Raw genomic sequence first — 142,900 nt, 5'->3', positions numbered from 1 at the left:
TGTGTGGAATAAAGTAATTAACTGGTGCCATGCCCCGAAAACAGCTCTGTAGCTTCTGTTCTGCATAGTTACATGTGACAAATTGAAGTGTGTATACCTGTCATTTGTTACCTTTCCCCATCCATTCATTTGCATCTAAATGCCCTAGTCCCGGGCTGCTTATATCCAATGATGCTTAATTGCTGGGCTATGCAAAGCCTCCAGAAGATTACTCTTTCCATTGCACATAACTAATCTCTGTAGACACGTCCCCGAATGAGGAGGTTGACAGTCAGTTTTCAATGTCTAACGTATGACTCAACGGAAAGCCAGTAAAAGCTCCCTATGGAATAGCTTTCAACAAGTCATTCTGATTTCATTTAAAATAAGCCAAAGAAGGCAGAGGATGAGTGAAAGACTCTACTGTGCTTCTCTCCCCATTAGGGTCTTTGGGGGGGAAGATGGAGGGAAGATGTGGGGCTTCCCCAATGTCCAGGAGTGGGACCACCCAGGAGGGCCATACAGAGGTACCCTCTCCATAGTCTCACACACCGAGATTTAGTCCCTCCATGGTGATGGCCTTGAGCTCTTCACATGAAAATAAAGATGCCGCCAGGAGCGGTTTCCCCTACTTCCATATGTCAGGCCCGCTGGAGTTGCAGCAACCTACCTGCCATCTGTGGGTATAGCCCCCGGCAGCTCCTGAGTCCACACAGCCAGTGCAAGGGGTGACCAGGTACAGTCTTGGTCAGTAGGTAGCTGAAACAGAGAGGTGGAGAAAGGGGGGCTGGTGGAGACATGTCCAGGGAGCAAGTCCAGCTCACACAAGGTACCCGCTGGCTCACTGGGAAGGTGCAAGCGGCCCCAGGGCATCCGTGGGCCTCTGATAACAGGTGCCATCGTCGCATGCCCACGGTGAGCAAGCTGCTTTGCCCACACTCTCTCCTGCAACCCCACAGCAGCCCTGCCAGGGAGGGGTTCTCATGTCCACTGCACAGCTGAGGGAACTGAGGCCCGTCTCCCAGGTGCTGTGAAAGGCAGCAGAGGCTGGACTCTGGGACTCTGCTCCTAAGCCCAGGACAGACTCCCGCATCTGCAGACTGGGCCTTCTGAGACAGTCCCCAAGGGCGCAGGGAGGGGATGGGCTGGTGGCCAGGGCTTGTTTGGGGGCACTCACCATAGGGCTCACCACCTTAGGGAGTCCTGCCAGGGCTCGGGAGCACCACCTCAAACCCACCCACCCTCCCAACCCCGTCCCGTCCTGAAAGGCAGAATGAAACTGATTTCATGCTGGGCCCTTAGAAACAACCCACTCTTGCCATTTGACTCCCATGATTTATTGTTTTCTTAAACGTCTTCAATCCAGTCGACCATCTAGTTATTTTGGTCTCTCTGAAGTCAAACAACAGGTTCAGTTGTTTTGTTGGTGCTGTTTCATTTGCCAACTGGCTCTACAGGTCACGAAGGACCCACCCTGATCAATGTTCCTTGCTCCGTAGCCCCACCCCACCACACTGTGACTTCCTGGCGCCCGGGCTGCAGTGTGCTGCAAGACTGCCTGCCGAGCAGGGGGGGTCCTCAGGCTCCGAGCCAGAAGAACTCTAACTTCGCAGTTCTTACTCGAATTGGCTGTGGGCTCTCTGCCTTGATTTGATGGATGAACATGGGGTTTGGCAGACGCAATCTTGGAAGAATCTGGATCGGTTGTGTGTATACAATAAAAGATGCACTGCAGGGTGTTCTTGGCTGTGTGTGACTGACAGCTATGTCTATTAAGATAGGAGCAATCAAAGCCTGGCTGTTTAAGTGACACGCAGATATGCCAAAGAAGAACTGCCTTATCTAAATGTGGGGTGTCGGGATAATTGAAAGGAAAATCCTGGACTCCAAGGAACATTTGGTGAAGGATGAGGACAGAGCACATTTCCCCCCACCCTTTATTCGCTTCCTGATAATTGTTTGGTTGGTATTGGCATGGAAAAGAATACTGGGGTTATTGCATTATGAACGTGTTTATGTGTGTCGGTGGCTATGAGCATAGGTCTAAATGAATCTAGGTATGTATTTCCCCTTTTTATTCCCACAACAACAATTACAGGTGACTAACAAAGCTACACATAATAATATTTAAGATGAAAATCAAACAGATGGGGAAATCAGGGCAAGCAACATAGAAAGTGGTGAATAAAAATAGAGGCAAGAAAGTAGAGGGAAGAGAGCGAGTGGGTGTAAGGACAGAAAAGGAAAAAAGATGGGAGGAGGAAAAGTGAAAAAAAAAGAAGGGGAAGTGGTGAACAAAGCTTCTGTTTCCATGGTGACCAGCAGCTCCAGGTCTGCAAAGATAAAGCTCCAGAAGACTCTAAACCCACTGGTAAGGGAGGCAGTGGGCATCGTTCTAAGTGTCAGTCCAGCCCAGGAGGCAGCACCCTCCCTGCTCTGGAAGCTGAGTTGCCTCCGCTCACGTGCTACATACGCGGGCCCCCAACCCAGGCCACCCCTGATGGACCTGAGGTGACCACCGCACATTCTGTCCCTTGGGGATTTGGAATTCAGCCTAAGGCAATCAGTGTCTGTTGGCAGCTCCTCCTGTATGGATGGAGTGTGCAAGCTGGAAGGGGCTCCGCTGCCCTGTGGACTGAGAAGCAGGGAACACTAGTGTGGTCAAATTGAAGGTCGAAGCAGCTCTTGCCAGGGTCAGCTGGAGACTGCATGTGACCAAGCATGATTGTCTCTTCCGAGTCCCTCAGCAACAGTGGACACTGTGGACTGTGGCTTGCTTCCCAAACAGTCTCCCATCTTGGATTCTGGAATGCCACACCTCCATGGCTTTCTTCCTACACCTCCACCAGGCCTGCTCTGTCTCCTTGTCCTTTACCTAGACCCCAGATGGTGAGGCTCTTCAGCCCCGGGTTGGGCCCTTGTTCTAGATCTTCCCTCCTCTTCTTTCCCTGTGGGTTGAAATACCACGAATGCAGTTACGTGAGCTCCAGGTCTGCATGTCTGCTTAGAGGTTGCATCCACATCCCAAACTGAACTGCAAAGTGAATTTTGATTGGCTTCCTCAAACTTGTTCCCTCCCCTCAGTAAATGACACCATCTTATCCCGGATGGTGATTTAAGCCAGTAACCTGGCACTCAGCCTTATTTGCACACCCCCAGCACAGCATCCATCAGTACTCCTTGTTGGTTCAATTTCCAAGATGAACCCTGAGCCTCTTTTCTCCTCTTAGTCTCTAAAATCTCCCATCCAGGCCACCATTATCTCCAGCCTGAGTTTGCTCAATGGCTTCCTAATGAGTCCCCAATTTCCACACTCACTCCCCACAGTTTGCTCTCCATGCAGCAGCCAACAGGATCGGTTTAAAACAAGAATGGGGTCACGTCGCTCTCCTGCCTTAAACTCTTTCAATGTCTCACATCACACTAAGAATAATGTGCAAACTCTTTTCTCAGACATGTGAGACTGGACCGGCTGTGGTCCTGCCCCTCCCACAGCTTCTCTGGCCCCTTCCCCACCCCTCCCACAACCAGCTTCCTTTAGTTTCTCACGTAGGTGGAGTCTTCCCTGACTCAGGGCCTTTGCACTCACCCCTCCTGTCGGAATGTTCTTTGCCCCACCCTCCATACATCTGCTTCTTCCTCATCCGTCTCACTCTGCACATCATTCTCCCAGGGAGACCCCTTCCCACTTCTCAATCAATAATAAGCCCCACCTACTGTTCTCCATCTGGGCCTGTCTCCTCCCTGGCACCTCACACAACTGGTGATGTTGATCAGCTTTTGCCTTGTGTGATATCAACTTTCCTTGCTGGTCTGTAGCTCCCTGAGGGCAGGGACTGTGTCTGACTTACTGTCACTACATCTCAGAGTGTCTACATCCATGATAGACATTCGATAAGCATTATTTTGAAAGCTAAGCAGAGAGGAGACAACAGGAGACCAAGAGAATTTCTTCCAGAAGTTCCAGCTCCGGCTCTGGTTGCTCTGGAAGCCGGTGTGCACCCCCAGCCCTGGCGTTCCACTGCAGACTTCTGGGGTCTTCCAGCAAAGCCCCCTCCTGGCCTGCAGTAGGTTTCTGCCCCGAAACCAGGTCCTCTCGAGCGCCTGGCCCAGAGCCTCCATCCATGCTCTATGGGAGCTCGTGGGTTCCACAGCACCTGGCATAAGGCTTGCTCTGTTCTCAGGCTTGGAGTTTGACGCTGCGCTTTATGCTTTTGGAGGAAATAAACACTTGTGCCAATCCAAATTCCTGCAGGAGGGGAGATCGTCTCAGCCACCACTCCTTTCCAGCCCTGGCAGCACTCTGTTGGCCACTCTTCAGTTTGAATTGCACTGCAGGGGTAAGGGCAAAAGGTCATTATTTGTGTGCCAAGGGCATCTGGGTGAAGGGGGAGGAGGAGGTGAGACCTGGGGGTGAGGGCGGGGGTCCTGGGGTAGACAGGCCCCTCTGCACCGACAAACTGTGAAGTGGATCAGACCCTGGATTCTTCCTGGCTTCCACATCCATGTCTATAAGGCTGAGACAGCCAAGCCATCAAGCCACCCATACACACACACACACACACACACACACACACCAGCTAGGTGGAACGTGGACTGCTCCTTCCCATGGTCCTGTGGGAGTTTCTGTTCCCTGCAGGTGGCTGTTTTCCTCAGGCTGCCATCAGCGCTCTCTGTTAAACTATATGTGTGTGTATGTGTGTAGGGTGTGTGTGTGTGTGTGTGCGTGTATCTCATTAACTCAGAAGCTCCTCAAGGGCAGGGACCTTGGGTCTCACTCCTCCCTCAGCTCAGAGCCTGACATATAGCAGGCGTCAATGTTTGTTGTTTTGATCCGGCTAAATTCTCTCAGGGGTCCTTTACAGCTCTCTGGCTCAAGCTGCTCTCTGGCTTCTACCTGCACTTTGATGGGCAGAGTGGGCAGAGTGGGGAGAAAAGGAGGAAGGGGGTGGAGAGAAGGGCAGATGGAAAGGTAGAGGCAGGAGGGGGGCAGGAAGGGGGTCGGCAGCAGGGGGAGGCTGAGCCTGGCTTTCCCGAAACTGACTGAGGCTGTGTAGAGGCACACACATTCAGAAAGAGCTCGAGGCAGAGGGAGAAAGTGGGAGACGAAATCAGTGAATATAGTCATCAGATGCCAAAATATTCAGCCTGCTCATGAGTCTCCCTGGAACGCGTCTCGAGAGAAGCCTGTGGAAAAGGTCCTTCATTCCGGTTCTAATTAAGGGACCTCTTTGATGTGCCGAGCCACAGGAAAAAGAGTCACAGTGACTAACATTTTTAATGTCATTAAAATAATTAAATTACATAGCCATTTCTTACACCCAGCTTGGACTTTTTTCAACACTCTCCTTCAAAATGAAACAGTGCAAAGACATCGGGAGTTAGAGAGAGCCCGCAGACAGACCATTTTCACCGCCACTCCTGGCAGAGGGCTGTAATGGGCTTCGCAATCCATTTGAAATTGTCTGGCTATTTTGTACGCATGCTAATAGACATAATGCCTCTGATTTTAATGATCCCTTCCTACCTAGCAACCCAATGTGCTCTCTCTAACATTCTCTTTTTATACATGGAAGAGGGGGAAAGTATTCCTAGCCCCATTTTACAGAAGTCGCAATTTGGTGATAGCACGGCAAGCGCTAATAGTCACTGAATGTTCACCGGACCCCAGGCACTGAGCATTTCACGCATTATCCTTTACGCCCTTCAACAATCTTTGGAGATCTGAGCCAGGATTCAAACCTGGGCATTGTGACTTAGAACAGATAGGCTTAAACACTACGCTATATCATTTGTTCACAAATATTTATTGAGTATCTACTATGTGCCAAGCACTAGGCAGGGTCCTGGGGTACAGTGGTGAAGGAGGAAGACCAGTCCCTGGACTGGAAGGGATGGCACATACAGGAACACAGACCTAACAATCCAAGAACATAACAACTTCATATAAACATATGAGCCAGGAAGAAAAGAAAACAGGCTGACGTAATCATGAGTACATGGCAGGTGGTTGTAGAGCGAGGGGCCTCCTTGAGGAGGTGACATTTAAATGTCAACTTGAATGACAAGTAGGATCCATCTCCTGGAAGATATGGGGCAGATCATTCCACACAGAGGGACGCATATGGGACTAAAAATGTTCACATTATTTATCTCAGTAATTCCACTCCTGAATATCTGTATTAAGACGATAATTCTTAATACAGAAACAGAGATTCACCACAGCTTATTTTCCATAATGAAAAAAAACAGAAATGACCTAAAGTCCAGTAGGAGAAAATTTCAAAGAATCATGACACATGAGCTTGGTGAAATATTACACAGTCAATGAAAAATAATTGTACAGGCTTTGGTTCTGGCTGGCAGCGCACCTGACTCTATCTTTCCAACTGATTACAACGGAAAACCCAGGTAAAATAGATACAATGCCTATCAGAGCACTCTAAAAATAAATACTAACAAGCAGAGTGGAGAGAGAAGTCAAAACTCGAAGAAATACAGATGTGGCAGTGAGTGCCCTAGGTCCCTCTACGTTCTCTAGCTTACGTAGATATCTGGGCAGCCAAAGCCTGGAAGTGTGCAGATGTGGACAGATGAAATTCCAAGAGAAAACCTTTTCTTATTTAAAAGGGTAAAATTTTGTCCGGATATAATGCAGTTTTCCCCATGTTAACTTATTGCTAGTCATCTTAGATCCTCGGGTACCCATCCATTTGTTCAAACAACACTCGTTACGTGTTGGGTTTCCAATGCCCCTCACTTGCCAGCCTGATCAGCTTGTATCTGCAGTAAGTCTCCCCAGTTTGCAAAAACAAATACAGAACTCTACAGTTCATAAACTGTACTTTGCTTCCCTGAGTCTCACAACATTTCTGAGGGCTGAGATTACTCTCCCCCAAAGAAAAGGGGGCTCAGAGAGTTGAGAGCGCTTTCCCAAGTGGGTGGGACTTGGGGGTGTGGAAGCTCTTCTTTATGGAGTAGCCCCAGCTCTAGGGTGCAATGGGAATGGAAGAGCTCCATTTTGCAACCCAAGTGCAATCATGGAGTCAGGCTAGAATTATTAGGTGAAAAGTTGTTGGGGAACGAGATAGCGACACAATGCCAATGTAGCACCCCACAAATGACGAATCACAAAGGAAAAAGGGCCTCAACATGAAGCCATCTTGCTATTGCCCCCTTAATCAAATGATTAGATCACCAACAGTGGTCCAGCTGGATGCGGAGGGCTTTCTAATGCCATGCAAAGACCCCAAGCTCATCTATGAAGTACCGTGTTTCCCCGAAAATAAGACCTAGCCGGACAATCAGCTCTAATGTGTCTTTTGGAGCAAAAATTAATATAAGACCTGGTTTTATTTTACTATAAGACCCGGTTAATATAATATAATATAATATAATATAATATAATATAATATAATACCGGGTCTTATATTAATTTTTGCTCCAAAAGACGCATTAGAGCTGATTGTCTGGCTAGGTCTTATTTTCGGGGAAACACGGTAGCATATCGGCAAAAAAATCTAATGAAGCTTCTAGACCAAACTCCCAGTTCAGAGGAAATACAGGGGATAGAGGAACATATAAAAGCCACAATGACCCTATAAGACAAATCCAAGATGGAGCATCCGACAAGACAATGGCATACAGGCTTCAGAAGGTTAATGTCATGGAAAAGAAAAAGAAAAAGCGAATGAACTGTTCTAGATTAAAAGAATTAGAGACATACATAACCAAATGCAGCCTGTGTACCTGAATTAGACCCTGGTTTCGAAAAAACAGCTATAAAACACATTTTTAGGACAAATAAGGAAATATGAACATAGACTGGATAGCATACAGTTAAAATAATTGTTAATCGGGATTTAGATGTGAAATGTCATAATAGTTGGAACTTATTTTTTCAAATGATACATATATGAGTGTTTACAGTAGATAGATATAGATACAGTCATACAGAGAGATAAATCAAATATGGCAAAATGTTAAATTGAAGCTTGGTGAAGGGAACAAGTTTTCAACTTTTCTGTACATCTGACAAATTTTATTAAAGGTTAGTGGTTCCAGTTTCCATAGCGATTCATTAGTGTAGCCATTCAATACATGACAATAGCAGCTGCTGTATACAGTCCAGCACTGTGCTTGAGCTGGTAACTTCAAGCCTGCCGGGGCAGGGCCACTGACCTTAAGAAACGCACCACCCACAGAGGGGTGGGAGGAAGACATGGCCCCTGGAACCAACTTAACCCCAAATCTGAGGCTTTCCACTGCTTCACACATACAGTTTTGCAGGGGTACTGCTATGCACTGGCTACTGTCCTCAATTCAGTGTAATCTCTAATACGTACGTCAAAACTGCATTACTTAAAAAAAATCAGAAACATCAGGCTTGAATGCTTGCCTAGTTCTTCAGCAAGTTTCCAGAGCTCGTTAAGCAGTGGAGATTATTAGAAAGGATCTCATACACTTATTAATTTTGTTTTCCAGTGACTCAAAGACCATCTTTGCCAGCCTTTGCTAAATCTGCAAAACACGTCAGCATTTTGATTGCTAATTAGTGTACAGAGAGAGAGAGTGTCTTCAACAACAATTTCACATAATAGAGTGGATTTAATTGAAATGCATAAATTTCAAAAACACTCTAATTTGCAAATATCCTCTTGGAAATCTTACTCCTATGCCAAAATATTTGTAAGTTGTGCACAAGCAACGATGGCAACTCCCTAGTTCTTGCGTGTCTTTCAAGGTAGAACGTCTGCGCTTCCCCACCCACCACACTTTCCACCCCGTGTTTTCATATTCTGTTTACTTGTCAGCAACCCCTTTACATTGGAAGTCATTCACTCATTCACTCACTCATCAGCTATGTACGACAATCTGTAAGTGACAAGGCTCTGATCTAGAAACTAGAGATACCATGGTCAACAAAAGCCGTGGAGCTTAGAGATACAACCATAACAAACTGCAATACACAGTCAAAATCAGGCTCCGGGATCTATACAAAAATGCCCTATTTGCATTGATTCCCAATGAAATCCCAGTAATTTATGTCTGCACATAATGCTTTAAAAGCATAACAGGATTTCAGGGCTAGAAGGGCCCCAGAGGTCACATACCCCAGGCCCACCCCCTTTTCGGGAAGCTACCGAGGACCTGTCCTTGCCATGATGGGTCACAAGAGGGCCAGAGGGCAAGGCCAGCGGTGCCTATGCCAGTTCCTAACGTTTCATTGGGCAAAGCAAGTCACCTGCCAACCCCCAAACCAAGGGGCAGTGAGGAACTGGGGACATACACCTGATCGGTCTCCCGATGACCAGTCTTGCGGTGGGGGTGCCATTCCCTCTGCCGTCTAGTCTTCTTCCTCTGCTCACTCCTACTATTCCTCAGACTTAAGCCAGATCCCGCCTTCTCTGAGGCGCTCTCACTGGTCCGATGCCCCTTCCTGGGGCCCCCGGAGCCCTCGGCTTACTTCTGCTGTGGCACCAACCAGGGCTTATTGAAATCGTCTGTTCACATATTCGTCTCTCTGCCCGTCACATATTCGTGCCCCAGCCCGTCAGCTTCTCAGACACCTCACTGCGGCCACCCAAAGCCGGCCCAGTTTGCATTCTGTGCCGTCACCTGTCCTGGCACTGCCTGCCCCACACCATCGCTTGTGACAAACCTTTCTCAGATCTGACAAGGGCTTCAAGATATCTTCTGGCTTCAAGCCTGCTGGCTTCTCGAGGAGTCACTGGCCCAGCCTCCTGTCCAGCAGAGGGATCAGCTCCAGGCCTGTAGGAATGTCCCCTGTACCACTCAGGACCACAGGTGGCTTCCCAGGCTCCCACCGGGGCAGCCCCACATCCTAGCCACTATTGTTGTATAATGTAAAACAACCCCAGACTTAGTGGCATGAAACAATGACTTTTGTATCCTCACAGATTCTGTGGGCCAGGAAGCTAAGAAGTCAGTCTCAGCAGCTCCTCTCTTATTTTCTAATGATGGGAAGATTCAAAGGCTGCGTTACCTTGGGCAAGGCGCTTTACCTCTCTGTGCCTCCGTTTCCTCATCTATAAAGTGAGGATGACATCAGTACTTAAAGCGTCATGGGGAAGAGTACATGGATTAATGATGTGTACAGGGTTCACAATTGTGCCTGCATGTGGTAAGCGCCATATAAGCTTCTACTCTTCTGACAGTTTGTTAGAATTAGTTCATTCAACTCTCACCACAATCCTTTGAGGCAGGTACTGTTATCCTGCTTGTATTATGGATGAGGCCCCTGAGGCACAGGGACATTTTGCTGGTCTAGTGTCTTTGGAAGGTGGGGCTCAGGATGCTGCCAGAGAAGGTGCCTCAACGATGACGACAAAAGAGGACAGACAGTCCTTCCTGCAGAGGGAGCAACCTTTGCAAAGGCCCAAGGTGAGCCAGAGCATGGGGTACATAAGGAACTGCCAGTGGAGTGTGGATGGAGCGTGGAAATCAAGAGGGAGTGGTGGGAAGACTGGAGAGACAGTTGGCAGAGCTTGGTAAGACCCCTGTGCCCACCCACAGATGAGCATTTATTTACTGGGTTCCTATCATGGGCTAGGCCGTATACCGTGTCTAAGAATATAAGAATGAGTAATTCTGTCCCTTCCCTGAGAGGCTCTATCAGTTTGGATGCATTTGGCTGCATTCAGAAAACCTGAACAGCAATGACTTAAGGAAGTAAAAGGATTTTCCTCACATAACAGTAAATCCAGAGCCAGGCAGTACAGGGCTGTAGTAGCAGCTTGGAAGCCACTGGGGGCTCCATCCTCTCCCTGTCTTTCTGCTATGCCTCGTTAGCCCATTAGTCCACAAGGCTTTGGTCCTCATGGTTGCAATACGGCTACTGCACCTCCAGACATCACACTCATGTTCCAAGGTTCCCGGTTGGCCCTGTGGGTGGCTTTACAGGTGGCATCCCCAGAATTCCTGCCAAAAGGGAAACTGTTGAACAGCAGCTCCATCTGAGCAGAGATCAGGTAAACTGAGGACCTAGCAGACGACAGGTCTAAGAGGAGGCTGCATTACCCCTGGCGCGGCTGCTTTGCCTACCTGTGGAGCCTGTGTTGCAGTGGGTGCTCCGGCCAAAGCCCTCATTGTTCCTCCTCCTGCTCCCCACCTCTCCTCCTGCTCAGAAGTGTTCTTCTGTCTTCCACAAGCCCTGCCTTCAACGGGCAGCCTCCGGGTGACCTGCCACCCAAGTGCTCCTGCTTTGGTGATAGCCCAGATAGGCAAGCAGCCCTCCCGGGGTAAATGTGCACCACACACACACACACACACACAGCCTGCCTCCCACCAGCTCTCCTTCACATCCAAAGACCCTATCTGTAATCGCCAGGAAGGAACGAATCATCGGGGACACACATCCCTGGCCACCGGGCCCTGCTCCCTGGGGCCGGGGCCTCCTTGGTTTGCCTGGAGCCCCTGCAAAGCTGACTTGACAAATACCTTGCACCCCACATGTCCACTGCGCGGGCACACCCCTGTCCGCCGTCCGTGGCTGTCTTCTGGAAAGCCCAGCTCCTCTGAGGGGCCTGGTTCCGCTCAGCCCCTCTCTCCAGCACAGCTGCCACCCTGCCCCTTGTCACCCAGATAAATAAAACACACCTGCCCAAAAGGCCAGCTGGCAACTGAACACCTTGATGGCTTTATTAACTTTCCTGGGGAAATCCCAGGCCCAAGAACGTACAGAGAACCCATAAGGCAACCCCAGACTCTTCCCCTGAGACTTTCGCTCACTCTCCACTCACCCAGGCCTGCTTTCCAGTTGGTGATCTGAGGCCTTCATTTTGCTCTCTGCAGCACCATCTGAACTTGAGGCAGACGGGCTGTCAGCAGAATAAAAACAGACTGAGGCCTGCTGCCTCCAGCAGCCCTGTGGCTCCAACATAGTTTATCTTGGGCCTGAAACATTGCAAAGGAACGTAGTCCTTCCTTTGCCAGAGACCGGCCTGGAGGAGCGCCGGCCTGCATGTGCTTCCTGCTGGTACCCACTAGGACTCCTGGAGCCCACTCAGGCCACAGACACTCCTTCAGCGTGGCCCTGGCCTTCCACTGCCAGCAGAACCTCGATGTGCACACAAGCAAAAAAGAACAAGCCCGAAACAGGTCGAGGAGCCACTCAGACCTCCAGTTGGGAAGCTGGGATTTGAAAATTCAAAACATGCCTGAGAGCCACCATGTGCTTTCAATTTCTCTGTTACGGTAAAAGAAGAAAGAAAAAAAAAAAACGATATCGAAAGCGTGGATCAAGGAGTCACTCAGAGAATGCTCCCCAAACAATTCAAAGTGGCATTTCCTGAGATTAATTTTAATTGGACAGTTTAACATTCGATTATCACAATCCCTTCACAGTATAGCAGACGAGTGGCCCGGGAAGTCTCCAGAACTTGTAATATATGATGAGCTCATCAATCTCCCATCTGCACAGGGGCAGATCTGAGTGCAGGTCGCGTCCTTACCCACTCTGGGTTTGCCATGCTGTTCCCATTTGTGGCCCAGGCTTCTGAGTGCCCAGCTATATCCATGGGGACAATGTGACCACAGATAACCCCTTGGATGTGACCTTGGAACCAAGCATGAGGCCCCTCTGTGACCTGGGCAGGAAATGGACGGCAAGGACCTCCCCAGGATGGAGAAGCAGGACGGTCTCCAACAGCTGCACCACATGTCAGCCAGAGACAGCGGCGGTCCCGCCGTGGCCACCTGGTGCCCAGCATTGACCCAGAACCAATCGCCTTGGGATTAAATAAGTCCCAGGTGTTCTGATCCTGGGAGGGGAAGGGATGACTCAAGATGGATGAGCTATTACAGGGACCAAGAAGAAAACCAAAAATGATGTCATCATATCTGTACTTCAAAAATCAAAGAAAGAAGCACACCCAAGTCTGGGCAGCAGCTGTTTGGGTGACTGGCCTGACGGCCATTTCTGCTTTCTCCTGCCTGGCCATGGGGTCTGTTCTCACCCGCCTTCCTCTGCACTCAGGCCTGGGATGTCAGTAAGGATGCGGTGGGCTGCAAACACAGAACCCCCCAACTCAGACTGGCTTACATCATAATGATTCAAAGTCTCACTAACTGGAAGCCCAGTCCTACCTGTGTTGGCCCTTCCCCTCCCCTGACCCCTACCCCAGGCAGGCCATGGAAGGGCCTTGCAGCCTTAACAAGAGCAACATGTACAGGACGAAGGGGCCATCTTCTTCTCTGGAACCTCCTTCTTGAGAAAGAGCAAACCTTTCTTCCCAGAACCACCCCTCACCCCGCTCCCTCATCTCTTGTTGGCCAGATTGGGTCATGCCTGCTCCCAAATCAGTGCCAGGAGGGATCATTGGATCACATGACCAGACCTGATTAGTGGGAATTAGGGCTGGTCCTGGGGTCAGGGCAAGTCCCCTCTTCTTTACTCACGTTGGGGAAACACCTGCGCAGATGTACGGTTCTGTTAGGAAAGGAGGAGGACGCACGCTGGCATACAACCTACAACAATCACTGTACCAAGGAAGATGTGAGAGGGGAGCCCTGTGCCAGTTTCCTGTGGCTGCTTAACAAAGGGCCACAAACTGGTGGCTAAAAACAACAGCAATGTATTCTCTCATGGCTCTGGAGCCCAGAAGTCCCAAATCAGTGTGTCAGCAAGGCCGCGCTCCTCTGGAAGCTCTCAGGGAAGATCCTTCCTGCTGCTTCCAGCTTCTGGGGTGGTGGGCTGTCCTTGCTTGTGGCCACATGGCTCCAGTCTCATCCTGTGTCTTCACCTGCACGTCTCCCGTGTGTCCACACCTCTGGGTCCAAGTTTCCCTCCTGTTACAAGGACACCAGTCAGACTCGATTCAGGGCCATCCTACTCTTGTTTGATTTCATCTTGACTTGATTACAACTGCAAAGACCTTATTTCCAAATAAAGTTCCATTCACAGGTTCCAGGTGGACATGAATTTGGGGCGGGGGGTCACTATTCGATCTACTACAAACCTCAAGTGAAAGAATAGACTCTATGAACCACATGCCGATAGCAGGCCTGGTTTCTAGGCAGGGCCATGTGGGGAAAACTACAAAGTGGGCACAGATCCTTCTTCTCCTGCCAGAGGCCCCTCCTAGAAACAAATAGGTGGGTGCCCTCCTCCATGGCCGCCCCAACCGCGTGGAAGGAGAGGGTTGCAGGGCCATTTCTCCCCTCCCCCTGATTCTGCAAGCTGTGTTTCTGGTTTTGCTCTGAATTGCCTGTCACTTAACCTCAACTCTGTGCAAAATGGTGGCGACCATGTACCCTGTCGGCAATGCGTCAGATGGGCTTTGTTTCAAGTTCCCCGCAGCGCCAGTGCTCAGTCTTCACACTCTGTCAGGCTGCAGCGAGGTGAGCTCCTCACCACCTAACATTAGAAGAAGCAGCTGAAACCATCTCGAGACAAAACTATAAGGCAGGCACAATCCAGCCAGGGAGTTCTCCGTCCTTCTGTTCCGCACACGTTCTCCCATCTCTGCCGCCACGCCAGCATTTATTAGTAAGTTACTTCCCTTCAGGTTTTCTGTCTCCTTCTCTGTAAGGGGGAGGGGTGTGTCCAGGAGACAAAGAGGAGAATGGCCTGCTACAGCGCCTAGTGCAGAAAGCATGCTCAGTCCTGTTAACTGCAAGCTAGTAATGCTGTGTGGCGACGGGACACAGAAGTAGTCAGAGCTCACAGCAAGGTTGGCAACGCCTGGCTTCAAGTGTGACCCGTCGCAGGAAGAGATGCATTTTAAATGAAGAAAGCCTTGAAATGGTGCCATTTGCAGTTGCTGGGGGACAGTGTGGGGGATGCTCAAGCAGAGGCAGCAGCCCTCTGTAGTAGCTGGGAACGGGGAACTGAGGGACCAGCTCCACACCAAGCCATCCTCGGAGGGGAGTGCCAGGCTGGGCCTGCCTGGGTCAGCTCAGCATTCAGAGTACAGGGCATGGCGGCATCTGTAGCCTGAAGCCCTGTTTCTGATGGTATGAAGCTGCTAATACAGACTCTGGCCTCACCAGGAAGGCCCAAAAACTGGGGAGCGAGCCCACGGAGGTGCTCAACAGCTCCAGCAGGGAGCTAAAAGGTCCCTTTTCCCCACCCCAGGGCCTACCTGCTCCTCCCACTGTGGCTGGTAAATTTGGTGTCAGACACTTATATGCTGGTAGGGGTTGGGGAAACACCTGAGCAGATGCCTGGAACCACCCAAGGCAGCTGGGGAAAAAAAGAGCCAAGGTGAGGGATGGAGTCAGGGAAGGACTCAGAGCAAAGATCCCGCCAGAGGAACAAGTATCACCACCATTACCACCATCATCTATGATCACTGAATTTCTATCAGACATTAGGCACTGTGCTTTATAGCCATTATTTAATTTAATCCTCAAAACTACCCTGTGAGGTCAGTATTATCATCCCCATTTTACAGACGAGGAAACTAAGGCTCAGAGATGGTAAATCAACTTCCCAAAGCCACCAGGCAGCGGGTGATCCAGGACTCAAAGCCAGATTTGCCTTCCTCCAGAGGATATGATCTAAACCATTATCCCTTACTGCCTCCTAGGGTCCATCAGTAATTACAGGAGCAGATGGGTCAGGAGCTGAGTGGTTACTCAGAGGATTCCAGAAGTCTCTGTGACTCCTCTTGGCCACCTTTCTGCAGTATAGTTAGGTCAGACTACTACAAGGGTTCTGTCTTTGGGCAACAGCCACACACAAGAGATATTACCTACAGTTTACATAGTTCGCAGGTGAAATGAAGGCACTTTGAGCCCCACCTCAACACCAAGACGCATCCACACAAAATGGAAATGTACCTCCAGTAAGCCCTGAAAAGGAAGGAAGGTCTTGAACCAGTGTCTTACCTGAAGGGGGCTTGTATCAGAGGACACTCAGGAGTTCTTTAAAACATTCTCTATTCTCTCCTGATCTCTCACAGCAGCATTTGTTCTCCACTCTCTCCCCACACTCCCACCCCCGTTCTCAGATCCGTGGCCTTCTGCCCATTCTTCCTCTGTGGGTAGTAACCAACTCCCTTCCCGTGGCTTCTTTTGTTCTGCTTCTGGACCCTTCACCTCATTCACTCGGGAGAAAACCAGACATTCAGGTGCTGCAAACAAAGGTGGAGTGAAGAAGATTGTAAATATCACATCTTTCGCTATCTCCATCTCAATTGGTTGAGGAAACTGAGGCTCAGAGAGGCCAACGACAGCTACAAGAAGGCCAAGTGGGGACCTTTGCCAAATTCTGAGCACCCAGCTGTCCCCCCTCCCTGGACCTCAGCCTCCCTAACAAAACAAGGGCGAGTCCAGGCAACCCCGACATTCCTCTCCTGAGAACTCAGGCCTGTGAGCCGCAGGTGCCAACATGTGGAGAAAGCCTGGACGTGGGTTCTGGACCTGACTCTACCACTTACCAGCTGTGGCATCTCAGGCTTCCCCTCCAAGTCTCAGACTTCCCTTCTGCCTTGGGGTGTTGGGACAGATGGCTTGGACTGGAGGCTGGGGTGCCTTCCTGCTCTAACACCAACAAAACTTTCTGATGTTCTACAACTCTGAGGTCCCTCCACCCCCAAACTTCTATGAGCTAATGTGCTTCTCCAGCTTTCTGCTAGAAGGAAAAAAACCGAAACATTAAAATCCTGGTGTTGTGGAGACGAAAGGAATTTGAGCTCCAAATACCCTTCCTTAAGAAAGAACTCCTTTCCCACAGTCTCCTGTCAGTTCCTTGAAGCTAAAATTCACAGTGGGTTTTCTCTTTGGAGCATCCTGACAGCTTGAGAAGGGAAACAAGCTTTTTCAAAGAAAAAGCCTCCAGCAACATTTTTTTATTTTTCAAGGCTCTGTTTTCAACATGCAGGTCTTAATCTTTGCAAACCTGAAGCCCAGACTTCAGAGAAGACAAGGGAAGCTCTAACCCTAAGAACAACGAGCCAAGTGCAAACATTCCCTGCATCCTGCAGTGATTGCTTGTGGACCCGCTAAAAACCCCCGCCATCTGTTTCTGCAGCTTGTGGGGGGGAGAAGATTTGCCTTCCTTTTACACAGAATTAAGATCTCATTGTTCCTAGCTCGAAGAGGCATAGACACACACATACCACCCGGAAAACGAATCTCCAGAAAAATCTCCAGTTCTTACAAGGGGTCTATAATTCTCTCTCACACAGTGGTCACTGTCTCTCACACTTTTGTGTGCACACGAGTCACTTGAAGACTTTTTTCAATGTCTATTCTGGGTCAGGAGGTCCGGGGAGGGGCCTGAGCATCTGCATTTCTAACAAGCTTCCAGGTGACACTGAAGCTGTTGGTCTGCAATCAGTTTTGAGTAGCAAGGGCTCAGACCATAAAATGCATCTCATCACATCACAAAGCAAGTGGTCTGGAGGCAGAGAGACGCCGGGCTGCTTGCAGTTCAATCTGGTCAGCACGCTTGGTCAGTGTCTGCAATTTTCCTGGAAATAGCTTGTCCTCACATGAACGATTCCTAACAGGATGCAGAAGGTGGCTCTTTCCCCGTGTCTGTTCCTTTTACTAGGAAGGGAACAATTTCCCCAGAAGTCACGTAAGAGATGCCCCTTAATGTCTCATTGGCCAGCGCTCTGCCTCGTGGCCATGGGGGCTGCAAGGGATGGGAAAGTGAGCATCTGGTAAAAGGGAATGAGATTACTATGGCAGGCACTTTCAGCAAACGAAAAAAGGGAACAGCTGCTGGCTGACCAGCCAGCAATGTCTGCAACAGCCATCTTTCAAATACTTGAGGCCACCCCTATATTCTCTGTCTATTGAGGACCCGTGGAAAGAGACAAGGGTCATGCCAGGTTTTCAACATGGAACAGATGGTGGCAGTGGGAGGCAACCCTTGTCTGTGATGCAGGTGGGACACAGCCCAGGTGCTTCTCATCTGGGGACTCAGGTGGGTCACAAGCCAGTGCCCCCATAGCCCAGCTAGAGCACGAGCCCTGCCAGCCCCTCCCATCAGACAGCTGGAGCCAGCGCCAATGACACACCCCGAGTCCCCTTCTCCTTTCTTCTGCAGGAGCAAACACATCATGTTTCCTGGTATCCTGGATACCACATCAGGGACACAAAGCTGAGAAGTGTATCTGCTGAGCCAGCTGCTAGCAGTGCCAACAAAACTCGTCCCGCTGCCCCACCGAGCACTAAGTGCTGGGAACCAAGGTATCAGTTTTTCCAGAAGCAATATGCTGCCCCTTGGAAACAAGGGTTACCCTGGTGACGTTTTCTACCTGGGCAGCTCGGGTGAGGTTGGAAATAGAACCCACAGAAAGCAGCCCAGCACAGGGCCCGCGGGCAGAGGACAGGCAGGTTGGCAAAGTCACTCATCTTGGTGTCCTGATGGGTTTGGACCTTCAGGATCACGTGGAGGCTCTCCGTGAGAGACGTGGAAGGGCCCCACTTTGCAGTCAGACCTGGATTCCCAGGAGGTCCGCCTGGTGAAGGAGTTTCCAAGCCTGGGAATCACTTCCCAGTGAGTTTGCTCATCTCTGATGGAAACGCGACGGGTGTTGGTTTTAACAACTGTGCCCAGTGAACAGGCTGGTTCCCTCATTTCCACGTTCTGGGTCGGGGAGAAGCCTCAGCGGCCACCTGATAAACATTTGAGGGTCAGTAGCTTTTCTCTCTCAACTTCCGGCATTTGAAGCCAACACTGAATGTTTGGAGGGGAGGATGGAAGCAGCAGCACGCCCCCCTCTAGGGTCACGGATCAGACTGCGATTCCCACACTGGTCGGGTGGGGACCTCAAAGCCACAGGACGAGCTGCGTACCCCTACCTGGAGCACCTATTGCCTCCATGGTGAGCGTCTTCATTCCCCAGGGCTGCCAAGGACCACAAAGGGGGTTACTTAAAGCAACAGAAATATATTGTCTCCCAGTTCTGGAGGCTGGAAGGCCAGAATCACGGTTGGCAGGGCCGCACTCCCCCTGAAGGTTCTAGGGGAGGATCCTTCTTTGCCTCTTCCGGGTGTCAGTGGTTGCTGCAATCCTTGGCGTTCCCCAGCATGCAGCTGCAGCACCACGGTCTCTGCATCCATCATCACATGGCCTTCTCCCCACATGTGTCTATGTTTCTGGCTTTCTTCTCCTTGTCTTACAAGGACACCAGTCACATTGGATTAAGGGCCCCACCCCACTCAAGGATGACCTCACCGCAATTTACATCCACACAACCCTGTTTCAAATAATCTCACACTCTGGCGGTTAGGATTTCAACATATCTTTCTGGAGGACGCAATTCAACCCATAACAGCAATTTTAAAACATTGCTTTTGTGTTGAACCCAACATGGATAAATGAGGGAATCAAACATAAAATTCACATGAGCTAAAATGAAGACCCTCACACCCGCAGCAGGCTGGACCCCAGATCTCCTTTACCCTCCTCTGTCTTTGGAGGTGCTTGGGGAAAGAGATCAAAAGGCAGAGTCTGGAGCCAGAAGAACTCATTTTTTCATGTATGGCGGGCAGGCCGCTTAGCCCCTCCGAGACTCATCTGAGATGAGAATAAAAGCGGCCACATTACGTAAACCTGGAATCAATTGGCATGATGGCTCACAAGCTCAAATGTGCTTAGACCCTTATGAGGGAGTCAAGAAAGGAATGTGAAAGAATTTGAAACAGGCGGACAAGAGCCCCAGGTGTCCTGCCTAGTGCACCCTCCCGGTGTCTGACTGCCTACGGGCTTGTACCTCTCGCTGGCTTGGAGCTCCTTGACAACTCTGTAAGTTGTAGACAACTGAGAGCGATGCCAGAGATGCAAATCAGTTTTGTCTGGTGGAATGTCACTGCTGGTTGCCCTGTGACCGAGGACCAGTTGGCGCATCTATTTGTAAGTTCCTTTCAGTGTTCCCGGTTGACTCTATGTGTGTTCTTTGAATTTTCCTTTGAACTGGTTGTAACATAGTACTATGGGTTTCCCCATTGAATGATGAGTTACATAACTCATCACGCAAGAGTTAAATGGACATGCGTTCATTTCATATTCTCTGGGAGTCATGATTTCAACTTTTACAAAACTTATCTTTTTTTTTTTTGCATGTGATTTTTTTTTTAAATTTATTGGGGTAACAATTGTTACTAAAATTACATAGATTTCAGGTGTACAATTCTGTATCACATCATCTATAAATTACATTGTGTGTTACAAAATTTATCTTTTTAACAGGCGCAATAGGGCAAAGCATTTGAATGTACAAGTTTCAGGAAAGTTGTGAAATGTATGGTCACAAATCACAGCCCTAATAATAACAACAATAATAATAATAATAATAATAATAATACCAGGATGTGACACATGCAGGGATCCGGTCACTCAAACATAATCTCTGAAGGGATTTGCCAGCTGTTCAGGATTTGATCAGCAAGGGGCAAATTCTCGGGTGGCCAGCAGGCTGCAGGAAGGCCAGAGAGCTGTATTTCAGTTCCACAAAGTGCAGAGCGATGAGGTTAGGTCTAAAAAATAGTAAACAGGATCATAAAAGCATCACCACTGGCTGCATGGTCGGCTTCGTGCGTGCCAACATCCTCGAGCCAGGTTGCTGAGACGTTGCTGACAGCCTGGTGGGTAGAGGTCCAGGGCTGTGGCCATGCAGGGGCTGTCCAGCATGATACATCCACATCCATAGATAAGCACAGCCCGCCTCCAGGCTGCAGGGACTCCACCCTCCTGCTCCTCTTCCCAGATGGAGGAGGCAGAGCCCCTGTTGCCCCAAGAGTAGAAGCATCTGTACAACTGCGATCTCCAGAGCTGAGGCTAAAGCAGGCCCCTGTAAAATTCTAACTGAAGAAGCCCGTGGCCTTGGTCATCTGTTGCCTTTTCCTCCTGGGGTCGTCCCCACAGCTTGGGACAGGATGTGCCAGCCCTGCAAGGTTAATGTCAAGAAGGCCTTCTCCACAAGACTGTGCAAAGAACCCAGGCTTGGGCGTGAGGCTGACCTGGGTTTGAATCCCAACTCCCTTCCCTGCCTGCTGTGTCTCCTTGAAGGAGGTGCTCAGTTCAGTTTCCTCAGACCATAACAGGAGAATAAGAATAGTGTGGCCCTGGTGGGTTGTGGAGATTACCTGGGAACATATGAAATGTGCTGAGACCAGTGCCTGGTACAGAGCAGACTCTACCTAAATATGGGTTCCCCACCTGCTCCTTCTTGTAGAGTGGAAACACAAGGATTATGTCAGTTCTCAAAACACTAGACAAGATTTGGCCATGCTTTAATTCTGGCTCTGACACATACTCATTTCTGTTCTCTGGGTCTTTAAAATAAGGGGACCTGAACCAGGTAAGGGATCTATGCATTCAACGTCACCATTTGTCAGGACCTGGGAAAAAGGAGTTGCTTTCCTCAGAAATGGCTGCAAAGTTTCAGCAAAACACTGTTCCTACTCTCTCTTCCTCTTGACCTTCCCCCACATAGATGCTTTTCAGCTAGACAAGAAGTTCTGGGTGGAGCAGAGCAAATCTGAGGATGGCTCCTCAGAGTCACATGCAGAATTTTCTATAGCCCCCACTGTCCTCTGGAAAACAGCCAGCATCTCTGCAGCATTTCCAACAAACTGCCTCCAAAGAAACAAGCCACAGCCCTTCTTTTCCTCATTCAGATGCTTGGCCGGTCTCAGGAGTCAGAGACCAGATCGTGGGCTCCCCAGAGCAGGTGTGTGGCCTCAGCTGTCCCAGAGCAGCTGGCCAGATGTAGGTCGGCGTGGGCAGCTGGCCTGTTATTCAAGGTGATGGAATTCTGTGGCCTGGAAAGCTCACTGCATCCAGGAAGGAATCAGCCTCCCCATTTCTGCCAAATGATGAAAATATTAAGCGAAAAAGAGTGTTGAGAACTGGGAACTGGGGGGCAAATGTGTCCTTAAATAACTCCCAGTTTGCACCTCCAGTTACTCTTCACCCTGAACTTCTGGTGGCGGCATCAACATCAGAGAAGGCCCCAGAGAACAATTTCTTTCCCTCTCCTATGAAGACCACACTTCTTCTGCAAGACATTTTCCCCCTTGATGACTATTCCAAGAATGCGAGGAGAGTTCGTATTTTCTTATGAAAGTTATGCCTCCAGACTGAACGGTGCTGGTGCATACACACCAACGGCTAAACAGAGTCATCAATATGCTCCAGATGTGAACATCTAAAGCACAAAAGAGATGTTTTTAAAATCACCCCTGCCCCACTAAGAAGGTCCCACTCGAGAGCTGTTTCAAGTGCATTGGAAATGATTCCATTAATTGTAACCCACGTATCTGCCTGCCTCTGAGGAGTTGGATAAGATTGGCACTGACCTTTTTCTAGGGTCTGTAGAAGTCCACAGCTCTGGGAGAGCAGGGCAGTGTGTTAATGCCCTCAAGGTCACCTCCAGTCCATGCCCCCCACCTCCTCCCACACACAACCTCTGTTGCTCATAAAGCCCTCACACCCAGATTCTGCAGTTTCTACACACACACGCACGCACGCATGCACACATACCACTCATATTTTGCACTTATATGTTTATAGATTTTTACAGGGTAATTGGAAGCAAGGAGTGAATACCTGGGCAGAGATTGCTACCTGTTCACCACAATTGGCTCCCTTCCTCTGGGCACATAGACTACATTTCCCAGCTTCCCTTGCCATTGGGTTTGGCCATATGACAAGTTCTAGCCAATGGAAGGGGAGCAGAAGTGAATTGCCACTGTCTATGCATATAACAGAATATTCTTCAGCGATAAGGAACAAACCACTGACCCATGCTACGTTAGCATGAACCTTAGAAACATTATGCTCAGTGAAAGAAGCCAGACACAAGAGACCACATATTGTATGATTTCATTTATATGAAATGTCCAAAATAGGCAAATCTATAGAAACGGAAGGCAGACTAGTGATTACCTATGGGGGAGGAACAGGGATTGATAATAAATGAGCTGGAGGAATCTGTTGGGAAGGTGAAAATGTGCTGCAGTTCCTGAAAATTGTTGAATTGTACTCCTGAAATGGGTAAACTTTATGATACTTGAAATATATCTCAATAAAGCTGTTTTTCCTTAAAAAAAAAAAAAAAGAGGTGAGCATGCCATTGCTAGGACTGATCTGTAAAAACCTCCCACATGCTCTACTCTAGACCTTTTCCCTTCATGCTGACAGACGCAGACAATGAAGAAAATGAGGCAGAAGGCCCCGGGCCCCGGAATAGGACGAGGAGACAGTGCTAGGAGCAAGAAGTGGTCTGCCCTGTGTTACAGCCATGAGCCCGCACAGGTTTAGACAGCCTGTTCCAGGGCAACTGTGCACATTTCTATTTGGATCACACGCTGGCTTTTTGGCCACACCAACACCAGAATTGTATTTCTTGGCCAGAAGTGCTTTCACCTTCCCCACATCTCAGTGGGTCCTCTCTTTCTCTCCACCCTTCCTCCCTCTGCCTCACCCCTATCTCTTGAATTGTCCTCAGAAATTCCAGATTCTTCTCTATTATGAGGAACATAACTGTCAGTAGAGATCAAGCAAAACAAGTTGTTTTCAGGGTAACCACAGGCGAGAGAAAGGAGGTGAAGGACTTGTCCCTGTGAGAGTTGGGGGGAAGAGTGCTGAGCTGTGGTGGGAGGGTAGGAAGGTTATGATGTCAGGCTCTATTAAACTCTGCTGAGAGGTGTCCAGGCAGAGCTGAGGCCACTTAGCCCCATGCACTAACTGGGGAAGGGCTGGGAGCAGGCATCGGTCTACACACACCTGTTTCCATCTCAAGCATCCAAGTCTTTCCGTTTCTCCAGAACCAGGGTGGTGTGAAGGCAGTAGGACACAGAACATTCTTTGAATCATAAAAGGGAAAAGGTATTAAATATTAGCATGGAAGAGACACCAAAACAAAGAAATGCCTTGCAATGTGCATATTATCTACAACGAGCAAATGATTTTTCAAGCACCATTGGAACTCTGGAGGAGAAAAATCCTAGAAAGTTTCTATGGCATAAGCAATGACAATTTTATAAACCCCGTTGTTATTCGCAGAAGGTGTTTACAACGGTTTGGGCATTTTCTTTATTCGACGTGTTGTGCTGCTGCTGGCAGGCTGCAAACCCTGCAGAGCCCGCCCCTGCAAACAGCAGCCTCCCTCTCCTTCCTCCCCAGCGTGGCCTTAGAGCAACCCTTGTCAGACCTCCCTGGATTACCATGGCTTCCGCCTACCTGCTGTTCCTGCCTCCTCTCTTTCCTCCTCCAACCCCCTCTTCACCGCCAGCATGATCTGTTTAACCCACACGTATAACCATGTTGCTCTCCTTACAATCCGTGGCCACCAGGATGAAGCTCATTCCCCTGAGCGGAGCAGAGTCACACTGTTCAGTTACTCAGGTTGTGCACTGCACTGTTTAGGGGTGCTCCTAAAATGGCACACTACACAACACACACCTCTGTGCCCCATGGTCCTACGTGTAACATGGAGAGATCTTCAAGGTATTTAAATCCCCCAATCGCTCCGGCCTCACCTGTCACCATCTTTGACAGGCACCTTTCTGTCTAACCATGTAAAATCCCCAATCATGTGACCATGTGCCTCCAGGTCTTCCCACAGTCTGTTCCTCCTGCCTGGAACTCCTCCCACCTCCCTTCTTCACCCAGGAATTTCCCATTCGCCCTTCGCGCTCAGTTTAGCATCACACCCTCTAGGAGGCTGCGTCTGTCTCCCTCATTCGGTCCTCTATGCTCCTCCCTCCGGCGGTCACCAGAGTGGCCATAATTTCTTTCATGTCCTATCAAAGCAGAGACCCGCCTGCACTGTGACTATGTCATCGCTTTGGGAGGTGAGAGGTGAGGTTTGGGCTGTCCCTGGCGGAGCCAGAAGCACTCACCAATAGTTCCACCTCAGCCAGGAGGAGGGCCAAGAGGGAAATGCTGAGAGAAGCCAGAGGGAAACTGAGGCCAGGAGTAGGGCCCTGGGCAGGCAGAGCAAAAGTCAAGGTCAGTACCAGAAAACTGGAGGAAGTTGGCGGGTTATTGTTGGAAACATTCAGTCCCCGCCCCCGCCCTGCCATACCTCCTCATCTCCACCCCAGCCTTTCCTGGACACAACCACCAACCCCTGCTCACCCAGGGCCAGGAAGACACCTGCTTAGTCAGCCCTGGGAGGGGCCGGGCTGGCAAGGGGTGATACGGGCAGGTCAATGAAAACAGTGCCAGCGGCCAGTGGGAGATGCTGCAGGCCCAGGAGCTGGTACAGCAAGGTCGTTATAATATAAAGCAACACTAACGGGGCGAACAGAACCACAGCACACGTGCAGCTAATCCCCTTGAAGTGAGATGCAGGACCCCATCTCGGCTGGAGACACAATATCCTCTCCTAAGACCGTAGGCCGCTTGGCCCACGGGCAGTGGCAATGAACACCCTGGAGAGAGCGTTCTAGTTTACCTAGGAGAGATAATAAAAACGCATAATTACGGAGATTAAAATGCAGCCGTAGTGATCAACTGAGAGTCACCAGAATCTTTCTGCTGGAATGATGAAAATCCTCCAGATGGGTCTTCCATACAAAGGTCAAGTAATTGCATTCTCTCTAAAGGGAGAACTCTCCTTCTGTGTCCACACAGCAAATATCCACTTGAGAGTTCAAGCCTGCAAAGCTCTGTGGGGGCGAGTCATAACAACCTGGTTGTGGGGGGTGGGGTGCGGAGCTGCGCACAGAGAGCCTGCCGGGACAGTGGTGACAGCCTCTTCTTTAGGAAACCGGGCTCTTTTTATTTTATTTTATTTTTTATTCTATTCTATTCTGCTTTTTAATGAAATGGCTGAGTTCAAAGCTTTTGGATCTATACTAGGTTTCTAAATCTTGAGCTCTTTTTTCTTTAAATGAGAAACACACCCCAATGGAGACATTTTGCTATGTCTATTAAATGCAGACACATCCAGAGAAAACAAATGGAAAGGCAGACATAACACAAGCTTGTGCAGCAGTGTTCACATGCATATACATTAGCTCGTGGTCCCTTAAAGTGAGCCGGTTTCCAACAGTCTTTCATTATGCAGAAAGGGGAGTGTTTTCCACAGGCGTTCTCGGCTAAGGGGAAATGGCTCTGGCAGAGATTTCCTCTTACCCAGTCCTGACTGGGTGCTCCCCTCCTCCCTGCCTGCTTTCCTGTCTGTGTAAACGGACTGGTTCTTCCGTTTGGATATTTTGTTCCTCACCTGTTGGACATGAAGGGGTCCATAAGAAGCCTCCCCAAAATGGTCACTTTGGCGTGTGGATTATTTTGAGCTGAAGGCAATCGAGACACAGCAGTTTCAAGAAAAACTTTTACCTCTCCCTTAACTGCCTAAAAGAATCTAGATAGAGGCCGTGGCTCAGAAAGACAGCCATTCACAGGTGACTTTTATCGGAAAGACCTATCTGTACGGCAGGGCAAACATCTGCTCTTCTCATTGTCCTATAAATTACCCTCCTCCTCCCGTTGGAAGCCCCAGGCCTCTGTCCGATTCCTTAGCTCAGGATGGCACATAAGACTCCATGGACAGGCTGCCTTTGCTTCTCATATTTTATGGGGCTCCTCTCTGTGTGAAATTAAATGTTTTTCTCCTGTTAATCTGCCTTGTGTCATTTTAGTTATTAGACCAGCCAAAAGAACCTAGAAGGAGAGAGGAAAATTTTAAACACCACGTCTCGCCCTCCTCTTTCCCCCACCACCACAACAGAGGGCTTCTGGAAGAGCCAGGACGGTTGTTCCGGGGATCCCCTCACACCCAGCAGAGGTGCAAAGAGGCCTAAATGTCACGCCCATCTCTGTGTGCCCAGAGACTGCACAAGTCTACACGGAAGGGCTACACGGAAGGGTACAAATGAAGGAATAAATGAATGGTGGCCCCATCTCTCCCTCCCCACATGAAAACCCCAAATTCTTTCCATTCAAGCCCTAGCTTGAGAGGGGCACAGGTCCAGACTGGAGAAAGGGAGAGCAGCAGGCAGGATTGCTGCTCTGGGAAAGTCTGACCCACGAACCACACACCTGGCCCCAGATGTGGGTCAGACTGATGTGAAAACTGGGGAGGGGCAGAAGAAGGGGGCCCCAGCAACGTCCCTTCAGAAGGGCTTTGGGTCATCATCTCCTTTACCTACCTCCCGGGGCTCTGCCCTACAAAGCAAGCCCCAGTCCCAAGCACAGAGCCTTCCACCGGCCATTGACACTTTCAGAAAGAGCCAGGTACTCAGAGTCTCTCAGCCTGACTTAGGCCCCTGAGCCTCACTCAGCAGGAAGCAGGGAGACCCCCCACCCCTCGCCCTTCACAGGCTCTGCTCTGCCACCCTCAGCTCCCTCCTTGCCCTGGGGAGGTTGAATGAGGGCAGCTGCCTTACAACAGCATGGAAATTCCTTCTTCTTTGTTTTTTATTTTAATGAAGCAAACCAGATGGAAAAGAGAAAACTCAAAAAGAAATGTTTTAAAAACAATGACTTTTTTGTTGTTAAAAAAAATCATGCTTATTTAAAAAAAAAAAATCAATCAATATAAAAAGGACCAAAAGATCCCTTCCAAGTTACAGGAGTATAAAATAATAAGAACTTGAGGTTATTCTATTTTGATATACCTGTATTTTTGTGTTTGGCTTCCTGCTATGAAAGATGAGGGAAATACCAGCTTTCTTCTCCTCCCCTTCAAATCTGGCTCCTGGCATCATTAATACTGACCAGGTCCATAAACCCTACGTTCTGTTCTAGAACCTAGTTCTGAGAGTCGTGGAGTCTTAATGCCAGAAGAGAATGGATTCTGTGCTCACTACCAATCCTTTCGATAGGGTGCCTTGTTTCTGAGATCTGTAGTTAAGATTCCTCCAGCTTCTGTCAAAAAAGGCTTTTTGGACCTGCCTGCCACAGGCTTAAAGACGTCTATTGACTTTTATACCCCAGGACCACTGGGTCACAGTTCCTTTCCCTCCAACCTCTGCAGCCCTTGGCCACCATCCTCGGGCACTGGATGCTGCAGGGGTATTTTGTCTTGTTTTGTTTCCTTTAGCTTTGTTGTTTATAGGGTTCTGCCTTTGTCCTGGTGGTCAGTAGCTAACTACGATTATGTTTCAACACTGACCACTCTTGTGTATTTTTTTCCCCTGGGGATACAATGTACTTTTTTTGGATAGAAGATTTTAGTCCTTCTTCTGGAACGTTTACCTCTCGTGTTCCCTAGCATGCCTTTTCTGTTCTCTCCTTTGGAAACACCACTTTGCTTTCCATGTGAATCATCTTGCCCACAAGGCTTTTTGCATCTTTGTTTGTGGTTTGTGTTGCATGATTTTGTCAAATTCGTGTTTTCAGGTTTTTGTTGCTTTGAATGTGCTTTCTGTCTCTGTGATGTTGTATTTTTCTCTTCTACTTGTTCCTAAACTCTGTCAGCTTGCCTTTCATCTCTCTTTTGTCTCAGAACCTCTTCCTTAAAACTGACACAGATCTCAGCTGAGCTCAGTTTTTCAGTCCATTGTGTCTAGTTTCTTTGGATCATGGAGAACTCATTTGATCTTTTCCTTTTCTTCTCTGAGCAACGTCTCTTTGGAAGCATGTTATTCATCTTTTACTTAGATTCCTTTCCTCCTTGTTTGTTTTCTGGCTGTATCTATGCAGAGGTTTTATGCTGGTTCCTTTCTGTTTATCACTCAGCTAAAATGGGCTCAGCTACTAGCTGGAAAAAAAATAGTGTGGGTAGGAGCAAACATCATAAAATCATAGTCAACCCAGCTTTTTCTTGGGTCATGACTCCCTCCAGGTCTGTGCCCAAGAAGGAATTGGAAAGATGGTCACAGAAACAAAATGGCAAGCCAGTTGTTACCTCCTCCTCCCGCTCTAGCTCCTGAGCCGTGACCGTGCCCTTCACTGAGTTAGGATACCAGGGGACGCACATGTTTGGGGAGGGAGTTACAAATGGGGGTGGGGAAGGGTTCAGAGTTCTGTTTTGGCCACTGATTTGACATGCTTACTTTTCACTACGAAGAGGTCCCAATAACTGTTGAATTTAAGAATTATTTCTTTGATAATTTCTTCTCTCCATTTTCTTTGCTTTTCTCTTTCTGGTTTTCTTCTGCAGGTAGTATAATTTCTAAGTTGATCTGATTTTCTTATCTTTTCTCTTCTGTTTTCCCTTTTCCTTTTTTTTTCTCTTAATTTCTTCTTACTCTTCTGTGAATTTTGTAAATTCAGGCTATCATATTTTTAATCTCCAAGCATTCTCCTTGCAGCTCTGTACTGGAAGGTGCGGTGTGCCAACAGCCGGCCCCCAACCTACCCTCCGTTCTCCCACTTCCCTCACCTGGCTTACCGTGGACCGCCTCTCATGCTTACATATGTTCACCACACCCCCAACACACACAAATAGCCCCCCTTGGCCACGCTGTAGGCTTGGAGGTGCTCCTCCAACCACATAGCCCACCTGGGGGAGATGGACCAGCACAGGTCCTGGAAGTGCATTGGGGTCATTTGGATGGGACGTCCAAGATTCTAGGAACTGGAGCCTCATCCAGAAGAAAGGGGGCAAAAGCTCTGATGGGCATATCAACTAGACTTTTGGATGCTTTGATCCTCTGGGAATGGACATGGCAAGAGGAAGCCCACAGAGATGTGACACAGAGAGTGGGCTGGCTCGTGGCATCTTAGGAGACTTTTTGTCTGGGACAAAATGAGAAAACTCTTTCCCATCCTAAGTCTGGCTCAAAGAAACAAATTTTCACAAAGATCTTGTAGGTCCCAACCTTATAGTACCTGCTAGACCCCTCTCAATTTGTCCCCACCTGCCATCACTGTAATAACACACATCTTCCAAGGGACAGAAACATCCAGAAGGCTTTTTTAGGGGGCTCGTCTTCCATTTGAACATGCTGTGCTCTACAGCACAGCCACTTAAGTCTTGGTCTCCCAGAGTGTATTCTTCTGTCTTCTGGATGCCTGCTGTCTATATGTCAAAATTCCAAGTTATACTGACATATATTCTAGCTAGGTCTACTCTAGAGTTCTCAGCCTTCAGGATTTCATGAACTAGTACTTTTAATTTCAGGTTAAATCAAGGACTGACAGTGGGTTGTCAGCTTAAACAAAAAACAAAACAGAGTAACACCAACCAAACTGCCATCCGCCTCTCACCACGATTCCATTAAAAACTCCTGTCAAATGGCAAAAAGACACAGCATGCTCTCAGTATAAAAGGTATTCCTTTAAGTTGAATCAGCATAGCTTCATGAAAAACTCATTACATTTCCTTTATTTTTCACATTCGCCTTAGACCAGGAACACTTGATTCTTTCTTCACTTTTTCCACATAGACCAATGTTTGGAAATTACTTCTCTAAGGCAAATAACGTAAAAAAATTAAAGAGCCATTATGTTAACAGAGTCTTTCCCAGATTCCTTGCGCGGTGGTGGGAGCAAAGAGAGAAAAGGGGGAAGGGCTGGTTTCAGCCGTCTGCCTTTGTTCTCAGCGCCTCAGACTGGCCCCTGATGCTGGCAGGTACTTTGCCTTCACCTTTGTTTCCAAGCGCTTCTGACCCAGATAGTCTAGACTGTACGCTCTTCTTGAATGACGAGGTTTTGGGTTTGGATTAGGTTTTCACCTTCTTATCTCCAAGGCCAGGACCAGGCTGCAGCGTCCTTCCACCTTTCCTTAACAGAAATCTTCTTCTTTTCAGGGCCTGCCTCTCCTGGCCCAACCTGGCACCAAGCTCACTGTGCCTTCCTGCCTTCCTGCATGCTTCATCCCCTGCCGGCAAGTCCCTCCCTCCCCGCCTCCCCACCATGGTCCCCTCTCGAGGAAGCCACAGGAACCTTCCACTTAGCCATCCCCACTCACTTCTCAACCACCTCCCGCCATTCTCAAATTCATCCAAGTGTGTCCACTACAGGAAAGCTAACGTCTCCGTCACACACTGTCATAGACGTGGCAGCTTTACTTCCTCTAGAACAGCGTCATTCTTCAGGGGCCAGGGTGGGGCTGACCCCCGCCCCCCAGGACCTGGGCAGAGCTGGGCGGACCCAGCTCTTAGATAACAGCCAGTGACTTGGAGCCTCAGACAAGAGTGTAGTTCAGTCTCGTTGGCACAGTGGGGACTGGACTGAGATGCATCCGTTGTCCCGCCTTGGCAACTCGGTCACTTTAATCCATTTGCGTTTCTGCAAATTCTCTGGTCACGTTCCAAGCACTGCCAATGCCATGTCTCTAAACATGACAGTCCCGGGGCTGGATTAAGGTTTTATGAGTCTCTTTGTAAAACAGAGTAAGAGATTATTCAGTGTGAAATTTCTCTCCTTTTTTAAAGTCCCTCCTTCTGCTCAGCTCCCATCAGTTACACCAATCCTGGCCCCAGCTGGTTTCCACTCTGTGATTCGCAAGTTGAAGTCAATGTTGTTTTTTTCTGAAACAGATGGGACGAGCTGATCTCCCTTCCCATCCAGTGTCACTACAGGATTGGGGTACTGGTCCCATTTTTCTTGGCATTCAGGCATCGAGGAGGCTTTCTAAATGGAGTGTGTTTCCCTCCCCAAAGCAGGCAAGGCGCAAAACATAAGCTGCTCGAATGAGAACGTGACAAGCGGCCAACTATCCTTGCTTGCCCGGAACGTGCCCGGTTTTACACTGAAAATCTCATCTGGGAAACCCTGAGTCCTGGGCAAACTCAGATGGTCGCTTGCCCTAGAACCAAGGTTTGTTGCAGAATCATCAAATGTTAGATCCCAGAGTGCTCTCTGAGCCCTGGATCCGAGGATTTCCAAATGAGCTGCAGAAGCCTTATTTCCAATGAAAACTTACATGAGAAGTCGTGTAAGCAAACAAATACACTGGAGAGCCTCCGTTGGACAGAGGGCAGGACCCTGCAGCCACGGTATCTCTTCTCTGTGCTCCTGGAAGACCTGGTCTCCTCTGACATCATCCAACCCCCACCCAACCTGACTCATCGAAACCACAGCCCTGGGAGAGATTTTGCAGTGACTTTGATTAATCATCACGGATAAGAACCTACAGCCCCAGGAGGGAAATGCCTCCCTAAGACCACAAGGTTGGCAACCGTAGGGCTCGGACTAGAACTCTGGCCAAAGAGACGGGGAGACGTGCAATGCCATCCCACATCCTCTGGCAGCACCCCCTTCACCCTCCCATGCTTTTGCTTTCTAAATTTGAAACAATCCCAAGCGTTCCAAACCCAGTGTCTTTGAGACACACTCATACCACCTGGGCTGGCTATTTAAGGTAGGCCAGCCGCCCACTAGCAGGGATTCTGACTGGAAATGCAGGGCAGGGGTGTGTGGCTTCCCGGCTGTGCTGGGCCATCCATGCACAGCACTCCAAGATTAACACTGACCTTGGTCAAAAGGCCATGGGGATTTACAAGCGTCTGCTCACCCCTGGTATCCAATCCTCACGTTCTTGCTACACAAAGCCTCAGTGTGCTGGTGGGTCTCTTCTACCTGCACATCAGAAGTGGCCAAGCTCCTAACTTGTCTCAAACCTACTAACCTTCAGAAACTTGGATCCTGCTCCCCGGCCAGCCGTCCAGAGCCTCCAAAACGAAACATGGCCTGCCTCTGAGATTTGGGGAGGAAGAGGCAGTCCTGTCCATCTCTAATCCATCATTATGCTGCATTTGGCCACAGAACCCATCAGCAGTGAGGGACCCACGGTGTGAGCGCCCCCCTCCGGCTTCCAGCGACAGCCACTCCAGGGCAAGAGCAGGTTTCCATGGAAACATGCATTCAAGGCTAAACACCTTCTCAGCCCCTCTGAGCTACCTGCCTCCCCGTCTCCACCCAGAGCCCTGCTGTCCCCTCTGGGGCTCAACTAGCCTAATGATGGCTCCCTGTACAAAGTGCTTAGTGGTAAAACTGAGGCAGATTAAAATTTTCAAGAGCTTATTTGAGCATCCACCAATTCAAATCAGGCAGTGCCAAACCAAAGGTGCTTAGGAGCGCTCCAGGGATGGGGGTCGAGAGAGGATTTTATGGGGAAGATGCAGAAGCAACGCCAGGAAATGATGTGGTTGGCTGTAGCTTAAGTGGTTGCCTTATTTGGGAAAGCCTGGTTGGCTGCTTGTGATCTGCTCTTCTTAAGTTTCACTTTCTCTGATTTGAGTGCATTGATTCCAACTTAGGTTTTGGTTGGTTTACGTAGGGCAGTCAGAGCCCCCTAGGCCAACGGCCTCCTTGTTTAATTACTTTAGTGACACGACCCTTTTATTCCCCACTCTAACCTACCAGCTGGGCAGGACCTGTGAGCATATGTCATGGTAAAATCATGGTCGACTCCCCTTGGCACTTTCCTGCTAACAGAGGCTCTCAGAGATTTCATTTTATGATCACAACAACCCTGCGAAACAAGTTTTAGTGTTATGTCGGTGGGAAATTGGGGTTCTGAGCTGCCCAAGGACCTCCTCTTGCTTACGTGCGCCAGCCACCCGTACCCCATTCTCTTTCTAGTCTGAAGGCGACCTCTGACATGGCACAGTCCCCATGTCACCTGTCACCCCAGCAGGGTCTGGGTCCCCGGGGTCCCCACTCGATGAGTGACTCAAGCAGGAAAGGGAGAAATCTGTGCCCACTCCCTTGCCCCACACCCACGGTCAAACAGTGGCTTCTTACCTCTCCAGACTTCCTTTCCAAGAGGGTCCAAGCTCCTGCCGGGGATTCCATTCTGCTGAGACACCGAGTTCACGGGTCATTCTAGTGCTTTCCCACTTGCAGGGGAAACATACCAGAAATGCAGGCTGAGTCAGCAAGAAACAAGCCCTGAGGACCAAGGATGGGGCTCAGGAGGCCCGGGTTCAATCCCCAGCTCTGCCGAGGGGCTGGCTACCTGGGGCAAGTCGCTCCACCGCCAGGCCTGTTTCCTCCTTGTGAAATGAAGGAGCCAGACAGTCATCTCCAGCTCCACGCGCCTCGACAGTTTTGGGGGTTTTTTTTGTAATTAACGTTTCAACTGATTACTTGGGTCAGAGGAAATCAAACAGGATGAAGATGATGAACACAAAAAGGTTTTGTATTGGAATCCACACAATGCACACATCCTAGGATCATTCCATAATGAAACGCCTGTTAAATATTGTCAGACGCAGCAGAGGGGCCAGCCCACGGTGTTGAAGCAGAGAGGGGAGCAGGAGCTGCTCCCACTGGCCTTTGCTGGAAAGAATGGCCTGCCCGCAAAGAAGTGGGCTGGGTAGGGGGCCTTCGGGAACCTCAGGAGCAAACACTGGTCTGGAGGAGTAAGCCAGATGAAGGGATTTGTGCAGAGTCCAGTTTCTTGTGCTGCGACCCAAATGGAGGACACATGCGTGCCCCTGGCATCACTGCTGCCTCTGGCCCATCCATGCCCTAGCCATCTCCAGCCCACACCTGGCTGAGAACACACTGCCTGGGCCCCTGGGAGGGCAGTGAGGAGGCTTTGTGATTCCCAGCAGTTCTCAGCTGCCTTGCATATCTCTGGGGGCTTCTAGAATGATCCAGACACATATATAATTTCAGAGTTTCCTTACTTTACCAGCCTGGGACTGAAACCCAACCTCTAAGCATTTAAAATAAACAAGAGGAAAACTCAATACCCTTTCCTTCCATAGCACATTGGGACGAGAGCTTTGCAGTTTAAAACCTCTTACAAAGAAAATACAGCATTACGTGCCGACGGAAAAGCCATCCTAGATCCAGGAAGCCAAGTGTCACCCACTCTGCCTGCGGGTGGACAAAGCTCAGGCAAAGCAGTTTCTGACTAGCAAGTGGGTCAGCCCAGGTCTGGCTGCCCCCACCCCACCTTAGTATATTGAGGTCACTGAAAGTTTCAAGTGGAAAAACAGTATATTCCAGAGCTTAAGAAAATGTTATCTATCATCTATATACATATGTATCTATTGACCACAGTTTATATAACAGTTATTCTTCTAAGCACTTCTCAAATACTAGCTCATTTGGTCCCATTTTACAGATGAGAAAATCAAGGTATGGAGAGCCAAAATCCCTTTGTTCCCAAACGGTAGAGCCAGGAGTTGAGCCCAGGCTGGTCTAGAAGGCAGGCTCCTAACCTCTGTGCCAGGCTGTCTAGGCAGGACCAAGCCTGGAACTGAGGGTGCTCAGCAGGCTTGGAGCTGGTTAAGTGACCAAACTAGCTGGCCCTAAAAGGGCAGCAGGGTGAGGGAGGGGGCCAGCCCTCTCACAAGACCTCCATCCAGAGCCCCAGCCCCTAAGATACTGGTCAGCCAGGACCAGTGGTAGAATAGGGCAGGGCACTATAGAACAGGAGAGGTCTGGCTGAGAACTCCCAGAGATTTTCTCATTGATGGGGAGCAAATTGAATCCTGGGGTGGGGGTTGCCAGCTAAGAGCTGGGCCTTTGGAGGGAGTCAGAATCAGGCATCCACCCATCTCCCCCCAAAGCGGTCCTCTCTCACTTGGAGTCATCTCCAGTCCATTTCCAGGGCCAGCCTGCCCTCTGCTGGGCCTCTCCGGGACCTGAAAACAGAGCCGGCATCTTCAGATGGGGTTCTCAGAGGCCCCTTTTAGGAAAACTGGGAGTGACAATTCACAAAGTCAATAACAGAATATCGCTTTTCATATGTTTGTCATCCATTCTAACCACTTATTTGGACCCAGAACTTTTTATTTGTATTCTACTTGTCAAGGAAATCACTGCTTGAATTGTATAAAATGTGTGAGTGGCCTGTTTTTGTCACAGCTGGGGACATGGAGGGCGGTGTTCAGGGGCAGGGGTAAAGGCTGAGCTCCAGGCCCTCCCGCCATGTCCTAGCATGTCAGGTCCATTCAAGTCTACGTGGCACATAGGAGCATTGCTCTATTTCAGAAGTCAGATCCCTTTGCCGACCTGCTGGCAGGTCCTTCACCTGGGACCTTGTGATACAAGCCTGGATCGGGGGCCAGAGACCATTTGGAATTTGACACTGACGTGCCTAACATACAACCACCCTGGTCCATGGTCCAGAACTGCAGTGTACATGTGGGGCCTCTAGCCACATGTCGCTGCTTAAGTTTCAATTGATTAAAATAAAATGAAATTTAAAATCCAGCTGCTCAGTAGAAACCTGTGGACAGTGGCTACTGGAAGCACAGAGGACATTTCCATCGCGGCAGGAAATCCTGTTAAACAGCACTGCTCACTACCCGTCAGGGAACAAGAGACAAGGATCCCAGCCTGCTTGGGGTCTCCCGCCCCCACCCAGTCCATCCTCCAACGGCAGGCAAGGGATTCTTCCTAAAGCAGAAATCAGCTGCCGTACACCTTTGCCCTAACTCTCCCACCGACTATACTGGTGACCAGAAAATAATCAATTTCCTCCCATGTCCGACCAGGTCTCACGTTCACCCTATATTCAGCAACATGTACTGAGCACACAACACACGCAGGCACTGATCTGGGAACTTTCGAGAGGAGATACCAGGGAGCAAAGAGGCAGATCTCCTCGCCGCCGTAGAGCTATCTAGCGGGAGGTGGGGAAACCAGAAGCGTAACTTAAGAAGTAAATGATATTCCAGAACACAATACAATATACAGATGATGTATTATAGAATTGGACACTTGAAACCTATATAATTTTACTAAGCAATGTCACTTCGATACATTTAATAAAAATTTTAAAAACTTTTTTAGCAAAATAAAAAAAAATAGATGATCATTGGATAGAAGATGGAAAGTGTGGTGACAAAAAGAAGCAGAGCAGGGGAATGAGGGTAGCCTCACTAGTGGGTGACGCGAGTGTTCCAGTCAGGGGGTCAGCCAGGGGACAGCCCCCGGGTTTGAGGAGTGGCCGGGGGTTGTGAGACTTGGACGCGGGAGCAAGGGGAGATGACAGGACACCAGGCCGGAGAGAATGAGAGCGGCCGTGCAGGGCCTTAGGGCCTCAAGAGGGACTTGGCGTCCATCTGAGCAGTGGGGGGTCTCGTCAGGTGACAGCCCCCAGCTCACGTTTGAAAGACTCCGTCTGGTCACCACTTGTAAAGAGACTGGGATGGGTGCTGAAGACAGAGACTACTGGCGAGAGGGTGGTGGAGGCATCATTTGGGGAGCAGTGTGGAGATGGTGGGAGGCCATCGAGCCTGGACTTAGCGGAAGGACGCAACCACAGGATCCTGGGCCAGTAGGGGTGGAGTGGGAGAGCAGAACTGAGGATGGCTCCCAGCGGGGGGCCTGAGCCATGGCAGGATGGAGGTGCCTGAGTGAGGAAGGTGGTGTGCAGGCAGGTTTTCAGGGGGTGGTGAAGCTGAGCTGTTCACTAGACACCCTCGCAGAGAGGGTCAGGGGACACACAGGGGGCTGGATACACGAGTGCGAACTCGGGAGGGAAGTCTGAACTAGAGGCATAAACTGTACGTTAGAAAGTGGGCCCGGGGCATGTCCTCTCCTCTCTCCTGTCTCACCCTCAGTCTGGCCACTCAGGCCTCTTTCACCTGCAAATGTCCAGGCTCATTTCCTGCCCTGGCCTCCTGTCCGGGCATGCTCTCCCATGTTTCCATAGCACTTAGCAGCCCTTGAAATGACCTCAGTTGCTTCCCTGTTGTCCAGCCTCCCTTGACACAGCGCCAGCTCCTTGAGGACAGAAGCTCGTCTTGCTCTGGGCTGTGTCCCCAGCACTAGAGCAGTCCCAGGCCCCTGTGGACTCTCAGTATCTGAACACTGCCAGCCTCTCGGCTCTGGCCCCCTTCGGCCACCTGCTGCTGTTCTACCAAACCATCCCAGAGGTGACGTGGACCCCACTGCAAGGGGCGGAGACTCAGATGGCCACTGCTGCTCTTGGGGACCCTAATGAACGGGAACATCCTTCCTGAACCCTGTAGGATCAGCCCCAGAGCCTCGGGGTACAAGACACACACACACACACACACACACACATACTCACACACACTCCTTCTTTCTCCCTCTCCCCTTCCTGGCCTGAGGGCTTCTAGGAAGGGAGACTGGGAAAGCCAGGAAATCCAGCTCTACCTGACTCTGTGTACTTTTAAAAACGTACTGCAGTTACATAAGTATGATTATGAATTTGATTTATGCTGAGCAGTGACTCTGCCACTTCGTTTTAAGCAGTGGGACCATTTAAGAAGGACACAATCAGAAGCTGTAAGCTTGGCTCTTACAAGTATCCTGTCCTGATTCCTGAGCCAATCCCACGAATCTCTCCAATTGTCAGGAAAACACTGAAAACTGCTAAGCACAATAGGAACAGTAGAAATGTATAAAAATACACGGGCTGGGGGGTGATAACAATTTCCCCTTTTGTTCTGAATTCCATGGCGCACTGCTGGCCAGGACGAAGGATCCCCTTCGCACGGGTCCACGCTCGGGGAGGGGGAAGAGCGCCCCCTGGAGGAGGCTGGGCCGCGTGTTCCCAGGAGCCCGAGGCCGGTTCTCTACAGAGGGGTAGTCAGGCTGGAGGTCGGAGTGCTGCTTCCACTCCACTGGAATGGATGGCCAAATCGTTTGTATGCTATTTTTAAATTATGAATGAATGTCCTCTAATTCCTAGGCTAGGAGCGGGGTGGGGGAGGGTGGAGGACAGAGGGGAAGGGGTCTTCTGCGCGACCACCCCCTCAGCCCGCCCCACCACCAGAGCCACAGTGGCAGGGACAGGGGACCAGCTGACTCGGCAAGGTGGGCTGGGCTAGCTCCCCACCATCAGTTGCCAGGAGGGAGGTGTCTTGGTTACAGACCTCGCCCCGTTTCCCTGCTGTTCTGCAGTGACTCTGAGCCTTGACCAACAGAGGAATGAACTGTGCGGACACTTACATGAGGATTTTTTTTTCAATAAACATACAGTGGGCCCTTCGTATCCCGTATCCCCGGGTTTGGCATCCACGGATTCAACCAACCACGGATCGAAAACAGTGTTTTCGATCCCTGGTTGGGAGTCTGCAGATGCAGAGAGCCGACTGTACACACCGCTCTACACCATTTTCTATATACAGGGATCGGGCGTCGGGGGATTTGGGGGGCATCCTGGACCCAATCCCTCGTGGGTGCTGAGGGACTGTAGTTAAGTTTTGAGGGAGTCAAAAATGATTCGCGGATTTTCAACAGGGTGAAGGGTCGTTGCCTTTAAGTCCTGTTGTTTAAGGGTCAACTGTATACATTAGGAGCTTTCCACCAAGTTCTTGGCCCTCTGAATACACTTGGGGCTGCGCAGATTTCTCCTCCAGGTGTCTGATGGGAAATTGCAGGCAACAAGCAGGGGGCGCTCTTTCCCCTGTGCTCTCAGGGACCAGGCTTGTCCTGCAGACACTACAGCTGCCCCCAACCTTGGGGTCTGCAGAGACCTCACCCCTCATCAAATGACCCACAGTTCAGGTGAGAAGGATCCAGCAGGGGCACAATGGGAGTCCCTGGCTCCCAACTTTCCTGCTCGCTCTGCAATTCTGGCCCAGCAGGCCAAGTGGGGGGACAGGGAATGAGGGGGGTCCAAAAAGCAGGACTTTCAGTGCTGAAATCAGGAAAATCCTGGGTAAAACAAGACAACTCGGTCACCCTAATGCCAGCCCCGCTTCTTGTCACCCTAACTGTAACTCTCCAGAGATTTTCCTTATCTTGTTCTCTCTTTGCGTGACTGTTTCTGGATCTTGCTATATTCTACTGGGACAGGAATGAGCTTTTGATTCTTGTAAGCCCAGAGTTGCTTATAAATTCCTAATTCTGAGCCAGGAGCGCTCCAATTAGGCTGCTGGCACCAGGCCCGTTCAACTCCTTCACGTGCAAGGATTCTGCAGACAGTGAAGGACAAAGAGGCCCGTACCTTCTTCCTGGGTGTTTGGCAAGCTCTCACTGTGCTTCTTTTGACTGCACCAAACCGTGTCATCTTTCACAGACCTGCTGTCTTTTGTTGGCTGATGCAATTGAAGTTGACATGCTTAGTTCATGAAGTTCCCTCCTCAAGTTCTGCTGTCGCGGCTTCCTCAGCCCACTCCTCCAGGGAGGCCTGCTCCTTGCCATCTGGCTTTGCCTTATCTGGAAGGGAAGTTACTATTGATGAAGGAAACATGTTTGCATAGTCTTCTGAATCTTCTGTGTATTGCCAGGCCAGAGCCCTTGAAGTTAGAAGCCAGAAATGTGCCCCCGTCATACTTTGTTTTACTTGTGACCCGCCCCTACTTAACGAGGTCCTCTCAACTAGCAATGCAATGACAGCATTTTGTGGAGTTAGAAGGAGCCCGTCAGTGCATTTTTTCATAGGTCATCCTGCAGAAGTGACACAAGTGGGTCCTGACCTGTCTCTCCTCTTGGCTAATGGAAAGATTTCTGTGTCTTCTGCTCCCTGAAAGAGACTGGATGCATTGATGCCCTGTTCGTCACCTTTCCTGTACCTGCTCCCTTTGTCACAGGCAAAGGGGACAGGACGAGGTCAGGCAGGATGAGTACCTGCTGCCACATGGAGGTCCCAGACCGCAGTGTGTCTAAACTAAGGCAGGACAGGTACTGTTAGCATCAGAAACCCTAGAAAGTGTGGGGGGGGAACCCCGCAGCCCCCTGCACTCACTGTACTCCCCCACCCCCTCACATCTAGGAAGGGATTGGCCAGAGGACAGGTGTGGCCGAGCCTGTCTGCATAGGGCGAAAAGGCCACAGAAGTGGGGCCTGGGGCCAGTAGGGCCATTTGCAGGGAAGAGGGAAGGGAGCCCTGGGAAGAGAGGATGCTGGGAGGAAGGGAGAAGGCAGGACAAGGAAGGGCGAAAACGGAGCTCTGCAGGTCTCCGGGCAGAAGCTGCAAGCCCAGGCCTTCCCCATCACCTACACCCCCACCTCCGAGACCCCCCTGCAGTGGGGAATGGCTCCCTCGGGGCCCTCCTGGCAGCACAGTCCTAGGGGGCTGCATGAGGCCAAAGCATAGGTCGGCTCAGGACAGGGTGTTTGAGGGGTGGGTTGGTTGGCAAGGGCTGGGGAGGGGAGGCATCCTCGGTGGAAGGACCAAGGTGGGGCGGGGCTGGGGAGGAGGTGTCTGGACCACTACCAGTCCCGAAGGGGCCAAAGGGTCTCAGCTCAGCCCATCAGGAGCAGTGTTCTGGAGGCACCAGATGGAGCAGAGGGAGCACGGGACAGGGAGTCAGGCGGGCTCCCAGCTCTGCGACAGCCTCCCCTTCCTTGCGGCACTGTGGCACCATCATGCCTGGCCTGAGGGCCATCTCCGTTGAGATGGGGGGTGGGATGAACCTGGAGACCAGAACACACACAGGGCTACCTCAGGGGGCTGCCACAACCACCCCTTCCCTCCACTTCCTGCGCCTTCAGAACAACGCTTCTGATTGGCTGAACTGAGACCTTAGTCCTTCCACCCTTGGGCGCTCTCTTACTGGGGTTACTCTTGGTCCTTGGGTGAGCTTGAGAGGTGAGTGAGAAGACAGGGGGTCAAGCGGGCCGTCCAGATGGGTGATGGGCATCCTCCAGGGGAGCCCTCCGAGAGGTAAGTTAAGGCTTCCTGGCTGCAGTGCCTGAGCGAGCCACACGGGGGCAGCGCAAGGCTGCACTTTGATGCCTCCTGCGAGCAGGGTATCCTAGAAGTGGGGAAAAGCGGTTGCCACTCGCGCCCCACCCCTTTCTGCGCTGCTTTTCCACACACCTCCTCTGAGAAATGCCTTAGGAACTTAAGCAGTTTGGGGAAAGTGACAGGTTTTCAAAGGGCAATAAAAAGATAGGCAGATCTGAAAGTGCCCTTGCAATCCTCTAGGCCTCCACCCTGGTCAGTAGCTGGGGAAACTGAAGCTCAGAGAAGTTAAATCACTTTGCCCAGTGATTGTCATCTAGCAACCTAGCTTTCAGTTCAGTTCTCTCCAGGCTCCCACTGCCTTCCTCTTGGGAACGTCACTCCACTGCTGGGTATGGGATAGGGGTCCCCAGAATTTGCTGTCTAGATGGGAGATGGAAACACAGAAAGGACTACAGAGTCAGGTAGAAAGGAATCAATGCCACAGTAGATGGTAAAGGGGCTAAGAAGGGGGAGAGACCTCCTCGTACAGGTCAAGAGGTGGGAGGGAGGGTACAATCTGGGAGCCCATCACAGTGGAGGTGACACTTGAACTTGGCCTTGGGGTGGGATAAGAAGCTGACTTCATTGACCAGTGGGGAGGGTGGGCACTGCTGGTGGAGTAATGGCTTGGGCAAAGACAGGGAGGCAGAAACTTCGGAGCATAGGTGAGGCATTCGTTCTCTTAGGGGAAGCAGGAAATTAGAGGCCAGATCGAGAAGTTTGTCCACATCCTGAGATCCATGCAGGATGCCTAGATTCTGTTTTGAAAATTGGGGCTGGCTGGCTTTGGAATTTTCCTGAATTCCATTACGTTGAAAGTACAGAAAATGGCGGTTCTCCAGATTAGCTCATGTGGAGGTGGGAGTAAACAAATGGTCTCCATGGTGACTGTGGGGCCTAATTTGGGATGTCTAGCTGCCCTTCTGAGATCTGGAGGCCAGCCCGGAGGAGGAAAGTGGCCACTCCCCATTCCTTGACCATGACTCGAACCTGCAGTGGTGGCAGGAGCTGCTGGCCACAGGGGGCCCCTTACTAATTCCAGAACTGGCTATTTAGGGGGCAGCCAGGGCCCCGGGTTCTGAGAAAGCCTCCCACTGTGAGGTGCAAGGGCCCATGGAGCATCCAGTCCCACCTGCTCAATCTCCCAAAATGTCAGAGGCTCCTCCTGAGAGTCAGCTGCACACTCAGCTCAGCTTCCTGCCCACTAGGTGGGTGCAGGCCACAGGGATGCATGCAGTGAGGTGGCAGCGGAGGCCAGGACGCCAGCCTTGCCGGGCTGGGCACTCAGTGGGATACAGACACGGGGGGGCGGGGGGGGAGCCGTCCAGATCCGTTCTGCTGCTTCCACAAGGGAATGGCCTTGACGACGCCACCTGGCCCTGTCCTCAGCCCCGTGCCTGTGTCAGCCTCCCAGCCCAGACTGTCTGGAAGGCACCTCGCCCACCAGGCTCCACCTGAGGCGCTGCCCTCTCCACCCGGCCCCTTGGAGGCTCAGGCTTCAGGAACTAAGAGGTGACAAGAGTAGGGTAAGACAGGCTGTCAACCAGACCTGAGACCAAGGACCAACTCTGCTCCTTAGTAGCGGGGTTTCTGGGCTCCTTATTTGGCCCCTCTGATCCTGTTTCCCCACCTGTATAATGGCAGAACCAGAATATAGAACCTTTTTTCTAAGGTCGTGATGAGAATCCAAGAAGACACACGAAGACGCATGTAGCACAGGGCCTGGCTCTCAACACAAGCTCAATAAATAGCTGGCACCACTGTCACTCCTGTCACCACGTTTTACCATAGATGGCCTCTCATCCAGCCTCCCCAGTTGATCGATGTCCGTCTCCTTGTTCCCTGAACACCCTGGCTGACGCCCAGGGCATGCTCAATGCTCTTGGCAAAATACCGAGTTGATTGTATATTTACAATAAATCAATTATGATTGTTCCCAAGTCTTTCTTATGCCAGTTGTGCTTGACATTATATATATATGCACAGTTTAATTAAATATATAAGCCAGTTCTCAAACTGTTTAGTATCAAGACTCCTTTACACTCTGAAAAAGTACTGAAGATCCTAAAGAGCTTTTGTTTATACCATTTCCATCCACCAACATTTACCGCATCTGACACTGAAGGTGAGAGATTTTAAAGCACATGAATGACAAGCACATGTCCCGTCAACTGCCAGAGTGGGCCGTGGCTGCTGGGGACCGTCACTTTGTACATTCGTGAGGAAATGAGAGCATAAAGGGCAAATGGCATCTTGTTACAATCGTGACAATAGCTGTGGCTGGTGGATCTCCTAAAAGATCTCGAGTATCCCCACCTTTGGAGGACCACGGATGTAAACTAATGAAATACGAGTGCAAACCACGAGCTGCTCTCTGAAAACCAGGTTGAAAATGTCAGCAAGTCCCAGCACAGAAGAGGGAAATAATTTGGGGAGAATAACCAAGGACAAGTAATGGAGGATTGACTGCCCCAGGTAGCTTTACAGGTGGCTTCCATTCTCATGCCCTTTAGAAAATCAAAACCAGAACCAGTGCTGACTCATCAAGATGTGGATTCAGCAACAGAGAGGACCCAGCACACCTACCTGCAGACTCAGGTTCAGAGAAGAGGCTTTGGCCCTTTTATCAAAAGATGGACAAATTAAAAACTGTATTTTGAGTATGATAAAAAGCTTAAGAAATGTATCTGGGGTTAAGTAGGATTTCCCCATTTTTCCAACTTGCCCAATGAAGTCTCCAGTTACAGATACTTGGAGAAGGTGGACCCAGTCCCGCCCGTCCTCTCCCACAAGGACACCAGCCCCAGGCCTAATCCTGGCCTTTGGCCTCTCCCACTGCCTCATGTAGTCAGCACGTCACAAATACTTGGGGAAAGAACCAGCAAAAGAATCAACGAATGAGCAAAGGAACCACTCCCCACCCACCAATGCCTGGCCCAGGGCCTTGTGCAAATCTGAGGATCAGAAAATATTTGCTAAAACATTAAATTTTGAGTCTTCGCACATTTTCTAGCTGGAGTGTGTCCCTGTGGCGCTTTCGAGACCGTGGGGTAAGGCTGAGCCCAGGGGCAGCCAGTCCACTTCTGACGCGCCTGCCTAAGAGCTGACCAAGCAGATATGCAAAAGAGGGGAAGAGAGGAGCAGGGGTACAGCCAGGGCAAGAGGGCTGGGGACAGGGACGGGCTTCAGGAGCAGGACAGTAGGGGCCATCAGGCACGATCGATGAAAGTGACGTTGGAGGTCAGCCTTCCAATGCCATCCCTGGAGTCTGGGGCCACCAAGGTTACAAGCCCCCGAGGTGCTCAGGGACCAGAAAGCATCCTAACCATTTTTGTAGCGTTCACAGCATTCTAAGCGTTCACCCTTAGAAGCGTAACTAACTCGAAAACAGCTGAACTTCAGAAACTGAAAACTGCACCTGGGGCTGATGTGTGTCTCCTGGGGAACTGAGAAAGCAGCTTTAAGAAAACCTCAAACTTGTAAGTACTCAAAATTCACTTCTACTCAGAGCTGTAGAAATAGTCCTTGGGGGAGGGGCAGAGGGCACTTGGGAGAAACTACCAAAGAATGACTTGCGATTTGAATTTGGAAGAAAGGTGGGTCTTTCACCCTGTCTCACTTCACCCTGTGCCACTCACCACAGTGAGAGCCCTGACTGGACAGGAAGATGCACCACCTCAGAACAGACGTGTCTGAAAGCCCAGCCCTCTGGCTAGGCAGCCGCCTGCCCATTCAGACCTGCCTGGGCCCCACGGGTACAGCCACAAGGGGTGGGCTGATGGGCACCCTGACCCCCTGACTGCCCAACCAGCTCACGGGACCACCCTCCTATGGGGGACAGAATAACGGCCTCTGACGCTGTGCACACCCTCACCCCCGGAACCCGCATGTCTGTTACCTTACTTGGCAAAAGGGGCTTTGCAGCTTGATCTTGACATGGGGAGACGATTCTGTGTTACCCCAGAATCTGTGGGCCCAGAGCAATCCCAAGGGTCTTTACAGGAGGCAGGAGGGTGAGAGTCAGAGGTTTGAAGATGCTCCACTTGAAGATGAAGGGAGGGATCACAAGCCAAGGAACGTGGCAGCTTAGCTTCTTCTAGAGGCTGGAAGAGGCGAGGACACTTCTCCCGGAGAGTCCCCAGAAGGAACCAGCCCTGCCCACACTGATTTAGCCCGTGACTGACTTTGGATTCTTGACCTCCAGAACTGTAAGATAATACGCTTGTTTTAAGCCACTCAATTTGGGGTAACTTGTTACTGCAGCCGCAGGATACTCAGGCAGCTCCCCAGGGCCGGCAGCTGCCCCTCTTGCTGCAGCCTGCACCCCATGGGACCTGGTCTCGCTTGGCTGGCTGGCAGGGAACCCTGCCATGTGAGTTCTGGGAAAGTGTTAACTTCCCACGAGTCGCAACAGGCTCTGCCTCACCCACAGGCAAAGTGGCTGCCCACAGGGTGAGATTTCTGGAGCAACAGGAAAAGCCCCGCCCACACATGGTACCTCTGTGCCGGGCAATGAGGTCTGAGAGGCCCCTGCCAGGAACGCGGCCTTTGCTTCAGCTCCCGAAGAGGGGCATCTGGGGAGAAGCCATTCCGAGAGGTTCATATAATGACGTGGATAATTCTCATCAGAATGTCCCGAGAGCTGGCTCCTGGGGCGTGGGGTGGCCACAGAGCAGAGGGGGAAAGACTTGTGCAACTGACCCTCAAGACTCACCCACCTGGCCTGTCCGCGTCTCCCCCCCACCCCTTTCTCCTCACAGGCACAGGACGTTCCCTGCTGAGCACAGCCGTTCCTGGCTCTTTCATCAATAAATAGGGCTCTTTTCGTTTCCAGGTCTGGACTCACATGCGCCCCTGCCCCCAGCACACCACTGCGGAGGCAATGTGCGCGAGATGGGTGGGTGTTCCCAGAACTGGGGGGCCAACCCGTGGTCCACACTGTCCCCAGGATGACCCAGCTTTCCAGAACCCCAAACTTCAGACAACCCCCATGTGCTCCCGTAGGCTTGCGCCCTCCCCAAGTGCTGCCAGGGCACCCTGGTGTAATGACATGCACCCACTGACCCCAGGAATCTCAAACTCAGCCCCCAAGGGCCAGGCAGACCACAGGGACGGAGGGAAGCAGCCACATTGAGAGTAGCCTATGGGGAGTAGCAGGGCCTGTGGTCACCCGACTTCCAATCCAAACGTCTGAAGACAACATCAGTCCTCTCTGTGGTCAGGGCCAGACCTCGTCACCCAGACTCACACCCCCGGCAGGCCCCCCAGGGCGTCCCTGGTAAGGTCTGCACCCTTCTCTGGGATCTTGTCTCTGTCACCGCTCATTGTAGGCTGTAGGTCCCTGTCGTACAGAAGAGGTAACAACGCATGGAGGTAAGACACGGAGCTCCTTCCACGAACAATTCATGCACAGTGGACACTGTGGAGAGAACCCGCCACAAGGGCTTCTGACAGCGAGGAGAGCCTCAGTCGTAGGGGTCCCCATTTAATTCTGGTAAATAGTAATACAAGTACAGTGTCACTGTGGTTCACTTAACATACCTTACAGGACTAAGGGATACAAGATAATACAGTCCCATACACAGCTTTGCAGAACACGAAGGAACTTCAATACCAGGTCGTGAGAAATGCTCCATTTCGCTTTGGTTTGGGGTGACAGACTCCAGGACCACTGCTCGAAATGGCATCTGTGCTGTCCATATGAACAGGCCTTGAACGAGGGAAAGCAAAGGCATAAGCCCTTCCGAGCAAGGTCCCTTGAGAGAAACTGCGTCTGGGTGGCGCTGATTGGCACAGAATGGATGGCCTGCATATATAAAAAGATCTGTATAATAAACCAAATAATATTGGAAATAATACCGTCAGGAATACTTCTGTAAGAAGCAGAATTATGCTACATGTTATTCACATGCGTAGGAGTGCGTACGAAAAGTCCCGTGGTGTAATTATGGTTGGGGTGGAACAGCAAAATCCGTTCTGAAAATGACAAGACAGAGACATTAATCCATGAACGGGCTGTGTCCGGGGGCCTTGTCAGCCACAGAGCTGAAGGGAACCCACTCGGAAAACGCACCCACACATGCACACACACACACCCTGTGCTGCCAATAAATACATACACACACACACACACACACACTGACATGCGGCCCCTAACACACCCTTGTGCTGTGGCCAGACTGCCCTGCTGGCTGCTGCTCTGGGTGCCAGCTACGAGAAAGGAGGGGACTGTCCCTGAAAGTGGGTGTTCTGGACACACAGCTCCTCCAGCAGCAGAAACAGCCAGGCCGGGCCAGCACTGAGCCCTCCGCACGTCTGCAATGGGCTGTGCCTCCCACGGCAGGACGGATGACAACAGTGCTAGGCTGGAAGCTGAGCAAATCCTCCGGCCTGCGAGCGACAGGGGGTACGGCGGCCTTTGCACTTCCTGACTTTGTGTCCAGGAGCTTGACTGAGTTCGCAGCTAGCTCCCCTTCACAACACTCTGGTGCACAGCTGCACTGGGTCCCACCTGGGGCTGTGTACCAATGGGCTCCAGGACTCTCAATCTTTCCCCATCGCCTCCGAGAAACGACAAGACCTTTAGCCCCATCCATCGGTAAAGCAAGCTGCCAGGTGGCCCAGAAAGTTCCATTAAGAATCCAGCATACCACGTTTGGCCCCAGTTTAGCTCATGCATTGTTTCTGAATCAGGACTGGAGTACCTGCAGTCTGGGAACTGGAGTGGGGCCTCCGGCCACACGTGGCGGAGCGTGTGAGTCATACGCTCACTCCAGGGGGAAGGCTGAGCCGTGGGCGGCCAGGACTAAACCTTTAAACACCCTCCAGTCTCGATGGCCTCGTGTGCAGGAAGGCCCGGTGACCTAGATGTCCACGAAGTGTTCCGCTCCTTGAAATTGCTTGGTCTGGTGTTAAGAGCCCAAATCTCCCTTCCAACGATAAGCTGAATTTATATTCCAATTACGAACGGAATAAACTCTTGACAAAACATCTGAAGAGGCAGAAAAAGAGAGCTCCAGCTAGCAAAATGCAGAAAGTGGCTTGTTTTAAAGGCCTTCGTTCTCTATGTTAAACCTAAGTCCCCAGGGACAGAATGGGAGGAGGTCTGAGGGACAACAGGACTCGTATCTGAAGAGACTGAACGACTGCCTTTGAAGTAAAAGGGGAAAGAAACAAATGAAAGAGCCTCCAATTCTCTGCCAAAGGAGTTAGTGATCTAAACAGAGTATTGCAGGACTGAATGTGAAGTGTGCGTTCTGGCAGGCCCCGGGGCGTGCTCCGATGGACCGCAGAGTCCCAGGCCCCAGACTCGATGCTCTCCCCTCAGCACCCAGCCCGCCGGCCACATCCCAGGAGCACCGGCCAGCCTCCGAGCAGAAGGCAATGCGTCCGGAAGTGGGGTTTCCAGTGGCTTCAGGTGGATGAGCGCTGTGACGGGTCTGCTGCTGGGCTAGGTGACATCAAAAGGAAGTTCTGAAAGGTTGATAATAGACATGTGCTTGGGAGGGAAAGGAGACTCAGGTCTCAGGGTTTTCTCCATGCTGTGAGTACGATTCCCCATAAAGAAGAGACTTTAAAATCATGGTAATAATGAGCCCACAGGCCTGGTGATGAGAGTAGGAACTCGGCCTCATGTCTTCTTCCAGGTGAAAGCCTCGTCGGCGAGGACCTGCGCCAGCTTGGCGTTGAAAGGCCCGTAGAAGTCCTGCAGAATCTTCTGTGTGACCGGCCACATGGGCCCCAGGTTCCGGTCCTCGGGACGCCGAGTGTTGGATGCGGGGCTCTTTGTCATCAGGGCCTCTTGTTTCTCACTTAAGGGCCCTGGAATACAAAGCAAAGAACCCTGTGAGACCCAAGGCGCGGCAGGAGGCAAGAGGAACTTTGCAGAAAGCCCAGCCATGCTGCGTGCGTGTTGAGACAGGAGTCCCCTTCCCTCAAGAATGTGTTTGGAGATCAAAATTCTTTGGCTGGGTCCATTTCGGAGTTGCTGAGGGTGGAAGGCAGCCACCCGTGTCTTGCTGTGAAGTGGCAATAGAGAGGGGGCAGGAAAGGAGCTGCCTGTGCCCTGAGACCCGACCGGCTGAACCTCTACCTGCAGCAAGGACATCAGTGTGGAGAGGCTGGGGAACAAGCCAGCAAGTGCAGCTACCTGAGGTGGCCACCTCCATCTCCAGGCGGCTGGACCATCAGCCTCTCACTGCCCTAATTCATCAGATCAATGCCCAGACCTCTTTGCCCCAGGCTCTCGGGATCTGGCCAAAGTCCTGAGCCGCTACACAGAAAACCCATCTCCCCATGTTCTTCGGTTACGTGAGACAGAAGGAACAGAACTGGCCTTCCTGTCCATCTTAGGGACTGAAGACAAGCCCATTAATGCTAGAGTCTCCAGGTGGCCAAATCAAGTAAAACCGGTTCTAGGCCTTAGAAGGAAAAAGTAATCACACTCCATCACATTACCAGCTCTCCAAGAAAAGGAGAAAAAATCAAATGACGAAGGGGTCCCAAGTCCCAGTGGGGGGCAAATAGATTTCTGCTCCCCAGAAGCCCACACCCAGCCACATGGTTCTGATTCCAGGGGTCCCCAACAACACCTGAGATAACGTGACCACCTGTCTACTCCCTCCCCCAAGCCCTGTGACCTTTGCAGGACTGTCCCAGCCACCCACTGACATCCTGTCCATCCCCTAGGCTCAACACACAGACTGTTTCCTTCCACGATCCCTTCAGCAGCTGGGATCCCAAATTACCTGGATGAACCTACTGTAATGACACTAACCTTCCCCCGTGTCCTCCTCTCAGTTACTCGTTATCTGAGCTGCAGATTCTTCCTCTCCCTCCAGTGGACCCTAAGTTCCCACGGGAGAGGCTGTATGTTCTTTCCCAGGGACCCATCACCACCCCGTGCACAAGGTCCCACGTGTAGTTGGCGCTTGACAAACAGGTGCTGAGTGGCCTCCCAGCTCAGCCCGTCCCTGCCCAGCTCACAGAGTCTGCATGCGACTCAGCGAGTCCCTCAAAGGGCCATTGTCCATGGAGCTCCAGCCCTGCTCCATGGGTTTTCAGCGTGACATTCATACCGAGGTTGAGAAACTGGAAGACCCTGTGCATGGTGTACTTGACATTGGATGCGTGGTCTTCCAGGCGAAGAACGAGGAACTGTTTTTTATTAAAAACAGTGAGCCAGTCCAGAAGGTACACAGCATACAGCCCGACTTGTAGCCTGACCTAGGGCCAAAGAAGGAGGAGGCGTTATTTCAGGAGCAATTCCCCCAACACCATACGGCACTTTCCGAAAGTACGAGAGTATTATGGCGCGTCATTATAAACTAACACCAGGTATCCTAGCCAACAACTGTCTTCAGAAGTTGGATTTTAAATGCCATGCATTCTTGCTGCTTGCTACACACGCAGAGGATTTCCACACTTGGGTTGGCATCTAATGCTCATGACAGCCCTGTAGGTAGCCCCACAACACATTTCACAGTGAGGACTGAGAGACAGGGAGAGGTCAAGGTTACAGCCACCAAGCCTGGGCACGTTCTTTGCACAGTATCCTGGCTGTCTCTACTGCCACGCCCAACATACAACAGCCATGAAAAACACCTGCAGATGCCCTGGAGACAAGCCAGATGAGTGAACTGTCAACGCCTGGGGCCACGCGAGTACGAGTACATCCAGCTAAAAGCAGCATTGTACAAAGCCGCTCCCTTCCACCTGTACGTGTCCGGGGTCCTGGTCCTTCTCCTGGGCCTTCCCTCGTGCCAGACTGCAAACTTGTATAGTGAAGAATTAACTTTACCCAAGGACAGGTCTGGCCTTTGTCTTTGGCTCCCAGAGGTGACCTCTACGCACCTGGGACATCCTGTGTGATGAGTGTCTTTGCCAGCCTGGGAGATCTGACCACTGGACAGTCTAACTCACGGGTTATTATGGGAGCTCTGTGCCATGCTGGATCAGCCTGATCTGCAGGAAGGACTGGAGACTAATGGTCAGCCACACGGACACCAGTAAATACTCAAAGGCTTGCATGGGCTGCCCGGATTGGCAGCACTCTATGTACATCGCCAGCCTGCTGGCTAGGAGGCATTCACGCTGCCCATGCCTCACGGGACAACTGGGAGCTGCGAGTCTAGACCCCACCAAGTGCTTCTTCCCTTGGCTGGTTTTAATCTGTATCCTGTCCCTCTTGCAAGTTGTAACCGTGACTGTAACAGCTTTCAGTATGTGCTGGGATTCCTTCCGGTGATTTACTGATCCTGAGGGTGGTTTGGGGGGCCTCCAACTTACAAGTGGTGTCAGAAGTGAGAGCAGTCTTGGAGGCTGTTCCCTCTAACTTTGCAGTTGACCCTAAGCTCTCGGCGAAGCTCCAGGAAAGAACTGGCCCTTCCCCTTCCCCTCTGAGGCCCCCTCCTCCAGTGCTCCCCACTCCACAGGTCCTCGGGGACCCTGCTCCATTTCCTGTCTCCCACTCTGCCTCTCTCTAGTCTTTCCAAATGTTTCTCTTCGGCCACCTCTGCCTAGTTTAATGCCACTCCCTCTGTTGTGGCCCCATGGGCACCTGCCTGGCATCGTCATAGCCTCCTAACTGGTACTCCCATCTCTCATCTCTGAATGCCTGGCCTGTGCTCCAAGCCTCCCCTGGTCTCCATGGAGGAAAGTCCTCCGTGTGGCCTCAGCACCCAGCCATCCCCTCCCGGGCAGAACCTCCCAGCTCCCCAGGTTCCATCTCCCATCTCACATCCTTAGGCAGACACCCTGACATCATATTTCCTTTCTTTCCCAGCTCGACCTTGAGCTCTTCAAGGGCAGGGACCACGGCTCTTCCATCACCTCCTGCACAAAGGCGTGTGCCCGGCGCTTATCTGTTCGCTGGTGGAATTGCTGAAGGCCGTGGCAACTGTCAGATGATGAAACATTTCACGAAATACATGCAGACATGGACCAGTTTCATCTCTCCCTATTCCTTTTCCATTTCACTATATTTCTAATCGTGTGGGAGGACGTGGAGGAAGAAAAACAATTAGAGGGATAAGCTGTCTCCAAATCCATTAGCTGCCTCCAGCCCCCGGGTTGTGTTACCTTATATGCCAGCTCGTAAAAAGACCTCAAGCTGGGCCAAAGCTGAAGAGAAAATGAGTGCATGCCAGCCTCAGAAATAAATATGGCATCGCCTCCAACAGATGAACTGTTATGAGAATGTCTTCTTGTTATGTCATTGGCCTCACAAAGCTTTTCAGTTCTGTGTCTGTCAGAGAGGACCAGCCAGACGAGCTTTATCTCTTCCAGAGAACCTGCCTTTATTACTCAAAAACTTTCCAGAAGGAAAGGAGCTCGGTGTTTGTGGCAGGATGGGGGCGTTTAAGGTCACTGCAGCCCGTCCCTGACCAGGCCACGGGTGACAGAATATTTCTCTGAAAGTGTGTTTGTGCCCATCATAGAGAGAGCCTCCTCTCTCCATGGTGGACAAAGACCTGCTGGCCGAGGCCTCCTGCAGTAGGGTCTTCCTTCACAGTCAGGCTGGTCTGAGATGGCGGGGGGAGTGGGGGGAGCTGCCCGGGACCAGCTGGCAGCACCCGCCAGAGCCTGGACCTGCAGCCAGGCCCCACACTCAGGCAGCATAAGGATTATTTTGAGCTCAAGGCAAATGAGAAAACACAGACACAAGAAAAGCTTCCTATTGCCCCCTACTGGCCTAAGAGCAGGACATAAATTTGTAAGGGGTCTCCCTTCCCCTCTCTATCAGGAAGGATACAAATTAATCCCTGACGACAACTCCAGACCCTTATCAGCCTGGAGGTGGCACCAGAGGATTGGACGTAACAATCCCCGCTGAAACTAGCCCTTACCTACCACTCGTTCCCCCATTTGCCTTCCCACAATTTGCCCCCCAGAAACTCAAAGTCCTTTTCCTTTGTCTTGTCACTTCTCTACAAATGGATTATTCCCGTATTAAGATGATAACCACTGAGTTCTAACCACCCCTCTGAGTTACTCATCTCTGAGTGTTCCCGTGTGTATGTGTGATGCATACGTTAATAAACGTATTTGTTTTTCTCTTGTTAATCTGTCTTTTGTCGGTCTAGTTTACAGGGCCCCAGCCAACAAACCTAAGATGGGTAGAGGAAAAGGATCCCCTACACATGAATGAACTACTACTCTTCAAGTATTGCAATGATGCAGCAACGAGTCTCCAAGAAGCGAAGACAACTGCCCCGAGTCACACAGCTAGCAAATGCCCGAGCTGGGAGCTGAACCCCATCACTGCCTGGCTCCAAAAGACACTGCTACCCAGCACCACCCGCCGTATTCTGTGCTTACCTGTGCCCCTGTTGCATTTTCCCTGCCAAATCACAAAGCTCAGCAGGACAGCCTGAAAGACTACCTGCTGCCTCTGTACATCTTGCCTGAGCTAGCACCCTACCTTCCAGGTGAGCCCGCCTTGATAACAAAGAAGGGGGAGCAAAACCCGTTGACCTTGAACCCCTGGGGGTTCCAAGCCTCCACCTCAAGCAGATGTGTCCGTGACATGGTCAGAAGAGCAAGGCTTGTGAGCCACACGCCAGGGCAGGTCACAGCCTTAGCCTCACCATGGAAGGTCACCTGCTGCACCAAACCTGCTGAAAAAGGCATTTAGAGCAACCCACAGTGGAAAACCACACCTGAGCTAAAACAAGCTGAATTAGTCATTAACAGCTTCTTTTGCATTAAACAAAAAGACACGAAATGTATAGCTATATTCCTGAAGGCAAAAAAAAAAAAAGAACTATTTATCCACGGAGAGCCTGTCAAAGAAGCACTGAAAGTCACTGGAGGGTAATTTTTAAAACCAATGAAACAATCCACCACTGGAGAGAGAGAACGTGGAGACAATTTGAGAGGCGGGTGTCCTAGCGGCTGCCAGTCCTAATTGCAGTGTGTTCAAGAGCCTCTCTAAAAGGTAATCTTCCTAAATGCACCCTCATTCTCACGCAGAGGGGAGAGAGCATTATAACTGGGAGATCAGCAGGGAAGAAAGCGGGGTGCCAGCGGAACGGGGCCATCCGTTTTTACACTTTTACAGCCATTAGCCACTGCTCACAGGCACAGGGGCATTTGCACACCAAAACACTTCTCTGTGTTTATATGCGAAGGTCCCCACCCACAATGCCCCTTGCATAAAGACCATGAAGGGGCCATGCATTCGGTGAGAGGGCCGGGCTCCCGGAAACGCACAGGCATGGCGTTGTTGAGGGTGTTGTTGTAGACGCAGGCGCGCAGCGAGTAGTCCAGCATGCAATTTTCAAACAGCTGCAGAGCTTCGGTCACTTTTTCATGGAAGTCATCTGCAGATTTATTTGAACTTGCGAAGTAGAGATAGTCTGAGTACAACCTGTGAATAAAATAAATAGATATTTTTTTACCACCCGTGAATGGGCAATCTCGCCATTTGGGTGACAATGAAAATCAAGGAGCAATGAATTCCCTTATCTAGTTTTGTTCCTTAAAACTCCACCATTTCTCTTTGTTCCCTTGCAGATGAGCCATTTCCCTACTCCCCCACCTTCATAGGGCCACCCGGTCACTCCCAGGCTCAGACTTGTCTACACTGGCCCAGGACAAACCACCAGTAGAATTTTTCTTTGTTCTTTCTAGCCACCTCAGGCCACGGCTGTTTTCACAGTAACAGTGAGCTCCGAAACAACACCAGATGACCGAAATTGTACGACAGCACAGAGGCCATGAAAATTGTATGCTCCTTCCGGATCCTCCCTCCTCTCTGGGAGGCAACAATAACAAGAGCATCTGTCACTCTCGCAACATTACATTCCACATGAAATTCCTGGCCCTTTCCACAGACATCTGAACATTGCAAAAGATATTATGAAACGTGTCTCTCTGGATTGGTAGGGACCTATTTTATTTTTTTTTTATCACAGTGTAAAAACCTCCCCACACATGCATGCAGACACCCACGGGCCTGTGTGTGTGTGTTCATACACGTGGATGTGTTCGTACAGACCCTGCCACAGGTACGTGACAACGTTTTCATACAGGAACTGTCTCTCCTTGACCACACTTGACTCAGGCTCCTCTGAAGCTTCTTCTCAACGAGGCTTCAACTTCTGGACTTTCGTGTCTGTCTTTGTTTGTGTTGCCCGATTTTAGACAGAAGAACCCACCTTCCATATGCGACTGGGTTGCTCAGCCCTCACCACTCCCCAGGTGGTGTCCGATCAGCCCAGCCAGCCGACAGTGAGAATCCTGTCCGGTGAGTTTAGCCAGAATCCCCCTTACTCCTTGTGTTTCCTCTTAGTCATTTCCCACCCCCTGACACCCCCCAGCCTCTGTCACTGCAAAACCCCATCACAGTAATCCCTGTACCTATTGTGACACTCCTGAAGAAAGTCTGCCTTCGCATTCTTTAACACGTGCAGGAAAAATTGTTCCTTTCTCTCTCTCTCTCTCTCTCTCTCTTTCCTCCCCGCCCTCCCTCCCTTGCAAATCCTCTGCAAATATATTATATTGGACTTTCAACATTACACATAGATTTTCTTTTACCATGGGCTATTTCTTTTGATATATACGATGAACAAAAAGGAAACCAAAACAAGTTGTAACAATGCAATAAGCACAGCTTTCACTTAGAACTGTCCTTCCCCAATTTCCTCAATGGTCCTAACATATAGTCCTACTCCCCACAGGTGACCACTGTTACCAGGTTCTTATACATCCTTCCAGAAATTTTCTGTGCTTACTCAAGCATGTATCTGCATAGTTTATATTTTTTAAAAATAGATGTATCAGATTATATCAGATGGGACCAGATAATATAGCTATTATCATGGCACTTCTCAAATCATTTAATTTTGAACATTCATAAAAGTAGACAAGATAGTACCCTGGAGCCTAATATAACATTACTTTTTCCACTGTCACCCAGTAATTTTTTTCTTTAACAGAACTTTCTAGTTGCGAGTTTCCTCAGCCTTTTTCTCCGTTTCTGCTTATTGAGAGGGTTAAGTCTTGACCCCATTTCAGGTTTTCAAAAATCCCCACTTTGTTTCTGTCTTGTGCCTTTTCGATGCACACCTCCAAGTGACCCCCCCTGCTGTGCCTGGCACCCTTCACAGGACACAACCCCCAGCTGCTGAAGGGAATCGAGGCTGATGTGGGGCTGAAGGGACTGGCCCCCTGGCTCCAGGGGGTCACGATTCTCCCTCCTCTAAGCTCCGTATTTTCTGTTTCCCCAACTTCTCCAATTTGGCTTCTCTTCCTGTTGATGGCAATTCAGCCCATCTTATTGCTATATGTATCCATGTGTCTGGGGACGAGACATCTTCACGGCCAAGTGCACCCAGCACTTCCACCTGTCCCCAGCCCTGGGCCACACACACTCCTGCAGAAACCGCAGTGCCCCTGTTGCATGGGGCAGCTACAAATGCTCCTTCTCCAGCACCCCTCACCTCTAGTGCCAGGCACAGGAGGACACAAAGGTTAACACTGCGAACATCGCTTCTTAGGGACCAGATCTCCTCCGCCTCCGGTACGGGCACAGTACCTTTCACACGGCCCTTCTGAACTCATCCACAGCCACTGTCCACAGAGGACACCTCTGACAGATCCTGAGAGGTCTGCGATCTGCCCACAGATTGCCTAGAATCCAAACACAGGCTGGAACAGGAGTGCTCTGGACATCTGAGCCTGCACAGCCAAGCTCGAGCTGCTCATTAGAGACGCTCAGTGATGCTCAGGAGATTCTCCCTGAGAGCTGTGCTCACTGAGTACAGTACCCAGGATGACGCTACAGGCGCCCATTACTTCTGGTGGCCACGACATCAGCTGTGCCATTGTCCCTCTTCAAAAACAGGACATTGGACATCCCTCAATACAAACATGGCACCTGTCAGTGCAGGGTCAGGCCTGGTTAGTATAACCTAAAAGGCTGATGGATGAGTGCCAAAATTAGATGTGCATGGACCTCAAAGTGCAGCTCGCTCTATGTGCCAACTGGTGCCATGTGGCAGTGGGTCTGATGGGTGCCCTTCCTGGCTCACACGTTTTCTACCCGTCCTATCAATATGGCACAGCCCCAGAAACGATGTCCGTGAAAAGCACCAGATGCCTTTGAAACTGTCATCACAGTCTATTTAATAGGAGGTCCAAGTTCAGAGTTCTTACCAAGGACTCCCCCAACTATCCAAACTCTTTGGTGGAACTGGAATTCTATCACATAAATTACCACCTAAAAACCCCAAAAAATTTCACTTTCCATAGTGACAGTTTATTTGGTGGTAATAACATTTTTTGTACACATTTGGCTCATAAATAAAACAACAGCCCCTAAAGCTGCCTCTGTTTTAAATACAAAGTAACTTCATGACGAATCTGCTGATTCCATACAATTCTTCAGAGATGAAGAAGTGATTTGGGGGAACAAACTGGGACGTGTCCAGTGTTCCAACCAGGGAAGCCCTGTCCTGCCCGGCGGAGACTACTGATTCTCATCTGCTGGGGGTACGGCGACATGAACTCGGGACCCTACCCTTCTGTGAGTCATGTCTACAGCCTCTGAGAGCCAGACCAGAATGAGGGAAAATGTCCCGGCCCCTTAGGGCCCCCCAGGGCTCCCAGATCTGCCGACAAGATGGGCAGTAGGCTTCAGGATTCCCTAGAGCCACGTGCACGCTGGGATGCACGTCTATGAGGACAAGTCGTTCACGCCCCACTTTATCGGCAACATCTGAGCAGGAACTTTAGTCACCGTAACGATGGCCACCCCTCCATTCTGGATACGGTAGATATCCCCAAAAGACATGTCCACACCCTAATCCCATCCTGGGAATGGGACCTTATTTGGAAATAGGGTCTTTGCAGATGTAATTATGTTGCAGGTCTTCAGATGAGATCATCCTGGATTTAGGGTGGTCCTAAATCCAACGACTAGTGTCCTCCACACAGGCACATGGGGAGAAGGCCATTCAGTGTGAAGACAGAGGCAGATATTGGAGAAGGAATGCCGCGGACTGCCAGAAGCCACCGGAAGCCACCCGAAGCCGGAAGAGATGCATGGAACAGATTCTCCCTCACAGCCCCCAGAAGGAACTGGCCTTGCTGACACCTTGATTTGGGACTTCCAGCCTCCAGAACTGTGAAGGAAGACATTTCTGTTGTTTTAAGTCACCCAGCTTATGGTAATCTGTTATGACAGCCCTAGGGAACTCACACGGATTCTAAATCCCAGTTCCCAGGAACACTGCGGGGTCTTGTCAGCACCTCTCTCCTACCCTGAGGCCCTGGAAGAGTCGCCTGAGTGTGTAGGAGGACCAAGCGCCCATGGCCAGCTTTCCCACAGAGAAACAAGTAGGAAGGGAAACGCAAAACGTGGGCTCTTGCTTTTAAGGTGCACTGTTCAAATCCACCCCAAGAATCAGGCTAATGTCTCCTAAGAATATCTGCAGTAAACAAGGCCAGGATTTCCCCACATCTACCCTCTGGGGAAAGAGTCAGGTAAATGACCTTGGCTGAGTGAAAGCCACTTGATGGGTTAAAACTATTCAGAAAATATTGAGGACAGCAATGTATCAAGAATAAGTATCCAAAATAGATCTCCAAGAGCTGGAGCAGTCACACTCGTGTAACAAGTTGAAATGTAAAGAGATAAACGTAAGCGTCCACAATTTAGTCTTTAAAATCAACCAAACAATGATGAAGTAGGGGAAAGAGGCCAACAAGGAAAATATGCAAGGAACTTGGATGACATAAACTCATAATAAATCATCACAGAACTTCAGAGACACTGATGCAAGCTCAGGATGCATTAATAGAGGTAAGGCATTGAGAATGTGGGAGGGTGTTGCTCTGCTCCTCCGTGGTGGACCCCAAAGGACAAAGGACGCTTGCCTGCGGTGCTGGGAGCCAAACACTGAGGGGGAAGGAGCTGTTGCAGCTGAAGAAGCAAGACTCAGCAGGAAGGATGCCAGCTTCAAAGGCTAAAAGGGGGTCCAGAGCTGGGAGACCTGTCCCATACTCCAGGGAATAGAAGGTTCAGGAAGAAAGACTGGTCTGATTCAAGGGAAAATGTCTCCAGATGGGACAGTCCAGCATGAAAGGAGTGGTCTGAGCAGCAGGAGGCCCCGAGGTTGGAGGGGGGAAGGCCCCGAGGCAGAGTGAGAGCCAACGGACCCTAACACCCAGCCAGCCCCAAGTTTTGGGTCTGCTAAGCCCCCTTTGCAGAACTACCTCCTTTTCTTACTCTTAAACCATCCCAAACAGATGGGTGTTACATTTGGCCAGGACGGTTTCCAACAGCAATTCCAAATATAAGTCCAAATACATTCCGGGCCGTCTGTGCTGTGGTTATTTCAGAGGCTGCTGGGCGGCCGGCCGCAGGACACTGGGCCTGTACTCAGGTTGTGCTCTTCAGTTCCTCCCCTGTGCAAGGCAGGGTCCGGGACCCCCGCACTGCTGGAGGGGGAGTGGGATTGGATGTGTGCGTTAGGGGGGCTCCCTACCCTGGTGCCATGTCTCTCCCCACAGGGACAAGGAGTGGCTGTCATCTTGAAGACCCCACCAGGTAAAATCTAGACCGTTACCCCAAGGCCACCGCTGAATTCATTCAATGACCCTGACGGGCGCAGCTCTGAGCCCAGGTGAGCAGAGGTGGGCCTACAGATCACCACAAAGACAGGGGCACCGTGACTCCGTGGGGCCCTCCTCCAGGCCAGGCTCACATGCGTGCTCTATGGGCTCAGTTCTCAGAATCCTCCCTGTGTCCACCCCTGATGTGGCCACTCGTGGTTACTGAGGGCTGTCCCTCTCTGGGCCACGTGAGCATGTTCTCCTACCATGTTTGCAACCACCCCACGAGATACACGCCGACTGTCATTACCCTGGCTTATGAGGACAAGACTGCTATTTAGAGGGATTAAGAACATTCCCAAGGCCACACGGCCCAGGAGGCTATGGGGCTGGGCCCCAAACACACCCCAGTCTGCCTGACCCTAAGGCCCACTGACCCGACAGGACGTGGGCCCTGGCCTCATAGCTTAGGGATGGAGCCAAATCAACAGCTGAACTAATTTGTTTTGGTTTTTGTTTGTTTTGAAGGTTTACGTATATAGTGATTTGGAAGGAAAAGTCAATTCTGTTACAGAACTACTTACTACGTTTCAGGAGACTGAAAAGCAATTACAACGTGTAATAGATCAGCAAACAACTATTCAGAATAAACACAAGAAACTTTACTGCCACGATCAGGAAAAGCAAATGAGTTTATGGAACATCGCACTGGGCACCTAAAAAATGAGAGCAACAGGTAGGTGTTCAGGCATCTATCACAACTTCAGGACTCACTGCCTGATCTCTTATCACTTCGATAAGCTCACGTTCATTGGTAATTGCGGTCACTCATTCGATTTTAACAGTTTTCGTTCTTAAATGATGAAGCGCCTGTTAACCGGCCTTCTGTCTCTGTGGAGACTCTGCAAGTTCTAGCTCAAACGTCACTGCGTTGGTGACACCTCTCCCTGTGCTGGTTTCTCCTCCTTCTGTAATATTTTTGTTCATACCATTTTAAAATTAAGGCATAATGCACATGTCAAAAGATTCACCCTTTGAACGTGAACAGCTCTGCAGTGCTTCCTACCTGCACACAGTGGTGCATCCTCCTACATCAGCTCGCTCCAGCCACTCCCAAAAGTGGCTGTGAGTTTGAACCTGTCAGGTCCCAGAGGGGCCCATGTGGGAAGTCACTAAGATCGCCAAGTGGAAAGGCACAAGACGTACAAGCGGCAGTGTGAGGTTCATGTCAGACTAGTGCAGGCTCTCGGAGGCCGTGAGCTGTGCCATCCCTTCCAGTTACGGCTCCTCACACCGGACGGCTCAGAATCTTGCTCTGAGGAAAGATCGGCGCAGAGGCTGAAGTGTTGGGGTGGATGGGAGCAGCTCCGGGGCTGGCTCGCCCCAGGCCATGCTGTTCCCAACATCCCTGCGCTTCTTCAGCACCGCCAGGAGGCGTCTCAATCACACACGAGAACAGTGACATTTCTTCAACCAGACGCCCCCTTTTGGGTGGGCACACTCGTGTCTTCCCGTTCACCCCCTCTCCCAAAGACATCGCACAGTTCTCTGTCTAAACCTTCGACCCACCTGAGGGTCGTAAGAGCTGTGATTACAAAAAACGAAAGCCAGAGCAACCCCTCATTATTCTGCATTTGCAGGCATCCAGATTCAAATTACTGATCAATAACTTCCCAAGCTCTGATATGGTGCGATCAATAATGATTATATATGTATATTTCCTACAAGGAATAAAGGCCATTTGAAGCTGGAAAGGAGGCCCTTTTGTCCCACCGATTCACAAACCATGACTATCTCATCACAAGGGACAATGAAGCAGGACTGACCAAGCCAGGTCATTTTGGAGGAAATGTCCAGAGTTACCTGAGGCCGTTATCAGTGGGTGACACTGATGTTCATTTTCTGCCAGAAAAGGACACCCAGGTTTGGGCTAAAAATACCCAAACACATGGATACAAAGCGGCCTGTTCACTGGGGCCATTTGGGGGTGGTCTTTTCCTCCTGTTGAGTTTGAGTGAGGTTTGGGGTCCACCTTTCTTCCTTCCAGAGCACCCAACCCCAGGTCCTTGGTAAATGTTTGTGGATGGAAGGTAGAACCTCTGAGAGGCAATACCAAGCATCCCTTTTACCCAGGAGCCGGGTCTGGTTCCCAAAGCACCTTCATACAATCCAGTGATCCTGACAGCAGGTGTCTACCAGGGACAAAAGTCGGGCGCACAAAGGATCGGCCGCTACCCCTGGTTGAGGCGGCACAGCCAGGACGAGATCCCAGGGTGTGGGACCTCACTGCAGCGCGAATGCCCCTGTCCTCCAGGCCTGGCGCGTATGTGACATATGCTGACACCTCCCTCCCCCCCGCACCTCTTGGAAGGAGAGGTCCACGAATTCCACCTGGTGGCCCAGAGTCGACACGAGTGCCCTCCTGATCCCAGCCCGTTGGCACATGTCACCTCGAATGTCTGCAAACTGAAAAAGAACAGGTTCTTCTCCCCAGGTTCCTCACCACACAGAACCGCCCTTTGCAAACAGTCCTGTGGGAATACTCAGAACTGCCAATGACTTTGTAAACACTTCCCAAAAAAATAAACAGTGTTAAACACAGGAATTCTCAGCACGATGGTCCTCCCACCAATAACAAAATGTGGTCCCTCACCAGGTGGTTATGCTCAACAGCCTTCAGAGAACGCCTCAGAGGCCGAGCTGTCCTGGCCGGGCCACAGCCAGCACTCCCCCGGCCGCCAGGTCTGACGCCAACCCTGTGCCTTTGGGTGGCTCACAGTTCAGCCCCATGAAAGGGAGCTCGTGCCACTTTCAGGGCCCACATAAAGGTGTGTCAGTAACACCCAGACAGGCAGCTTCTGAAAAGCAAAATGCCTGAATTCACCAGAAAATTAATAGGCAGCTTAGAGACACTTCCCTACAGTCTTCCTCAAGACTACCTACCGCTTATAATTCTTACTCCTCCAAAGTCTCAAAGAGAAAAGGGGACAGTGAGAGCTGGAGGGAAGACGGGAAATGGATCTGTGGCTGTTGTCATAACCTTTATACTCCAACAGCCTTTCTCCCCACTTCATCTCCTGCCCACAGGGGAGTTCTCCTAACTTTCCTCTGAGAGCATTTATATTAATAATTAATCCATCAGTGGTGGGGAACAGCCTGCTTTTTAAACCTCGTGCAAATCTGTTATAGAGAAAACATCACGTGACACTGGAGTGCCAGCTCTCCTCTTCTGCCCGAGAGCTTCCAGCGACCTAGAGAGCCTGGGCTGCTTGCAGAAGGTTTTCAGCACTGGCTGAGTAGCAAGAGAGATTCTTGAGTCAGAGGTCCACAGTAATTCAAAAGCATCAATCCAGCTCAGTAACTTGTAAGGCCTGCTGGTTATTTCCTTGGGGTCGGCTTCTTGCTCTCGCTCATGGGGAGGTAAGTGAATGAGCTGAGTGCAGGCTTAGGCACCCACAAAGACTGGGGTCCTTACTGCTTACAGACCTTTGCAAAAGTGGGGAGTCATACCCCACTATTCATGGCTCACAGTCCAGTCCCTCCCAGAAACTGCTCCTCTGAAAAGACCAGCCACACCCCAGGTTAAGTTTCCCAGGGCAGACCACTGCCAGTGGCTGGTGGGTGGGAAATGTCTCCCTGGGGACAACTCCGAAGGGTCATCCCCGCTTCAGAGCCTCTGGTAGGGTCAGCCGCATTAGGGCCCAACCCCTCCCTCTATCTATCCTGCCCCACTGCCCCTCACACGGTTGTCCCACGTGCACTCCTTATAATCCTTCTGCACACAAATCGCTGTCTCAGTCTGCTTCCTGGGACCTAACCTATGATAGGGTGGAAAGCTTGGCTCCTCAGTCAGACATGGGATCAAACCCTAGCCTGGCCACTTACTAACCAGGTGACCATGGATAGGTGCCTTAGCCCCACCGAGCTCACGTGCCCCACCCAAGAGCACATCACCCCAGCCCTTTCACCTGCTTGCAAAGCCTAAAGGAGGCAATGGCTGGAAAGGGGACACAGAGCCAGGCTGGAGAAGGTGCTCAGTTAATGCTAGGTGACTTCACCGAGAGCTGTCCCTACCCCCTGGACTAGACAGGCTGCAGGAGGGCAGACAGGAAGGATTTTGCTCTCCAATGCATACATGAAGGGTGCTCAATCAGCGTTCAGTGATGAGTCAATGAGCGCTCAGTTTGTTTGTTATTATTGTTTGCAACTACGGAGACCTAATAATAATAGCTAATAATTATGTAATATTTTCCATTTGTCTTGCACTGATTAAATGTTACATATAGTAAATCATTTAATTCTCACAACCCTAGAGGTAGAACTATTTCCCCCTCATTTCACCAATGAGGAAATGAGGCACAGAGAGGTTGAATAACTTGCCTGAGGTCACACAGCCAGTGAGTGGCAGAGCTGGGGTTTGAATGCAGACCATCTGTTCCCCTAAGACTGTGTCTCTATTGCCACGATGTAGGTTCTCTGGCTGCTCACCACGCCCACACCCTACCACCCACTCTGCAGATGGAGTGAAAGCCAGGAACCCAGGATTCCTGCCCCAAGGTTCAGCGCAGCTTACTTATTCTCTGTGCAAACGACCAACTGCATACCATGTTTCCCCGAAAATAAGACTTAGCCGGTTTTATATTAATTTTTGCTCCAAAAGACGCATTAGAGTTGATTGTCTGGCTAGGTCTTATTTTCGGGGAAACATGGTATCAACGCACGCCTTTCATTAAGGGCTTCACTGCTTCCATTCCTAGTTGACTGTCATAAATTGATTATTTAACCAGCATAGTGGTTGCTAAAAATCAGTTAGTTTATCTAAGCAGATGAAGGAAACAACGCCCCAGGTTCTAAGGCTCAAAATCAAGTTCTCACCCTTTGAGCTGAGTTCTCCTTCCCTTTTGACTCATCATGAAACGTGAAAAGCAAACGCTCCTGTTGAGCCCGTTTCTGTGTACTGCAGTAAGACTACACGCAGAATTAAAACCAAAACACCGAGACGGTAAACTCCTTAACAGATGGTACACGACAACTTTCCACATGTCCCTTGAATGAACTATGTCAGAAGGGTCAGCACCTTCCAGCCATTCTTCCCATTTCGTGGGGGCTGTAATGGCCTCTGAATTCAGCGGCAAATGCTATCAACCATCTCACAAATAAAGAGGCAGAAGGTTAATGTGAGATTCGCTGAAAAGAATAGTCTTTCCCACTTGAGATTCGAATTAAATGAAAAATTCTGCTTGTAATTGGTGGCTTCTTTTTAACTAACTGAGATGATTTAGCCGAGGAATGCATCACTTGAGTTTTAAATTTCTTACATAGAGAAACTTTTAGCAAGAATTCTTGGCTGGCCCAGGCCTTAAGATCTGCCCCCTCCGCTTTCCACCATTCCTCTCTTCTCCTCCAGAAAAATAAATGGACGTACCATTTATGTCTTTCTCTGGAAGCTTAAAAGTGACTGACTTGATTTCGCTTACAATTGCAACATTTGCAAACCCTCTAGCTTTGACCAATTATAGAAATAAAGGCTAAATGTAAATCTAAAACTAGAAATAACCACCCCCCCCAATCTTATCTCCAAGCCAATTTGTAGAAGGAAATGAACAGTTTGGCCCAATCCCACTGGCAGCAAGCAACCAGGGAATCTCCCACTTGCAGAAGTGCGAGGTCACGGGGCCCAATTAGACTATGGAAACTTGGACTCTGAGTGTTTGTTTCTTCAAGAGTGACCTAAACACCCAATATTTATCATCCTTTCTGGCTGGGATGGGAAACGAGCCAGCCACTTCAGATAGGCCATGAGTCACAGGTTTCTAAAGAGAAGAAATTCCTATTGTTGCACATTTTTATAAATGTTTAAAAAGCAATGGGACAGCTGCTGCCATCAATAACCCACACAAAATATGTGTGCAAGAACACGCACCCTGCTGCAGGCACGGAGGCCCAGCCCAGCTGTTCCTCTTCTCAGGCTACAAGGCCCCAGGTTCCTGGAGGACCAGGGATTGAAACGGAGAGAACAGGTATGGCAGGTAACATCCAGGTTCTCCACTTCTTGGTATTCAGGCCCTGGAATCTCCTCCCCTTACGTGTGGCCTGGACCTCGTGACTTGCTTCGAACCAACAGAACATGGCAAAGGTGATGGTCTGTCCTTCTCATGATCAGATTATAACAGATGGCGACTTCTGACTTGGTAGCAAACTCTCTCCTTTGCTGGCTTTGATGAAGCACGTGGCTGTGTTGGCGAAGCTCGTTGGCAAGGTATTGAGGGCAAGAAGGCCCTCCTGCCAACAGCCCTGAGGAACTGCATGCTGCCAATAACCACGTGAGCATGGAAGCAGATCCTTCCCCAGTCCAGCCTTTGGATGAGACCCCACCCTGGTGACACCTGGACAGCAGCCATCAGAGAGGCGTTGAAGTGGACGGAGGGCCCAGTCAAGCTGGGCCAGGTTCTGACCCTCGGAAACTGAGGCAGTAAGTGTGTTGTATTAAGTGCTGCATTCCTGGGTGATTTGTTAACACAGCTTTCCATGACTAACCCAGCAGACACCCCCACAGCTGGGTAGCTCCCTGATGCAGGCTACCACCATGCATCCTGCCCTTCTCCAATAACGTGCCAGCTCCTGGATGCCTTCATCCCTCACCCATGTGTGTACGCTCAGCACCGAGCCCGGTGCCCAGTGGTCAGGGTCAACCAACATTTTAATTGATTAACTACTTCTGTTAAGTCGAGGATCAACAAGACAAGAACCCTTCACTTTTGGTTCCTAGTATAAATAGAATACTTGTTCTTACAAAAAGAAGAAGAAAACGTGATGACTACTTGTGGCCATGAACCTTCTTAAGGAAGGCAGACTTTTAGCTGGGGTCTCAGTGGTGAGTTGGGCACATCCTGCTTCTGTCTGAACCTGGACAACACGACTACCCTCCCTGTGAAAGGTCCACCTTTACAGAACGCGTGTCCTGAGAGGTAGCATTGGAACTACAGGAAGAAAGGGACACACTCAGGGAAGCTGGCTCTGCTCTCCAAAAAAACAACATGCAGTCTTTCCCCTTTGTACTCTCCGTTCTCCCTGCTCAGGACCTTCCTTCTTTGTTGACTTGGCAAACTCTTATTCACCCTTCAAAACCCAGCCAGGCCTCCGCCCCTCCAGGACAGTGTTTCAGGACCGCCCCACCAGCAGCTTCTTCCCTTTTCTGTGCTGCATCTCATCTTCCCTCTGCGCTGTGGTCTGAATCCACAGACCATAATAACCACCACCATGTCTTTCTCCCTCACCAGCCACGAGCTCGTGCTTGCTCAGGGCCTAGATCAGGGCTAGCACACACCGAACCAAGCCCAGACAGAATGGTTCCCACCTCTCTGCACCCAGGGAGCGAAAAAGGCCGCAGTTTTCCCTCTTAACCCTCTAAAGTTGAGCGCAATGTGACTTTCCTCAGAATGAGGCACTAGAGAAATGTGACAGGAAGACGTTTGGGGAGCAGAGAGTATACTCCTCAGAGAATGTTCCAACCTTGTGCACTGCAGCTGGGGGCAGTCGGGGGAGGGAGGCAGAGCAGCTGTGCAAACACCTCAGTGCGCGTTGAGGGGTCATGTAGTCACCAGGCCTCTCCTTTCAAGGCTGCTGGTTATGTAACCATGTCCACTCAAGAGCCCCACTGGTTCGTGTCAACTGCTCTCGATCAAGGGGGACCAGCCCCTCCAGGAGCAGAAGGGCCCAAGTCCTGCCGCCCGAGTGTGGGAACTGGCAGGTAGCACATGGCAGCTGCTCTGACGTCAGGGCCACTACAGAGCCATGGCAGATGGACTCCTGAGGCTGGAGGACACAGAGGCAGAGAGAAAGCATCTGTGGCCTGTACATAGGCCACATGGCGTGGCACCAGAAGGGCTGCGGGGCAGAGATGGAGGGGGACCATCCAGCTCTCCTCGGACCAGATCACACTGAGAGCAGCAGGGGCCATTCTGAGAACTCCACAGAGGGACAAATCCAGCGGGGAGTGCCCAGGGCAGTGCGTTAGGCATATCCTCCTGGGGGCCACAATGGAAAACGAAGGCAGCATTCACACACACACCACACTCACCTGCCTGGACAAGCTTTCTGGAAGAAAAGAGACCAAAGTCTAAAGAACAGTTATCTGGATAGGAGCTTATGAGTGTTTTTTAGGAGCGTTTCCCGGTGTATTTTCTAAAATTTCCACAAGAAACATGTCTAATTGTTATCACTGGCAAGGACGTGGCGCCAGGAATGTGTGCCACGCCAGGAAGGACGCAGGGTGCTATCAGTGTCCCAGGGCTGCTGACACAAGTTACCACACACTGGTAGCTAATACTGAGAAGAATTTATTCTCTCCCAGTTCTGAAAGTTACAAGTCTGAAATCCAGGTGTCGGGGGGGTTGGTTCCTTCGGGGGGGCTCGGAGGGAGAATCTGTTCTAGGCCTCTGTCCCAGTTTCTGAGGGTTTGCTGGCAATCTTTGGCATTCCTTGGCATTTGGCAGCCTCACCCCAACTTCTGCCTCCGTCATCACATGGTATGTCTGTGTCTCTGTGTCCACATTTCCTCTTCTCGTAAGGACACCAGCCACTGGATTAGGAACCACCCTAATTTAATGTGACCTCACCTTGAGTCCCTATTTGTAAAGACCCTATTATGCAAAGACCCTATTTCCAAACAAGGTCACATTCATACATCTGGGGGCGGGGGGCTAGAACTTCAACATATCTGGGGCGGAGGGGCATAATCCAACCCATAATAAGAGGTAATTAGCCCAAAGAAAATAAGACGCAAAGGGCCGTGACCACTGTCTTCAATACCTGGCAGGCTCTCCCATTTCAGAAGGATTAGATGTGGTCTGCGGAGCTCCACTGGGAAGAAAGAGGTCCACAGTGTGATTCCCTCCCAAAGACGGACTCGGTCTCAAGATGGGAAGAATGCCCTCACAGAGCTGTCCTGAGCTGGACTGGCCATCCTGGCTGGGGAACTCCCATCCCAGAGTCCTGGACCAGACTGGGGCCCTCTTCTCTCGGATATGGTGCTATTCATCGGAGAATGTCGGACTAAATCATTTTAAGGTCCTGCCAGCCCAGAGAGTCTGCCATCCACAGGGCAGAATTAGCAGTTATTTAAGCATCACCCAAGGCTGGCCTGGCCAGCCCTACACTGTCTGTTCAATATCATGCTAGCTTTGCCTCATCCATTCCGAGAAACCCCTGCTCTTTACGACAAAGCAGCTCTGTCCATCATTTTTCTTCCTTTTTGGTCTCTCAAGGAAAGCTGGCGCCTGCGCCCTCAGAACCCACAGGATGAAGGCACCCACCAAACTGGGAGTCAAAGAATTCTAGGAGTTAAACCCCAAAGATTCCAGGGGTCTTTTTCATGTCCTGACAGTGCCCAAGGAGCAGCTCCATGTCCCTAAGTTAAACGGGCCAGAGGCTGAAGGCGCACGGACCAGGGTCAGACTGGCCAAGAAAACAATTCACAATTTGTTTAGACACAGTGGAGATAGTCCCAAAAATAACATTTACATAAGAAATAGCAGTAACATTGCAAGTTAAGCTTGTTTATTTAAAAAAAAAAAAAGGCACAATCTTGTTTGTGATGAGAAGGAAGACTGCTCTTTAACACTGCCTTTTCTTCCCCGCCCCCAAGAAAAAACTCTAAACTACTCACCTCTCCACGGGATCCCTGAGCATGACAATCAGTTTTGCGTCTGGCTGAAAGGCATGGATGAAGTCCTGGGTCAGAAAGGGCGGCTCGCCATCCGTGCTGTTGTCGTAAAAGAAGGTCCAGGCATTGTTATCCCACATGGTGGAGGCGCTGGCCTCCCCTGCAAACAGAAGACACTGCAAATAAGCACTGCTGAGTGATGGGCTCTCACAGAGCCGCCTGCAAGGGGCCACGCCTGGCTCTGATGCCCTTCCCTTAAACAGCCCCAAGCGCCCAAAGCTGGTCCACCACGGTGGCAGACAGGCCTCCAGGAACAGGAGGATGAGGCCACCCTCTGCCTCAGTGACACCCCGCCACCCCCACCCCAAGGACCGCAATCTGGAAATCAAGGTGATCCATGTAATCCTGAGTTTCCGTCTTCCCCCCAGCTCCTCTCTCTAGGACGTACAAGAAAAAAAAAAACCCTCTACTAGCACCTAGCTTCAATTTCATGATATTTAACTTTGCTTACGGCACACAGCTCGGTGGCATTTTAAGGGCCCACTGAGAAGATACTTGATGGTTTCCTTCAAAAAGCATCAGAATGAAGGAGTAGTTTGGGGAAGCTGATCCTCCTTAGGAGACTGGATGCCGTGTGCCATCAGTCTTTCCTTGAAATCACACTAGTGAGTTCCAGGGCACAAATGAGAGGAAGGCTTTGCGGGAGGGCTCACAGGACGTGTCTCAGGCTACGTCTTGCGTGCCCACCACCCCATCGCCCACCCTGGCTGCATTCATTCAGTCCTGCCTCGGGGAACAGGAAGTTGATGCCAGCCCATTTTATCATGGTCTTCATGAATGAAGGATGAAACTCTGTTAATCATACATTCTAGAACAGAGGCAAGGCTAAGACACAGACCTTTCCACATTTCTCTCTACAAAAACTAAACCAATTCCCTAATTTTTTTTTTTAGCACAATCTTCAGAGTTTCGAATGAAAGGCAAATCAATCAACCACATATTCAATTTCCCAACATTGTACATGGGACGCTGATACATCTCCAAGTTTATTTAAGGAAAATCTGAGCCAAAAGACGCAGTCTCTTTGATCAGTGATGAGCGCATCACAATACGTAGCACAGAGAATGAGCAGGGCCGGCCCCATCTGTCCTGTTGGAGATGCAGGAGCTACACGGAAGCCATACCGATAATGATTCTGTTCATCTTGCTGTGCTCCTTTGCAGAGCTGGCCTGCAGTCCGTGATGGATCTGGTGTGCGGCCAGGTCAAAGAGGTCCAGATAGTCTTCCACAGGGTAGCGGTCCCGTAGCCCATCTCTTAGGCGGACGATTCCTACGAGAAGGAGGAGTTACTGAGCATAACCCTGCCGCTGCTGGGCCGCTGGCCTCCTGGACAGTGACAGAGAGGGGTGCAAAGGCCTACGAGCCACCGGCAGCAGCCAAGGCTCGGCCTGATAAGCTGCAGGAGAGGCAGCAGGTAGATGGGCGTCTGTGGACTGGCGGCCCTCCTGTAACCCATGTATGCGTCAAAGGGTGGAATACACCGCCATTAGGGTACACAGTGGCAGCTTGAAGGATGCCACAGCGGTTCGAGAACTATAAATGTGTCTACTTGGAGAGCGAGAGAGTTTGGGGCTGGTAACCATGACACCAGGTGAGAGCCTGACGAGGCCCAGCAGCAGTGACATCCAGGACACACACACTGCATCAAACGGAGAAGGGCAGCTTTTCCTGAGGCTCTATATCCTGGCCTATTCAATCAGGCAGCTTATCTGTCCAGTCGAGGTCCCTGGTATTGATGGTCCCTGGATGGACACTTGGGTTGAACTCAATACTTATTCCAATATCAGCCACATGCAACCGAAATTCGCCCCTTGCCTTAAAGTGGGTACATGTCACTTGCCAGCATATTAACTGCACACTGCGCCAAACCACACCTACAAGGTTAATGGGAAGTGGAAAAAGACCGTCCACAGGCAAGTTAGCAAGAGGTTCAAGGTGACACTGGATACCGGATTCAGAGGCACGCCCCCATGCTTCCCTCTTCCTGCCAGGGGGAACCTGGTTTTCTTTAGAGAAATGGTGAACTGTGTAGGGACCACACCCTGTAAGTGAGTACAAATGTGAAACCCTGGGTCCCACAGATGCCACTGTCAAACCCCAAAAGACCCATCTATACTTTTGTCCACTCTGGGAAGAACACCAGAAAGATTAAGTCAAACATTTGTCAAGAAACACATTAAGTGTTGGTCTGAAACTTGGGTTCTACTACGGAAAACTTTTAAAATTCCTTTCTAAGCCACCTGGGTCCTTTACACTGAAAAATGCACTCCGGCCCGCCCAGACTTTGGCATTTGTCATCCTTTAGCTCCAGTGACCAAACGTCTCCTGGCAGAGGAAAAAGGTTAAGGGGAGGAAACAATGTGACCCGAGGGCCGCAGGGTGGCCCAGCTGGGTGGAGCAGAAACCAGCCTGCAGGAGGGATGGGCCGGGTCCATGGTCCACCCTGTGGGATAGGGGTACTGTGAACAAGGTCGCAAAAATTATCTTGTGTGGTTCTCTTTTGGACCCCATGAGGCAGACCGGGTAGGTGGGAGCAAACAACACACAAAGCACCTCAGTCACATACTCCTGGGCCCTTGGCTGAGCCAGCAGGAAGCTGAAACCCGGGCCCATGTGGCAGACTTTCTTTCTACTGTCTCCTCCCAGTGCGGGGGCTCCAGCAGGACAGGCAGAGCTGGGAGTGGACACGCCCAGACAAATGTCCACCTAGCACCTGGCACTGACCACTGGCACGGGGGCCGAGGGTCTTCAGGAAAACATGAGCCACCGATTCTGCACCCTCCCCCTTGCCCTGCACACAGCTGGCACTCAATAAACGCTCCCTGGGTGGTCGGGAGCCGGGTTCCAGCCCGTGGGAGGTTCGCCTGGGACCTGAGACAAGTGAATAAACGGTCTGATCTCTGCCTCTCCGCGGGTCTTCTCATCTCCCCTGTACCCTCCTCACGGAGTTCAACACCACGACGTGGCCCCCAGTAGAATCTCTCCGCTCCCGCCCGACCCCGATGACCCCGACGTGTGCAGAAGGCATGACTGACTGATGGCGACAGCCGCACTGGGTGGCACCCGGGGTCCCCTCCCCTTGCAACCCGGCCCGGCGCGCTCACTCACCAAAGCGCTTCCGGGTCCACCAGTGTGGCTCCTTGATGGCGGAGAACTTCACCTCGGGGTGCAGCCGGAGGCGGTCGTAGAGGTCGGTGGTGCCGCACTTGGGCTGCCCGATGATGTAGAAGTGGGGCAGGCAGCGCAGGCGGAAGTGCTTCCCGGCGGCGTGGGACAGGTGGCCCCAGAAGGCCTTCCGCAGGGCATCGAAGGTGGCGCGGAACCGCTTGGAATAGAGCGCGTAGGAGTTGGTCAGGTAGGGGTCGGTGGTGTTCCGCCCCGTGAACTCCTCGTACCAGCACGGGCTCTTACTGTTTGGGAGGAATTTATTGGGGATTACCGAAAACATCTGCAACGAGAAAGAAAAAACGGGGAGGTGCGGAGAGGAAAACAATTAGCCCCAACACACTCTAACCCCGTCGGATCCTCCCCTATACTTAGCCAGTGTTGAGATTTGGAGCATTATTTGACAATGACTAAATATCAAAATCAAGCAACGCTTGGTAAACAGCTAATGACCATGTATTTCCCCATCCCAAAATAAAAATAAAATTTGGAGAGAATGAAGATAAAAGTTTCATCAAAATCCATTCCACACACAACAGTGGAATTGAACCGCTGGAATCTTTTCACCGGCTGTACGTTTAAATGGCCAGCGAAGACAAAAATACTGTTTAGGACAGAATAGAAACCGGATGACCGTGATCTACAGAAGCAACCTTTAATGACCACGACCGCGTTTCAAGCAAAAAGCCCTGGAGGGGAATGCTGAGAAGGGCTCGTCCTTCACCATTGCTAGCTGCGCCCATCAGGTCTGCGAATGCCCTTCCTGAGTAAACACTGTAACTAGACGGCACTCTCCCGGCGCCGTCTGATCCACAAGGCTGTCTAATCATCCTTGTCACTCTTCAGAAATCTTTTGTTTGGTCATTTTCTTCCTGTGTTCCTAAAGATGGTGGCGGAAAAGGAAGCATCCATTTTTTTTTTTTTTTGAATCCATCCATCACTAGCGATTAGGACAAGGCTACTCACGTGTAATTCCTGCCTCTTCAGATCCTCTCTGTCTGGGAGCTGTCTGGTCGTGAACTCTATCCTGGCTGTGATGCTGTTGATAATTAATTTAATGCTTGGGTAGTCCTTCACGTAGGAAATATTATTTACAGAAGGTTGGTGGTGATGCTCTTTCATGTCACCCGGGTTTTCACCATCCATCAGGCTGGGGTTGCTGGGGAAGGTGCCGTAATGGAAAGGCGATGAGATGAGAAGCTCTTGGTGGGCCCCAGAAAGGATGTAAGAGGCCATCACCAAGGTCATTATAATCAATCCAAAGACGAGGCTGCATCGCTTTCCCTTCTTGAAGCGCAAAAACCCGCCCCAGCTTTCGTTCCCCTCAGCCCTCACTTCGAGAACAGCAAGCAAGTTCATCTGCTTACCGTCCACACGAAACACTATTTTGTTTTCTCCTTTGCACACGGGGCACTCCTGGCGACTGTGTTGGGGGCCTCCTCGGCAGCCAATCTGCTGTTTGTGCGTGTCGTCAGGTGACAACTGTATGCAGCAATTAATGCAGTGCGTCATGGTAATGCCCTTGGATGGCTGGCCCACCGAGCCATGAGCGAGGAGTCCTGGTACGCTGCAAGTCTGCTGGAAAACTTTAACGAGGTCTTGCGATTACATAAGATAGTTGGAAGACACAAGCAATAGCAACAAATATAAAAATGAGCAGGTGCCAAAGCACTAGAGAAGAAGGAAGGGTGTTCTTTGGTTCAACTCTGAAAGACAACAGAAGGAAGTGATCTCCAATTATCATGTTCTGTCAGCGCCACTGCAACCGTTGGAAAAGTCACAAGTTCGGGAGCAATTCTGCCGTCCTTCAGGTTTTTCCCATGGCACAAAACAAAGGGGAAGAATTCTCCCTGGAGAACATGGAAACACCCAAGAGATTTGCAGATATCATGGTCTTCTCAGTTTGGGATGGATTGGCTTGCCATCCATGGAGACACCTGTGAAGATTTTTCCTTTTTCACCCCCGTGTTCCTTTGAAATGTTTCCTCTGTAGGGGGAGCAAAATCTTTAAGATGTCAGATTACCTAAACAACAAAGAAAAGAGGTTTTATTACATTATGTGATAATAGCAATAACTCCAGGATCATCTTCCAAGGGGAGAACTTCTAAGTTTCAGCCAAGCCTGCTTGGTCACAGACAAGTCAAAGAAAACCATATAGGATAAAGAGAGAGCTTCTAGGGCGTTGGAGCTTGGCTTTGGAGTTCAATCTCTGCCACCAAACATGGCCCCGACACCAGCAGCACCACGTCAGACACCTCATATTTTGTACAACTCACGTATCCTCTAATGCTTCTACTAACTTAGCAAGATTACTGGATCCCCCAATCCCAGGGCTTTGTAATCATTCTTGGATTCATGCACAGTCAGTGACTGTGAACTTGAGGGATGGATTGAAATACCAGCTCTTTTAAGTCAATGAAAAATTCAAGAGAGAAGATGGTTAGGTTGGGAGCAGGCAGAGAAAATACGTTTTTTCTCCCAACAGCACCAAGAGTCTCTTACCCAGAGCTAGCCTTTACTATTAGTTTAGGAAGCAAACGTTAATGAAAACTTAAAGACACTGAAATGATTTGCTCCTTCTGTAGAGTATATCATATAAAATATCATTTAACTCTTAAGTTATTATGCAGTTAAATCCAGCATGGAGTATTCCCCCAAGGAACATAATACTTCAGACTCTGAAATAATTTTTCACTTTCATCATCCTGGGGAAAACAGCATTCTTAAAAATCCATTAATAAGAGTCTCGTGGTTATAAAATGTATTATTGCCAAGATGACACTTCTTTGTAGATGTTGTAAGAAGACCAAAAAAGAAAAGGAGACCTACTTAGTTTCCAGCAGTGATAAACCACCAACGAGCTGTGTGACTTTGAGCAAATCATATAACCTCTCTGAGCTCTGGTTTCCTCACCAGAAAAATCAGGATAAGAGTACCTCCCTTATAAGTTTATAGGAGGATTAAATTAGTAATGCATATAAAGAGTTTGCATAATGTCTACACATATTTAGCATCTCCTAAAATGTAGAAAACATTAACTCTATTAGCATCATCAATGACTATTACTATTAAGGCTTTTAATTGTCAGTGAATACCAAAAACATTTGAAGTGGATATCACCTTTTTCCTTAGAGCTCTTACCCAAGAATGGGAGACTCGCCTCCAACTCTGCACACACACCTTCGAACAATCCTTACTGTCCCCCAGAAAAGGTGGTATTAACTAACCCTGCATTAAAGTCTCCTTGTAATATAAATGTTGAATAACTATGGTGTACACGTGAAACAAACAAAACAAAAGGCCTCTTTGTATTGGCTGAAGGGCTGAACAATCAGAACTCACCAGCAGAAATGTTCTCTTCCCTTGGACCAAAAGGCCCAGGTTTTATCAGAATATGTGGACCAAGAAACAGCCAAGCTGTGTTTCCTTACGTGTGTTCTGCGTGTTGTCAATAAGTGTTCTGTGCTTAACTTACTGGGAGAAAAGGTCAGATGGACAAAATGACAAACTTCTTTACATCAGGACTTTTAAGGGCCTTTAAAATGCTACTAAGTCCTGTGACTGCACCGAAGAAGAATATAATGCAGAAATTTCCAAAGCACAGCTGGCCACAGAATTCTCACTAAGGTCTCAAGGAAGTGGTTTGAGAAATGCTGGTCAGTAAAGGCTGAGATGTGAGACAGGGCAGTTCTGAGAAGAGCAGAGGCGGAGGGGCTCCTGGAGCAAACTGCTCTGGAACCGGGTGACAGACATCTCAGGCTCCACCCCGCCCCCTCACCCCTGACAGCAGTTAGAGGGCCATGTCAGAACCTCAAGGCTGCACTTCTGCTTCGAACTTGGCAACCACCCCTGACCCGTCTCTTAGTACAAACAATTCTTCCAAACCAAAGAAACAAAAGGGCAAGCTCCCCAACTTGGCAACCCCAGCCCTAAGCCAGGAAAACACTGTTTTACACGCGGAAGATAAGGCCCCAACCGGGATGTCGGTGGGGAGCAAGTTCACACCCTGTCTCTCTGGCAGCGGAGGCCAGATTACAAAAACAACAACAACGTGGGCTTTGAAGCGCCAAGACAAGAATGTACAAAATCTGGGTCCAACAGAATGGGCAAAACATTCCTCAACAAGAACAAAGGTTTCTCATTACAAGTAAAGTAAATAAATAAACCTGGGTGGAGAGAGAAGCTGACATGTGAAGAGCGAGGCTCTGGGACATGGTCAGCCAGAGCGTTTGTCCCCAGGACAGGCTGCACCGCGCACTCCACCTCTCACTGTTTAAACATAAAATGGGGAGCAGAGGACTGCGGAGACAATTCCACATGCCTGAGGAGCCCTAAAAGAACGCTCAGATGGTGTAATAACCTCTGCTGTAATTCATTCGTTCTTTCATTAACCAGGTGTCTCCTGAAGGCTGACTGTACTGGGCACAGCTGAAGATGCAAGTCCAGGAGTGGGGACCTGGAGCCAATACAAGATGTGTGTGAGGTGGGGGAGGGGTGCTGTAAGAAAAACTAAAGGTTTGGCCTTTGTTCCTAGTTCCTAGCACACAGCTTCTAAAAGCCTTGGAATTTCCTGAGTGATAAATCGTTATTTGTAACAAGCCCCTTTCAACCACACCTGAGTTAAGCTAATGAGGTGCCTCTCAGTGGGCCCCCAGGTGACCTGGGGTGTGGGGCATCACCAGAAGATCACGCCTGGATTAGAAGCTTGGAACTTTCAGCCCCGACTCCCCTACCTCCAAGGAGAGAAGAGAGCTGCAGCCTGAGTTCATCACCAATGGCCAGTGATTCCGTCAGTCATGCCTATTTGATGGAAACGCCACACAAACCTCTAAGTGACAGGATTCAGAGAGCTTGCTCATGGTGCTTGGGGTGCAGAGGTTAATAGGGGGCATCCTAACGAGGGCTGGGTAATTGAATACTTTCTATTTTGGGGACCAGTTATCTGATCTCTCACAGTGGCACCAGGTTCCCACAATTACAGTTTGCATCCGCAGGGCACAGGGTGGCTCCCGAGAGAGACGGCATGGAAGCTCTGGGCCCCTCCCCCCACACCTTGCCCCACGCATCTCTTCCTTCAGGCTGTTCCTGCACTGGTTCCTTTAAAATAAACTAGTCATAACAGTAAGAAAGGCGCTTGCTGGAGTTCTGTGCATCGTTCTAGTAAATTACTGAACCTGAGGAGGGTGTGGTAGGAACCTCTGAATTTGTAGCCACGTCAGACAGAAGTGCGGGTAGCCTGGGGACCCAACACTTGCAACTGGCATCGGAAGTGGGGACAGTCTTGGGGCACTGAGTCCCTCACCTGTGGGTCTACGCTATCTCCAGGTAGTGTCGGAATTGAATTGAACTGTAGGACATCCAGCTCGAATCTGGAGAGTTAGAGCACTTGTTGCTATAGGAAAAGATCCCGGGGGGACCCTTTTTGAAAACAAAATATGAAACTATATAACATCTACAAGTTTTACCAAAACATGTGGCCAGGTTATAGTATGGAAAACACACGTCGGGTAAGGTTGACTAAAAGTAAGTCTCATGACCAGGTGAACACGTGGCTGGGCACCTTTGGAAGAGCAGAGCCTGGATCTTCAAGGCTTCTAGACCAACCCTCGTCCAACTGGCCAATTGGTGCTGGGGTGACCATGACAGACAGGCCTTTTCCCACCTGGAGCTTATGGCCACAGGAGTTGGGGGCTGCAGGGCAACAGACAATAAAAAAGTCACAACCGAGTAAGATCATTATCTCAGATGCCAATAAAGGCCATGAAGAAAATAAAAAGGGAAAATACAAGAAAAGCATTAGAACGGAGGTTCTCAATGCCGCTCTAAGGCTGGATAATTCTTGGTTGTCGGGGACTGTGCTGTGCACGTCCCTGACCTCCACCCCCCAGTGAGAACGGCCGCCTAAGAGGAAGGGGACGTACTGTAGACAGGATGGCCATAGAAGACCTAGTTTAGGAAGGGACATCTGAATGACGACAAGGAAGCCAGCCCGTGAGACCAGGGAAGCCAAGGGCCTGTGGAGGAGAGAATCTGGCGACCACAGCTGCAGGGAGGGCAGACCCCTGGGCTAGGGGGTAGCTGTGGGATGGGAACCAGATGGGAGAGGAGGCAGGGACAGAGTCTGAGGGCCTGGTAGGCCGGAGTCAGGGCTGAGATTTGTCCAAGTGCAAAAAGAGATACAGACTACATGTTCTTCCAAAAGGATGTTTACGTTATTAACTAACATAACTCAGCAAAGAAAAATCAAATTAACGTGACTGTATAGAGAAGAAAACGGATTGCTGCTATGTTCCTGAACTGGCCTTTCTATATGCCACAAATTATCCCAAGAACAGTCCTTCAGAAACCTAACACTCAGGGCGTTCTTCCCTAAAAACTGCGCGCTGCATGCCCCTGGCACCTCACCTGTCTGGAATGTCCGCATTTTGGTGCCAGTGGACTCAGATTAGCCAGGCCCCTCGGCGCTCCCATTCAGGTGTTAAACCTAAGTCCTCAGGTATACATTTCAGGGAGATTGCTTCCCAGCCTCGGCTCAATGCTGTGCCCTGTGCATACAGACTATGATTGTGGGAACCCAGTGCCACTGCGAGAGATCACATAACTGATCCCAAAATAGAAAGTATTCAATTACCCAGCCCTGGTTAGCACGCCCCTATTAACCTCTGCACCCCAAGCATCATTAGCAAGCCATTGATAACAAAGTCGTAACTGAGAGACCCAGAAATAGCACTTTAGATTAAGTAATTGAACGCCGCCTCCGTGTAAGATCAATAAAGGGCATCCAGTTTCACCCTAGGAAAAGCTTATTAAATTATTGTCGCCATAAGCTGATACGGCACAAGAAAGACGTATGAAACTTCAAAAGAAAGCTGGATGGATTGAAATACACGGCTGCATTCAGGTAGGACACATTTACATCTGCCCTCTGGGAGGAGAGGGGAAAATATAGCTAATAATATTATTTTACTTTAATGTGTGGGGGAAAAAAACTTCGATGGGTCTTAATTAACCTTTACTAAAACACAAAGCCTTCCTCTGCTTGGAGGTCTAGCTGCCCACATCTCTCTTTGGGCTATGCATACGGAAATACATTTTTCTGAGGAATATTAATCAACAAGTGGAGGAAGGAATATTTTTCACATTTAGCTCAAAGACAGAAGATTGTCTGCGAGACTGAGAAAGCTAACAAGACTGCAGAGTTCTGTACAAACAATAGATTTTCAGTTCTAATCTTATACCTGGAGTTTTATGCTTTAATCTCATACTTGGAGTTTTACAGCATAGTCAATGAACAGAATAAATACTCACTGGCCTACAGCACTGTGGAAAGAATGAAAATAGCAGTCACGCGGGCCAGGATGCTAAAGTCATGTCCACGCGGTGACTTTAGACAAGTCACTTGAGTGATCTATATTCTCAAAAGAAGTCCTTGATGGTAACAGATCACACACAGCACTGGAGCTTGGGTGCTGGAGCCAGTTACCTGGCTCTGACCTTGAGCAAGTCACTAAACCTCTGTCCTATTTCCTTGGATGTAAATTGGGAATAATCCCAGGCCCTATGTCATAGCACTGCTATGAGCATTAAGTGAACAAGTTCGTGTCAAGTGCTTAGAAGAGTGTCTGGCCCATAGCAAGTGCTAATAAATGTTAGCTATTACTATACAGGTATACGAGGTCTGACAATTACATCCGCGAATTCATTCTAGAAAAAGTGCTACATATACCTCATTGCTGAATATCACTAGGGTCACCTTCAAAGTACAAGGTCTGACAATTACATTCGCGAACTTGCCACCGTGCGCTTACATTGGCAGCACTGTACAAACAGCTCGGTAAGGTTTCATAACCGTGGTGTATCAGCGTCTCACAGCTGTGTTTGTGTAGCCGTGTGGCGGTGTCTTGCCAAGTGGTGTTCATTATTGTTGTTGCATGTTTTTGTGTGCCATCGCGAGAATGTCTGAGCTTGAATTAGAGCAACGAACAAACATTAAATTTCTTGTTAAACTTGGCAAGAGTGGAGGTGAAATCAGGGACATGTTAGTCCAAGTTTATGGGGATAATGCCATGAAGAAAACGGCAGTGTGCAAATGGATTAAATGTTTTTCTGAGGGCAGAGAACACGTCACTGATGAAGAGAGGTCAGGGAGGCCAGTAACGAGCAGACAACGAAAACATTGCAAAAATTCGTCAAATTGTGCATCAAAACCGTTGGCTGACTGTGAGAAGCACAGCAGACCAAGTAAACATCAATAGAGAAACAGGAAAATCTTAACTGAAAACCTTGGCATGAGAAAGGTGTGTGCAAGACTAGGTGCTGGTTTCAGTGCATAGCTTCCCAAGGGGAGTACTTCAAAGGTGACTGTAGTGATATTCAGCAGTGAGGTATGTAGCACTTTTTCCAGGATGAGTTCACGAACTTACTTGTCTGACCTCATATGTTTATATGAGTAAAGTGAATCATGAGCAAATCAGGCCAAAGGAATTCACCTTAAGACCCAGTGGATCAACTGAACCAATGCTTTTGCCTTAAAGAATCCCTCAGCTAACACCAGAAGCAAATTCGCCCACATAATGCTTGAAACCCAGATGATATCTATTCCCAAATTAAGACATCACTGCCCAAATGTCACACACCAGGATATTTTCTGGCAAAATGTGTGTTATGACAACCACAGCTGTTAGGCTTTAGCTATCTGGACAACTGACCCTCTTCTCCCCACTTCCTGATGAAGAGGCTTCCTCCTTGCCTCTGTTTAGAGTTACTATAATTTCTTCCTTGCTTCCTCTCCTTGAGCAAGCCCTTCCTGTATCCTGATTTATATGGCTTCCTTGTCAGATTTCACCATTCCTGATGACTGAGACACCTCCTTCATGCTTTGTGTGAAATAGGGATTCTCACACTGTGTGACCGGCACCATCTTCCTGGCTGGCCCCAAGTGTGTGTCATACAACACTCAGGCAGTGTTTCAAAAGTTATTTTTAAAACATACTTTTGACCCTACATACTTCAGTTCATCATCAACATTATACTTGTTAATGACTACCTTACATGCTTTACAGCACAGAAAGTATATTCTAAACTGTTATTTTACTGCATTAAAAAAAAACATGCATTTTTTTTTTTCACTGAGATCTAATCTTCACAATGCAGCCTCCTTTGCCTCTGGTCTAGGGAACCAGCTTTATGATCTCAGGCAACCAGCTTAACCGTTCTGCGACTTTATTTCTTCATCTGTAAAATGGGAATAAAATTATCTCTGTTTCCCAGGGTGGACGTGAGGAGGAAATGAGAAAACATCTATAAAATGCTTGACCCGGCCTCTGGCACAGAGCCAGTCTCAGCCAATGGCAGGCGTTCTTGGCATTATTACAGGACAGGCCCTCGGGCCCTCATCCCAGGCCTACTTGCTTTCAGTGTAAATATAATTCCAGGCACAGGTGTTCAATTTTCCTGTCTGCAACTAATGTGAAGTAATGACTGAGAAGAGGCAGGTGGCAGCTACAGGCAGGCACACAGACCCAGTCAGGTTTCACTGTAGAAACAAGACAGTAAGAAACAGTGGGCTGGGATCACTCAGGTGCGTCAGTAAGGAGAGTGGAGAGTCCTGGAGAGCCTGGGACAGCTGTGGGTGCAACTCAGGAAAGCGTAGCCCCTTCAGAGTGACCCTCCGTCCACAACTTGTGTCCATGCTTACCAAGGAGGGTCAATTTTGCAGAACCGCGTCCGTCCCCAGAGGCCGAAAAGTCTGGGCTAAGTAAGCCACTTCTTTACCAGGGGAGGAGATTGACAGCAGAAAGGAACTCATGGGGGAATCCCCTGGGGCTTCTCCTGCAGAGTCTTTCACACCTGAAACCGCTGGAACTCCTTGACAGTGATAGCTCTTGACAGTGATGGCGGCAGACAGGGCCCAGGTCAACACGGGCACAGGCTCCAGTGAACAAAACCCACAGGAACCTGCTCATCCAGTCCCGCATTTTACAGGCAAGGAAGCTGAGGTCCAGTGCGTCTGTACCACCCCACGATGCACACAGCTCTTCGTCAAGACCCGATCCCACTCTTCCCCACACACCTCATCAATGGGGGGAGCCCATCCTAACCTCTCCCCTGTCCCCCGGCCTGGCCTCAGACAGCCGGCCCCTTCCCTTCCCTTCTGAAATCCCTTCCTAAGACCAGATTTGCAGTGTCACCCAGAGATGCAGGGCAGGGAGCCCCGGGAAGCACATGGGAGACAGACATGGGAAGAGACACAGGACAGGATTTCTTTCAATCCCCTTGTCAGCCTAGGGCACCAAGTCTGAACCATCAAAACTCACTCTATTCGTCACTCAGATGTGTGTCCTCCAGCTGCAAAGTGTGATGGGTGACATGGACGGCACCAAGACTAGGACCAGCTTCTGGGCCTGACACAAAGTGCAGGGTAGGGAGAAGGAGGGCAGAAAGCACTGAGGAAAGAGGATCTGTACCACGCATCAGCTAACAAAACACTGAAGGTGAGCCTGCAAGAGGAATGGAATTGGCGCCTCGCACAGGAGGCAGAAAGAATCCAGCAGCAACCCCAACCCTCCTTTGCTTTTGCACATCAAAGAGACAAGCCTGGGTTCTGGATGACGGAGGTGGTGGCTTCCTGGACCATCTGCACTTTGACCCTTGAAAGCCGCAAAGGTACCACCTTCTCAACAAGGCTGCAAGCCACTGCGTGTGGCCCCTAAGCTGAGATTCCCCAGTATGGTCTTAATCCAGACCTGATCACAAACCCGGCTGGGAACGCTGGGCAAGTCACTGCCTCTCTGGGCCTGTTTCCTTGTATATAAAATATGGAGCTGGGACTACCTCTTTCAGCCCTGACTCTCATGATGTATGATTTGAAGTTAGCGTCTCCCTAATAAAAACCCATTATCATCTGTTATTGCTAGGAAGTCAGCGGTTTTGCCACGAGCCTTGAAAAGCTGATGTGGTACTTGCTTTATGCTGGGCAAAAAAGACTAGACAATTAAACCCAAAAGACACACAGAGTGTTTTCTCCTTATTATTAGCCTACACTGAACGTTTATCAAGCACCCACTGTGTGCAGGGCGCTGTGCTGAGATTCCAAATATGAAAAACACCCTTCAGGCTTTCTGGACTATCCCATCTAGCTCCAGAACAAGGTCTCCAGCAGCTCCAAGAAAATACCCACCTTCAGAATTATATATCCCATTTACAGCCCCTGAGAATCTGCACACCCCGAAAGAACCAGCGCTGGCTCACGGAGCTGAAAACACATCCTCCTAACAGCGGTGCCCACTGACCCCCACGATCTCCAACAGCTGAAGGTGGGAGGGCAAGGGATCTTTTTAACAGTCTCTGTGACAGGTCACTCCCTAGTGGGGTAATCTGCTCCAGGTCCCTGCACAGCCGCCCCTGTACGGACGAAACACAGACAGATGCCCCTGTCTCTCTGAAATGCACTAATGACCAGGTTTGCTCAGCAGAGCAGCAGGATGAAAAAGAGACTATGAATTATGTTCATGCTGCAATTGTCACCCGATGATTTCAACGTGCACAAAAGACTCCACAGATCTTTGTGACACAACTGACAACTTTTTTTTTCTGAAACAAATCGGGGAGAGGGAACCTATTTCTAAACACCCATTTTATTATTTCCAGTAGTAATTCAAATAAGTGCTAGATTTTTCCACTCCAGCTTGTCTAGCTACTGACTGACGGTAATTTTCCATTAAGGTAGAACCTACATAAAATAAGCTTACACAGTTTGCTGTGAAACATACCCACCGAAATGGTGACAAGGAAGTGGCGACAGTCATATAATATAAAACCTTTCAAGGAAGCAATGCTCAGTCTGTATGAAGACATTTCAAACGAAAAATTAAGCACCACCCTTTACGCATTTCGCAGACATGGACCCAGTGTAGGGTTTTAAGTAACCTCAGAGACAGTGAACGCAATCTCTGGCACCTGCCACGTACAGAGCACATGACAGGTCCTTTCTCGATGGCAGCCCCGTGAGCTCAGCACTGAGATCCACAACTTACATGTGGGAAACTGAGGCAGAGCATGGTTAAAAACATGCACAGAGCCCCACAGCTAGCCAGTGACAGGGGCAGGTCTGTTTGGCTACAAAGCCTGTGACCTTTTCCCTGCACCAGCATGCAAGATGGCAGCGCTGGGAGAAACCTGCTCAGAACTCGAGACTTAAATAGCATCGAGGTCAGCTTTCACCCAGCCCACCAGCCACGTCTCCCAGGCGAGGAGGAGCAGCTGCAGTCTGGTGACTATCCAAAGGCAAGATCAGTGATGCTCAGCCCTGAATTCAAACCAGTGCAGGTGCTAGACTTGCTACTCAACCTTGTATACTGTTGTGCCTGGCGCAGGGTGGGTGCTCACTAAATAGTTTCTAAGTTAATGACAGAAGGAGGAAACTGCCAGCAGACACCTGGAACAGGGTACCTGCCACTTAGGGACACCACAATAAAAGTGACATGAGCTAACATATATTAAGGGCTTGCTTCCTGTGTCCAGGCACCAGGATGGGGTTTATAGGGATTGTCCTGTTGATATGTCATGGTAATCTAAGTGGAAAGCACAATTAGTATTCCCATTTTATAGCTGGGGAAACTGTGGTCCAGGGAATTTAATGCTATGCAGTTGTTCCCCCATATGACTTAGAGTACAGGTGAGAGCTCGGGCCTGGGGATCTAAAGCCTCGGGCAGAGCACCAGCCATATGACCGTAGGCAAACCCCCGCGCCACTTAGACCCTCATCCTCTTCTTTTCGCAGCAGACTCATCATCACATGATCCAATGATCTCAGAAACCCAGGTATGTGGTAAGTCCTGTTATTATTCTATTTGCGTGCTTTCCAGGGTTCAAACACCTGCAATAACAAACCTGAACTACCAGGAAAAAGTGACACATTTTCAGACTAGGAGTCATTTTGCCTCTTGCGCAGCTAGACCACAAAGATGAGAAGTAGATTCTAGTTGCTTTCCAACAACTTTTCCTTAACATGAAAAGGAAAATGAATGAAACGAAGTGGCTCCGAGTATAATGCATGAAGGCTACATAGGAGGGCCCACAGGGGGAGGGTTGCTCTGCCCCCCCTTGGGTCCCCAGATCCCTCCTACTCGCTTTCACATGACTTCGGGAAGAAGTGCAGAGGTTGGCGAACAGTAGAAAATGCCCAACAGGATGTGCTCAGGACGAGCAGAGAAGAGAGGTCGTGCATAAACACGTAGCTCGTGTGTTCAAAACCAACTGCGAATAGCAATGCTGCAGCTGTACAAAGGCACCCTACAATGAATAAATGAGGCGGCACAACTAAATGGGGAGCAGCTGCGTACTCCCCACCAGATGGCCTTGCTGATCTGAATAGTTTAAACATTGTTTTATTTCCAAAGATAAGCAAAATAAGAATCTGGTTAACCCTTGAACAAGAAGAATGCCTGAAAACATTTCTTTGGAATTTCTTTTGGATGAAAAGAGTGAGCAATCTGACTGAATTTCAATATCCTATTGTTTCAGAACAAGATGAAATGGGATTCTTCCAGGGTGTCCCCTACCATTAGTGAACATTCACTGTCTGCCCACAGACAGACCTGGCCCTTCCAAGGTGTGGCAAGAGGCAAGGACTACACCTCCAGCACCAACCCCAGCAGCGGTGTGTGGAGATATGCCAGCCCTCCCAGAGGTAAGAGGAGATGCGCCAGCCTCCAGGGGTACGAGGTGTGCCAGCCCCCCAGGAGTGCACAGAAGTGGGCCATGAGCTGTAAGAACTTAAGAGACAATTTGAAGCTTCCATGTTTAAAATATTTAAACATTTGAAACATTGTTTCCAAATTAAGTTATACTCAGATACATCACTAAGTGACACAAAATCTGCAGAGTTCTGCCTTCCTGGCTGCAGCAGGCTCCTTGGGGCCAGCCCCGGGCACCCTAGTGAGAACTTATTATCTTCTACCTTCAAGATACCCTGGAGGTGAGTTTAAGAAGCCCCAATAGGACAGTGGAGAAGAGAACTAACAGGAACTGAGCACCCACCCCAACTGGGGCAGGCACTATGCTACCCCGACTTTGAGGCGATGCTGAAGGTAGATATAATTGCTCCATTTTGCAGGTAGAAAAACTGAGGCTCTGAGCAGTGACATGGCTTGTCTGAAATTACACAGTGAGTAAGTGGCAGAGCTGGATTTAAACACGACTGAAGCCCAAGCCTCCCCTCAGTGCAGGGAGGGCGGGGACATCACACACTTTTCAGTCGTTAACAGGGGGGCTGAAGGGAGGAGTGGGATTTGCTCTCCACTCCAACATTTCTCTTTCTTTTCATTTCACTTACACACAGCAAGTATTACTTTGTAACCACAAAGACAATAAAGATGTTTTGATCATAGTAATAAACATTGAATACCAAGTGGACAGGGCCCAGGGACCCTAAGATGTGAGCTGCCATCTCTGAGCCGAGGGTTCATCTGTTGACAATTCGTGCAATCTTGCCTCTCTCCCCAGATGCGGTGGCACGTGAGGCGTGGACGACACAGGCCAGACTGCAATGGAAGCCTCGGTGCAAAGTGCCAAACAGAAGTTACACCGAAGCCTCACTTCATCCCCTCGTTTCCCAAATTCTTTTAATTAATGACATCTTCCCACTGGACATTTACCGTGTTTCCCCGAAAATAAGACCTAGCCGGACCATCAGCTCTAATGCGTCTTTTGGAGCAAATATTAATATAAGATCCAGTCTTATTTTACTGTAAGACCCCATCTTATATAAGACCCCATCTTATATTAAAGTTTGCTCCAGAAAACGCATTAGAGCTGGTTAGGTCTTATTTTCGAGGAAACGAGGTACCATCCAATGTACTGACCTTGGCTATGGCCGGTCTATCGGAAAGGAATTCTTCCCCACCCTTGGGTAAGTAGCGACAGTTCCGAATGCCTTTGGTGCTGTATGATTTACTTTTTCCAAAAAAAAAAAAAAACCCTCTCCAAATTTTAATACTCAAAGGCGGAGAATAACAAATATTGTAACAAAGGTCTGTTCTCCAAGAACACCTCCCTGTCTCCGGAGCCCAGTTAAGAGGAGGCTTAACCTACGCTGTCCACGCCCATCTCGTCAGTGAGCAGGGGCTGCTGCTGGCCCAGGACGGGGAACCCCCTTTTGCAACTAGGTAACGGGGAGGAGACAGGAGAGGAAGCCATAGAGAGTATAAAATTAGCTGAGCTGGGAGTAAACAAGTAAAATTCTTCTTAGAATTAACCACAGAAAAGTGGGATCTTTTTCAGACAGATCTTGAAAGTGTTCAGGCCTCATTATGAAGGTCAGGACTTGTTTACAGAGAGCAGACTTCCTCCTGGGCTAAAAAAAGGTCTCGATTTAAAAAAAAAAAAAAAGACTTTAAAAAAATCCTTATAGCTGACTTCCTATCAAGAACGGCGGCTCTGGTCTGTTTTAAAAAAACAAATCTTTGGCTGAAGCACACAGTTGTTCCGAGCACAAGTCAGCTCCGAGCACAGTAAGAATCTCCCGACATGACCCAAGTCCCTACGAGAAGCTTCCCTGTCCTTCCAAAAGCCCAGGGGAGGCTGTGGAGCCACAAAACAAGCACTGAACTTGGCGTTCACGGGAATGCATGGTGAGCAAAGCAGGAACATACCTGACTTGGTGGCACATACAGACCAGACTTGGTGGCACATACAGACCACAGGACTCCGCAAGATCCTGAAACAACCACACCAACCCGTGTGACTTTGGGCAGGCCACCTAACCTCTGAGCCACTTGTCACCTGCTGGGCTGTAAATAGGACATTGGCCACTCCCTTGAAGTCTGCAGGAGGATGAGGGCAGAGACGACAGCGGCTCAGCGCCTGCCTGTGCCCGCCTGGCTGTCCTTTTCGCCCGGCCTGTTTCTGTATCTCCATCTGCCTCTCCCGAACACCACTAGTCCACTTGAGCGACGATCTCCTGCCACGAATTCCTGCCAGGAACTCCTGCTCACTGTTCAGAGGTCAGCCAAGGGGCCCCCACCAAACCCCAGTCCGTCAGGCCCCACCCTCATCCAGCAAACGCCTTCCATTTCTCATCTTGGTGTGTGCCTCTTGGCCGGGCCTCTGCCTTGACCACTGGGATACCAGCTCCATGAAGGCGAGAATATCTCTTTTGCTCACTTTTACAAATATTTCCCAAAGGAAAACAATTAGAAAGGAAGGCAACACTTAGACAAATATATACAGCACAGTCAGAAACAGACAATTCTCAATGCATGAGTTGGGTTTTATGGTGTGTGTGTGTGTAGCATTCAAAACAGAATTTTCAATTCTGCAGGTTTTCAAATTCTGCCTCTTTAGGATTAGTCCCTATGTCACTGAAAGCCCATTTCCTGGTACCTCTCGAGCCTGCGGCTGGCACTGCCTTCCACTGTGGGACTGTTTGGTGGGCTGGTCCCAGGCTTCATTGGCCTCAGGTTCCTGACACCCAGGGAGCCGCCCCCACCCACCCCGCCCCCCAGTTCTGCTAGAGGAGAATCAAGGGGTCTCTGAGAGCTGGTGACAGCATCTCATTCCCACTGACCTCAGGAGCACCTCCCTGCCTTTCTAAATTAGCTTTCCTACTTAAGAAAACACCAAAATGATACGTCTTAGTTAATTATATGATTCTTATCTGTGGCCAGAAGCTTTGGGGTTTTTTCCATTTTGTTTTGTTTTTACCCATTTTCAGTTCTTACAACCATTTCAGGCAAATTTCTACAGGCACTTGGTCAACACAATTTTTTAGGACCGAGTTCAGGACAAAAGGGAAAAAAAAATCCTTCCTTTGGATCATTTTCATTCCTTTCCTGTAAAGGAAATTTGGAAATGTTTCAAAAACATCAAGTATTCAGAGTCAACTAAAAATCCCAATTACCTTTCTCCTTCTTTCTTTCCCTTTCTCTTTTCTTGTTAATTTTGATCCCCTCAGCTACTTTTCCCCTCTTTAATACTTCAGAAGAGACAAAATACTAATTACCTATGCAATAAATGAGCTACTCCATTTAACTATTTTGAAGGTTTTACTGGTTTTTATGGGTGAGAGAAACTAGATTTGGGGTTTAAAAAATTACCCAGGGCATTATAGAGTGCTGGGGCTAAAAGAGTTTTGAGGGTCAACCCGCTCCATTCCAGGAGTAGAGGAGGCGGAGGGTGCAGGAGAAATGGGAAGAAGGAAACCACTGCTTCCCGAGCTGCTTCAGCTTGCACACGCCATGGCTCTGCGACCGAAAGCCCAGGGTTTCTCTCCCCGCGGCCGCCAGGACTTGTCCCGTCACTGCTCCGGCATCATTTCTGAGCCTCAGCCCTCCTCCTCTCATGAAATTGGCTGAAAGGAACAAGTTTACGCTGTCACAGAGCAATCTGGGCTGATCTTTTTTCTAAATGTTCATCCATTTGGGGTAATTTTCACTTTCTGAAGACAAAACAGTTTATAACATGGCTGGACGGACTTTGGTTGACTCAGTTTTTCTAAGGTTTTCACACCCCTTTTGCTGTTGTAAAACCTTGTGCAAAAATGAATGATTATGAACAAATCACCAAGATACTTTTCCGTAGCATTCACTTTATAATTTAAGAAAGAGATGGAGACATGTCAATTTGGGGAGGAGCGCGCACCCCTACCTGGGCTGTTCATCACCTCTCTCCCAGAGGGGTGCTCAGCACAGAGGCTGCCTCTCTGTGTTCCCCTCCTGCCCCCTCCCCCCACAGCTTCCTGAGACCATTCAGGGCCTTGGGTGACAGCAGGACTTGTGTGAGCATACGCCATGGGCTCAGCTTCCTCCTCTTGCTCCATTCACCCCCACTCCCACTAGGAGCTGACCCCCCCGCCCCCACAGGGGCTTTGCGGCTGGAGGAGAGGAGCCATCTGGGCTTCTCAGAGCATCACTGGGCATGAGCACCCCATTCCTGAGTGACAGGACAACAGCGCCCCAGACACCCCATTCTGCACTGAGGCCGGAGGACAGAATAATGGGCCAGGACTGTTGCAAGCAGCATACTTCAGGCCTCTTTAAAATTCTCTTCGGGGATCTCGATGGAGAAATTAGGAACACTTTTCAAAGGTAGCATGACACTCTTAGTTACTATCTTCTGTGGCTGTTTTCTGGCCGGTAATTTACATGCACGTCATTCAGTGGAACCGCTGGCATTTTCCTGACTTGTTCAGACCCATCTGTTCAGTCACCTCTCCTAGGTCAGGAGAAGGGATACAAAGGGGGGCAGACTTCAATTCAGTTGGTCCTGGAAGCCGCCAGAACAGAATCTTAGAACCAAAGCCAGGCACCTGAGAAGCCATCTTTTTAAAGCCCTCGTTTCCCAGCTAAGGCTGGGTCAGTCCATCTGCCACAAATCAAGGTTGCCTTTCAAGTCTGACAAACGGCAGTTGGAGGATAGTATGTGTTGGGCAATTAAGCTTATAACGGAAGCATAAGCCACCAAGGTCTTCGGGCAAACAAAGTTAAAAATGTCAATTAATATAATTTCCCCACGTAGAGTTGGGTTTTCCGATTTCATTAAAGGCTGTGTCTAAACATGTAAAGTGAAAATGATGTATTGAGGCACTTACCCAGATACTTAATGTCAAAACGCACAGCATCTTTGCCTCAATTAGTGAAATAACCGAAGCAAAAAGGGAGCATATAGCAAACCCTGGGACTAGCTGCCCCCAGGTCTCCCCTTGCGGCGTCTCAGGCAGAGCCAGCGGGTGGCGGAGACCAGTCTCTACTTGAAAGTGGTTCCACCAGCCGAGCTCTGGGAGCAGAATGGTGGCTATGATCACATGAGTCACCGAAACGGTCTGACCACAGCCTGCCTCGTTCCCATCTGAAACGCGGGATTGATGATGAAACCGTCTAGTCTAACAGGATTGCAAGAAGGGCTGAGCCAGTCCACTACAGCGCTGAGCAAGGAGCCTGGCCATTGCCCTGTGCCTGTGTCATCCTTACTGGGGGACTATTACCACCTGCTCTTTTGCTTGTGCTTCGCTAACCTGAGACCTCGGGGATGCCTCTGGTCTCTCTGTGTCACACTGTTCCTCCCGTGTTTCATTCCGGCCTCTTCAAGGAGACTGGCTCGCCGAAATGCCTCAGAAATGCTTTACGTCCCTGTGCATTGCAACAACGGGTCCTTCATATTCTAATCCAGAGAAAGAAGATCAAAACACATGCATTTTAATGTCTTCTAAGTCTGTTTAAAAAAGATCATTATGCTCTTATTAAAAAATTCTGCTTTCAATCACCTACCTTGATAGCCCTACTCTTAAATACAAAACCAAATAAAAAATTAATAAGAAATACAAATAATTCACATGATAAAAACAGGATTTCTTTTTTTTTTTTAAGAATGTTAGGTCTGATGGTATTTGGGGCCCTGAGCCCACAAAGAGGGCACAGCAAGGAGACAACACAAGCTGGGAAGAAAGTGTCCGAACAGCTAGGAGCACGTCCCTCTGGGCACTAAGCTGCAGTCAGACATGAATGGGACACGAGCAGTCAAGATGGGGCCTCTGCCTCTCAGAGGTGGGGGGGCGTCCTGTGTCCCTGCACAGACATCGGCTCAGCATCGTGACCCAGAGCCCCTCCCTGGAGGCGGTGAGTCTGACCTTGACCAGATGAAGGTGCAAACTCCCACAGACCAGCATCCCGTTTGAGTTCCCACATCCGTCGCCTTCCCAAATAGAGAAGTGGGTTCGACTGAATTCTGCAAGTTTAACTCTAGTGCAAAATAAGACCACACAGACTATATGTACAGCCAGGAAATGCAAGAGCCTGTGAATTTAAGTTAAGCCCTGATGTCTTCAGACGCCATTCGAGGAAAATGGGCAGAGGTGGCGTGAACTGTCCAACGAGAGTCATCAGGCTGGTGCTGGGATGGCGGGGTGGGGTGGATCCAGGGTCCCCCACCCCAAGGTGTGATGGAAGGAGAAGCATAAGCAAGCAGTGGGCGGGGCCTGGGGAAAGCTGGAGAGGATGGTGGAGTGAGTGGGTTTGGAGAAATTTGAGTCACTGACTAAACAGGTGAGCAGAGCAGAGGACCGAAAAGCCAGTACCAGTGCCCCTCCCCAGGCTCCTGCAGGAACACCTGGGCACAGAGGCCAGCCTAGGGCCCACCCCAGCCGGCCAGGTCGTCCCTCTACAACCAGGCTTAAATCCTCCCACTTCCACTTTCACGTGTCCTGCTCCCCCGGTCCTGACCAACCAGGTTGTGTGCATTAGGTTGCATTAAATGTGGGATATAATAAGCATGAAGAAGTCACCCCCAGATAGGAGTTCCCCAAATCTAAGTTCCACTGTACCCCCATCAGCTATTCGACTCTGGCCACGTGGCCCCAGCTATCTCCTGGGATGACATAAGAAAATGCTGATGTCACCAGGTGGAGTCAGGAGCAAATGGTATGGTTGAGACAATGCTTGGTAGAGAGAAAAGCTCTGCACAGATGGGAAGATTTCTCTTTCCAGTGTGTAGTAGAAACCGTTTTTAGAGGAAAAAGAAAACCCCACATTTGGAGTTTTAGACTAAAGCACAGTGTGGACGCGGAGCTCCTGACCACCCCCAAGTCCAGGGTCCACCCACGGGGCATAATTCAGGGAAGCCTACCCCCCACCTCAAGGGCTATATTTGACCCTCAGATGAAGAGAGCACGCACCCAATTCACCCGTTCGGCGAAGTCCGTGAAACCCCTGCTGTCTGCCCTGCCCACGTATGACGCAGGGACACAGGGGTGAACTACGCTTGCCTGGTGGAGCTCACAGGCCAGTGGGGGAGCCATCCAGAACCCCGCAAAGAAGATAAGAAGAAGTCAGATGGGCTAAGTTCTGTGGGCGGAAATGAGCTGCTGAAGCAGAGTATCTGCTGACACACTAATGCACTCACTCACCCGAGTATCACTACCTGCCACACCACTGTGGTGAGTCCCACTGCCCCTCCAGAAATGGCGGGGTCAAGGCCGGAGGCAGAGGCGAAACCCGATTCACTTTCTGGGGCCACATTTCCATAGCTTAGTGTTGGCAGGGGCTCTCTATTCCCATCGGGGTAGAGATTTAAATTAAATTTAATTTAAAACTCAAGGCCGAGTTCTCACACTTGACCAGTGGCTGGTCTGGTCCCACTCACGTGTGCTTGTCATGCAGTCCAGAGTGAGACATGCTCAAGAATGTTCTAGTACTTTCTCCCCAGCGTGGAGCATCAGAGCAGATGGTCATGCTAAAAGCATCATCTGGAGAGAACGGAAGAAGGGCAGGGCCCTAGAGCAGCTCACGAGGCCATCCCCTCGTTGGGCAGGTACTCGTGAGACCATGCGCAGGGCCGGCTATGAAATCAGCCTGAAATCCTGCTCCCAGGTGAGCAAAATAATAAGGACAGCAGGGGCTTCTCTCATCCCCTCCAATTCCCTGCTACTCTGGCTCAAACTCCAGCAAGGAAGACACACTCCTCAGCGCTGTGGTCCAACAGGAAGAGAATGTGGGCCATACACCCAAGTTTAAATGTTCCAGATGAAGTTCATTTTCATACCGTGTTACCCCGAAAATAACACCGGGTCTTATATTAATTTTTGCTCCAAAAGACGCATTAGGGCTTATGTTCATGGGATGTCATCCTGAAAAATCATGCTAGGGCTTATTTTCCAGTTAGATCTTATTTTGGGGAAAACACGGCATATTTTATTCAACCTGATAGATCCAAGATATTGCCATTTCAACATGTATTTAGTATAACAGTTATTTATGAAATAGTTTGCACTATTTTTTTCACACTGAGTCTTCAAAGTCCAGTGTATATTTTATACTTAACAGCACATCTCGATTTAGATGCTAAGTTTTCAACCAGAAGGACCTGATCTGTATTTAGATGTCATAAAATTTACGAAAAAGGAGACTTACATGCCCACGTTGTTCCAAACAAAACATTTTCCAATAACCGAACCAAGTATCTGTTTTTAAGTCAAATAAACTAAAATTAAATGCAATTTAAAGTTTCAGTTCTTCAGCCATACTCATCACATTTTAAGTGCTCACTGGCCATATGCAGCTTGTGTTACCGCACTGGGCAGAGAAGATACAAAGTGTCTCCATCATCACCAAGTTCTACTACTACGCAGAGCTGCTCAGGACCTCTGCTCAGGACCGTGAGCTCCTTGCAGGATAGGACTGGTTCTTATTTCCTCCACTCCCCTCCTTGCCAGGCCTCCCAATAAATGACTTCTCAGTAGAAGTCACAGTTTGCCAAAATTGATGGACGCCTCCGCAGGACACTGGATAAAAACACAGCTGCCAGACCCTGCCCCAGATTTCCCGCATCTACTGCGGGCAGGGGAGGCAGGTGGGCAGTCTCCCCAGGTGACTTTTAAGCCTCAAGCTCATGGCCCCAGATGTTCCTTCCTTCCAAGTCTCCCTTATCCAGCCATAGCCACCGCTGAGTTAGGAATGGAGGGAGCCAGGGTGGAGCGTACAGCTTGGAACTCAGCCAGGGTTGCTCCCCGTGGGGTTCCGCACTTAGGGACAGTGTGAGTCCGCTCCCCTTCAGTTTCCTGTCTGTAACAGGGACACCAGCACGCTGCGCTGAGTTCTTATCAACACGCAGGGACTCAGGAAATGCCAGCTGCCCAGTCACACAACATCAGCTCAAGGTGGGGAAGGAAAAGCTCTTTCTCTACCCTCAACACGGGGCAGAAAGCTCCAGCTGGTCAAGCTGCACACAAGAAAGGGGTGTGCAGAATCCGTTGGTTCTGGGACTGGACTGATTTGCAACTAAAATCTTTCTAGATGGAGCCATAGTGGTGGCAGTCCCCTTTCCCCCTACCCCGAGGAGAGAGAACCCCAGGCCTGTCACTTTCATCTCACTGACCAGCCTGGAGGCTTTACTTCAGTGCAGGGAGACATCCAAGAGCACAGTGACCAAAATGCTGGATTCTGGGCTATTCCCAGAGACCAACAAATCCCCATCCCCAAGTTGGGGTACAAAGACCGACTTCCAGTGAAACATGACCAGGGGGTGCAGAACCCCAGCAGCGTTCTTCTGGGGGCATCACCCAGTAGAGAAAAGGTCCCTTCTCAGTCATCCATTCCACGCAAACCTGCAGGGGGTCAGCAGTTATCCCCTCGGGTCTTTCCCTTTAGGGCAGAGAGCAAAGGGGCGTCAGGCTCATGGTACGTTTTTCCAGGCTCTTACTTCATCTTCCAGAAGTTTAGACACAGCTGGTGGGAACTGTATTTGGTATAATCACTTGGAAAACTGGCAGCATCTACTGAAGCTGAGCACACCCTTTCACAAGACCAGCAAGCCTGCTCCCAGGTATGGGCCCCACAGAAATGCGTCTGAATGCTTCCACAGACTCGTACTAGAATGCTCAACGCATGCGTTGTAAAGATAAAAACTAGAAATTGCAGTGTCCATCCACAGTCGAATGGCTACTACCCTGTTTCCCCGAAAATAAGACCTACCCTGAAAGTAAGCCCCAGTTAAGATTGTCAGCCAGACAGACGCATTTAGTACGTTATGACGATGTTCCAAAAGAAGATGACATGACTGTATTTGAATAAATGTAGATTGTTGTACATGAAAAAATAAAACATCCCCTGAAAATACGTCCTAATGCATCTTTTGGAGCAAAAATTTATATAAGACCCGGTCTTATTTTTGGGGAAAACACGATATAACTATGCTATGAAAATGAACAAACTACAGCTACAAGCAACACCTGGGAAGAATCTCATCAATGTAGAATTGAGCTCAAGACACCAGACACAAAAGAGAACATGCTACTTGGTTTTGTTTACATGAAGTAAAAAAAAAAAAAAAAAAAACCCAGGAGAAATCAGCTGAGGCTGCGGAGGTCTGGATGGTGGTTTTCCCGGCCTGGGGTTTGGGGGTGGTTCATGAGGAGAGTGGAAGCAGGGATTTCTGGGGTGACGTTCCTATACTTGACCGAGGTGTTGGTTGCACAGCTGAGTTCTTTTTATGCAAATCCATAGAGCTGTATGGGTATGGTACGTGCTCTCTAATGATGTAAGTTATATTCCAAGAAAAGAAAAAAAAGAGTTCATAGACAAAGAAAGTTAGAACGGTGGTGTTAAGTGTCTGCCCTGTAAGAGACCAAGAGAGAAGCAGAGGGCACGCAGGCAATTTGACACGAGCATGAACGTGCCAATGCAGTCCAGCCCTCTCCCGGTGACCACGGAGGTAAATGCTCTCCCATCAGATCAAGCCCATTTGTTTTCAGAGATGCCAAACCAAAGCCTGCTCTGTTCATGCATCGTAGAATGGTTAACAGAGCTTGTAACCACTTAGGGCTGATTTTAACCCAGCTTTCAGTTGGACGGCGAATGACCTCCAATTGCCAGGTTCGAGGGGTTTCCAGGGTCTTAAATGGCCCTCCTGGGATGGGCTTGGCCAGCAGGTTGCAAGTCCCGGCCCTCCCGGGCTAACATCATGGGTCCTGCTCAGCGTGCGGCCACCTACAGGCCAGGTGCACACCGGGCAGGAGTGAGGTCTGCACAGAGCTGGGCTGTCAAGGGCCTCCTTTCATGTATTCTTTTAGCCTTTGTCCATAGCGCACGTCCTGGGGTGTAAGCGTACCATTAACAGCCAGCCCAAGCCTTCCTGCTGCACCTCTGCACGAGGTAACTTGCACTTTGATCTCAGGGTCTCTTCCCACCTCCTGTCCAACAGAACCAATACCCTGATGGAGGGAAGGCCGTTGAAAACTTAGACTGTAGCCTTAGCACGTTTTCCCCTGCTGGCTACTTCCAGAGAACTTCTCAAATCCCCTAAGAAAGTGAGAAAATAAATCCCAGGAACCCCGAGTATCCCTGAGGAAGCCAAGCTCCTCTTGAGGTCGGGGGCACAGGAGGAGCTGAACAGTGTGGGCCACCCCAACTACAGGAGCACAAGTCTGGGGGTCAGGGGGGTGGGCACCTCTGGAATCAATCCAGGCTCCAGAAACCAGTATTCTGTGCATTCTGAACCTCAAAGAGGGAGAACCACGGGTCCCCTCACTGGGATGTGTGTAGCCTGCACCCTCAGGCTCGCCATGACCCAGCATCTGGAGACTCTGCCCCTCCCGGCCTGCTAGGATCTTCCCTCCCTCCCCCTGGGCCCAGAGCTTCCTTGGTGCTCCACTCTCAGGTAAGTTTCCTCCATCATTACCTGGAACACTCCAACCACCTGCACCCTGGGCCAGACTGGCTCAATGCGTCCACAACACCCCAGTACAGCACGCCCCCACCACCCCTCACCCCATCTCCCCTTTGTCACTCATCACAGTGGACGTCAAATGATCATGTGACTAAGTGTTTACACCTAGTCCACGCGCTGGAACCCAAGTTTCATGAGGGCAGGGCCTGAGCATGTCTCCTACTGAGCCATCGCCTACTCCCCAGTAGCTAGTGTGTCTTTCCTCGTCTGTGTCCCTCTGTGGGTGAGGACTCACTGAGTGGGGACACCAAGGCATCCCAAACACCTGGTTATCCATAAATGTTACTTCTCTCCCTGACGTCTCCTGTAGCATAGAAAGGATACAGCCATGAGGCAAGTCCTAGATTCAAATCTGAGCCCAGCCACTGCCAGCTGGTTGGCCCAGGTCAAGTTACAGAACCTCTCTGAGCTTCATCTGCCCCTCTATAAACAAGTATCACGTCATGTACCTCCCAGGGCTGAAGGGAAGATAAACAGATTTATGTAAGGTACTGGCCACCATGACTCAAACACGATAGCATTATTTTCTTCTATCTTTATGGTTTCCTTCCATTTGAGGCCATTGTCCAAGAATGCTGCTTCACAGGCCCTAATAAGAATCTAGTACCTGGAACCATTAACAGATTCCACTCAGTGTGGTTCTGCTAGGCCCAGAGGGTGGGGGAAGGAAGGTGAACAAGACAGACGAAATCCTGCCCCTTTGCAGAGTGTGATGTTTTGCAGAGGGGAGAAACTCTTTGATCTTTTTATGTGTCTCTCTCTTCTTTTGTTTGTGCATGGAGATTTTTTCCCCCCAAGTAGCTTTATACCAGACATATTATTTAAGTTATCTCAGACTCCAACACCGGGCAATAAAAATATCGTGGGTTTTATTTGTATTATTTTTCTTTTCGAAATAAAAATGCTGTGGATGTCTTAGCAGAGAAAGTAAATAAAGCAAGCTTTTGCTTGTACATGACGGTGCTATACTCTCTATTTACTAAGTTAAGTACTGGCTGAGGGCTCCCTTAAAAGGGAGGAACTCATTCCAGACACCCAGGTACAACACAGATTTTCCTTCATGGTCTTGGGCTCACCAAGGGCAGCTGTGGCCGCCAGAACTGCCCGAGGCCTGACTTGTTCTCTCTCCTGCTCTCTCTCCCCAGGCAGCAGGTACAAAAGGCAGTTTCTTTCTTTAAGCCTCACAGCACCATTCAGACTCATCAACTTGTGACAATGAAAGGAGAGCAAGCAAGGGTCCTGGCTCCCTGTGAGCTCACATCTCCAAGTGACCTCTGCACAAACTGAGGACAAAAGGAGAAAAATCCAGGGGTGATGTACTAAGTCCCCCTGAGATGAGCCTCTGAACAGATCTGACTTGGGCACCTTTCCTTCTGGTTCTGAGCAGAGCGTCCAACCCACCTCAGCCCCCCCCAAACACACACACACAAATAACTAGTCCTCATTCAAGATCCCGGGTTCCAATTTAAAACCTGAAAGTCCCAGCTCCCCCAGCCCTGGATGCCACTTTCTGCTTCCCCACTGGCTTCTAAGAAGGCACCCACTGAGCACGTACAAGTCCCAGTTCACCGTGCTGGGACAGAACAAAGACCACGCAAAGCAGAGCCGGCCCTTGAGGGTCTTGCAGCCCCTTGATGGATGCTCCAGGTGCTGGAGTTTGATTCCGTGCCAAGATGCACTATGCCACCCCCACCCCCACCCCCGACTTTGCACATTGGCTTTCCCTAAAATTGGACAATGGCTAGAGTGGCCTACAGTGGCCCTGAAATCCTGGACTCTCTCCAGGGGCCTTCCACTCAGCTGGGAGGGCACAGCCCAAGCAGGGGACACCAGAGATGAAAAGCAGAGAGAGAGGATGGGCTGCCCCCACTCCAGTGACTGAGTCAAGGGGTGCAAACAGAAACACACACTCACCATGACCAGGGGCTGGATAACCACCGTGGGTCAGCCTTTTACACTCTGCAGTGAAAAATCACCCAGACTTTGGGTTTATGCACGCACACAGGCACACACACACACAAAATCTAGACGGGTTTTGAATTCAGGTTTTCTCCTCTCCTCTAAACTGAGCTTAGAGAATTTTGTTCCTTGTGCCTTTCCATTCTAAAGAGCCCTAAGGAGGATTTTTCCAGATTCCTGATGTGTGGACCCTGAGAAAGCCACATGAAATCCCACCAGCAGACCAGGACTATGGCTGCATGAACCAACTCAGCTCAGCAATTCTGTCCTAAGTGTGTGCATGGGTCAGGCACCCAGACAGACCCCTCAGAGCACACAGGGAGAGGTGGCTGAAGCCCTGCCCTCTGGACGCTTCCGTCTTCAAGCTAGTGTACATCACGACATCAGGATGAGCATCGTGTAAACACCCAGGGCCAGCTCCAGGCTGCAACCCTGAGTGACAGGGCCCGGTGCTCAGAAGGGGCCATGCTTGGGTTAATGCTCTAGTGTCCTAGTTTTGAAATTTTTAATAATTTTTAATAAGGGGCTCACATTTGCATGCTCTACTAGGCCCTGCAAATTACATAGCAACTTCTGGAACACCTAAAGAATTATATAGTCAGAATTAAAAGGAGAGAGAAATCACGTCCAGGGAACTTCTCTTATTCCTGCAATGTCTAACAGCTAAAGAAGTCACAAAATGGCACTGGCTTCAGGTTTAAGCTCATCACTGGTTTGAGTAGGGACCTTTCCAGGGCATTTCAGAATCAGCATCCTCCAGTCTACACCAGGACAGACGTTAGCAAAAGCATTTACCATGAACCCGTTTATCGTGACTCTGATCTAAAACAGTGTCTTCTCGAACACAGCTCTGCCTGACAATTTAAAAAATACGGGACCCTTTCATTTATCACATTGACGTGATCACACATTCACCCCAGAGTCTGGCCACCTCATATCCACACAAGCGGGGCCCCCACCACCACAGAAATTTACATCCTGAAGCTTACTCTTCCAGCCCCTTCAAATGGGAAAATCTTTACCTTTAGTTGAGTGATGGGCTCATTCCACAACCTGAAAAGAAAATTAAGCCCTTCTGCGAGTGCCCTGCTCTGTTAGTTTTTACAACCCATCCCCAGGACTCTGCAGTTTAAACACCATTTACAAACAAGCTTAATTTTACCCTTCCTTTGTGGAGACTGCAAAATCAATTAAGTACTTGCTGATAATGCCTGCGCATCTCGTTCTGGTGGCATGTCACAATTAATGCTGCCCATGAGGCTGAGTGCGCAGCTTCGCACGCCTCCTGGTTATTACAAGAATTGCTCCTCCAACCCAAGGCTGAACGCAGGGGGGCTCAGACACAGCACGCTACATGGGGAGTTTGCATCTTTAAGAAATCAGTTTGTAGATGGTTTAATTAAAATACACCAGAGCATAATTCAATTGGAACTGGGGATCCCATCAAACCAAATTAGGCAGCAGAAATCATCCGAACCTTAACAGTACCTACAAGGGACAGGCTAGAAACTTCACTCGGGTCTTTGGGTATCGCTCCCTCTTCTGGTATAACTATTTTCACCAATGAAACCAACTGTACTCCGGAATAGGAGTACTAGGTCTTCTCAGCCAAGCCCCTTGTATTGAGGTGAGGAAAGAGGCTCAGGAAAGTCTAGTGAGCAGCCCCAGGACACAGTGCAGTCAGTGAGAACTGGGACCAGCAGTGTACAGGCCTGAACCAAGGAGGCCAGTCCTATAAGGTGAGAGCCAGCAACCTCTGAGGTCAGACTGCCTGGGTTCAAGTCCTGACTCTATTACTCATGAGCTGCCAGAACCTGGGCAGGTGAACCTCTCTAGCCTCAGTTTCCACATCTGTAAAATGGGCATGTTGATCGTGTCTATCTCAAAGGTCGCTGAGAGTAACTGAAATAATGTAGATAAAGGCTAGCCCAAGTACTCAAACGTTGGTTACTATGATCAGAACTCAAGTTTCCCAATTCCACGTCCTATGTTCTATTACACCAAACTATTCTCTATGGTTCCTTAGCTCCAAGAATCTCTCAAATGGGGGAAGAAGGTGCTCTGTGCATACACCAGGGATCACACACCCACAAAGCACCATGTGGGCACATGGCAAACACGAAATGCACAAATCGTGAGTCTTCCAGGATCTGTTGACTCAATGGAAATTAATTTTAATTGATGGCCATTGGGAAGGGGTCCAAAAACAATCTAAAAAATAAACAACAACACTGAGGTTTATGAAATGCTAACATGCATCCCAAGTGCTGTAGACCCCTAGGTTTAATGAAATTAGATGGCAGCAGAAGGCGGTTAATGGCATGGGACCAGTGTGTCTTGATATTGTTCTCCAGTCATGGAAGATGCTATCACGGTGGGAAGCTGGCAGAAGAGCACACAGGAGCTCTGAGGTATTTCTGCAGCTTCTTGAGAGCCTAAAATTATTTTAAAATAAAATTATGAGGCAGCAGCCAAGAGTGCCGAAAGATTAAGGGCACTCTCAGCAAGTTTCCAACGTGTCCCTCCAGTCAATTTCCAGACAGTATGGCCCCACACGGATTTGAGAAAAGATGCTGAATGAATATCTAGAATGATTCTAAATCGAGCTATTTGGGGGAAAAAATATTTCTCCATTTACAAAAACACAGGGAAACTTGTTTTTTGTCCCTAGTTTAAAAAAGAATCGTCAACAACATAAATGGAGATGTATATTGCTACAACGACTGACAAACATCTATTGGGAAAACTTTGCAAAGTTACACCTTTAAGGATGTCCAGAAAGGACCAGAGAGACATTTAAAGTTTAAGAAAATAACTGACAGAAACAATCTGTTGAGGCCCTACTAGGTGTCAGGTCGACCAGTTGGTCCTTGGGCATAGTTCCCAAGAAGGAAAGGCTGCCATTAACATGTCGTTCACATGGACTCACGAAATGTGGTATGGAGTGGCGCAGGTGTGGACACGGCCCGGAGTCGACTGAAGGACTGAAGAGGCAGAGGATGCAGGAGGCCGGACAGACTGTTCCCATGGAGACCACAGGGCCAGGGTGATGACAGGACCTGGGGTGGGGAGGCAACCTGGGGGTCCACTCTAGGAGGAAGGGAGACGATCGCAAGAAAGGGACAAAGAGCTGAGGTTCTCACAGACAATTGGGAGAGAAACATCTGGGGGTAGCAATGGCGAAGGAGGAAGCACCTCTACCTGACAGGGCTCAAGAGAAAGTCAAGTCCTCAGGGAACTCGGTCATGGCCAGGGAGGAAAAGCAATGCTCCAGGGAAGGGTCACACCAGCATAGGAGTTTGCTATGCCCTAGTGTCTCTTCAAAACGGTCTCCTCTACCTGAACCGGGCTGCCTGGAATTGTCACTGAATTCAAGCTATTTCAGCCACGTGCTCACCTTTGAGATTCCACTATTTCAGTCTTATTTTAATGAGAGTGGTTTCAGCTGCCCACCCAAGACGTCCCTCTTCAAGTACGTGCTTCCATAAAAATAACTCCTGCTCACAAGGCAAATCTTAGGTGAGAGGACGAAGATGGGGTTTTTCTTTGTTTCTCACTAGCCCTGTTTTCTGGAAGTGCAGCACTGCGGTCCAGCTAGCACTGGACAAGTGTTCTTCACCCCGAGATGAGACAGGGAGAAGGCGGAGCTGTAAATGATCCTTTGAAGGATGGAGAACAGAGAATAGACGTCAACCCAAGTGTGCTATAAACCAGTCCTCTGACCAGCTCTGGGATACAACTCCAGCCCATGCAGAACACCCCCTCCAAGGCGTCCCTGGCACTCGCTCCCCGCCCCCCGCAATTTCTTCAATGCTTTGGCCCAGCAGAATTCTTCTGGGGTCACGGCCACAGCCCGTTGGTTTATGGGCTAGGCCATCAGATAAAATTTCATTCTCTGAATTGGACCTAATTTAATTATTCCCCAGATAAGCGTTGGCCTCCCATTGCTGCAAGGGAAAGCCCTAGGAAGGGGTGGCGCCACAAGTCGCAGAGTTTGTGGATGACAAGACATGCTCCAGCCTTTGTTGAGTCAGGGGGGTTAGAACCGTGGGCTCGGCAAGGCGGTCACCATCTGTCCACCCAACCAGCCACTGTGAAGTCCCCAAGCCACTCAGGACCTGGAGTTTTACTAAGAGCTTAGGGAGAATGTTCAGGGTAACTGAACTGATTCCAAAAACCCAGATTCAATCCTGATTGCATGTGGCCTCTCCAGGCCTCAGTTTTCCCATCTGTAAAATGGGGCTAGATTATGTTTTCCAGAAGACATTTCCAGCTCTCAAATTCAGGCAATTCTGAGGGGGATCCGAGCCCCATCTGAGAATCAAGCCTTCTCTAGGGCCAGGGAAAGAGCAAGCAAAAAAGTAAATCAATCTGATTATTAATAGCAAGGAAAAGTATCTCATAAAATATAACCTTAGAAATGGAAACATGTCCACACCAAAACTTGTACATGAAGGTTTACGGCAGCATTATTCATAAGAGCCAAAAGATGGAGAAAGCCCAAATGTCTATCAACAGACGAATGGATAAAGAAAATGTGATAAATCCATACAATACAATGTTATTTAGTGATAAAAAGTAACGAAGTACTGACTCACGCTACAACATGGATGAACTTTCAAAGCATTATGCGAAGTGAAAGAAGCCAGTCACAAAAAACCACATATTATATGAGTCCGTTCATGTGAAGCCCGGAACAGAGAAATCGATAGAGAGGGAAAATAGATTCCGGCTTGCTTAGGGCTGCGACATGGGGGGTGAATAGGGAGACAGGGGGCTGATAGTTAACGGGTGCAGGGTTTCTTTTCGACGTGATGAAATGTTCTAACACTGAATGTGGTGCTGGTTACACATATCTATGAATACACTAAAAACTACTGAATGGTACACTTCTAATGGGTGAATTGTACGGTATGTGAATTATATCTCAATAAAGCTGTTTAAAAAAGAATAGGTTGAAGGAGCAAAAAGTCTGCTCCATGATTTTTAAAACTAAATCAGATAAACTTTGTAAAACACACACACACACACCCCTCCTTAAACCAGTTCTGCAGCTTCGTAACTGGTCCAAAGGTAAAAGGTGATTTTTGATGGGCAAACCTCCTTCTTCCATAAACCAAAGAAGCTGCTGACTCAAAAGTGGGCGGGCCTGCATTTTTCTATTGATTTGTTTCCGTTTTTAACAGCCAAAAGCAAATTTATTTTCTACCACCCAAATGGCAACCATCTACATTTTTACTCTCTGAGCCAAACTGTGTCCCATGCAAAGAATCCATAGGTTTTGAACTGTCAACTCATGACCTGTGGGCAAATGGGTTTGTTTGTTTGTGTTTGTTTGTTTGTTTTGGAGGGAAGATATTTCTGATGAGAAGGTCCGGTTTGCTAACCTCCCAGTCTTCTGTACATCTTTCCAAAGCGAATTTTTCACAGCAACTGTTCCAGAGTGGGTATAAATAGTTAGGACAACAGAAATGTCAGGCTCATCCTCTTTTCGTTTTCTCATTTCTTCCTACTGATAAGTTTCTTAGGCAAGTTCAGCATGTCCTAAAGGCAGCAATTTCCTCTGACCTTCAAAAGAGTGCACTTGAATTACTGGCCTGATGTGGGGTTGGACAGGGCCTTTCCAGAACATACTATCTTCATTAAGAACTGTGACAGAGATTGAGGGAGGGTCACACCATCGTGGGTCAGATTACAGACCACCAAAGGCAATAGGGAGTTTCCCACAGTTCAGGAACACACCGGCACACAGGAAGAGTATGTGCCATTTCTACGCCTGGACAATGTTTCATTCAGATAAGGAAGGTCCACTGATGGGGCAAAGGAATGACCCAACAGGGGAAGTTTCAGGGTAACACTAGATGGCGTGTCAGGGGCAGCGTGCGAGCCAGAACCCAGCTCTGAACTCCTCTCCCCTCAGACACCTCCCTGCTTTACTTCCTTTCCCGGGTGGGACTCAGCATCCTAGCACCCCCAAGGAAGGAAAGCCTCCCAAGCAGAGATGCCTGACACTCCCAGAGCCAGGATGCCATGCTCCTTGCAAGACAGAGGTGGGAACAGCAAGATGGGAGGAATTCTGCTACCTCAATTAGTCTCGGTCCTAAGACAAAGGTGTGCAGTGGGCAGAGGAGTTGGTCCCTGGGCTGGCTGGGGACAAAAAAAGCCCTGGCATCAGCCAACCAGGGGCCACAGTCAGGGGACTTGGGCCCTACCAGGACTCTACTTGCTTTTCTGTCTTGTCTGCCCTTTACCCTGTGATGACAGGGAGGTTGCCAGATGGGGGACAAGCCTGGATTTGGAGCTGGCTAATGGACCATGTTGGCCCTCTCACACTGGCCAGATGACCTCCACTCTCCATTTGCTGGGACTCTGTGAGAGAGGGTTTCCAGTGAGAGCTGGCACAGGGAGTTTTGAGAACACCACCACCACCACCACCCGCCACACACACACACACACACACACACACACACACAATGCCAGGAGCAGAGGCTCTGGCCCCGTCTGACCACAGCCCCCAATCTCTCACTCCAGAGAAGAGGCAGAGGCTAGTTCTTCTCAGGAACATTTAAAAGCTAAACTGCCCTCAAGAATCTGATGGAGGAAGACACCCCACACTGGCCCTCAGGACTGAACACTGAAGCAGAAACGGGAGCTCCCGCCTCCCTCCAGCAGACCCCAGGAAAGCCAGCACTCTCCCATCCTTCGCAACACCTTCCTAAAGCAACAGCAGTTCTGAAATCCAGCATCTGCTTACGTGACGCGGAAATGAGTCCGCTATGGCCAACCCCACCCGGATGTCCAGGAAACCGAGGACAGAGGAGCCAGACTATCTCACGGGCCCTGGGGCCCTCGGCCAAAACTCCGCCCTCCCCAGCATGCCTGCAACTTAACAAACAGCAGGATGAGACGTCTGTGTTGGGAAACACAACCCTTTGGCCCAGATTCCCCGGGGGCAGCCCCGTTTCTTGTCCTCCTGGAGGTCCCTGGCACGCACAAAGCAAATGTGGTTCTGTGTGTACATTCGGAAGACTCTTTGTATAAACAGGTTCACAAATCAGAGGAAATGGTCCTCTCTAGACCAACAGTCTGACTTCTGGTTTGGAAGTGATGGTCCCTATACGTCCACGCCAGGACATACTGTATGTTTTTAATGCAAATATTTACATTCCAAAGGCACATGGAACTTAAAGACAACCTATTTCTATCTGCTAGAAGAAAGAGTAAGGGCCCCACATTTCTTGCCTGGGAAGATAACTCCTGCTTGTATTCCTAAAACACCAACCAAATTCCCATAATATCTCCCCTCCCCCAAGACTCACATGACACACACAAAAACCGTGGTTACTACCTTGTAATAGCCCAAAAACCTAATGCCAGGAAATCAAAAGTTACTCCATTATGCTCTTGACTCGTCCAGAAATGTAGTGACAAGCGTTACTTCTGCGATAGCACACTACCAAACTGGGGACTCCTTTCTGTCTTCTGGGTACACACCCAGAAGCACACATAAAATCTGTAACACCTTTTCTCCAGGAGAAAAGGGCTTTTGAAAGAACCATGTTTAATTGCTGCATTCATTAATTCAACAAATAGCAGACTCGTGGCTCTGTGTGGGTCCAGCCGTGAGTGGGCCGCCAGATGCCCTCCTCCCCCTTGAGAGGCTGACCAGGTTGGGACAAGCAGACCACACCCAGGAAACTAGAACGTGGACTAAAGTGAGATGGGTTCAAGGTTGAGTTCAACAGAGTCGAGTTGCAGGAGACGAGACAGAAGAGGAAGGTACCACTCGGATGGGAGAAGGGAGACATGGGGGAGGATGGTAAGATGTACTGGCAAAGGCTTCCTGGAGGTGGTGATGCGAGAGGGGCACAGGGGCTGACGAAGGCTCAGGCCGCCTGGGAGAAGCAAGAGGAGGTGGAAAAAGTTGCCCAGGCCCAGGCTATTTGCCACTGCGTCCAAATGCAGCCTTAGTTAGAACTTAGCCTTGAGACCCATGGACAATCCTGACCTCAACCTGGGCCATCACTTTCTGCAACAGGTGGCTGATGAGCCTTCACTGTGTGACCTCAAGGCCCAGCTGCCCTGATCCACTGCATACCTAATAGTTGCCATTTGTCAACCCCCACCCAAGGCCGGGCCCTGGGCTCAGCACTTTACTGTCACTATGGGGGGTTAACGGTGGAGGGGGACTCTTCCTGCCCACTCCTGATGTTTCCTTCCACGTGGAGGGATCTCCATCTGTATAACTCTCCTGGGGGCTACACCTGGTGGTGTCTACACAATCCCAGGAGTGTGGAAGGACCTGGACATGTGTAGCCCGGCCTCACCTTTTCCCTTACAGAGTAGGCATTTCTCTCTGCTGGCTGCCCATGGAGGTAGGGGCTGCCCCCAGGAGAGGCTGCAGCTTTCCCATTCTGCCTGTGACTGGGGGGAGGCCAGTCAGCCTAACTGCCCGTTCTCAGGTCAGGATCACACTGCCCATTCACCCGCCGGTTCAGCCATCGTCCAGCATTAGCTTCAGTGGGGAACACACGTGACATTTTTATCTCCACCCATGTTTTTCCTCTCCTCTCTCTCCATAGGTTCAGAACTTGGCCAGGAAAGAGGGGTAAAATTTGGGGAGCTTCTTTGAACCCTAAATTGTACAATTTCTAATATTCAAACTATACTATACGGTGGAGATCATTAACCCCATTATACAGATGAGGAAACTGAGGCATAAGGGAGATTAAGCCACTTGCCCAGGGTCATGGTAATGGAACAAAGAAGCACAGGAGGGTGTCGAATGCGGGTCAGCTTTGTGCCCATGCTCACCCCACCATCTATGCTGCCCCTCCAGGGCCTATGGGATTCAATAACCAGGCTATAAGAACAGCTGCGTGTGGGCACCAAACATTGGGTTAACCAGAAACATGAAGGTGCTGGCTGAACTTCTTTCCATCAGCATGAGTTAACAACACGTGTCAAAAAGGGCAGAGCTACCAGACACCTTTCAACAAGGGGCAAGACAATAACACACCTTCAGAGACCCCTCAGACCCTGAAATGCAGGTTCCAACCTTCTAGCAAAGATACCACAAGCCCAGGCCCATGGGGCAGCTCCCTATCAGGGCACAGTGGGACAGGCCAGAACTTCCCGAGACACAGGGCTGCCCTGGAAGGGATGGACCGCCACCTCTCACGGCCCTTCCTCCCCCTGTAGAGGGCACACCACTACGTTTTTGACCCCACGGAATAAAATGGACCACCAGGCGCATATTCCATTTCAAGAGAAAACGTGAAACCACCAAGTTCCAGCATATTGTAGGAAAAAATAATTGCACCTGGCCTGTATCTAATTATTTGCCCATACTGGGGTATTTTCCAGGCAGCTGGGTGACGAAGCTGCCTGTTTCAATATTTTCATCACAAACACAATTCTGGAAAGCGGCCAAGTTTCCATTATAATGATACTTCTGCTTTTGAGGATCTGCCAGCCTTGCTTTCTTCAGAGACCCAAAAGGTGTGGACCAGGATGAGTTCCACAAATCTCAAATCGGTGTCAGAGAGTGCCTGCCCGGCAAGGGGGCCCCTGCTCGCCTGTTCAGGACTCTTAAGTTTAGAGTGCAGCTCAGTGTGTGACATTCAAAAGCTACCCCAGGACATTTCCAGTCACCGCTGCCTGCTCTGCCCTCTGCTTAACTACATCCAGTAGGGGCACAGCCGAACTGGTCCACAGCTTGTCGTCAATGTCAGCTGAAAGGGTCTCACAGAGCAGCTGTGTACCCAGCCCCCTCTGCACAAATGAAGAAACAGCCCAGAAAAGTGAAGCAACCATTCCAAAGAAACTCGACTAGACTCCAAGGCGTCCTGGGGCTCTTGGCCTTATGGGGTGTCAGAGAAGCCTTTTAAGGTACAATATGCTAGAAGTCATGCCCTCCTCCCCAAGACATACACACAGCTACATAAAAATCGCACATGCAATTCAGAGAGTTCAGAGACATCCCCACCATTTATGAGCACTAAAGAAAACCACAAGAGCCAATGTTGGCTAAGCGCTTACTGTGTGCGAGGCACTGCTCCAAGCACCTGGCAGGTGTTAACATCATGCCCAGGACCCCAGGGCAGGGTGTGAAGTCATCCTAGACCACTCCAGGCAGGCTCCTACCGCACCTTCCTCAGGCCTGAAGCTCCTGTCAGCAGCCATTGTGCAACTCTGCCTCGTCCACTCATCTGAGTGCCACCTCACAGCTGACTGCTGACTCTGCCCCAGCACCTGGCCCCCGGCCTGCACCTGGGGGGGAAGCATCAATGCTTCCTACGCTGCTGCTGAAAGACGCTGCTAGAGTTTTCTCCACATCCTTTTCGAAATCAGCAGACACTGAGAACCCGCGAGCCACTGTCACCTCCCCCAACTTACCACTTGCTGGGTCACATGTCTTCCCCTTCTGGAGCACTATTGTTATTCTCTACGCACCTCCCCATTTCCCTCCTTCCTCCATTGTCACTCAGGGGCCCCTGGATGGCGAAAAGCTTGGTCCGAGTGATCTCAGAGGGCCTCCCTGCCCTCTAATTGAGACAAAGGGGGACACCTGTCTGACCTGCCTGGCACAGGGCCAGCTGGGAACCAGCAGGAATCCAGCAGATGATAGCTGTTGTGATCAAATGTCTTCCTCCCCAATCTCCATACTTAAAAAAAAATTCTATATTGGCCCAAGTCAACACAAAACCTTTACTTTTCTTCCTGGATACCTACACTGGAAACACTAACTAGGTAACTGCTACCTTTATACTTCATTTCATGCTGTGAAAACACAGGTCTACACAGAAATCATCTTGTCGCAGTGCTTTATTTAAAGGAGGAGTATCTCAGGAAGGAAATCAGACCCTAGCACTTGAGAACAATAAAGAAATACACTGTACAAGTCAAAGCTGGGCCTCCCAATACCTGGTCAGCTGAGTGAGAACACAATCTCTTGATTCACAGAACAGAAACTGTTACCCATGGAAGTAAGTCAGGATCATTCCCGAGCATCCCAACTACAGACCGGAGGGAAGACAGGGTGCATTATTGTCACCAGTGACTGAAAGCGTCCCTTCTAACTCATATGCTGCTAAAGGGGTGCCCGCTGACTGACTGCTCACATAAATGACACTCCCATGCCAGCTGCTACTTTTCTTTAAAAGTTTCTACCTTTAAAATGTAAGGAGACTCCTCTCTCACACAAATGGGTTCCAAATGGCATCTGGACAATCCTAGGCCTGCTGAGACACGAGGGGACAGGGTCTGGGCGTGTGCACAGGAAAAGTAGAGCTGCCTGCCACAGTGAGTATTCCCCTGTGAGTTTCCCAGAGGCTCAAGCCCAGCCTGGTGGGATGAAGGAGCAGGCCCAGGACCTGGGACAGAGACCTGGGCTGACTTTCCACTTCCTGGCTGTGTGACCTTGGGCAAGTCACCCTACTGTTTACACATCTGTAAAAGGAATCACGTCTTCCACAACGCACCCATCTCTAGTACCTTCCCTTGCCTTATTGTCCTTCCCAGGTCTTAACACACATCTCAGGGTTCATTCGTCCATGACCCATTCCCCTCCGTCGAGGGCTGGGACTATGTGCCTGTCTTATCACTGTGTCACCCCCAGGTGCTCAACTCAGGGACCTAGTTGGCAAATGAAATTACATGAAAAGTTTTACTCAGAGTGTTACTTTCCACATGATAGGAGTTCATCAAATAGCTACTGAATGAATGCAAGACCCACAAGCACATGAGGGGAGCTGGCACATGGCCGAAGGCACGAGGGGCATCTGTCAATTCTTGGGCCCTCAGGGGGTGTGACCACCATGTCCCATTGTATGTCACAGCTCTCTGGTGGTGGGACACCCTTCCCAGTATACGAACACAGGGCCCGGTGTCAAGCTTCAGACCTCCTGGCAGTGCACTTACCTAACCCTCTTCTCTAGAATTTGAGCCCACACTTAAATATCCAAGCTTGAGAAGTCTCTTGAAAATTAATGAGACCTATCAAGTCTGGTTTTTCCCCAACCGGCTGGAGCTGAATCCAAGCTGCTTCCTACAGGTGGGGCATGGGCTCACCTGCTTGGGGCAGCACCATTCTCCTCCCCGCCCCCCCTCCCTCTGCGCTAGCTAGCGAGGGCAACTTCCAGCTAGGCCCTAGATGGCCTTGGGCTACCACAATCTAATTATAACCCAGCACTAACCTAAAGCATCTGCTAGTGCTGGTTCAAAGGCCCTGGGGCTTCTGTGGCCCTTGGTTATGCTGGAGTTTCTTTGCTTGCTCTTCTCCAAACACCAAAAAAGCAGAGTCCACTTCCCAAATTTTCCTGCAAACACTGCCTCTTCCAGCTGCAGAGGTTAATGTTCAACCTTTCAGGCACGTGGAAAACCAGGTGCCTCAACTCTCCAGGCCAGGGGCAGCAGCAACAGAGAATAGGAATGCTGCGGGAACAGCAGTCCTTCCAGCTGCACAGTGACAGTGCTGGGATCCCTGGCCAAGACAATGGTTCAGGCATCACGAGCTCTAAATGCCAAAGCAAAGCAAGGCATGTGTGTGATCCACTGTGGGTAGACCTGCCTCCTGCTCCCCCACCCCCACCCCCCCTCCCACACACAATATCCTGGATGAATTAACTCTGCTTGCTTCACTCACAAGCCAGCTCACTGCAGTCCTGCAATACCCAGAGAGAAAAGACACAAAGACACTGTTGAGTTTCCTTCACGAGGCCTTAGAGATTGATTCTCCTGGGGAGCTGGACCTTGGAGGAAAGACCCCACCTGCAGCTCCACTTCTGGCTTAATTACTCACTGAGAGGGAGACCATGGCAGGCGCTTCACAGGCTGGCTCGGTTTCCTCATCCAGCAAGAGGCAAGGATATTTTCCTGCCAATCTTTCAGTATTGGAGTGAAAAACTTATTTGATAAAAACTGCTTAACTAAAAGGCATTTATTTTTATTCCCATGCATATATAAACAAATTCATATATGGTCTGTACGTGTGTGTCAATCTCAACATCCTGATTCAACATAGTTTATAAAATTAGTAAGCGCCTTGTTCTGGATGAGAGGGTTTCTGATTTTGCAACGTTGGAGGTGGAGCCAGTAGGAAAGCTGGGGACCGAGAATGGTGTGGGAGGGTCCTAGAGAACTTCGGGCAAATCTCCAGGCCTCAGGCCCCTCAGGCGGTGCAGATGCCATCACCCTGCCTTCTGCTCCAACTCTAGTGGCTGCCCTGATGGGAACCTCAGCTGATAAAGCGCAGCGGGGGCACAGCCAGGAGTCCGGAATCAGAACGAGCCCCTCTGCTAAGCTTCACTGAACGCCGGGCCACATTCCTTCGCGGAGCGTCCTGGGGCTTCTTAGAGATACAACTTCATTCCCGAAAACTCCGTGCCATTAACTCACCCAACGTGAATACGGTGAAGGACCCGGGGTGACGGGAAGATAGGGACCCAAGTAGTAGGTCTCAGCCTCTGCCTTGCTGCGTCCTTCTGGAACCTCCCTACGCGAGGCCGGGGCGTCCAGCCGCCAGCAGCCGGCAATCAAGCCCTACCCTTCGGTGTCTACACCCGCCGCTCCACCGGCGTAGGGCGAGCGGGCGGGCAATTGGACCCCAGGACCGCGACCGGGCAGTCAAGTAGCCGCGCCCAAGACCAGACGGCTCCGAATCCTAAACACACACGCACACACGCGCGCGCACGCTGGCCAATCCGTTCGCACGGAGTCGGAGGGCGCTTCCACAGCTCTTCATTCATTCCCCCAAAGGCGAGGTTTCCTTGGCCCGGGCGCCTCCACCCCGCGTTCCCAGGGGGCTCCGAGGGGCCCAACTGCACCGCGACCCGCCCCCATCCTCCCACAGCCACCGCGTCCTCTCCACCGGTATACACAACCCCACAGACCCGCGCTGTACCACGATCGCCAGCGTCGCCCCTGCGCGCGGGCCGCTGCCACCCCGACTCCCCATAGCTTCGTTGCCCTCAGCTCCTGCTCCCCGCCGCGCCGCTCAGACTTGCCGCGCTCTGCTTGCCGCGCCCAGGCCGGCCGGGGTGGCCGCGCCGCCGCCGGGAAGCGCCGGCAACTCCCGAGTCTCGCCGCCTCCGGAACCGCGGCGGGGCACCGGGAGGGGGCTAGGGACGGATGGCAAAAAGGAAGGGGAAGGAGCGGGAGCAAAAGTTCAGGCCTCTCGGGCCCCAACCGCGCCCCCATCTCCTCCCACGCCCGCCCCAGCCCCCGCGGTCCCCACCCTCGGAACCCCGTCCCCCAGGCGTCGGCGCCTGAGACTCTCCCCATCCCCGCCTCCTCCGTCCAGAACGGCCGCGGGACTGAAGCCGGGGGTCGGGAGGTGGCTCCGAGCCAGAGTAGGGGAGAGAGTGGCAGACGTCCACCTACCTGCCTCGGGCCGCGCCTGGAAACTTCCCCAAAGTGCTCGGAGGAGCGGAGCGCAACGCTTCCCCCCACCACTACCACCACCACCCTACGCGTGCTCACACTGTGGCAACACTGGTCTGTCTGTCCGTCCGTCTTCCGCCTGCATCTCCAAGAGCTGGCAGGCGCGGAGGCGCCGACTCCTGGGACTGTTCTTCAGAACAGCCGGCCCGTGCGTGCCCCGCGGCAGGCGCCCCCCGCAGGCCTCCAGCTGCCCGCAGCGCCACCACCCCCATCGCCAGGTCCTCAGTCCCCGATCTCCCGTTGCATTCTCTCGAGCCAGGGAAGGGGCGTGCAAGCCCTGGCGCCGCCGCTGGGTAGCCCTTCCCGCGGTGTCCCCAAAGCACGGATCGCCCGGAGCGCGGCCAGGACCGCAGCGAGGGGACGCCCCCCGCTGAGGACCGCGGTAGCCTCGGGGAGACCCGGCCGAGGGGCGCCGGGCCCAAACCTGCCCAAACCGGCTCGGCGCGCTCGCAAGTTCATTGTCTGCCTGGGCCGCGGCCGCTGCCGCCGCCACCGCGCCGGGAGCGCCGCGGGGAGTGAGGCTGCGCGCAGCCTCCGCCGGCCCAGACTCCCGATGCCCAGCCCGGGCCGCCGCCGCCGCCGCCGGCGCTGACCCGCAGGAAAGCGGAGCGGCGCCGGAGCCGCGAGCCCCGGGCCAGACTCCCGCCTATCCTCGCCGCCTCCACTCCCGCGCCTGGCACCCAACTTGTACCTGAGAAACCCGAGTCCAGCCGGGGAGCCTCTGCGGCTCGGGCTCCGCGGGAGCGCGCCCAGCCTGCACCTCGAGCCCCGCATCCAGGGCGCGTCAACCTGATTCCCCGAACGCAGGGAGGAAAAGTTTGGGAGTGACGTGCAGATGGCGAATGAAACATCCGAAGAGAACCCTCCCCCCGCCCCATGTCGCGCTGACACACAACAGCTCGAGTCTGGAATGTGAGATCAAGGCGTGTGCGCCGAGCGGTGGGTTTGGTCCCCGCCCCCTCCCCTTCCAAGTAAACACGGTTTGTGTGATGCGGGGATTCCAAATGGAAAGCAATCCGAGACCCCTGAAGTCTGCCCGTGACACCCTGCCAGAGACATTTTTAACCAACTTGGCGGTCTGGAGCGGGTCCATACATTGATATTCAAGGCCCGGCGCTGGTGGGTTCTGCGCCCTCTGTTGTGTTTTTGCATCCCGCCAAGGCTCTCGGGGCTCCTGGGCCCAGCCTGTTTGCTTCTACCCGGAGGGAAGACTCGGCGGGACCCCGAGCGCCACTGCCTGCCGCAGTGGCCAGGAGGCCGTGCTCCGGGAAACCACCTGGGCTGCCCGAGGTCACGGAAGCGGCACCAGTGGTCTACTCCCCGGATTCAGGACTGAAGACGCCATTAGTTAAAGAAAAGACACTTTGAATTCTGGAAGACTCGACTCAAGGGGCGCTTAGAGCACCAAGCCCAGCCTCTCAGGAAGCAGGTCCAAGGGACAGAGAAGAATCCTTGTCTTCAGTCACATAGCCTTCTGCCTGCCCATGTCCCCATGGCCACAGTCCAGCACCCTCATACTTAAAGCAACCAGAAGTGGAGCTGAAAGTACTTCCTAAACAGAGTGCCGCACACCGCTGAGGGGTGCTTCCTGACAGAGCCTTGCCCCCCTTCCTGTTTTTCTGAAAAAACGGGATCTTTATTGCTTGAGGCTTCATCTCAACCACCAGGAATGATAACCTGCCCAGAGGTCACCAACTTCTGCTCTGCATCCCTGGCCATCAATGCAGAGGTCTCTCACAATCAGGATTGTAACTGCAGATGGGAAGATGGGGTGAGGGGAATTCTTCAAAACTGTATCTTGTTTTTCTGCAAATAATACGTCTTACATAAAATCTACAAATAAAGATTAATGCAGCAGAGAGACCAGCCTTAGAATTTCAGCCTGGATTGCTTTTTCCATATAGACTCCACTCAGTGAATTTTTTTCATTATTTTTTTAAACAAAAGCCTTTTTTTCTGAAAATACAATGAGCTGCTTTTTGCAGGGTTCATAATTCCCAATAGATGATGATGCCATTTTTCAAGGTCTTACACACGTTGTGGCTTTGGGGCTTATTTATTAGCTCCCAAGAAAAGCCTGCCTTTCAGTGAGGTTTATATACTCAAGTAATTGCATCGGGGACATAGTGCAGGGTGCTGTTAAAGGGGTTGGTTGTACATGTGTCTGCAAGGAAGGCCCTGGGCCAGGCAGCTGTCAGACCAGAGTGTGCAATGGGTTTAAACAAACACAGGGAAGGTTCTATGGAAAGACCGAGGAGGAAATCCCCTCCTGTAAGGGTGTGTGGGACATTACTCCACAACCACACATACCGCCGTCTTTCCTCTCCTCCCTCCAAGTAAACACATGACTCCATTATAGAGATGGCGCTGGGCCCACCCAGATCACTTTCAAATTCAGGTGTCAGAAATCACAGTTGACATGGAGCAAATTGTTTTTAAGTAAAATCAAGGTGCCGCTTTGATGCGAATTCCACCGGGGCTTTCCAAAGGTATTTACACACGTGCCTGAGATTAACTGGAGGGCGATTTCCCCCCTCAACTTTAATTTCAAAAAATTGCCCAAGAATTGCACTTGAGCCTGTGATCCTGGAGAGCTGAGAGAACACCCAGATGCTACACGTATGTGAATAAGTGGATGGATGGACAGACGGATGTGTAGCTGAGAGACATGAGTGCCAACCTGATATCGGCAACTAATGGGTGAAAAAGATGCCGATAATTTGAGAAAACAAATATCTTCTCCCCATGCTCTTAGGCCTCCATAATTCTGGAGTTAAATTGCCTGGGTTCAAACCCTACTTCCCACATCTACTACCCTGTTTCCCCGAAAATAAGACTGGGTCTTATATTAAGTTTTGCTACAAAAGACACATTAGGGCTTATGTTCAGGGGATGTCCTCCTGAAAAATCATGCTAGGGCTTATTTTCTGGGTAGGTCTTATTTTCAGGGAAATGCGGTATCTGAGTGACCTTGGGCAAGTCACTCATCCTTTCTGTGACTCAGTTTGGGGCTTATAATAGCACCTCCTAGTGGTAGATTGAGTTATGGATCCCATGGGGTGATTACTCTTCTGCGTCCTCATAATGCATGGGATATACTCCCCCATTCCTTGACTTTGGACTTGGCCGTATGACTTGCTTTAGACCAGGGATGTCCAAACTTTTTTCAACGTTTTTTACCAAGGGCCATATGTGATAAAATACACAAACAGCCGGGCCACTCACTCGAGGTGAAGTACGCATTGCCTCACCTGGTTTATTTAACTAAATATATTTTTGGAATTTGCTGCGGGCCAATTAACAATGGATTGCGGACCGCAGTTGGCCTGTGGGCCGCAGTTTTGACACCCCTGCTTTAGACAATGACATTTGGGGGAATGTGACTTAAACAGAGGCTTAAAATGTGCTGCAGTGCTGGGCCTGCTCTCCTGTGCGCTGGTGGTCCACCATGAGAAGAATGTCTCAAGAAGCTACTGCCTCTTCCAGCAAGTTTCCAGAATAAATACATGTGGAATAGAACTGAACTCAACTTGCAGCCTGGAGCCAAGTCACCCCACCTACAACTGGACTCAGAGCTGCCCCAGCTACCTACAGACACATGAGCAAGGGGGTGGGGAAATACTTGTAAGCCACTGAATGTCAGAGTTTTGTTACACGGCATCATTGTGTCAGTAGCTGACTGATACATTCCCTCAGTGGGCTTGTGTGAACATTAATGATAAAATGTTTGAAAAACAAAGCACAATTCTTGGGACATAGTAAGAGCTCAGAAATATGAGCTCTTATTACTAATCAACAATTAGTAATCAACAATACTTATTAGTATTGACAGTTTTGCACATAACAGTGACATGATAACTGTTTTTTAACTGACTTACTGAATCAGTGAACAAGTATTACTTGAATAAAGATTCTGTAAGGGGCAGCTGGTTAGTTCAGTTGGTTAGAGCGTGGTGCTATTAACAACAAGTTTGTTGGTTCGATCCCCACACGGGCCACTGTGAGCTGTACTCTCCACAACTGAATTGAAACTACTACTTGACTTGGAGCTGATGGGTCCTGGAAAAACACACTTAAAATAAATTAATTAATCAATCAATTAATTAAAAAGTTAAAAAAAAAGATTCTATAAGAGACAGAGCAAAGACATCAGAAAACTGGAAAACCAGAGATCTGCCATGATCCCCAAATCACATTCATTCACTCATTCATTCATTCGGCAGACAGTCCCCAAACATCTGCTCTGTGCCACACACTGGAGTGAATGTTGGAGCACTAGATGATCAAGTCTCCATCCCCTGCTAAGGATGAGGACCTCCAGAGTCACCACATGACAAGCACTCTGCTAAACAGTTCCCTGTGCTACATCATTTGACCCTCACTACAGCACTGTAAGCCAATATTATTTATCCCCATTTTTCAGATGAGGAAATGGAGGCTCAGCAAACAAACAACATGGGAAAAGAACCAAGACCACTCCTATACCATTAGTGTGCGCTAGTGCCAATGGACTCAAGTTCATGGTAGGCACATCTGCTAGGAAAGTGCGGTGAGAAGAGAGAAAACAGATGGACACAGCTGGTGTCATTCTGTATATGTGCTAGGTGCTTGGGAAATACTGGGGCTCAGAAGACCAGGTTCCATTCCCACCACCAGTGCTCTGGGAGACCTCAAGCCCGTCTCTGGCCCTCAGTTTCTCCAACTGGAGGTAACAGGATCTTGAAAGCTGCAGTGATGGCATTTTATAGAGCTGTGAATTCAGGAAGAATTGCTGCAGGAAGTCCATCTTAAGGGGGTTAAGGGGTGGGAGTCACAGTTCTGGGAACTGTTCCAATAATTTGCAAGTGAGAACAATAGACAACTTAGGAGGAAAGGAGACAAGGCCTGGCCTTGAGCACTACTCATAAGAGGCTCCAGCTCAACAGCTGCAACCTTGCCATTGGTCATTCCACCATGAGAGCATTGAGGCTGGAGCATGTGGGGTCTTCCAACTGCCTCCTATCAGAATGCAGTGCCCCTGCAGGAAAAATCCCTTGAGATGCCAAAAGCCTTAGTTATCACCTAACCCGTTAATTTTCAGTTAACACTTTTGCAGAGACTGGGATGAGGTTTCAATTCACCTTCACCTTATCCACACTTGAGGTTGTTTCCAAGGGGACAGCATGAGGCGTGGGGTGCCACTGCATCAGAGTTCCCTTTGCTGGGAAGGGCTGCACCTGGGTGCGAGGGGGTTCTGGAGGATCAGTACACAAGCTCTCAAATTCATTTCGGTGGACCTGACTTCAGATCTCTGCCACCCACCTGTCTCCAGCCCTGTGACTTTGACAAATTTAGACTTCTCGGTAACCTGAAATGCATTTCAATTTCATAAATTTAGAAATACTCTGGTTAGACAGATTCCTTCTGCAGTAACGCATCCATTAAGTGCACTTTAAGCCGATTTTGGTATGCTAATCCATCACAAATCGATGTGAAACTTAGGTTCTTGTGAAAATTTCCTACCCCTGGTCCAAAACCTCTCCTGGATTTAGGAAACTAACAAACAGTGGTTCCTTAAAGCTACAGACTCCAACACTACATCGAAACTTTGGTGAAGAAAGGAATGGGGCCAGTTTTAAACAAACATCCAAACATGTGTTCACAGGAGAGCTGTCTACTCGAACAGGATTCCCCCAGGGACAGTTCTTAACTCCAAAGATGCTGCCATGGCTGGGAGTTTATAGAATTCTATTTCGCAGTTCCCTCCTGAATAGTCCGAGGGACCGTCAGCCCTTGGAGGGCAGGATCAGGGTCATGCAGTCTCTGCTTTCCCAGCCCCCGCTCGAGCCCAGCACGGCCCGCACGCCCAGTACATGGCCCATTAACGACCAGGTTGCAATCTCCTGGCCTGACCAGTGACTCGTCCACCAGACTTAACTTGATAAGATTTCTACTATTTCCCAGAATCAAATGTCCTCCGCACCAATGAAGACTGAGAATCCTAAAAGCATGGGCGGAAACCTCTGAAGGAAATCAGACGAGGAAGGACCCCAAGTGATTTTAGTGATGACAGCATCATCGGAATGGTGAGGCTCTTTATTCTGCAGTGTCTGAGGCCAGGAGGGAACAATGGCCAGTAATTAGCGATACAAAGAACCTATGGGTGGGGCTGGCCCGGTGGCTCAGGCGGTTGGAGCTCCATGCTCCTAACTCCAAAGGCTGCCAGTTCGATGCCCACATGGGCCAGTGGGCTCTCAACCACAAGGCTGCCGGTTCAACTTCTCGAGTCCCACAAGGGATGGTGGGCAGCGCCCCCTGCAACTAAGATTGAACACGGCACCTTGAGCTGAGCTGCCGCTGAGCTCCCAGATGGCTCAGTTGGTTGGAGCACATGCTCTCAACCATGAGGTTGCCGGTTCGACTCAACTAGAAACGGCAAGTGGACCTGGAGCTGAGCTGCGCCCTCCACAACTAAGATTGAAAGGACAACAACTTGACTTGAAAAAAAGTCCTGGAAGTACACGCTGTTCCCCAATAAAGTCCTAGTCCCCTTCCGCAATTAAAATTAAAACTTATTTTTTTTAAAAAAAAGAACCTATGGGTGATGAAAGAGACATAATGTCATTGTTCCCACAGCCTAAGCCTCTGTTGCTACCGATCATTGAAGGGCAGCACCTTTTAGCCAGAAGTTTTTAGCTGCATAATAGACATTTTGCTGATAAGATGACGTTTACAGCCGGGAGCGTTTTTTACTTGCTTCTGTCATAAAATCTACCACCCACTCAACAGCAAAAATGAGCTGTTGACTTGGGGAAATGTAGAGCAGCGTCGCATGCCCCAGATGTGAAATACCTAAGCCTCCTAAATAAATTTCGTTTTCCTGGTTGAGCGTTGAATGCAGTCTAATGTTACAAAGGGACGCTGGGGACCATAATGGGGATGACACACCCACCTGCAGAGGTTCCAGGCGGCTGTTGCTGATTTGTTCTCTTTCCCTGTCCTGCTTTGCTGCTTGCTGGGTCCAACCCAGACCTGCTTCACAGTTCTTTGAATGTCCGCAAGAGCCCTTCTCCTCCTGTCCCTCTACCTCCCCTCCCCAGGTGTAAGAGGAGACTGCACGTGGCTTTGTCATCTCCTAAGGCTCAGGCATCTTGAGCATTTGGGGAGGTTGATATGGGGGTACTCAGCCAAGGCACGACTCTGGGGCCTAAACCCATGGATCACGTTGGGGAAACCCACAGGAGGCTGGTCCATCAATCTAGAATTGAGCTGCGGGCCATTCTAGTCCATGGTTGGGCCTCCTGGCACTTTTCAGCACATGGGTAGAGCAAGGAGACAGGTCAACTGTCCAGTTGTGCCGAGGCCACAGGGGAGAGGAGAGGAGGGAGAAGGGCCAGTCCCTCTCTAGGAGCACAGGGCGCTCTTCTGCCCTCCTTGCTACACAGTGACCTTATGCCAGGCACTCTTCTGAGACCTCAGGCTGAGACACTGGTGAAGGGGACCAGAGGTGGCCAGTGGGGAATGGTGGGGTCTGAAGCACCGTGGAATACACACGCCTGTCCAAGGAGACAGCTGGGTAGGTATCAACTCTTGCTAGATGGGGCACGGGAGCCAGAAATCTGAGTTTAATTGTGAAATAGCCCAATATTTTTTTTTAAAAAAATCTTTGCTTGGCAACTAAATCAGAAAAAAATTGTACCCTACAGTGGGAGTCAGATTGCAGGAGAGATGCAGGAGAGATGCCCACAGGCTGCCACTTCTGTGCCTCTGTGCCAGCGGCTTCCGGACTCCAGCTAAGCTGATCCTGTGAGTGCCTGGGTAGGGCGAAGAGGATACTGCCCCATTTTACAGTTGAGAAAACTGAGGCTTGTGCAGTTGGCCAAAGGCACACAGCTTTGCAAAGAGCAGAGCAGGAGGTGGATGGGATCCACTGCCCCTTGAATCAGTGCTCTGTTCAGGGTACCCCCCCCGCCCACCCAGAAATGGACCAGATGTCACCTGAGAGTTTCATCTCAGCCAGTCAGCACCAAAAGGGCTGGAGCACTCGGTCAGGGGGCTCCTCCAGAAGCCTGGGAAGCAAGAGTCGTCTTGGTCCTGATTTCCAGCAACAGCACATGCCCACAAGGACTGAGCAATTGGAGGCGACATTACCGTCCTTAGGACTATTCGTCACTTCTCGTTTACTCCTTTTATTGCATGGCCCAGGCCAGGCTGTATTATGGTAGATGTGATATTTCTGGCCTCTGGTTGGCTCCAGAGCAGGGAGAATTCTGGGAGGGAGGAGTCTGGGCCCCGAAAAGCCAGGAAATCAGAAGGACATCTCACTGGACCAAGAGGCCTTTGGTCTCTGCAGCACATGCGGACCTGGCGTCCCTCTTTCCAGACCCCGGAGGACCCACTATCTGTGCACCAAGATGAGGCAGGACCTCATCATGAGTCTTGGTCCTTTCGTGCCTCTCAAAGGTGTCCAGCAGGGTTGCATTGGAGGTAAAGCCTGTTGAGTCACTCTCCCCTCCCCTCTCCACACACTGTTGATCTCCCCCACTCCAGGTTGGGCTTCTGGGCCTCTGTGGGCCCTGAGCTTCCTTTCAGGGGCCTCTGTGGGCGCCAAGCTCCCTTTCAGGGGCTCACCTAAAAACCAGCCTTTGCATAGGGTTTCCCTCCTGCCTCACAGGGGCTCCGGACTCAGAAATCAATTCCTTGTATATTTGCCCCAAAACAAACGGAGTGGAACTTTTCTGTCCCTTGAGGAAGCACCAACGCCCACGTCTGCATCACGCATACTGTCACCAAAGGAAGTCATTACTGAGGTTGTGATAAGGGTCCACAGCTTCCTCCCCGTGGGGTCGTTGTAAAAACAATTATTTCCTCTTTCAAGGCAGCCCCAGAGCTGAGCTGATACTTGAAGAGTCAACGAATCAAATAGTCATGGAAACAACTGCAGAATTCTTATTTGGAATATTAATTATATGAAGGGACCGACAGAACCAGTCCTTCTCTGTTAAGCCCCAGTGAAGGCGCTATCCCCATGTCTTGGCTAAAAGCCTAACACAAATAAACCAGGTCCCCCATACAGCTTCAGGATGTCAGCCAGGACCTGCCCCAGGCAAAGCACTACAGTAACAGCACCAAATCCATCACATCTCAGGTATCTGTAGGGCCTTAGACTTTACAAACACCTTTGCAGTTGTCCAGTCTTTGGGGCCTATGCCTTATCTCTTAAAAATCCGTGTGGGAGATATTAATGCACTCTTCTATAAATGAAGCAGTAGGCTCAGAAAAAGGAAGGGTCTTGCCCAAGGACTCAGAGCTGCAAAGTCCTAACTGGAACTAGAGGATTTAGTCCAAGGCGAATACTCTCCCTGTTAAATCCTCGTCACTTAGCAAATCTCAACCGCACAGCAGACCCAGGAATGGACATTATTCGACCCATTTTTTTAGATAAGGGAAGTGAAGCCGGGAGAGCTTTGCCTTGGACACCTTCCCCAACCCCCTGTAATGTTCATCCACCCTTCCTTTCTCCCACAGGAGGTTCCCGGCACCCTAGGATCCTGACGCATTTTTCCCAGGATCGGGGATCCATGGGGGTGGTGGCATGCGCGGGTATTTTTCAGTCCTTGTTGCTTTCCAGTCCAGTGTTTAAAAAATATCAATACGCCAAAGCCACAGAACACAAGGTTTTCTGCACCTTGGCTAATTTCCTGCTGACTCAGCCAGGCTGGGCAAGAGCCAGCTGTGGTAACTCCTCTGGCTGTGTGTGAGAAATATTTATTGTTGAATAGTCCTCTGTTTAATAAAAGGCTCTCGGGCCTTTACGGGACAGAGAGGCTCGGACAAGTGTGGCTGTATTTCCCAAGCCTGCGGGATTATTCAAGTGGAGCTCCCTCCTCTGTTTTTCTAGCCGGGCTTCACTCTGCAGAGGACAGGGCAGCCATGGTTTACCCAGTCAGAGCCCGATTTCCAGTCCTATTTTCACCCTGACATAATTCTGCAGGATGAAGCAAATGACTTAACCGCTCTGCACCTCTGTTTACCCATCTGTGAAATGGCTGTCATCAAATGCAGGTATTGATTGATTTGCAAAGAGCCTCTGATTATCTTGGACTAATGTCCTCTATGTTCCTCTATGTTCAGGATTCCTCCCTGGAGGCTCAACCATGTGTCTATGTTGACTTGAAAGGAGCCTGGAAATGACAAAGGGCAACCTAGCAAAAGAAAGCACAGAGGACTTCAAGGAATGGAAAGCGACATCTATAGTAATAAACGAGGGTTTTCATGATGCTCATGTGACTCTGGGAGGACCAGGTGAGACAGCCAGTTTCAGAGGGGAGACCTTTACAATATATTGGATTACAAATCCCAAAGACCAAAAACCAGAGGGTTAATCACATTTCAATGACCTCAACAGTTGGAAAGCATTATATTGATGTGATGGGCACTAGGCGCTCCTGTGTGTGAAAAGTGTACTTCCACTTGCTATCGCCTTGACTTTTGTCCCCCATTCCCTCTTGGCCCAACTGGGATTGGATGTGTTCAGACTGGGAATTGGTCACCGGGTTCAGAACTCCGGGTTCAGTTGCGGAGGTAATACCTGGTGCTTTTTAATCTGTCAGCCTCTCCTTTGTCCTTTCAGGACTGGCTGGCTTCTCTGTCTTCACCAGGCCATGCCTAGCAGGGGTTTTCTGGAAGAGGGAAGCTAAGCCCGACAGGCAGTGTTGGGTGTGCAATCTGGGGAGGTGGGCAGGACAGCTGTGTTCTGTGGGTTGATGACTCTTAAGCCCAAGTCTCTGTCCCAAGCCCTGAAATGTTGTATGTGTTCTGCTGCCTCCTAGGCAGATGCAACACGGAGCTCCCCGTCTTCCCCAAAGCTGCCCCAGCGTCCCTGATCCCATCTCAGGGAAGACCAGTCACCCAAGTGAGGAGGTAGGGAATTACCCCGACTTCCAGCTGGTCTCTTCATTTCACTTATTGACAGCTCGAGAACCTGTCTCCTCCTCTCTTGCCCACTGTCATGGCCCCAACTCAGGCCTCCACTCCCCTTATCCAGATCCCTGCAACAGCCTCCAATGTGTCTCCTTGCCTCCAGCCACACTCCAATCCACTGTAGCCAGAGCTCTGGAGCACTGCCCCTCTGTGTGACAGACACGGTTATTGCTCACTGGGTATCCGTGTGCTTCCCTGCATTTCTCAGCCCTCCTTGCAGTTAGATGGTGCCATGTGAAAATTCTGGCCAACGGACTGGCAGTAGGATGACATGTGTCATTTCAGGTTGGAGGACAGAAAAGTAGGTGGAAGCTGTCCATGTGCTGTCTGGTGAGATGGTGGACCCCCCAGGCCAAAGCCTCCAGCACTGAGTCACTGCAAAGAGTGACTCCTGGATGTCAAGTCTCTCAACACCTGGATGTCAAGTCTCTCAACATATCTGGCCTGAGCAAGAACAAGAAACAAATAGTATGTGTCAACCCCCTGAGACTTCAGGGCTGTAGTTACTGTAGCAGAGCCCTAGTCCATCCAAACTGATAACCTGGTGAACTCCCTTCCCTATTTCACACAATTCAAGGGTCACTGCCTCAAGAAGCCTCCCACCCGGGCCCCCCAGGAAACTCAGGTCCCCAACCTGTGCTTCTATAGTGACCTGTGATTTCCCCAAGGCAGGAAATTTGTCATCTTCATCATCATCATCACCATCACCATCATGACCATCACCACCATCATCACCATCGTCACCATCACCACCATCGTCACCATCACCACCATCACCACCATCATCACCATCACCTCCATCGTCACCAGCATCACCATCACCATCGTCACCATCACCACAATCGTCACCATCGTCACCATCACAACCATCGTCGCCATCGTCGCCATCACCACCGTCACCATCACCACCATCGTTACCATCACCACCACCACCATCATCACCATCGTCACCATCACCACCATCATCACCATCACCACCACCACCACCATCATCACCATCGTCACCATCACCACCATCGTCACCATCACCACCATCACCACCATCACCATCGTCACCATCACCACCACCGTCACCATCACCACCATCACCACCATCATCACCATCACCTCCATCGTCACCAGCATCACCATCACCATCGTCACCATCACCACAATCGTCACCATCGTCACCATCACAACCATCGTCGCCATCGTCGCCATCACCACCGTCACCATCACCACCATCGTTACCATCACCACCACCACCATCATCACCATCGTCACCATCACCACCATCATCACCATCACCACTATAACCTCCATTGTCACCAGCATCACCATCACCATCGTCACCATCACCACGATCGTCACCATCGTCACCATCACAACCATCGTCACCATCGTCACCATCACCACCATCACCACCATCGTCACCATCACCACCATCACCACCATCGTCGCCATCGTCACCATCACCACCATCGTCACCATCACCACCATCACCACCATCGTCACCAGCATCACCAGTAGCAGCAGCAGCAGCAGCAGCATCACTCTTATCTATCTTGTCATGACTATGTCTAAACGCTTTATGCACATACTGTAACTCATCTAATTCTGGTAATGACCCTCTAAGGTACTATTTATTGTTCCTATTTTTTAAACCAGGAAACTAAGGTTCAGAGAGGTTATGTGGCTTATTTAGTCAGCCAGGTGCCGAGGGGCAGTCTGTCTGTCCAAATCCACAGACAATGTGCCTCACCACCACTGAAACCCTCCTGTACCCAGTCCCAGAACTTAGTACCGGTTCTAGCACACTGTAAGTGCTATACGAAGTTTGTTGAATGAATACATAAATGATGCTTGCTTTCTCACCTCCCTTTTATGCAGTAGAGTCTCAGGGGGAGAGGGCTAACCACTTGTGCTGGAGGCAAGTGGCAAGTTATACCCAGAAAAATCTTTATCTTGCAGTCAGTCTCCTTCCAGGGCAGTTGACTCCAGACATTTCTTCTCAACTCAATTTTCAGAAGACTTCTGTGATGAACCTTTAAAAAAACAAAAAACTGAAGAAGGAAAGAAGGATAGGATGGACACAGCCCTCATCACTTGCTTCCACCTTGGCACTGGGATTCAAAGGCTTTAGTCCCTCCAGTCCTAGAATAGCCCCTTGTCCCGCACCCCAAATTTGCATAGCCCTCCCCAGTGCACAAAGCACTTTTTAGGTGTCTTATCTCCCTAGATTCTGAGATACGGGGTTATTATCCCTATTTCCAGGGTGAGAGCATGGATGCCCAGGGAGGCTGGGCAATCACCGCTGTTCAGGCAGCTTGTAAGAGGCCGAGCTGTGTGGCTTGAGCCCAGGTCCTCCGGCGTCGGAGCCCACGTGATCTCCCCTGCCCCACATTGCCTCTGCCCTGGGAGCAGAGGAGGCATGTTGGGCTGGGGCCTGAGGCCGCACTGGGAGCCAGGGGTGAGAGCGGAGCTTGCGGGCAGCTCTGGCAGCCTCGTCTCTGGTATCACATTCATTACAAGGGAGCCATTATGCTGATTGTCCTCATTCCTAAGGCGAAAAGAAAAGCAAACACAAGGTAACAAGTGAGAAAAGTGAAAGACTCCGGGAGGCCCGTTCTGGGACAGGGCATAGATGCAGGGAAGAGAGCTGCCAGGGAGCAGACAGTTTAGATTTTGTCCTTTAATGGCTGACCCTGTGATGCCAGGTTCTGGGGAAAAGAGAGACAGTGCTGTCCACTGAGCAGGGACGGCGTTCAGCTGACTGGTCCCTCGGCCTCCAGGAATCAGCTGAAGGTGGTTGTTTGTCTTTTGCCGCCACCCTGCCCTGATTTGCAACCCACTGAGAAAGCCCCTTGGATCTGAATTGACTGTTCATGATTGGCTCATGGCTTCTTCTAGGGGTGAGCAAATCCACAACCAAAGGCCATAGAAAGAGACCAGGAAAAAGAGGGCCCCTCTTCTTCCTCAGAACAGTGTCATGTCTGTGTCTGGCCCTGATGCCCACAGAGGCTGCGGCCGTCTCACCTCTGGCCTGAGAATGAAGCCAACATGCAGGGTTGGGCAGAGCCAAGGGCATCAGGGAGAAACGAGGTCAGAGCCTTGACCTCCCATCAAGAGCAGACCCTGCTCTGGACTCCTGGGTTGTGAGATGACAAACGTCCTTATGGGTTAAAGCAGTTTGAGTTCAGACCTTCTGTTATTTAGAGTAAAATCATCCCACACTGATGCACCAGGAGTCTGACCTTATCCTGGGGCGACGGAAGCACATGGAAAATGTGCTATGGATGGATGTGTGGGTGGACAGACAGATGGGGAGCCACTGCCTGGTCAAAAGGCAAGAGGCTGCCATAAATGACACAGGCTCTTTAGAAGGGACGACGCGAATCAGGAGCAGGAAGGACTAGAATCTGTAGGAGCTGGAGGCCCAGTGGTCCATGCCAGCGCCTACTCCTGCAACGAACCTTTGCAGGCGTGGAAGCCATGCATGGAGCAGTCTGTCCATTCAGCCACTGAGTCTGTGCCACAGCCTAGAAGGACATCAGAACCCAACACAACAGCCTCCCATTGGCATTGTCACACCCACCAGAGGGACAGTGCCCATTAGCTCTGCAACCACGGGGACAGTGCTCTGCCTGACTCGTTAACACACAGTCACCGGAGAATGTGTTTAATTGAAAACACAACCATATGATCACAGCCATCACCTCCTTATTCCCTTTTCCAATAAACAAAGGGGGAAATCTGGGACCAGAAGCTCAGGAAGTGCCAGTGTGGGGACATCAGAGAATAAAACAGATCACAAAATTAGGGCATTTGGTCTCGTGTGGGCTACTCAGAAGAGCCACACAGCCTGAGACAGCCGCATAATGTGTCGTGAATGGTCATTAAATGTTTGGTAAATGGGCCACCGGATGCTCAGGCACTCACAGGACATTCATGTGGAGTTAACCCCAAATCTCTCAGGAGCCCTTGCCGTGGAAGTCACGTGGAGTCATACATCCCTGGGTTAGTGTCGCGGCTCTGCCATTTCCTCACTTGGTGTCCATGACGCCATCACTTCACTCCCTGCTCCTCAGTTCCCCCAACTGTAACACAGGCGTGCGGGGCTCTGTTTTGTAAGGGTTAGATCCATGACAGGTGGAGGGGGCAGCGTGGCTCTTTGGAAGAATGGAAAACAGAGAATTAAGGAGGGAGGCAGGGAGGAACATGAGGGGAAGAGCGGGCTGGGGCTGCAGGCACGTGGGCCTGTAATTAGAAATGAACGTTTTGTGATTTACAGCCTCCTCAAATTTTGTTCTCTTCCATAGAATAAATATTACACCATTGGGTTCTACTTAAATAGGTTGTTTCCCAAACGCTTTCTGTGTCGAGCCAGCTAAGCCTCACCCCTCCTGGGTCCATCTTATCACAAACCAAAAATGGGAGTGCTCTGATGGCACACGAGGTTTCCACGATCTCCCCAGCACCCTCAGGCTCACCCAAACTCACCATTTACCTCTAACTTCAAACCTTTAAGACTCATAGGTTCCTGTGCCTTCAGGGGAGTTGCTTGTGTGGTCACTTTTCCATCAGCTTTCCATCAGCTCCCACGGCATCTCCAGTACAGCAGCCTGTGTGGCCGGCTCTACAGATGAACCCAAGCTATGGGGCTGTCACCCCCTTGTCGATGGTAAAGCCTGGAAGTGCAGACATTATATTGCTTTCATATCCAAGAAGCCAGGGCAAAAGATGCCTGTGTTCTCGAATAGTCTCTGCATTGTCCTCTATGACCTGATTGCCCTACACATAGTCTCCCTTACCGTGTTGTATATAAATGGAGGGCTGACATCAGCTGTCCCTATTAGCATATGAAAAATCTTCCCATTCCATTGATTGCTATTATTTCAGAGTCCCCCTCCTAATTCCCGCACTTAAGAGCTGAACATGTGTGAAACAGAAAAATGGGGCAGGGGGACTGCAGAGAGGGCAGGATCCAACAATAAACCTTTGTTGCACATGTGCTCCTCCCCCCCACTCACACCCAGCCTCCACCCTGGGGAGGGGCTGGCAAGAGCTGGACTTTGCCAAGCCGGCGGGACATCAGTCCTTGTGACAGCAAGGAAACTGAGGCAGAAGCCAGCCGCAGGGCTGGGCCTTTACAGCTGCTCCAGAGGCACTCCAGGGAGAGGGGTCAGGTCCATGGCCTCTGGGGGACTTCCGAGAAAAACCACCTGGGGCACAGCGAAGGGTCCCGTGTTCCCATCAACGGCCTCAGAACATCTGGTCGGAAGGCTCAGCACAGGGCAGTGCCCTGTGTTCCTAATAACACAAATATCACTCACCATCCCGCTAAGCAGGGTGTTCTAGGACTACCCGCAGTATCCTGGCCCATGACATGAAGATGGACAGCCAGAAAAAGGCATCGAGATTTCTGTGTCATTGTAAAGACTGTACGTGAAGAACGCAGGCAGGGGCTTCTGATGAAGGTAGAAATAGAATGTTCCCCCCTGGTTTTGAAAGTACCAGAAATGAATGGCCTCCTGCAGATGGAAGAAGCTCTGCGGGTAATATTGATTATCTTTGGGGCCAGAAATTGTTTTGCAGTTGCTGATTGAAAGGTTTTCTATTAATTCCTACTGGCAGGCAGAATAAGAAATATCGAATACCTAATTGCCTTTGAAATAATTGCACCCCCAAATGTAATATCTTAACCAATATGTCACGCAATCGATGTTTTGCTGAACTGGGGTGGTTTGGAAGGCAATGAAAGGTCAGGCCTCGGGGAAGGGTTGCACTAAGGCATTGAGAGGTGGGGTTGATGCCGGTCACTGCCACTTTAGTCCTGGCTTCTGTCTCAAAGGTGCTGGGTACATCTGCAAAGTTGGTGAATAGGAAGTCCCCGTCAGGGCCTAGGGCCACAGAAGTGGGGCCCTTTGCTGGAGGCAGCTGTGGGGGAAAGGATAGATTGCTGAGCTAGGAGTCAGAGACATGAGCTGGACTCACCACCATCCTGACCCAGTGACCTTGAGGAAGGTAATCAACCGCTTATGTTTCTATCTTCTCTCCTACAAAATGAGACCCACAGAGAACAACCTCGGGGGTGGGGGGGGCGGGGTGAAATCTGGTGAAATAACTCACCGATGCATGTGGAAGCATTTTGCATGTGGAAGCATTTTGCCATCTATGAATTCATCAATCCATTTGTTTAAAAAATATTCATTTAGCCCCTGCTCTGTAGCAGCGCTGTCCTAGATACTAAGGTGACAGCTGTGAATAAGGCAGACAAAATCTCTGCCCTCAGGGAGATTAATCCAGGGAGGAAGCGAGGCGACAAAGAGAGAAAGAGGTAAGATGTGTAGCACACTAGATGTGAAAAGAAAAAAGCAAACCAGGAAGGGAAGAATGAAAAGGCTGGGCTGAGAGAAACTGACGACTACAGGACAATGTTCTCCAGGAGTTTGGCTGTTACGGGAAGGGGCCGAAGCGGGTGACAGACAGCTAGGAAGTGGGGTCGTGGGAGGAGTTTGGTTCACAAGGAGAAAGCACCAGTGTCTGAATGTTAATGGGACGGAACCCGTAGAGAAAGGAAACCTGGATGCAGGAGAAAGAGGAGGACATTGCTTGAACAGTGTCTTTACAGCAGGGGACAGAAGATGGGATCTGGTGCCAAAGGGTTGGCCTTAGCTGGACACAGACGTGGTCCGTCCACAGTACAAAGACAGAAGACTGTGGAGGCAGACAGGCAGATGATAGGAGAACCTGTGGACAGTCTCTTAGGTTGCTTTATTTTTCTCCCTGAAGCAGGTACCAGGCCATCAGCAAAGAGAGGAGACGGGGTGGCCATCTGACCCTCAGGCGGTGTGCCCAGCATTTTGGGCAGTTTTCCTAAGGATGCAGAAGACTTGCTTCTCAGAGAGCAATTATGCCTTCCTCCCCACCCACCCCTATGGACATAGGGGATGCCAACGTATTCTATAACATCTCAACCACATTGCAGGGGTGACAGTACCTTCCTGCCACTGCCGTTTCTCCTATCCTAACTCACAGACTAGAGCATCGCTCAGCAAAGCTGCACCCTTCTTCCTCCTTCGAATGGGAGCCCTGCTAGCTGATAGTTCAATTGCTGTTTAGCAGCACCACTTTCCAAACACTGGTGTGGGATATTTTAAGTGATTGCTCTAATTGCCCGTGGTTTAGCCCCTGAATTAAAATAAATAAATAAATAAAAAATAAAAAATAATAAAAAACCTAATAGTCCTATGTTACACTGAGAATTTGAAAAAAGAAAATGAAATAATACTTTCTGAAAACCACTCAGTGTTATCCTAAAAATACCTTCTATTTGAAATTTTCCTTCAGCCCAAAGACGAGGACTTGGGGTTCCAGACAAGGAGGCTAGGGAGTGTGGGAGCCCAGCTCAGGGTCTCTTCAGACAACATACTTGGCTCAGATCTACATTTGATAAAATCAACACCCTTTTGTAAAAATGCTTCAGGGCTGCGAGCTAGGGGATGACAGAGGAAAGTCCACTTTTCTCCAGCAGCCAGGCGGCGTCAGGCGGCCCCCAAACATCAGCCCAGGCCCTGACGGCAGAGGCCCAGGCTCAGAGGAGACTGTGCCCTCACCTGTCTAAGCCCCCAGGTTCAGCAGAGAGAGCAGCTGCAGGGGAGGCATGTGTTTGGATAAACAGCACCGCTGGGTGTTTCTCAGTGAACCACTGAGGACGAGGACACAAAAGTCCTTGGGACGCGCTCTGACATGGAAGCTCCTGAAGGATAGGACTCGGCCAGGCACTGACCCAGGGTCTGAGCAAACCCTGTCTGCCCCAAAGCAGCCAATAGCCGTGGCCTCACCAGCCCTGGGCCTCCATGCTACTGACTGCCCTCCAATGTCCCCTTGGGCCGTGGTCTCTACTGGGGCCTCTTGGCAGCACTAGGCACCAGGGGTCACCCTTTTCTTAGACTCTTTCGCCCTCCCTGCCCTGGTTTCCTCCTACAGCTCTGGCCACTCCTCTCAGCTTGCTTCTCCTCCACCTGCTTTTGGAAGGATTTCTCCTGCAGGCCCTTCTCTGTTTGCTCCCTGTACGATTCTACTCATCTTCTAGGTCTTTGTCGATTCAGTCAACAAATATCTAAGCACCTGGTACGTGCTAAGCACTGACATAGGTGACCAGACCCTGAGATTACATTTTAGTGGGGAGGTGGGTACTAAGAAAGGAAACATGTGGGTCAGGAAACATTGAGGCTCACGAGAAGGTTCCCGCACGGAATGTTAGGCTCCCAGGCTCCGAGCCACACTCAGCTCTGAGGCCGTGAGGAAGTCACTTAGCCTCTGTGGGCCTGTTTCCCCCATCCATAAAATGACACGGTTGGACTATAATCTCATCTGTAGAACATCAGTGTCCAGTAAAATCTTCTGTGATGACGGACATCTGTGATACAGTACTTCCAATTCAGCTGTCACTAGTTACATAGGGGTATTGAACACTAAGGAATTGAGTGCTGTGTTTTATTTAATTTTTATCCATTTAAATTGTACGCGTGGCTAGGGGCTCCCAGGTATGATAGCACAACTCTTGCTGCCCTAACCTCCATCTCAGATGCTCTGTCATTATGTGAAAACGTTAGCCGATATCTCAACAAAGTTACCGACAAATTCTCTAGAGCTGATTGACAAAAATAAAGAGAGGACAGTCAGAGGTGAAAACAATTCTGATTTTTAAATAGGTTGGTTTCTCCTTCCAAAGGCAAAGCCCCCTCACCCCCACGTGAGACCTAGAAGACAATCCTAGCAGTCGTCTAGTCCTGGGGTTCTCCCCCCTGGCTGGGCATTAGAATCTGCTATGGAAGATTTTTAAAAGCACTGATAAGCAGGTCCCTCCTCAAACTGAGCCAGAACCTCGGGGCCTGGATCTGGGTCTTCATCGTGTTTTTACGGCTCCCCAGTGATTTTAATGTGCAGCCACTGCCTGACCCAACAGCCTCGCTGAATTCATGAGAAACTGAGGTCAGCAGGAAACAGCGGCTTGTCCGGCTCACATAGTGAGTTTGTCCCAGAGCCTGAGCGGGACTCCAGCTCCCAAAGCTGCACGAGCCATGAAGGCTCTGGTGCAGGGCTGGTGGGACAGTGTGCAGTGCCCATGGGAAATCCTCTTCCCGATTCCTCCTGGTCACTGAGCTGTGGCCCAAGCTGGGATTCCGTCTCCTGTCTTTCTAATTTTCCTACCAGTGCATGTTGACATTCTGAAGGATGGCATAAAGAAATCTCCCTTTCCCATTGGGGCGTATTATTAAGACTGAGCCCACAAATTTGAGAAAGATAACGCTCCCTCCTTCACATTGTAAAGTCAGCAATTTTCTGCTCCCGGAAACAGAGATTCCCGTATAAGCTCATTCGAGACACCGAGAGACCCAGCATCACATTGCACTGCACCAACTTTGCCTGAGGGGGTGGGAGAATTGGCTAGGGTGGGGATAGTGGGGGGGGGGTAGAAGAGGAGCAGCAGTGTGTGCCGGGCCAAGGTCCACTTTAGGCTAGGAAGGACCGTCCCCAGTGCAGAGTTGGTTCTGCAGAGCCTTGCGGAACCCTGGGCAGGTACCTCTCCCTGAGAGCCACTTGGTTAGAATGGGCGTTCTCAGCCAGCTCCGACTCCAGGCTCCTTCTGGAACAGGGCACCGGCCACTCCCCAGGAGCCTTGCTTTCACTCCCAGGATCCTTCAGTGTGCCTTTGGGCTCAGCAGCTGGCTCACACCCAGCTCATGTCCAATGGGTGACAAATGTTTCCTTTGCTACTTTTGTTTATTCCCAAAGTCAGCCTGGCCCGGTGTCCTGCAGGGCATCATGCGGGGTCTCTGGTCCCGCTCCCCACATAGGAACACAGGATACGGTGAGGTCAAAAAGGAACACCCACGGAGCCATAGATAGGGGAGTCATACCACTATAGTCTCGCTGGCGGCTGGGTTGGAGACACAGGAAGCAGGAGCTACACAATCCGCAAGCCCCCATTTTCTGCTAGCGTAGCCACAGCAGTTATATTAGTGGCCAATGGCTCACTGGTTACAGCTGACGGCCAACCAGCCACAGCTGATGGCCATCCAATCACAGTGGATGGCCATTTACTACCTGAGCCAGCACTTTTCCACGTGAGGGCGAGAGCCTGGAAACTGCACTCCTGGCTCTGTCCCCACACCTGGGGACACTTCCTCACTTAGTAGCTGTGTCATGTCCTAGCTGACCTTCGACTTCTTCATCTATAAGATGGAACCCACCTCTTGGGGTGGCAGGGAGGAAGGACTCAGTTGGGACAGTGCTAAGCACACAGCAAGGGTTTGATAAATGTCGGTTGTTTCGCCTCCCGCTCCCCGTCCCATCACTACCTGATGGTCAGCTTCCCCAGACTTGGATCCAGGTCTCGTTTTCTTTTGTTGTCGCCCGAGCATTTCTCAGTGCCTGGCAAGGGGCGAAGCACAATGGACAGTCGGCAAACGTATGTTCAATGCTTTAAAAATGCCAGAAGGAGAGAACACAGGCTTGCTCCCCCCACCCCCACGCCTTGTTTCTTCCCCAGGAATTGAAACTGAAAACTGCCTTCCCTTCACTGACAAACCCGAAAAACAGACTGTCTTACAGCCATTTCCTTGGTTACAAACAGCACGGCCTCAAACACATTCCCTTCAAACAATAGGAGGAAATGAGGGGGACTGAGAACACTGCCTGAATATTGCAGAATTGTTCAGGAGGCCTACGTTTTAGATGCTGGTGGCGTGAAGAGGAGGAGGCTGGGAGCTGGCAGGCTGGACAGGAAAGGAAACCAGGAAATGGGGTGTGTGTGCATGTGTGTGTGTGTGTGTGTGCGCACGCGTGTGTGTCCTGTGTGTTAGGTCAGCTACGGGCATGGTCAAAGCGGCCAGGAGCCAAGTCAGACCCCTCCTCACATGACAGAAACTGAGGCCCCTGGCGTTTCCCAGAAAAGACCTTCCTTGCGATAAACAACTCCGGACGCAGCTGCTCGGCCCGATCTGCGCTGGGGGGGCCTGCTTAACTGTCACCTCCCTCAGCCAGCCCCCACACCAAAAACCGCATATATGCCTCCCTCACTCTGCCCTGGGTCTGCAGACGGGTGAACCTCGCCCGGTGAACCTCGCCCGGGGGCGCAGAATAAAGCACTCACCTTTCTCAACCCGCCTGACTCTCTGAGCCTCATTATCTCGCCGCAAGCCTTACACTGTGGAGTGAGCGCCATTCACAGATGCAGACAGAAACAAGACCATTGCAGCCTGGGGTGCTTTCTGACTCCCTGGGAGTTCTCCAGGCAGCAGGGGCAACCCCCAAGGATGGGAAGATGGAGAGTCCCCGCGTGGTGAAAGATGGTAGGAAATCTGTAGATGACATAGAATGCCCAGGACCTAAGAATGCTCTCTCAGGAAAGCCAGTGTCCGCTTTTATCATGGATGAGCCTGGGTTTTTGATATGGTCTCTGATGGAAAAAAGATAGAAGGGCTGAGAACTGTTGATTTGTAGGGTAGTCAGAGCTGGGACAGAGCTGGCGAGGCCTGACTCCTAAGCCTTGCCACACCACTGCCTGGGTTAGGGGGACAAGCCCACCCAGAGAGCTCAGAAACGGCCCAAAGAATTCAGGTGGAGCTGGGAAGTCATTACCACTCAAAGTCTGTCTGTCTCTCTGTCTCCATCTCTCTCTTTTTCCCCTGGACCACATGGTCTCTCTCTCTCTAGTTCTTTCTTTTCTGATCTGCCACAAATCCACGTGACCTTGCAGTTCAAAGTGCACCACACATGGGCTAGCCGCAGGTTGCTTGGTCCGGTCCTTCATTTCATAGATATCTATAAGCTGCCCACCATTTGCCTGGCACTGTCAGGCACTGTCCTCACCCTGAGAATGGAGGGTGAGCAAGGCAGAAGGACCCCCATGGGCTTACATTATCGTTCCAATTCTCCAGGGAAATAGTTTGGCCAATCGAAGGACTAGCTGGTCTTAGGGTACTGTCACCCCTGGTTCAATCAACTATAGCAAGAAGAGTCACATGATACCAAAATCACTAAACTTGAACCTTTGCTGGAGCTATGAGAAGACCAGATCCAGCCTGCCACTTGTCTTTGTAAATAAAGTTTTATTGGAACACAGCCATATCCATTCATTCACATATTGTCGGTGGCTATCTTCACATCAATCTGGCCGAGTTGATAGGTGTGACAGAAACTACAGGGCCTGCAAACCTACAATATTTACTATCTGACACTTGACAGAAAAAGTTGGCTGAACTCTGAACTAGGACAACAGAGATGAAAACCCATGAGTGCCACAAAGTACTGTATAAACGTAAAGAGTTACAGTGACAGTTATATTGTCCCTCATCCTGTCAGGACTTCAAGAGTCAGCTGGATCCCCTGGATAAAGGATCAAACATTCTGGATAGTATTTTCCATGGTACCAGATTCTAGGCCGTTTGCCAATACCAGATGGAGCTGATCTGTCCAGGTCCTGCTGCGTGTGGACGTGAATTCTGCTGAGACTCTCAAGACGGCATGAACCCATGCAAAGATGAAAGGAGGTACCATTGTACACCCAGACGTTGTGCTCAGCGCCTCAAAACCATTATCTCATTGATCCTCCCAACAGCTTTATGAGGCCAGCTCTGTTTTTGCCCAATTTTATTGAAACAGGCTTCGGGAGACCCCACAGTTCAGTAAAAGATAGAGCCAGAATGGAACCCAGTTCTGCAGACACTGGGGCGCTCCTGCCCTCCTCCCCAGACTAACGTGTTTGTTAAAAGTTCTCTCTCTCTCTCTCTCTCTCTCTCTCTCTCTCTCTCTCTCTATATATATATATATATATATATATATATATATATATATTTCATCCACCGAGTTAACATGTGAGTGCATAATCTGCGCCAAATAGCAGGCTGGGTGTTTTGGGGGAACAGGAAGAATGATGAATAAGGTGTGGCCCTTGCTTCAGGGAGAGAACACGTGGGGCGAGTACCGACGCAGATGACACTAGAAGCAGAATGAAACTAGCGCTGTGGCAGCAGCAAAGACAAATCCTCAGGAAGCTTGCAGCTGAGCAGCATTGCAGCAAATACTCCTGCACCCAGGGCACTGGCAGGGACAGTCGCCTTTACCAAGCCCAGTTCCTCACCTGCCTTGAACTGCATTTCCCAGGCTGCCCTGCGTAGGTGTGGCCCCGCGGCTGCTATGACAGGTCCCCACTCCGTGGGTTCTCCTAGTTCACTGGAATGGAGATGGCCCCAGAGAGACGATAGATGCAGGTGAAGATGACATTGAAGATGACGAGTCACAAGATAGAAGGAGTCAGGGTGACCAAGTCGACTGCTCCGGTCGGCTGCTGCTGGGGCTTTGTTCACGGGCATGACCGAGAACAAACAGTGATCGTGCTGAACCTGTGAAATCTGGGGGTTGTTTGCTGCAGGAGCGAGCATGAGCTCACACACTGGTTCCCAACTTTGTCCTGCAACTGAAATCACGCTTATTTGACATCCAGACCCCCGGACTCCACCCTAGGTGTTCTGATTCAATAGACGCAGGGTGTGGCCTTAGCGTGCACACTGGCAAAACTCATCCTACGTGATTCTGGTACGAACCCTGGTTAAGATTCACTGGTGCCTAGAAAACTCCCTCATTTTACAGATTTTACAGGAAATGAGGCACCGAGAAGTCATTGTACCAGATCACACAGCTAGTCAGGGGCAGAGGTAGGACCCAAACTTTGGTTCTGTACACTAGTTAGACCTGATTGTACACTAATTTCCTGGTTATACAGTAAGTCCCCTGACTGTACACGAACTTCCCGAGTAGGAGGCTAACCAGTCCTGGTTGCACACTAACTTCTCTAGTTGGCGGTTAACTTGTCCTTGTTATACACCAACTAATCCTGGTTGCACACTCACTTCCCTGATTGTACATTAACTAGTCTTGGTGTACACTAACGTGTCCTTGCTGTACACTAACTTGCCCTGGCTGTACTCTAACTAGTCCTAGTTGAACGCTAACTTGTCCTGTTTGACACACATCTTTGTCACACTATGTCTGTTCTGTTTCTCTCCTGTCTGTCTCCCAAACCAGCTGTGAGCTATAGAATCTGAACATACTGACTCTCCTTCCCCCACCCCCACCCTTGGCTCAGCGCCCACTGGGTTCTGGCACATAGTAGGTGTTTCTTAACACTCACGAGCACAGCTGTCAGTTCCAGGCAGGATTTTAAGTTAACGTTCCTGCAAATGTGATTCTCGCTGCAAGTCAGTGAATGGTTAAGGAGCAGTCGTCACCTCCAGGATCATTATCCTCAATGAGGGGATTTAGGTTCATTAGATTTTGGCATTTACCAAGGAAAAAAATTTACCTGGGGGCTCAGAAGAAAATTCCATTTCATATTTTAAAGTCACAGCCTAGTTTTTAAATTTCCTAATGGATTTATAACAAGAGAAAAATTACCTCTTAATACGCCGTGCTTGCCAGACTCCAATCGATTCCCATTGTGAGTTCGGCTGTATGACCTCTTTGCTTCAGAGCCCTGATCTTCCCCAGGCCTCTGCACTGACCACTCTCACAGAAACTACTTCCCCAGAGAGCTAGTCAGGTGATGCCCATGCCCCAGCCCTCCCGCCGAGGTCCCTGAGGGTGCCTCCCCCATCATGCACACACACACCCAGGCGAGCACCCTGGGATGGAGGTAGATGCCAGCTGTTGGGGTTAGAACCTCCAGAAGGAGCCTAAGAGACCTTCTTGTTCACCTTCTGGTGACGCGTAAGGAACCAGAGGCCCAGAGGCAGGCCTGGAAGGTGAATTGGAGGCAAACCCAGATTGGACTTCCAATCTCTTCCCCTCCACCACCCTTTCGCCCACCCAACGCTCGCTGGGCACCCTGGCCCCTGGTCTCACTGGGCATGGGGTCATGCTGTGCCTCTTGGCTCCAGACTCCTTGTGGACGGGGAGGCAGCCTGGAGAGAAAAAGACAACTCTGCTAGCATTTGCTGTGTTCATCAAGTGTCTGCTCCACGGCCTACACGGTGCCAAGTGTCTTCAGATGTTATCAATTCTCATTAGAACGGAATTCTTTTCAGCTGAATCCCTAGAGTCACAGAACTGGAGAGAAATTCCCCAAAAGAAGGGGGGGGTGTTCTATTGTGAGCAGACCCAACATAAATGCACACGATGTTTTTCTCTCTAAAATATGTTGTCTAAGATTCAGAGAGGCTCAGAGGTTGTCAAAGGCCATACAGCTGGGGTGTCAGTCAGCTCATGCTGCTGTGACAACATACCCCAGGGAGTATCCAGGGGGCTTAAACAAGAGACATTTATGTTCTCACAGTTCTTCCAGGGGAAGCCCAAGGTCAGAGTGCTGACAGAGTTGGTTTCTGGTGAGAACTCTCGTCCTGACTTGCAGCTGGCTCGTCAGGTCCTCACATGACGGAGAGACCCATCTCTCAGGTGTCTCTTCTATTATAAGGGCACAACTCCCACCATGGAGGCCCACCCCCATGACCTCACCTAACCCTAAGTCCCTCCCAAAGGTTCCATCTCCAAATACCACCACACTGTGGACTAAGGCTCCAATATATGAATCTGGGGGGACACAAGCATTCAGTCCATAACAGCTGGCACCTGGCAGAGCTGGGATGGGCCCCCTCCACTCCCCGCTGCTATAGTTTGGTGGTTCTGGGGGTAAAGCCAAAGTGAGCCCCTCTAGCCAGAGGACCCCACTACCTTCATTCTTGACCCAAGCACAAAGCACCGCTGCAGCTGCTTTCTGGGACTCCCATTTCTAGAAATCTCCATCTTGCATTCGAAAGGATTTGAGCCTTCCCATGGCACATCTGGTCACCTGGCCCTCAAGCCATTGGATCTTGCACCCCAGTACTGGAGAGACACAGCCAACCACCCTGGAGGCTGAGCGCATTCTCCCCTGCTCTTCTGCCAGGTGGCACACACGCTGTGACAGTAAGGAGAGAGCGTTAAAGCAGACGACTCACAAATTAGAGGGAGACCCAGCGTGGCTAAGGGGACAGATACAATTCCTGCCGCCATTCCTGCCCAGTGGCAGTGAAGGACCTGGGGCAGCATTTTCTTTAATGTTTGAAAACCACAGAGCTGAGGTTTCTCAGAAGCACCTCAACTTCTTTGTTGGGGTCCCCGTCTGCCCTCTGGGCTGCCAACAACCACCCGTTGTATCCACATAGACCTATGGGAAGTGCCCTCCACGAGCCCTCGGCCCAGGGTCTTCCTCAGAGCGTCCTGTGATGTGATGTGCTGGCGTCGGCAATGTCGGATCCACCCCCACGCTGTGCTTCCAACACAAGGAGTATCTGAGGTGCCAGGGAAGGCAGTCCCCCTTCACCCAGCGCCCCAGTTCAGACTCGTGTTAGCTGTGCGGCCTTGAGCTTCAGTCTTCTCATTCACAATGGAATGGGTTACACCGGATGAGCACTGAGGAACTTTCTAGACCGGGGGCGCTCTGGACATCAAGAGCACCACAACAGGGGAAGTTGGTGCACGCAGGAAAGCCAAGACTTTCAGGTACCTGGACCCAGGGTCAGGTCCTGGCCCTGCCCCATCTCAGCTGGGGACTGCAGACACCTGAAATAACCTGTGAGGCTCAGCTCTCTGGTTCCTAAATCAAGGGGTTGGGGCAAAGAAATGAGACAGTGGCCTGCATGGGTGCTCAGGGCATGACCAGGTGGATCTGCCCGTCTTGCCATCCGTGGTGACCCTCCCCCATGGCCACCAGGCATTCCCCTCAGAGCAAGTCCTAGAGCTGGAGCTTCCTGCCCTGTATCCCACTCACCAGTCTCCCTTGGGGGCCTGACAGACAAGCCTGAGGTACCCTGGCTCCGGGGAACTCAATTCTCCTTGGACAGATCAGGCCATCGGGGCTTTCTCTTAAGTAAGTGACCGGCCTCTGTAATGAGCCAGTGAGTCAGGCTGGCTGGCCTCACCCTACCCTGAGCTGCCCCCAGGGGCCCATCCAGCAGTGGAGTGGCCTACAGAAACAAGTGTTAAGCCTTTGAGTGATTTATCCAATCTGCAGTCTGTTCAGCAGACCACAGAGGGCACTTCCCTGCGGGCACACACACACCCACACTTGAGCTGCTCCAGCCCTGGAACAACCATCTGCCCCAGTGCCCCCAGCCCCTGGGTGACCCTCGGAAGGCTCCCAGACACCAGCTCCCAGCCTCTCCTCCTCTTGACACTGACCGGCCATCAGCCCAGCCAGGCCCGCTTCTTGTCCTCTTCCCTGCTTGGCCCGTCACCATTCCTGCCCTCCCCACCCTCCATCCCTCCCCCGCCACACACACACACACACACACACACACACACACACACACGCCCCTGCTCAGGGCTCCGGTGTCTGGGGATGTAGCTGGGGCTGTGGCATTGGCCCCATATGGTTAGGGGCACTGATGGCTCCCTGATGCCAGAGTGTCTAGCTGGACTCTGGCTTCACCAGGGGC

General features: G+C 50.2%; 1 protein-coding gene and 5 long non-coding RNA genes across 11 annotated transcripts; 1 reads left to right on the top strand and 5 right to left on the bottom strand.

Moving 5' to 3' along the window:
• Positions 1-20,229: 20,229 nt before the first annotated feature.
• LOC117036209 (uncharacterized) lies at positions 20,230-27,312 on the bottom strand. The gene is made up of 3 exons (XR_004425335.1): positions 25,046-27,312; positions 23,690-24,891; positions 20,230-21,767 (listed from the first exon to the last, which is right to left on the bottom strand). It is a non-coding gene; the product is annotated as an uncharacterized LOC117036209 (long non-coding RNA).
• A 6,550-nt stretch (positions 27,313-33,862) lies between these two features.
• On the bottom strand, positions 33,863-42,666 carry LOC117036210 (uncharacterized). Its single transcript, XR_004425336.1, has 2 exons — positions 41,242-42,666; positions 33,863-41,101 (listed from the first exon to the last, which is right to left on the bottom strand). It is a non-coding gene; the product is annotated as an uncharacterized LOC117036210 (long non-coding RNA).
• A 4,165-nt stretch (positions 42,667-46,831) lies between these two features.
• LOC117036008 (uncharacterized) lies at positions 46,832-48,684 on the bottom strand. The gene is made up of 2 exons (XR_004425307.1): positions 47,926-48,684; positions 46,832-47,220 (listed from the first exon to the last, which is right to left on the bottom strand). It is a non-coding gene; the product is annotated as an uncharacterized LOC117036008 (long non-coding RNA).
• Positions 48,685-48,690: 6 nt separating this feature from the next.
• On the bottom strand, positions 48,691-116,212 carry CHST15 (carbohydrate sulfotransferase 15). Of its 5 annotated transcripts, none has more exons than XM_033130534.1 (8): positions 115,171-116,212; positions 73,829-74,886; positions 72,806-73,145; positions 70,821-70,967; positions 69,640-69,796; positions 54,627-54,783; positions 50,492-50,639; positions 48,691-49,235 (listed from the first exon to the last, which is right to left on the bottom strand). In XM_033130534.1, exons 2-8 carry the CDS (start codon positions 74,372-74,374, stop codon positions 49,045-49,047), a joined length of 1,686 nt encoding a protein of 561 aa, XP_032986425.1. In that variant the 5' UTR covers positions 74,375-74,886; positions 115,171-116,212; the 3' UTR covers positions 48,691-49,044. The 5 variants fall into 5 exon arrangements, with proteins under 5 accessions (XP_032986425.1, XP_032986428.1, XP_032986426.1 ...); XM_033130537.1 differs by lacking the exon at positions 115,171-116,212 and adding an exon at positions 114,519-114,654; XM_033130535.1 differs by lacking the exon at positions 115,171-116,212 and adding an exon at positions 114,420-114,546.
• Positions 79,612-87,537, top strand: LOC117036009 (uncharacterized). 2 transcript variants are annotated; one of them, XR_004425308.1, is made up of 4 exons: positions 79,612-79,764; positions 85,648-85,685; positions 86,388-86,553; positions 87,369-87,537. It is a non-coding gene; the product is annotated as an uncharacterized LOC117036009 (long non-coding RNA). The 2 variants fall into 2 exon arrangements; XR_004425309.1 differs by lacking the exon at positions 85,648-85,685.
• Positions 116,213-127,300: 11,088 nt separating the features above from the next.
• LOC117036278 (uncharacterized) lies at positions 127,301-135,902 on the bottom strand. Its single transcript, XR_004425344.1, has 3 exons — positions 135,788-135,902; positions 129,921-130,108; positions 127,301-127,465 (listed from the first exon to the last, which is right to left on the bottom strand). It is a non-coding gene; the product is annotated as an uncharacterized LOC117036278 (long non-coding RNA).
• Positions 135,903-142,900: the final 6,998 nt, after the last annotated feature.

This window comes from Rhinolophus ferrumequinum, chromosome 16, assembly GCF_004115265.2.
Source record: "Rhinolophus ferrumequinum isolate MPI-CBG mRhiFer1 chromosome 16, mRhiFer1_v1.p, whole genome shotgun sequence".
NCBI classification, from domain to species: domain Eukaryota; kingdom Metazoa; phylum Chordata; class Mammalia; order Chiroptera; family Rhinolophidae; genus Rhinolophus; species Rhinolophus ferrumequinum.
Note: the sequence above shows the minus strand (reverse complement) of the source record. Positions and strands in the feature narration are given on the sequence as shown.

Bases quoted from the DNA above. Each gene is read 5' to 3' on its own strand.
- CHST15 (XM_033130534.1), bottom strand. From the start codon at position 74,374: ATGACGCACTGCATTAATTGCTGCATACAGTTGTCACCTGACGACACG. The intron at 69,797-70,820 runs GTATGGCTTCCG...TTCTGTTTGCAG, and splicing joins GATGAACAGAATCATTATCG to GGGAGGCCAGCGCCTCCACC. The intron at 50,640-54,626 runs GTGCGTTTCCGG...CTTTGGCCCTAG, and splicing joins CCCTCAACAACGCCATGCCT to GTCAGGCTACAAGTCGGGCT.